The sequence below is a fragment of the Eutrigla gurnardus genome, assembly GCF_963514095.1.
Source record: "Eutrigla gurnardus genome assembly, chromosome: 5".
Lineage (NCBI taxonomy): Eukaryota > Metazoa > Chordata > Actinopteri > Perciformes > Triglidae > Eutrigla > Eutrigla gurnardus.
In genome coordinates, this window is record NC_139919.1 from 24,758,053 (window position 1) to 24,895,469 (window position 137,417).

Consider the following 137,417-nt stretch of genomic DNA (forward strand, 5'->3'; position numbering starts at 1 on the left):
CTTCTCTCCTCTGCCTGCGCTTCAAAAGCGCTACATTTTGGTTCATTTTGCGATTACATTATCTTATTTCCATCGAAGCCAGGAATGGAAAAGATCTCAGAGAGAGGATGCCGTGCACCGGGAAGGGAAGTGTAATTACAATAATAATGATGATAATGACTACGTGAACGAGTGCACAGCGTCATTTGTTCCTCTATCTGCTCTGCATAAAATGTTCATCTGGCTTCACTAATGAATTACCAGGAGTGTGTGTGCGCGTAGCTGCTCCTCATTGTGGGATGGATGAGATTGTGGAAAATGACTGGTCACCTGTTCAGTCACCTTGTGAGAGTGAATTCTCCAAATTATAGTATTCACCCACTTAAAGGATTATTTTAACATTTTAGCATATATTATCTGTGTATTTAGAGCTGGAGGAGGTCATCTTAGAGCTAGTCTCTGTATACCAGCACCACCGAAGCTCACTATAAATGTAAGTTATATCTTATATCTTATTTCTATTTAGACAACCCAAAGTGAAAAACAAGCATTTGTGGAGGAGGTAAGCCTATCTGTAACTGTTTCACGCAAGCTGTGCACATTTCTGAGTAATCATGATATTAATTATTAATAAGGGAGCTTTAAAAGTGCATATAAGTGTATTTTTTAACTTTGTGGAGAGAGTCCGACTAGCTCTTCCAGTCTTCATCCTTGGCTCAGATGAATCTTTACTCGCTCTAGTGCCTCAATCAATCTTCCCACCCAACTCTCCCAACAAAAGTATATTCAATTAGTATTTTCAGTAGTTATTTCCAGTAAAAATGCATTATATGCCCTCAAAAACCTGCATCCATCGTATCCTCAAAAGGTTTTTGCCACAGAGACTCTTTCCGAAAGACTATTAGCATCTTTCAGTTTGTGACAAATCGACACTTTGAACTTTTGAACCCTTCTGATCTTGTTTCCTGCGTTTCCACCAGCATCTCTTCCTTTAGCAACGAAAGCAAATTGTACGTCCTTGTGTGGCACCATGTGATTCTGGCTTCACATTAAGTTTCCAGAGAGCAACAAATATGACACAGACCTTCACAGAGAAATAGAGTGTGGCCTTATTGGATGCAGCCTCGAGCTGGTTTTGTTGTCTCATTTTGTCGTCTGTGGTCAGTTTATTTTCTCCATCTGTCTCATTTGAGTGGAGACAGAGTGCAACCTGCTTCTCGGACTTTTATCATAATGACCCCGGTGGCCATCCACAGCATCTCTGGGTGGAAGTCCTAATGATGCTGTCTTATCCGGGAGCTTGCCTGCAGTTCATCTCTGCCCCGGGTTAATATTAAGGTTAAGACATTAATCGAGTGTTGGCTGAGAGGGAACTTTTATCTTGTTACGCATCAGACAAATAGAATAGTTTTATCAAGAGAAGCAGAAGAGAAGAAACAAGATATCCTCTTGCTCCGAGAAGAGGATTAACAACAGATTAGGGTTTGTCACAATCCTAAAGCGTCTCTAAAGACCAGCAGGCTATTCCTCTCACAAACTACGCAATAGTGACAATTTATAACATCCAGTCAGTCTTTGCAGGAAAACATGTCACGCCGTCATTGACACTCGGTCCGTCTCCAACTGGCTGCCGATGGCTGAGACGAATCTTCATCGCAGCACATTAGGAGGAGTATTGCCTCATCAGCTCCTTTTCTCTAATTTCTCCTCGCAGCCTTGGCTTGGACGGCGACAGCTCGCTGGCCGGGCTCCCGGGCTCCGTCTTCAGAGGGCGCCTGAGTCAGGATGCATGCACAAGGATAGAAACAACAAGTCTTCCCAAACTTAACATTCCTGTTTACTGTGGCAGAAGCTGCACAGGCTGCCGACGAGTCCTGTTAGACAAAACAGACATCCCTGTCCAAAACCATGCAGGCCTTGATTTGCATCCGGGCCTCTCCATATGATCCGCTTCACTTCTCAATTCTCTTTCACCCTTTGTCTTTTTTCTCCCCAGTACAACCCTCTGAAGCTGGCCTTTAGACTTATTACGGATGCACTATGAGAATTTGATATCTGAACTTCGAATATGCCATTCAACAAAGGGAATACATTTGCTTTGAAATGAAGAGGTAAAGCAGTCTAGTGGGAACAGAGTGGATAGAAGAAAACATTCTTTGACAGAATATTTAAGCACGAGAGATCAAACTAATGAATTGTAGCTGTGGTGATCATCACTGGACAGAGGTACAGCTAACCACAGGATCTGTCTTTTAAGTAGCTTCCTAAAGTTTCCACTGGATGTGCACCCGGGGGGCACAGTCGATGGAATCTAAATCCAGCCCTTCTCCTGTGAACGACAGAGTTGGAGCCAAGGCCAAGACTTTGACTGAATCGTTTTCGGTATCATCCATTCAAATGGCATCGAATTAAATACATCAATGTGGGGAGGGCTTGACAGTGCAACCCCTCCTTTGTTTCCGGGTAATGCCTTATTGACCACAGTAGCCCTCACCAAGAACAGAATGTCAAAGGAAACCTGTCGAAGGACATTATGGGCGCGGTCTCCTCAAAAATGTCCGTAATTTGCCTTTTTGCTGACACACAGGGGCGCCTTCGCATTTGCATGAAGGAGCACCTTGCAGATTTATTTCAAATGGCCAGCAATACATTAGCATCTCATTTCTCCGGGGCAGGAGTTATCTTCGGCAATGTCGGCCCTCCTGACAATTAAAGCTCAGCTGAAAGCTATCGTTGTAATATACAGTCCTGCGGTGAGAGGGGTATTTCGGCAGTCAGGAAGAGTTTCGCGTTTAAAGATAAACTTTGTATGGGAGTGGTACGTATAAGGAACGCGGCTTTAGGAGAGATAAGAGAAGTGAAGGCTAATTATTACGCCTGAAATGGGAGTTCAGAGCAGACGGCCGAGCGGTCCAACATACTCACAGGTTCACACTGGTGTTAAAATGGAGCAGCTTGCAGTCTTCTCAAGTTGTTTGGTGGGACCAAACTGTGTTATTATAGTTATTCTTTCTGGTGATTCACTACTCAACTTTTATTAATAGAACAAAATGGGGGGAAAGATTCAAAATGACCAAAAAGTACATTTACATCCACTCATTCTTTTTATTTTTTACATTCTTTACAACCGATCAATGCAATACTTCAGTTCTGTGTTCACAATGTTATCAAACACTTTATGAGATAGAACAATTCCATTCTCATTCTGTTGCATTAATAGGATGTTTGCAGTAAGTGATCACACATCCTTCCAGACGGCGAAACGTTTGATTACTCTATATTATGTAAGTGCTTTACTATTACTTTAATCGCTTTATGCCTGTGAATGCAGACAGGAAATGTCTGACCGTGTGTGTGTGTGTGTGTGTGTGTGGTCACAAACATGAAAATGCAATATGGACATTGAAAATGTTCAATCAACATATTCAACCAGAGCGCGTTGGTCGCTTTAGGGAAACATGTGCTTGCACATAAATGTTCTTTAAACAATCCTGTGCTGTTTAATGGCGAGCAGCGCCGGCTCTCCCCGGAGGCCGTCCATGCAATCAGCAGGAGACACATGCTCTGGAGAGAGGAGGAGGAGAGGAGGAGAGGAGGAGAGGAGGAGAGGAGGAGAGGAGGGCCAGAGAGAATGTGTCAGACTCTGTTCACAGCTTTTCCATTTCCATCATTAAAACCTGGGGCCTAATCCTGCAGCTACTTTAATCTCCTAATTCTGCACCCTTTCTCTCTGCATACACTCCTTTCCCATTCTCTCTCTCCCCCCTCTCTCTCTCTCTCTCTCTCTCTCTCTCTCTCCCTCACTGATTTAAAATCATGCAGTTCCATAGATTCAGAGTGAAAGCTTTCAGAGCCCCTCAAGCACACACACACACACACACACACACACACACACACACACACACACACACACACACACACACGCACGCACATGTATACACACATCCATTTTTCCATCGGGGTCACTTTACTTGCTTTTAAATCCTTTGCATGAATCCCCCCCCACCCACCCGCCCATGTGTTAAGTGAGCGTGGAGAGGTTTTCATCTCTGCTGTCTGTGATCCTTGTCAACCCCGGAACGTGATTAATGGTATGTAAGAGGATATGCAGCAGCATCATGGGTATCGTGCCATAATGGCAGGCAAGCAGGCATGTGGAGATGAGCAGTTGCATGGAGTAAATGGAGACGTCGGATGACTTGATTACCAAGCATCGCATTAAAAAGGGTGAATACGTGGGTTGGCGCGGCAGATGGCCCGATGGTCTGATCCCTGAGCCAAGTGCCTGGCCCGCTACTTCTCTGTGTGGAAAATATGACATGGCCTGTCTGCATGCGAGGCACTCGTTGCCTCGTTGAGATTTGCTGTGTGATTGAAACGGCCTCTCTTGCTCTCCATGCAAATCATAATGGAACAATTCCAGAAACAACTATCATCCTGCAGAAGAGTATAGTTATGAGGGCTAATGGTCCACACAGCACCTCGTAGCTTTGATTGAATTTTTGCAGTCGGCTCAAGTGTGATTACTGCCGAATACTGCACTGTGTTTCATATTATTCCCATGCCTCTCGCAGATAGCTGCATTTTTATTCAGAGCAACGGGTGCCCCTGCTGACACGTTCCCCTGCAGGCCATCTGCTGTCAACGTGGGGAGGGAGAAGGAAGCCTGATGTGAGTTTCATCCACGGCGTCAGACACGTCTGGCTTGTGCCGTCCTCCGACCGGTCCCGTCGTTGTGTGTTTTATGAACTCGGGGGTGGTAATTCAGTGGAACCACGCTGGGCTGTAGAGATATCACTTCACTGTGAGGCACGACATCCTGCTACTGGTGCGCTTCTTGAAGTCTTTTTTGAGGTGAATTCTAAGCAGTGTTAAAAAATAGCCAGTATGCAGGAGACAGAAGACAGACCTCACTGATGTTGTTGTGAGTTGCAGGAATTCTGCTGATGATGATGGTGTACTGTAGATGATGCATTTTTAGACAAAAAACAAGATGCACAATACTATACTGGCCCAAGTGTGTTATGGTTCTTGACTGCAGGATCAGATAGGAAACTTGGGCTTGACCACTTGACCACAAAGTGGTTAATTGTGCTTAAAATACCTCGATAGCACACACTCCTAGGAGGGGAAAAGACTATTGACATGCAGAGAGAAAACTGCCTTTTAAACGCCAATTAGCCTGTAATCCTATTTGACATGACTTCACCTTTAATGGCGTTTTTAAGACCATTAAACGGAAACCTGCAGGTCCCTCGTTAGCGACAGTCTTATCTGTCATTCAGCAACAACACAAATAATCCTGTTCCCAAGTGCATGGTGAGCATTTCCTATGCAAGTAATAAGCCTCCAAAAAGAAATGCACAACGCTAACTTGAGGGAAAAGGAACATTTAAAAAAAAAAAGAAGATTATATTAATTTTAATGAGTTTGTTGAAATTCTCATCATGAGTTTAATTTGCTTCATCAAACCGACTTCATGTGACGAGCGTTTCCTTCTTATCTTTGCCAACAAATTCCATCTGCAAATCACATCAAACACTGTGATGTCACCTGCATGTGTACTGTAGCGTCCCACTCAAATCTTCATTAACCGCTCATTCCTATTCTATCAAATGTTTCTCGATCATAAAAATAAAAGGGAAAACCATTAAAATATGGAAATACTGTACATGTAAATTGCTATTGTGAACACTGAGTCTCCCCAAAAGCTGAATTCATGAATTCTTCATGTGGCCTTGACCAGCTTGGCCTATATTTTGTAGAAAAACAACTGAAAAAGATAGAGAACATTGTCTGCTGTAGTCTCGTTGGATACTGACCTTATTGTCTGAAAATCCCCGTGTGCAACACTGACATTATTGAACCTATATTAAAAGAATTCCCATCGAAATGTCAGAGGCTCTGGAGATCTGTGCACTACAGGGACTGATGCAGCTTTCATTACCTGATGTCTCTGGGGAGTTTAGTGAATTATTGTTTCACCAGGAAGTTCTGCCGGACCAAATGCTCTTTTTGAATCATTTAGCACAGCATGAAAATATTATTAGACTCCTAGAGATATGAGGAGGATAATAAAATAAAAAAATTGCAAATGATCAGCAGTCGGGGACACGGGCTGCAGACAGACAACATTAAACATTACCATTAACAATGCGGCCAGGGAGTCTTCGCATACTGGGCTCCAAAAGCTGCAGAGCGGCACTGCTGTGGTGCACTCGGGGGGCCGACACTACGTTCCTTGGCCCGACACTCCCGCTGTGTCAGCCTGAGTCACTCTGCTCTCCTGGCATTGTGTACTGCTGAGGAGGCTCCTCAACACACCAAGGCCGTACATCATCATCAGTCCCTCCATGCTGTGTGTGTGTGTGTGTGTGTGTGTGTGAGACTCCTGAGAAACAAACACGCTGCAGTAACAACGGAGCCCATCCGAGTCCCCCCCCGCGCTTCCTAAATAAACCAGGAACATCACCGGCGTCCTTCCTCCCTGCATCTAAATGGGCTGTATTCGGGATGCTGCTCACTCGCTGGCTTAATGCTAGTCACACACGACACCACAAAGTTCACGCCTTAAAAACGTGTCTCACTCGCATAATTACTCAGCACTTTGTGGGCGTGTTTTAACAAACTATTCATATAAATAATAGGATGATAATATATAACAATCAGAGAGAGCAGACAGGCCGCAGCAGGATGAAATATACCCGGAGGCTGCATTCATTCAACACCTTCCCCGCAGGTTTGTGTGATTTAGAACATAACCGCTATGAAACAAAATAACACAGTTTTAGTCTTTTGATTTGTGGCTTTGTTTTCTCTCTCTCTCTCTCTCTCTCTCTCTCTCTCTCTCTCTCTCTCTCTCTCTCTCTCTCTCTCTCTCTCTCTCTCTCTCTCTCTTCATTCACTCTGCTTGACCACCGCTTTGCTCTCTCTCCTTCCCCCTCTCTCATTCGCTGGCTGAGCAGTTGAGTAGGGATGAATTATAAATGCAGTGTTTACAAACAGCAACTGACAATATGGCTATAATATAATAACTTAAGCTTCCTTGACTCATAGTAAAGACATCTCAACCTCTCCTTTGAAAAAATCTATTGAGCGGTTCCCCAAAATTGTAGCTTTTCCTGTAAGAATTGCCAGATATTTCTGTGTCACTTTGTAGTCAAAAGAGTGAGCCTACCCGTGTTGCAGAGCACGTCACAGTGACTGGCATGTGATCACAGTTTTGCTTGTGAATGTCTCTTCTAAATCCAGCAGCAGCAGCAGCAGCAGCCTCTCTAAGGGGGGCTCTCATCTTATTAAGGTGCCTAAGGAATAATTACCTCTAAATTAATTGGGAGGGAAGAACAATGCACTTCAGAGCGAACTGCTCTTGTGTCATCCATTATGTATAGGCCCTCTGACGGCTTTGAAGTGATCATCGCACCGCTGCATTGTTCTCTCTCTGAGTTTTTTTGTGAAGTCTCTATTATGGCCCGTGGCCGTGTGTCTCTGTCTCCAACACATCAAGGTGAGCAGAGGGAGCGCTCTCCCCTGCAGCCAAGGCTATTACAATGTAGAGACAGAATTCAATTAAAAAAAACACCACTAACGGAACACGTTGGGAGTTATTGAGATTTAATCAGTCTGTCGCACTGGAGCAGCCGAATGCAACCAATTAATGGAAGGCAGAATTAATGGATTAATGGAGAGCTGAAAGAGCGAAATGCTAATTCCTGCCTGTTACCCACCACATATTCTCAGGACTACATTTACAGCTTTTGTATTGTTATACGACTATGAATAGGAATGCATTGTGTGGATTTAGCTGTTCAGATTCAACACTTGGTCAAAAGATTTTGGTCAAAAGCAAACTGGTTGTTTTTTTGTCACAATCACCCCAGGCCACACTCCAGGGGGCAAAAACTCCAAGTTTCAAGTGTGTCATTTGTTTTTTGGATTGTTTATTTAAATTTTTAGGTTATCGCCCATGGAGCTCCCTAATCTGTCCAATGGAATCGACAGGAAACAAAGAATTAAAGAGCAAAGTATTGACAGCGAATGGAGAGTTTAATTTATTTGATCTGTTCTCTTTACTTTATTCACTCAGTGAAACTGTGATGCCGAAACTTTTTCCAGAAAATGTTTTAAAATACTTGTTTTATTTGTTGCTGAATAGGAAAATACTTGCAAATTCAGCCTTTCTTATACAGATGTACAGTATCAGAAAAAAAATAGAAAGCTGACATCTGAGCAATCACTGTCCAATGTAATTTCACTTTCTCCAGCCTTGAGCAGCTCCTCTCTACACTAATCTATTTTACATTGCATTGTAGGAAAATAGTGTCCATCACCACTACACTCACATCACACCAAAAAAAGCACAACGGTTTTATTATGCACGCTTGCAATTTTAATCATTTTTCAATTTGTCCTTCCAGTGTGAGCATCATGCTTAAAATCGCAACACGACAGCATCTTTCCGGGCTTTTCCACGTATTCCTACAGAGGACAGACGCCCTCCTGAACCTGCTCATTATCTCCACAAACGCGACCTTGATCTATTGATCCTTATCTTGAGTCATTCAAAATTTCAAAAGGCCCATTCAATCATGTCAGTCATTTCAATATCATGATTCTCCTGTGGCTTTAGTTGAGTTTTCGGGCATGCCAAGATAATTGGATTTTATAACCTCATCCTGTTGGCATTGCTAGAGAGGTTTGGGGAAATTAAAATCTTCCCTGTGCGGTGAATCAATACAAAAACAACACCCCCCCCCCCTGCCTCCCTTCACTCTTTAAAATGTGCTAGACATGCACAGAAAAGCAATTAACCCACTGCATGAATTGATTTGGTTCACTTCAGCTTATCTCTTTTGGCGTGGCCATGCTTTTACATACCCGCCGGGATGATCAAAAGTTTTTTCTTGTTTGGAAACCTGACAACATCCTCGGATTAGCGCTGATTTTATCTTCGCCGAGCAATTACCTGCTATGGTAATCAATGCAGGGCTGCTGTCTTTAATAGTCCGCGGGATCGCCTCCTCTGCAGGCCGTGCAAATTACAACCATTCATCACCGCGCTGCACTGCCAGCAACGCTGAATATATATACTGTACACGCTAACCACGGCTGCTTACTCTCTATACCCCAGTGGAGAGGCTGCTGAGAGATAGACTTTGAACAGGCAATACTTCATCAAGACTATTTAAGCCAGCAATTAACACATAAGCAGCGCGAATGGAGACGTTTACATGTTTTCTATCTCCCACCAGCAAATCCACAGACCCACTAACACAAGCTGCCAACAGTCGTAAAGCATCTTGGGGAAGCGGATGTCAGGTTTCCAACAATCAAATATACAATTCTGTGAGTGTGTTTTGGCACCTTATATCCAGCGTCTAAATCCTTGCAAATAAGAGTGAGGAAAACTGTTCAGTATTCAGCCACTGCAGAGCACAAGTGGCCTGACATCCAACAAAAAGTCTTCATGCGATGGAGAGAATTAGTGAGAAGAGGATGGCCTCTGTCTGGTCGGCTGGCCTTGGAGGTTAGAGCCTCAGAGAAAGCGATGAACTACAGGATGAGAGCTTCTGCTCCAGTGAGCTGCGATGAACACATCTGGCCGTTCTGCCTTTATCACTCTCTTCCCTAAATCTTTTCTGCACATGCACCAGCTCATGGAGAAAATCAATAGCAATCCCACCTGTTTCTATCTCCCGGCAACACCTGCCAAGTCCCCCCAAAATGTAACATCAAACATCCAGACATTCTGGACAAACACACAGACGTGGAGTAGTGTTCAACAGGAAAGAGCAGAGGAGGAGGAAACAGGAAAAGATGTGTTTGCTTGTCTGTTAGGCTGCAGGGGAGAGAGAGAGAGAGAGAGAGAGAGGAGGGTGGGAAGGAGACGCTTCCTCTCAACGGGGTCGTTCATGAACTTGTGATGGTAAAACAAAAAAGTCTATTAGAGTGACAATATTACAAAGCTTTGACACACTGTGGCACTGACTGTGTTTCAGATGATTAGACTTTATTATAACTGGTATCTGGGGGGTTGTGTGTGTGTGTGTGTGTGTGTGTGTGTGTGTGTGTGTGTGTGTGTGTGTGTGTGGCCCTATAATCTGTGAAAGTGTGAAGTGTGTCATCATATGTGTGATGATGCTGAATCTTACATCTACACTCATTACTACGATGTATTTATACTGTAAAGCAGTAGGAGTGTCTCTTTATTATACACATACTGTATATTAGCCTATTATTAGCTGTAAATTAGCCTAAGTATATTCCCCTAAAATGCTTTTTTTATATATATAAATCTTTATATAATATAATATTTTGTATCATTCTAGGCCCACTTTTTCAAATCACATTAAATGATTAGAAATATAAAATTTGGTCATGTTTTTTTTTGTAAAATTGAACTTTGGCAAAAATGTTGCATTGCTTGAATCTATTTAGTAAATATTCATTCTTAATTTGGAAAAACTACCAAATTGTGCAGAATTGCTAATTCAACCAGGAGAATTGTATCTTTCTTTCTTGTCATTTGTCATTCAAACGATATCACTAAGCATCTGCTTTCAGTCACAATGTGGATACAATTATGCTTTGAATCTTTTTTAGATAATAGTTGTTTTGACTGATTTTCCATTATTTTATCCAAAGAAAATTGTTTGTTTGTGCACATTTTAGTTTTATTATTTCTTAAAATCCCTTTCAGATGCCAACATTTGATTTCAAGATCCCATCTGATGACTTGCATTCACTCAGACAGCGATGACGACATGGTGAAACTCTCCCCGCTGCTGTTGTGTGGTGGGATTATCGGCTCCATGTGGCCTCCTGCCCTCCTTTGTGTGGCTGAGATGGGCTGAGCACGCAGACAGACGCATCTTATTCTGAGCTCTGTTCTACACAACAGAGAACCGTGTCTGAACAATATCCTCTGTGCTATTCGGGTAATCCAAACAGATTGGTGGATAAACAGTACCCAGACTAAAGCCGCGGCTCACTATTGCAACATTTCCTTTGGTTCAAGCCCCAAGGGTGAGGGATCAGCTGTGCATGCATCAGCAGCCCAATTTTGTTCTTTATAAGGCAGATGCTGCCGATAAGAGGGACTTAAGATGCCCACAGGTTGTATGACTCAGTCTCACAGTATCACATGTACACAGGAAAATTAATACGAGAGCTATTACAGGAGACTTTTAGTGTCAAAACTCCTTTAACTCTGCAATGTTTCGGACATAAAATGAGAATTTCGGCTGCCGTTAAAGTGAAAATGGTGTCGTTATGATTAAGTGCATCTACACGAGCAGAATGTTACTTCATGGGGGAAAGAAATAGATTCAAGGATGAGATTCAGCGGATTAATGGTGCGGCAACATCATCCCGCAGATGAACCGTGTCACAAAATAGATGCAAGTGATGGAAGAAGCATTCGGCTTTTAAGTAAAAGTAGCAACACCACAATGTGCTGCGTTCAAGATTTACAGCAACATTAAACGTTTAAAGTACTCATTAGTACATTTAGTAGCTGTTCTGCTTCTTTCGGTCATATCATAGAGACACATAACTTTGTAGATGTTTAAGCACTTCAATAACTTCTCCTCCATGTTGATGAAGTTCATGCGATGCGATAGAAAGCACCAGAGTGGAAAGTAATAAACCCCCGAATCTGTTTTCTGCAGCTGCTGTCTCCGAGGCTAATAATGAACTTACTATACGGCATGTTTATTATGAGATTCACATTATATTATTGCTTTAATCTGTTGAAAATACATTACATCTGTTTCAAACGTGGCTTTAACTGTTTCAAACACGGGTTGAGCAAATAACCTAGTTGAGGATATGCTTTTAAGCTTTTTTTTTGAGGATTAGAGATGTGTTGCGAGGCTGGCGTGTCACTCTACGAGCAGACTTTGCTGTAAAATGTGGAGTAATTCTTGCTTTTACTCACTGGGTTTATACATCCTGTCAAGCTGGAGACAAACAGAAGGTGGGAAGCGGCTCTCAGATCTAACCACAGTGCCGAAGCACCTGCCCACTGTTTACAGAGACTCAGAGGGCCCTTTCACTGTTTAACTGTGGATTTCCGCTTGACAGCGACCCATTTTCCACAATGATAACATTTACTTTGCCGCAGGTGGGGTGTGTTAGCAAAACGCAGTGTGTGTGTGTGTGATGTGAAGACGCCGCACTGAAGGGAAAAACTAGAATAACGGCGGCCATCCCGGAGACGATGGGAGTGAATGGAACAATTTGTAATCTCATCGCATCACATCCAAACCCCGTGACAGGTGGCTGTTCCAAGCTCTCCCACCAACACCGGCACGCTTTGGAGGCCCTTTTCGGATGCCAACGGGGGGATGTTTTGAGTGCTCAGATGTAGGAAACTGGGAATATGTCAGATCGAGCGCTGGATCAAAGCAGCCATCACTCGTTCTGTCAGGGAAGACAAAATGCAGACTGTCACATCTGGCTGCTGCTTCTGCACAAAAAAAAAAAAAACGTTATCTCATTCATCACACATTATTTCCTTTACGCGCTTCTCTGCTGTGCCTCGTAGCACATCTGTGTCTCTTTCTTTCTGTCTTTTACCACAAGCTGCAGGGTGCACCTTGAATCAAAGCACATTAGCACTTGTAAGCGAAAAACAGGATGTCAGGGCGTCGTGCTTGTGAGCGTTTACATATTATTATATAGTGGAATCGCCTCTGCGTTGCCAAACAGTATTAGGCCAGAAGTTGTCTGAGATAGAAGAGAATTGCTTTGGACGGAGTAAAAGCTTCTATATGTAAACACAGGGCTCTGTTTATTGAATTAAAAGAAAGACAGCGGCACCGTGTGTGTGTGTGTGTGTGTGTGTGTGTGTGTGTGTGTGTGTGTGTGTGTGTGTGTGTGTGTGTGTGCAGGGAGTTTGTGGCATGTAATACTAATGAATTCTGATCGCTCCTCATCTCTCAGAGTTTCTCCCTTCAAACCAAGTTAATGTTTCTTTGTTCAGTAGATGCATGTAGACTGAACAGCTGACAACTGTCCTTCCCTTTTCTCCCTCCCGAGGCCACGCTCGACGACTCCAAGGGAGCAGGTTTCCTTTTTTTCTCTTTTTTCTTTTTACAGCACTTTGGCAGCAACATGCATTCCTCCACTTTTTTTTGCATACAATGTTTATACAGACCAGAGGGGAGGCAGAAAAAAAAAGGGCAGCACGGCTTATTTCCTGACTAAAACATGTCCCAAAATACTTTTATTAAAAAAACGTTAGATAATAGGTGACAGAAGGACCGAATGCATCTGTCTCCTGTCTGGACGGGAGAATGAAAACTGTACACAAGTGATTAAAAATACATTAGTGGGAGCAGCCGTCTCCTGACTTCATACCCGATCCCAGGGGCTCCGGCGGCTGATGCATGAAACAAGCCGGTATTTGTTTTTGTTCGACGCAGGTAGCATCGGTTCCCAACAGGGGGTTTGCCGTTAATGACTTAGCCGAGGAAGAGCGTAGGTGTTGGGGTGGGTTGGGATTAAAAAAGGAAGGGAATAAAAAGCACGAGCGGGAGCTTATCACCGAAAGCTAATTAGTCTTTCAAATTTATGCAGGAGTGTTGAGGTTTGTAGTCTGGAGAGAGCTCATGAATTTCAAGGTAACTCAGGCAGTGACAGCGTTGTTTACTACTTTCAAATTGTTGTTGCATCTGACTTGTCGAGACCATTTTAATTTAATGTGTGAAATAGAGGCTTTGATTTAATGAATTAAAGATATTTTGGGGAAATAAGCTGATTCTTGTCGAGACAGCGGTCAAAAGGTATGTATGTATGTTAAATACTGCATGAAGCGACAGGCCGGCAGCAGGTTAGCTTAGCATGAAGGCGACAAAACCTGCTGAATGCACCTTTAAAAGGAAGTGTGATTTGTTGAACACAAAGACTGGATGTAAAAAATGACAATTCACCATTTTACAGGGCGTTATGTGCCAGACTGTTTCCTGACCGGGAGGAGAAACGTCTTGGACTCAGTGGAGATGTCATTAATTAATTATTCTTTTCATCTAGAAAGCCAATAAGTGGGGTGAATTAGGGTAACGTGGGACACATTTTTCCGACTTGTGTACCATTTATCCATATGAATCCCAAACATTAGCTCATTATAACATTATGCCGTGATGAAATCCTTAAGATCTTCCCTAATTAAAGAAGAAGAAAGATGAATGGCACACACATCCTCCTGGGAACTATGGGGGAAAGTGTCTTTTAGTCCAAGTCCAAGATAAAGAAGATAAAAAGAAATGAATGGCTGTCATGTGATATTACAAGATATACTACCATTTTGCATCCCACAATTAAATGAAACAATCCAGAATGGTAAATCATTTTCTATTCAAACTGAATGGCGTTCATGAGCAGGGAGAACTGTGGGAATATGGAGTACTGGTGTCGTTTCACTTGAGCCTAAACCACCACCTAAATGGAACGGGGCCATAATTCATGTTGTTATTACACCGGTGTTTGGGTAGTGATGCAAAGAATTAGCCTTCGTATTAAAGGGGAGGTCCGGGTGATCTGATCAGGATCCTCCTGGATGTCTCCCCTCAGAGGTTTTCCGGGCACATCCACCTCTGGGAACACTACCAGGAAAGAGTTGCTGGGGAGAGGGGCATCTGGAATCCCCTACTAAGCTGCCCCGTGACCCAGCCCAGGATATATTCTATATATAACAGTCAAATATGTTCAATTTAAAGTTGCAGAGGAAGAGAAAAATACATTGGAGCTTAGGTGTCCCACATTGCACTAGTCCACCTGTATTTCCCATAAAATCAAAATATCCATAACATGTCAACATTCATCATGTGCTGTGTATTGATTTCTTAATATGCAACTTAAAACCCGCTCTGTGCCACGTTTCCAGCCTCCTGTTCTCTGTGACTTCACGGGTGAAATTTAAGACCCAGGCCTTGTTTAGCTCCCAGAGACCGTTTGCCGTGTTTAAACACGGCCCGTTTCCCCCAGATTGAATCCCAGCTCCGCCGGTCGACTTGCCCGCCAGCCATTCGTACCCTCCTCTCTCGTCGGCAGCAGCTCTATGTGTGTCAGGGCCGGGATGGAGTGTGCCTGCTCGCAGACAGACAGCCCGGTGGGATCTCTGCGTCCACCCAGCTCCAGGCTTTATTACCTCCATCTGTTTCCCGGGAGCGAACTCCAGCTGTGGCGAAACAACAGCAGCGCATTTGGGGAAAGCAGCAGCCTGATTTAGGAGTCACAGCACTCCCAACGTCCTCCTTTCCACTCGCCATGCATTTCACAAATGTTTTGACAAATTGTGCCTATTTTTTCCCCTCTCTCTCTCTCTGTATATTCCTATCATTTCCTGCTTCCATCTAAGATGGATGTCCTTCCAACCTCACTCATCATGCTCCTGTTGCTCTCCTCCATCTCCATCCGCTGCTCCCATCACCTTCAACCCTGCTCTCGAGAATGTTATTCAGGATGCTGCTCTCCCCGTCGGCCCGAGAAACGCCCGTCCTTTTTATAGATTGTTTAACTTCCTGTGCGCTCATTCGCTTGCACACATGCAAACCATACACGCACATGCAATGGAGAACAGTTTTCCCCCTGCTTCTCCTCTCAGTCTTATCAATAATTCAAACCTCACTCGCGGCGGCCCAGGCAGGGTGAGGCAGCTTGGGGCTTTGAGCAGAAGGTCAGGCCTCACCAGGGCCTCTGGGATGGCATTAATTAGATGCTTCCTGGTGCCCCTAAACAAACATCTCCACACTGGAATCGCTCTCATTACCCTTCTCCTCGCAGCAGGTCCTGAAGACTCTGACATATCCTCACAATAACACCAAACGCTTTCGCCCTTAACTGCTCACCTGTCCCTGCCTTCACCGTTTCCCACCCCCCCCCCCACCCACCATGTTTGAAACACACACATAACCTGACCTCGATCTCTAACCAAGCCCCCCCCGTAGCAGCTATTTCTGCCTCCCGCTAATACCCCAGTGTTTATGCTCTTCCTCGTCCCGTCACACCCCTCCGTTCTGACCTCCAAGCTGACCTCTGTTGCGCTGATCCCCACCCCTCCTCTCCTCCTCCTCCTCCTCCTCCTCACAACCCACTCACCCGAGTTTGTGTCCCAACACCTCATTACAAGAGTGATGGCTCACTCACGCTCGCTATCAGGCTGTCCGAGGCAGCCGCCTCCGTCCTGATCTGCGGCCATCCATCTCTCTGGCAAAAGGCGGAGGGAGGAGGACAAAGAAGTAAAAAGTGGGTTTAAAGGCAGACAGATATATTGAAGAAGTGCTAAAGCATTGAACTTCAGACGAGACAAAGTCTTCTTATTAAAATGATGGTGGAATAGGGAATCCATGTTTTTTTTTCTGTGACAAACTATTCATGCGTGGGCGATGATATTTCCCTTCTGGGTACTAAAACCCTGAAAATTCAACCCATAATGCCGCAATAATAAAAGTCTGTTGTACATTAGTTCTTTGCTGAATTTGCATCATGAAAATGTCTGCATCTAAGTGCTGGTTGAACATGATTAACAGTCTCTAGCCACGCTAATGGCGCTTAAAACTCATATTTCATCAAACAAAAACTACAAACAACCTTTGCCTATTTTATATCAAAAAGAGGTATTTTAATGTACAGTTTAGCTATAAAATGACAGTGTTTGCTCCTGTCAGTGGATGGTGCTTGGTTTTTGGCAGAATATCTCATTTTTCAGCTTAAATATGAATTTTTATTGACTACGCTAACATGCTAACATTTGCTACCCATCACTTATCAAACAGGAATAAATACTGCAGGTTAAAATTCCGAGATTTTCAACTACGATGCACATTTTTTGATTAATTTTCCTCAGGAGGCATGACAACGCTCTCATTAGAGGAAAAATGAAGTGACGCATCGACAACATCTGTCAGAGGACCCTCGAGGTCAAATCACCTGCTTTATCGACGAGACCATAAACCCTCATCCTTCACCCTCAGCCGGTCTCGATGTCTAACCACAGTGGCCAAACATACTGACACACACACACACATAACTCCACAGCGGGCTACCGAGGCACAGTTTATCACCGAGGCAGCCAGGTGGGAGAGTGCAGTTTGCCTCGAGGCATTCCTTGGGCTTGTCTTTCCAGCAAGATAAAGGATGAAGCGGTTGTCTTCCTTCCCTGCATAGTAAGTCTGATTTAAAGGGGAAACAGAGAGGAGCCAAGATATCTCTCCCTTCCCCGCTGCTTCTGATATTGATTGAAGACCAGCAGGGAATGAATCGCCGGGTATCCATTGGTGTGTCATCGAGAACCCGGAAAGCTTAAAATTGGAATCTTCTGTGTCGCCCAACACCCGAGGCCTCCGGCATATTAAAGACATCGCATTATTACACTCATTTTACCCTGCGTCCAGTCGGTGTCGTTCCCTCACAAAGACAAGTCAGAACCTGAATATCTCTAGTCCTTAATCCTTGACCTCAAGCAGACAATGTCGTCGCACTAAATATTGGTTTTTATAAGTCAATTTCCCCCGGAGCTCCTCATTTCTTTTTCTTTTTTTTAAAATGCACTGCCGAAAAACAAAGGCTGGTGGAATTGGATATTAATTGTGTTCCATCAGAGTTGATTACTAGGATTGTGTGTGTGTGTGTGTGTGTGTGTGTGTGTGTGTGTGTGTGTGTGTGTGTGTGTGTGTGTGTGTGTGTGTGTGCGTGCGTGGACACTGCGTGGGCTGGTGAATCATGAATCTATTTCGGTATCGGAGAGAAGCAACGCTGAGCATATAATTACAGTCATCTCTGTCAGAGAAGGGAAGTCTGATGGAGACCAGGACACGACGGGCTCAGCAGGTTGATTGAAACACACTGAGCAATAACTCGTATTTGCACTTTAACACCGGCCTGCAAGTGTACAATCATATACAGAGAGTAGGACTCCGGGAGAGCAAACTCATTTCAAGATTCTGTTACCGGGGAATCGAGCGGGATATCCGAGTTGAAAATTAAATAAGATCCCTGCTTCTCCTTCGAGGTTTGCCCCCCCGAGGGAAATCCATCTCTTCTCATCACACCAGAGGCTTCGTGATGAATTCCTCCTCATTTTTCGAAGTTCATTTTGCACAACAGGATCAAAGATGCCGTTCACAATGATGTTCTTTGAGAGAGTTATACGCGTCCTCATCAAAGGATACAGTGTATTTAAATGGGTAGGAAAGGGTGATTTAAAAAAAAAAGCGTGGTCATTTTTTTGGAGCAGATTCACTTTGAAAACCTTGCTTCCAGGTGTCAGTGCTTCTTCAAGGGAATAACCCAGCACCAGGCACTATATGATACATAATGTATGGTTTCATCTAAATCTGGTTGTTGAAGATATGAAGCTTCTTTTTCTTTTTCTTCAGCCACACACACTTTGGTTCGAGGGATGGATGGCTTTGTCTGTCCGTCTTTTGTTTTTTTTATCATAATAGACTAAATCCTTTCATCTAAATGAGTCACATAGCATTCAAGTCCAAGTCATTTTCATCACTCAAATCCAAGCTAAGTCTAGGTCTCTCTGTAGTCCACCATTCGGGTCCAGATTCAATATATTTTATGTTACTAATTAACAAATGTTAGCACGCTAACACTTGGCTAATATGTTGAAGCCCTGTTTTGTTCTTCCTCCTCTCTCTCCTCATTTCCTGTCATCTCACTACTGTCACAACCATGAATAATATATATATTAAACATGATTTAAAAATGTTATGAAAAAACTACACTTTTCAAAACACACGAGGGCAGAGGTCACAGTGACGATGTCTTAAAGGGTATGAGACCGACTCCTAATAGATTCCTTTCTTGATCCTCTTTTTTACTTCCCAAGCTTACATTCAGCTCAGCGCTGTGGGCATTAGGGATTCTCACTAGATGTTTTATTCAGTACAAATCTTGTTCATTTACCAATGTGCTTTGTGCCAAGTAGACAGTGTTGTCTCCTCTCTTCAGCTGTGAAATTAAAACTGTGGGGAGAAAGAGAGAGAGAGAGAGAGAGAGAGAGAGAGAGAGAGTGAGAGAGAGAAAAAAAAAATAACCCTTCGACGGGGAAATGTGTGGCTGACCTCATATGTGCAGCCACATCTGTGTGCAGTGACGCATGCACAAATAGCATGTCTGTGTCTGGGCAAATGTTTAATGCATGAGGAATCTATGTAATGTAATTACAGTGTACGGTGTGAAATTGTTTGTATTTGTTTTGGTGAGGCCTGGTGGAGTGTTTACAGTCATCCTGACCTTCATTGTGGGAACACACAGAGAAGGCAGGCAGGGGTCAAGCAGGGGGGGTCGACGGGGGCAGCGGTGGGGGAGGACGTAGACTTTATTAGCGATTAGTGCAGAGCCCCAAGGGGGGGATGCAGCTTCAATTACTGCACACAGCTTGCTTCCCCGAGCCATCGAGGGAGCCGAACCGCACACTACTAATCTGCAGATACAACATCTGGAGGAGACATCTCTCTTGTCGAGCCATCGGACCTCTGGAAGACTCCAGTGAACGCTCAATCTGGGAATGGAGCTGTGATTTCTAACAGTGTCAAGATACAAACATGTTTCCAGGGGGAAAGTGGGATGTGCACACGGAAATGTCAGCACGAGGTGTTCGCTGAGGTGATCTCTCATCTCTGTGTTTTCCTCTCCTCTCATCTCCTCTCATCTCCTCGGTTACGCTCTTCGCTGTCTAAGTGTCAGCCTGCAGATTACCGTAGCATGTGAACGGGCTAATTTCCCGTTTCCATGGTCACAGAAAAAGCTGTCAGTCTCAGTATGTCAGATGTTATAAAAGCAAACCATCTATTAGGGCACTCAAACATGCGCTGTCTACACACTGCTTCACATCAACACAGAAAAACACACACATCGAGAGTTTCTCACACAATTTTGTGCAGGGATTGCAACGCCGGAAAAGTTGGGCCACGTAATATTTCCTGTTGATGGATTTTGAGTTGTGTATTTAATCAAACCATGCCTATGTATTTTTCACTCCAGCTTCTATTCATTAAGACTTTACTCTGAAAACACATCATCAAAAGTCTTATTATAGATATTTCGGATTATGTGCTTATGTGCATCACATACAGTTAACAGTCTTCTCAAAACATTGAGTCCATATATTATATCTTTCTCATATTCTTTATATTTTATGAGTTCTCTGCTGCCATCTGGCAAGAAATACAAAAGTATCAGCTGCCATACCAGCAGACCTTCTTTTTCCTGTGTCGCATAAAGGGACTACAACTTGCATTTCGTTGAGCAAACATTTGTGTAGAATGACATTGAATGAACCTGCAGATTAAAATGCACTTGAAACGTTTTCCTTGAATATTGTCGTTAATTTTCATTTTTTATAAAACCGTGGCAAAGACCTGTCAGTGATGACACCTAGCATATCTATTGCCTCCTAATGGCTCTGAACATGGCAACGGCTGAGCCGGTGGCTTGCAGCTAACTGTGCTAAAAGTGCACTCCACTATATCTTCATATGGCAAATAGTTGTTTGGTGTTATATTAAAGCTCTGAATCATATATATTGCACCTTAAAGTCCAAGACTTGAGTCTCAACTCTCCAGCTTTATGTAACTTTGTTGGGGAAACAATCTCACCTTAAGGGTCCATTTATAGTCGCTCTGGAGCTTTTGATCATATCACATGATCTCTGTCAGCTCAAGGATTTTTTCCTTTTCATTTTTTTTTCAGAGCACTCTGTGTTGACTTAAAAGTTGAGTTCCAGAGTTCATTCCTGCTCTTTCTCTAAGTTGTATTCTGACTCATTTTTGGCCCATCGATAGTTTGTAATCCCCCAGACTTTTTGAATATAAGTATTCTGCTTCGAGGAGGATAAAAATATCCAACCATTCATGTCTGTATCCGTTGGGTTTACATGTTAGATTCAGAACAAGAGACAAACACAATGAACAGAGCCGGCTGTAAATGCATACATTTCTCTGCGGATCCACTGGAGTCAGAAACAAAGAGGACAGGAGGAGATAGAAGAAAGGAGGGAAAACAGTTCTCAGTGCTTACTTTAAGAGAAGCTGCTGCCCCTGGGAAAGCTGTATTTTTCTTTTATCTGATTCAGTCCTCACTGGCCACCTAATTGCAGCTTGAGCAGACACTAATGATAGTCACATTTGAAACTGCAGTTTCTCAAAACAATGAGTCCGACGTCAGACAAAACTCCTTGAGGGGAGAAAGACCTTTAATAAAAACCGACAGATGAAATTTCATTTTTGTCTTTTTGTTGAAATGCAGCTTCCACAATGCACCAAGACAGCCTCCGGGGCAATATAGTGTACCCCGTCCAGAAGAGGCTCAACTGGCGGGGCCAACCTCTCAGTAATCCATAAACATTTCATACACAAACACACAACCCAATCCCCTTTTCCTCACATGGGACGAAAGACAATTGGATTAACTCGTGGAACGGCGAGGACTCTTTCCCTTCACAGCTTATAGCACCTGCAAGTGCCATAACAGTGTCATCCTCTATGACAACAAAGCCTTGACAAATGAAACTGAACCAAATGAGAGATGCAAATGTGCATTTCAAAGAGCAGAGATCCGCAGTGGAAAAAGAGATTGCCTCTGACCACGGGAAAAGCCCGAAGCCACAGATAGGAGGAAAAATAGCTCCCTTCTCCACTAGAAAGCATTTTTCCACCTGGTTAAGCCACGCAATCTACTTCCATGTGAGCAGAACGGTAGAAATCTGCTCCTCACAGACGAGACGGGTGGGATCAAAGCAGGCACAGCGCTGCAGGAGAGCAGTAATAGAGGCAGCACGGGATGTTCTACGTCCACACACACACACACACACACACACACGGAGGCCACCGTCCAAGAAACTTTCTCTCTCAAAGACTGAAAGACGTGTTGTTTTTTGGATGACGCATCAACAGAGGAACGGTGTCTACATCCATCCCTCATCTGCTCGTCTGGCTGAGGGTTTGCAGATGTTATTGCAGAGTTGGCGAGCATTTTCGTGTCGGTTCGGTTCTGGGCAGTCTAAATCACAGAGTGACCTTTTGCCTCCTGCCCGGATTGACAAGTTTGTGAAAAGGTTCCGCCGCCTTTGCTGACGGATCCGGTGGAGGGATCGCTGACACTGACGCACGCCAGACGGCAAAACGAAGGCCGAGAGGGGACGGGAAGGAAAAAGAGAGGGATGAGGAATGTGGCTTGTTTAGACTTAATGGTGTCTTGTCATATTTAGAGTCATGACAGCTCATAAAGACAGAGCATAAAACCAAAGTTACAGCTGGTAATCGGGGAGGGCAAAAGGCTCTCCGCATGTGGTCCGTCACATGTCCCGTCCAATCTTAGTGAAGAACCGCGAAGCTCAAGAACTCAAGTCATCGATTGCTCTCACTTACATCTAACCGCGGCTTGTCCCACCAAAATCTCTCCTTTTCTCTCTCTTCCTGCCCTTTTCTCATATCATCACTCCAACCCCCGTAGGGGGTGTGAGCGTGCTTCTGAAAAAGTGTCAGAGTTGACTCGCTCCGGCACCCCGAGCCATCTGGCCTCTCCGCGCCGCGGCGATACAGACATCACTGCATTGACAGCGTGTGAACAGCCTCCTGCACGCATCCACAATGGCCACATAACACGGGACGTCTAATCAGCCCGCTTCCATTCTGACTTTCTCTCAGAAAGCAAACAAGGGGCTGTTGAAGAGGGACACTCCAGGACTTTCTGTTCCCAACGGTGTCACTTCAGTGACTCACAGGCAGCGGTTTCCCACCTCCAAGCTGCGAACCAACATAATTATGTCTTGAGTGGACCTGGGCGTCTGTTGTTCTCTCTGTTCAGCTCCCCTCTTTACACGCTTATCAGCGCCTGTCGGTCTTCATTTGGGTTTGGTTCCACGCTCTCCAAAGAGCTGTGGGCAATATAAACGCCCAAATGAACTGCTCAATCAACAACAACATGTGGTGTTTTATGAAATACGCTTTCTTAGAGTCAGATTAGAAGATTGATACTGCTCTGTGCGTTCAATATAAAGCAACAACTCATAAGCTTAGCTTAGCATCATGGAAAACGGGGAATCGCTAGCCTGGCTCTGTAAAAAAACAAAAACAACAACCTCCAAAGCTCATCAACACGTTATCTTGTTGGTTTAATCCAAGCTAACTGGTGACAGCCAGCAGTCGTTTAGCGGATATATTAAAACTATTCCTTTAAACCAACCACTCAGCCCAGAACGTATAGTGTCAGGTCATCTTAGCGTCCTACTTTATCCACTAATCTTCCCTCCAATTTACATTTGGAGACCAAAGTCTTACCCTCAATCATTATTTAGGTCCTTTTTGCTGTCTTTCCATTACCGTCTCAGCAATACACTCTGCAAACACAGCTAATGGTCTTCACTCCCCCTCTGTGTTCCTGTGCAATCTCATTTCCCTCTCCTGCAGCTGGAACAGCTTGATTTGAATGCAAAACTGAAGCTTTTTTTTTTTTTTCCAGTCCCGGTTAGAGCTGCGGGGCCGTCTATTAGATCAAGGTTTTTTTTCAAAGCTTCTTTCGTAGAAGAAGAGTAATATTCACACTTCCTTGACTGAACAGTGCCGAGAACTGCCTTGCCTTCTGGCCTCGCCGAGCTCATCATCAAACGGACAGTGAGAGGGAGGAAAGATAAAGGGAGATTGAGGAGTGATGGACAGAGCTGAGATCAAGGTCCAGGCGGAGGCCAACACTCCCACTCGCTCCACGGTGATGACTCACAGAAGGATTATCTGCTGGTTGTCTTACCCTGGGCTGTATATTTCTATCAACCAGGCGGAGTGAAATCTCACCTTCTGATATGTTCAAACACAAGGTTTGCAAACATCTATAGCACGCCATAAACTAAACGTCCATTCACTTTGGTGTCACAAGAAGATTCATGAAAATGTGGAGTCTTCCCCGTTTGATTTATTCATCTTGGATGTTTTTATCTTGAATGCGACTGCGGTGTAGTCTTAATAATGCAGAGGCAAGCAGCACTAGAAACTTGAACCCAGTATCAACATTTACATGAGGTTGGTGTTTAGAGATTGCAATGCCTACCAGAATGCACTGGGGCAAATGACTCATGGACTCCTGCAGTGTTTATGCTGTTATGCCATTCAATGTGCACACTTTCCATAGTTATACAATGACTTATTGTGAGCGGATGTCATCAGACCGAGGCAGCGTTACTGATTAGAAGAATCTAGACTAGTTCAGCCAATAAACCTCCTGGGAGCTGAATTACATCACCTTTACTCCCGCCCTGAGAAGTTTATGGTTTCTAATCATAACGATATAAAAGATATGATTGTTTCAGGTCAATGACATTCAGCCTGAAAGTGAAAGTGCATTTTTATAGATTTTAGTATTCAACGGACTAATCCCCTTCACAAAGCCATGGTTACATGACATTTCTTTTCCTGTTTTATCATCCTTTTAATAGTGAGTTAATGTCTTCTCTATGAGAGAACTACAAGTCACATGTCATTGATCACGTACAGGTCATTTAAGTCTGTGTTATAAAGAGACAAAAAGATAATTACACAGACGGATTGTAAGCGTCATTTCCATCTGCAAAAGGGGTTCACGTTTGGGGTTCACCCTTAAAGCCTCGGTCACGACTCACTTAACTGTGAATAAGGTTTAGGCTTATTGTCTTGTTGCTATGACAACAGCTTCAGATCATTTTAAGCCAGGTTTGAAAATCCAGGCTTGTGCCAAATCAACAATCAAATACAGCTCACAACAAAGACACTATGCACACAAAGGATAAAGGTCAGGTCTTATTTGACGAGTATACACATAAAGGAATGAAGGCACTCCTATTGCAGTACTTAAAAACAGATGACCTTAACCGACCCAGGTCTCCAGTAATCCACCAGCCCTATAGCTAAGCGCATTGCAGACTCGCTCATCCTGTCTCATCTTATTTAACCATCGCACTGCTCTGTTGTGCATGCTGAGCAGCGCCTTTTATAATTCATACTTGGCATTGTTCACGGAAACAATATATCAATATAACGCGGGCATTGGCAAAAGTTTTAACTGGCTGTAAACATAAATTTCAGCATCGTCTTGGCTGTAAAACATTTAGACAAACCACAGAGGAAATGGGCTCTGAATGTTGCTGCAGTGATTTTGTAATGAGCCTTTGGTGGGGTTCAACACATTTGTCATTTGTCACAACCACCACCCATAAAGGTCAAGGGGATTTTTCAGAGTAAGCAGCACGCCGGGTTTTTTTAAGCTCCTGCTCCTGATTGGACTTGTGGGTGTCTCGAGTTGAGTGATGGCCCTGGAAACCGGATGGGTATAGACCATTAACTCCAAATGTACAGGAAAATTAGTCTTTGAAGAATGGCACGCTTCCTGGATAATATGGCACTGTGTCCATCTAGTGTTCGGACATGGTAATTGAAATAAAGAAGAAACCGAGTGACAATCAGGTCAAAATATGTATGATAGAGGAACATAGTATGGTTTCCTGAGCTGAAAATAGGAGACGCTGTGAGTAAATGTGTGACTCAGTTCTCAGCGTGACTTTGTTCTTCCATTTATACCACACAGCTGAGCAGCAACGTACCCACGGCCTAGTATACTAGAGCTCTTTTGTGAAGCGACAAACGGTGAGGAAAATAATATAACAATAATAATAAAAAATGTCTGGTTTTAACCATTTTATTTGGCATAATTTAAAAATCATCTCACTGTTAGTTCATTTATACAAATATGCTTTTGTTATATATAAAACAATTACAAACAGATTTCTACAAATCAAGTTCCCAGTGTAAAAGCGTAGTACCACGCACACGGTAGCATACAGCTCCGGGACACAGACAGAGAGCCCACAGGTGTATGTTCCACTTCAACAGCATTATCTGAGTGAAATCAGGACATGACAAAAAAAAAAAAAAAAAGCTCACCACAGTTGACAGTTTGACATATTGTGCTCTTACATTCAACCCTCCACACACTGATATGGGAACACGTTCACACCCTTCGTCAGACCTCACACACCGCATCGCTGTCGTCACACAAAAAACCTCCCGCTCGTGTTGCGCTTTGCTTATGCTAAACTTTACACAGGCCACAATCTAGGTTGACATATAATACACCCCCGCTCGAGTGAGTAAATGAATAATAACTATAATAAAAGGGTTCGGTTATTACTGGCAGCTGAAAGCACAAATGAGCAACCAGTCATTACTTTAAAAAAAATACTTTTATAAAATGTATAAAAATGTGACAAGGCACATACCGCCGACGCAGCTCTCGATAACCGTATGAACAAGTTGTGCTAGTGCCTTGCCCTCGCTGCAGCCCGCGACGCAGGGATGTAAACCACAATCTGTTGAAGAGGTGCAGGCCTGAGAGCGTTGTTTCATGTGCTCCATTTCACAAATGCACACAGACTTGTCGCGCAAGATGACAGTTTAGCAGCTGTGTCTCGGAGAGTTTGAGGTGTGTTTACTGGCAGAATACAAAAATGAAACCCAGAAATGGTTGGACCTGCATTTGAAAGGTCTCGTGGCACTTGCATCACCAGGTTTGACAAAGGAGCACGGCTATGGTCTTTGGTTTAGATAAGGCACCTGACCAAATAATGGGCTCCTTGTATATTGTAGATAAACTGCTGGTACAGGGAGGAGAGATTGGCAAGGCTGCAATGACATGGTGCTTCTTCCCAGATGAAATGACTTTCCACTACCAAAATAAAAATAGGCAAAAGGGCATATATAGCCTAGCACAAGCCAGTTAAAAATATTCTGGTATTATATGCAATACTGAATCAATGAGGCAGTGGTCAAAGCCTGTTGACCTTAAATGTAAGGCAATAATGTAAATGACAAGGGGAGCATTATGGAGTTCTGGTTTATCAAATGAGTATTAACTATTACACACAAACATCTTACTGATCAAATAAACATAAGCTATTACAAAAAATATATTCCACTTTGGCCATAATCACACTCATAGGTTAAAAACATTTGAGGAAAAAAAAGATTCATTTACAGAGTAAATTCAACATAATTAGACAAAATACAGTCCTCTTTGACCCCATCCTGTCAAAAGGTCATTCTTAGGCATGTTTTAATGGCACTCGGTATGAGCCTCAAGAGTTAAGACGTAGACAGAGGAGACTGCGGTCAACCTGACTGCCTGATATGCCAGCTCGAGCAATCCTGTACCAGTGTGGGCTAATTTGGTAAAGGCCTTGTGACACCTGCTCCTTTATTACCGACGAGGGCAAATGGTTGGCCGATTTCAATGGGTCTGGCTTATCTTCAAAGGTCTACTGGCTCTTCCATCCGTGGCAGAACAGTGCAAGAAGCTGGAAAGGCAGCCTGCCAGACAGCTCTAACATGCCAGACTGAGCACAAGGGGAACTGTAGCTAGAGTTTAACCTCTAATCTGTGCATATTGGTTATGGGGTACTGGCATTCGTCTGGGTGTCCTCACGTCACGTCTGGACTCAAGCTGCTTGACATTAAAACCTGGTCACCCTCTACTTGGCTGGTTATTACATCTAAATAGGCAAGCCAAAGCATTTTGATGGCGATGCTGCTTGAGACTCATGAGATGCAACCTAGGTGAGAGTATGAGGTAGTCATTATTTCTCCACCGGAACAAAGGCAGATCTCTTCTCTCCAGTCAAACAGGGTAGCTTGCGTGGTTGGTTTTGGATGTTACTATGGCTTGTGACAACCATGATCAGCATTTATAAGGCAAAGCACAGAAGCTATAAATCTAGAACAGATGTAAAATTGGAGAAAAGTGTAAATATCAAAAGTTAAAATGTAAGAAAAATAGGAGATCCGGTCTGTTGCCTCCGTTTTGGCATAGTCACTTTGGTGATGACGGCAATGGAGTGAAATCCTCCAGGAGATGAATAAGAAAGAGGAGTAACGGAGGAGCTGAAAACAAAGTCTAAACTGCTAGAGGTGGTATGGAGGCAGCCAGGTGACAACGTTCATTCCTCAGCCTTCCTTTTGCATCTGTGGATCTCCCATCATCCCTCTCCAGTCAGAATCTGGGAACCATTTATTACAACAGCACGCACTTCTTGGGGTTCTTTTTCGTGACTGGATACAACACTGCCCTCACAGCTTCGGCAAAGACCTCCCTGACGCCATCCTGCAGCAGAGCAGAACACTCCATGTATTTAACAGCCCCGATCTGCTTGGCCAGAGCATTTCCCTGCTGCTGGGTGGTAGGAGCCAGGCCCTGCTCCTTCAGCTTCTTCACTGTGTCTGCATCGCCCCTCAGGTCCCTCTTGGTGCCCACCAGCAGGATGGGCACGTTGGGGCAGTGGTGAGACACCTCGGGGTGCCACTTGTGCCTGACATTGGCATGGGAGGAGGGGCTGCCGATGGAAAAACAGATGATGAAAACATTGGTCTGGGGGTAGGAGAGCGTGCGTAGCCGGTCGTATTCCTCTTGGCCGGCTGTGTCCCACAAGTTGAGGCTGATGGTGCGGCCATCCACGCTCATCTGGGCACTGTAGTTGTCGAACACTGTGGGAATGTACTCTTCTGGGAAGGCATTGGTGGTATAGGAGATGAGTAGGCAGGTTTTACCGACTGCCCCGTCACCCACCACCACACACTTTATGGTCTGCATCCTGCCTACGACCACTGGGGCTGCAGCACCTGACAACAGAAACAAACGGGCACCTGAGTAAGTTATAATTACACTTCATCATACCCCGACAGGCTACTCTTTTCAACACCGGCGATGAGGAAGATAATTATCTTGAAGCGACAACGGGTAAAAAACTTTGCACACGACAGTTTTCACGGTTATAAAACTTTTCCACCAAATTAGCAGACGAGCTAACCGCCGCCAACGTTAGCTCGTCGATGTAATTATGGTTACATAGTTAGCTGCAATTTCAGCCGTCAACTAGTGGACGACGTGTGAAAAGTTTACATGTGTAACTTAACTACAGTCTTTGAACAAAGGACAGCGGGTGAATTAAAAGTAAGACGCCTATTTTCTGGCCTTAATTATTTCGCACCGTTCACTTTTATAATACTAGGCGTTCCCCCGGTGGCTAGCATCAAGCTAAGGAACTAGCGCATTTAGTGGCTAACAAGCTAGCTAGTTAGCAAACAAGTTGAAAGTTTATTTGCAAGCGACTTCTCAAAAAGCTCTGGTCCCAAGAACCTCCCGCTAGTTGCTCCAAAAATTGCATTATATTCTAATGTATGTCTCAGAGGTAGTTACTTGTTGTAACAGTGAAATCTAACGGATTTTGTGACTTACCGCCACTTGGCTTTCGATCTCTTTTTTGCCTGGTATAGTCAATCACAGCCGCATCCGGGGAGCTGTCCAGTACGTAAAAATCGACGCACGGAAACAATGCAAACTGGTAGTTGTAGTTTGGTTTTGTGACAGGGCTTTTCCTTTACATGCCCTGACACTAGATGGCGATGTTAGGCGGTTCTGTTTTCCTGTGATTTTGCTTGCATCATGTGACCCTGTGCTAAAAAGTTTAAGTTAACAGCACTGTTATACGAATCTCATATCGGCTGTAACTTCAAGTGTGGTCACAAAGGAATATCAGAAAAACAAGAAAGTGTTTTTTTTTAATCACTTTTGATTAATTTACAGTATTGACAGTTATTTAACTCAAAATAGGAATATTTCAGCATAAAGATACTCTATTGCAAGTCAAAGTAATTGCACTTATGAGAACAATTAGAGACAAAATAAAACAGCATTTTAATGTGTGGTAGCTGATTGAACTGGAGCTCATTAACGGTAACAATCCCTCATATTTTCTTTATCTCATATGCATTTAAAATTAACGTGCAAATAAATGTCAGGTAAAAAAAATATATGATACTGAAATGAATGCCGAAGTATTAGTACAGAGTAGCAGGGAATGTAAATACTTAACTAAAGGCCTACACACCTCAAAACTCTCGTTAAGTAGTGTAACCTACATGAGGTAATGTTCTTGGTTACATTGCATCACTACTCATATACCAATGCAGAATAACACCCCATTCACATAGTCTTCAATGTCATATTCAACTGCCACATTTATGAATTAAGTGATCCAAGTGATCCATGGCCACATTGATTAAGGTTTAAAACATGTACATTACACACACAAAAATGATAGACTGTGTAACTTGTCTCCCTAAAGTGACAACTGTTTAAAACGATGTCACTAAACCATCACACTTTCAACTTAAACAATTTAAATGCAGCCAATCTGAAGGCCGTTTGTGAATACCAGTCTGTTTAACATTTCATGAGTCTAAACGCATGGATGCCTAAAGACTTTCTGCTCTTACTTCCCCCTTCCACACTTCTCGCCCATTAAATCCCAGTGTGTCACTGTGTGTGTGTGCATGCATACCCTGCATACAAAGACCATTAACAAAACATATCTCTTGGACCTCATCCTCTCTTTGGTCCTATATTACTTATTCACCTTCAAGCAAGTCATTATTCTCACCAAGCCAGCGCTTTCAGATCAATGCAGAATACACGAAAGGCATCTTAAACAAGGACCACTTTAGAGTACTCTGTCCTGCACCCCTGGAGACACGTCGATGATGTCACCTCCATACACTGAGGCAGGTTAAGAGGCCAGCGCTGACCGACAACCGGACACTCAAGAACACAAAGAGGCACCGGTTTATTGCCTTTCCCAAGAGGTTCTGGCGTCACCGCAGCCTATAAAGAGAGAATTCCCACTGGGACCCTACACCCACAGTCACCCTCCGCCCCAACCCTTGCACCCCGCTATTCTGCCAGTAGATTCCCCGGGACGTCTGCTGCATTTCCATGACAACAGCCACTGACAGAGACGGGGGGTGACTGTGTCAAGAGATGTAGCAGCAAGAGGGAGACAAGAGTCGAGTGAGAAAAATGAGGGTGACAGGGAGAGAAGACGGCAGGATGTATGAGGAAGGGTGGAGGCCTTGAAAGTGAAAACTTGTCTGAATACAAAACACACAGTTTTTAATTTAACAGACGAGCTCCATTCTCAAGGACAGAAAGTACTCAGAAAACCATCTTTATTCATCTTTTCTTTTATAAATCAGCTTAACACAGTGAATAACAACCAATGCTATTCAATAAAGTTATAGAATCTTTTGATACAAAATAACATTGACAAAAAAAATGACAGTATTCATCTCCTTGCGGCCTCTTCTTCAGTTTGTAAAGTGCATCGGAACCATGAGGCCTCTCAACAAGCGGATAAACAGTTCGATATTGTACCAGTATTGTATGAGTTCAGGTGGGGCTGCACAGTAAGACGAGCCAAGTGTGAGAACACAATGATCTCTTAGCCGAGGGGTCACACATTTGGACAAATCTATGTTTCCCAAATTACAATCTTTTTGTAAAGTCACATGGTTGTATTTTGCTTCCTGTTTTACTGCTGTTCAATACATGAATAATGTAAGATGGGTGGTCTTATGGTGTCCTGTTGCCTGCAAAGGACACACATTGGATTGAGGATTGATTCTGCTATTGGATAATCAATATCCTCCTCTCACATATGTAGGACCTAAGCATTCAGAACTACATACACATTTCATAATGGCTGAATTTAGATTATGTAGAGCAGATTAAGACTACAAATCTGACAGATGAGTCACACTCTTCATAAATGCCCACACTGTTTATATGAAACTGAAAAGACAAGCACTTGTTCGCCATCACCTCCACAGTGGCGTGGCTGCGGCAGCTCGAGGCATTTTGGGACCGGGTATCCGTGAAGCTGAGGGGATTTTAGAGCTAGCAGGAGAGGTGCTTGTCGTCTTGGCGGTTTTATTTCGGGCGGCGGATATGACCGCCGTTCGTATGGTCTTGGCCGTGGCGGAGGACGGGCTGTGGGCGGTATGGGGCTGGGAGGGCGGCGGTGTCTCAGATTTCGGGGCGAGTCTTTTTGACACACGGAGGGCGGTTCCTCGGACGAAGGCTGGCTGGGTGCTGCCCGAGACCTTCTCTGTGTCGGATCTGTCTGAGGTCCTGCGGGTTAAGTTGGGCTTCCCCGGAGTCTGCGGCTCACTTACAGCCGTCTCCCGTGCGCTGTTACTGCGTTTCACCTCTGTCTGAATGGCGGCGGGCCGCGAGATAGGAGACGAGCGCATGGATATGCTGCGAGGACTAGACAGCCGGCTGGAAGTGGGTGGGTTAGCGGAGGAGGTTGGGGCTCCATTTGAAGGCTCAGTTTTGGAGTGCACCCTGGGAATGCTTGTGCTATTGGAAGGTCCTGCACGTGACACGAGTCCCCTTTGGGACCCTATTCCACGACGCACGGGGATCTTCATGGTTCGAGTCTCCTCCTTTGATGTAGGCGACCCCGGAGTTGCCCCCGCTCGGAGGTCACCCTCCCTCTCTTTCCTCCACTTGGAGCAGAGGCTGGGTGCGGGCCGTGGGAGTGGTGAGGTCGGGGGTGACAAAGCGTCGTAGGACCGGAGACCTTTCACCAGAGTGTGGCACTCTAGTGTTTCCCCCACACGGGAGTAAGGCCTCGCCGTCTCCCTCTCAGGATGTGGCAAGTCGGAGTACTCCTCTGGCTGTGCTTTGCTGAACTCCGGTAGACTGGAGGGCATCCAGTTCTCCTCTACAGGCGTGGACGCCACATCTGTGTCCGTGTGCTTTATCGAACCTGCTTCAGGCAAAGGCAGCACCGCGCTTGTTGTTACGGCGGGCGTCTCTCTCGCCTGCGGTTGGGCCCGGACCCTCTCCGGAGCATTTACAGGTGATTGCGATTGACCCTCGGACCTCTGGTACCTTAAAGACCCAGTCCTGGTGTCACTGTGAGAAGGTATTCCACTTGTATGAAGAGAGTGAGGTACAGGCTCGGCAACACAAGGGCCATCAGATTTACTCTGAACGGGGCAAGGATTGCCGGTCCCTGGCAGGCCGAACCTATGCCTATGAGTGAGGGTCTGGTTTTTCACAGAAAGGGCAGGTGTATCAGTGGATATTACAGCAGAGTTCGTACAGGAGCTGGGTGAAGATTCAGTGGTCATTGAAACGACGTGTGAAATCTCAGCTTCTTGTTCAAGTCTTGTTGTCTTCGATTGGCCTTGCAGCACAAAAGAAATGCTTTCAGGCCCGCGGTGCTTAGCTGCAAAGACACGTCCATGCTGAGACCTTCTCCCGGGGCCTTCGGTCTCTGGGGAGCTACAAAGCACGGCAGTGGTCTCGTGGTCAGAGGAGCTGCTGGAGTGATAACTGGTCGACGTGGGGCTGCTGCCCAGCTCAGGGAAGTCCTTGAGCATGGATGAGTTGTGGAGATTGGCGTCGTTGTGGAGGTGATGGGAGTGTCTGCGGGATTCCGAGCTTCTCAGGCTACGTCGACTCCAAGTGTGGGTCAAGTTTTTCTCCAGCAGTTTCTCCAGCTCGTCTTGGTTCTCCTGACACGGGGGCTCTCTGGCGAGGCTGTGGCCCAGGTCCAGCCCCGTACAAACAGCCACGGAGCGACGCTTCTCCCCGATCTCCCGCTGGCGCTCCAGACGTTTCTGCTCCTTCAGCTCCCGCTCTGCATTCTCCTGCAGAAAAGGGAAAGAATCATTAATTTGTCAGTTACTATTAGTGCTGAATTATGCTATATTTAAAATAATCAATATTTTCCAAATCTAACCTGGACGGCTTTTTGGAAGCGGAGGCAAAACGAATGGAAGACCCTGCACGCCTCCTCCAGTTTGAAGGTGCTGTCATCTTCACAGAAGAACTCCACCAGAGCCTGACTAGACATCCTCATGCCCTCCACCTCATCCTCCGCCTCCTTCAGACGCTCCTCCGCCACCTGCACAGAGGCAACGTGTGCACAGTCATCCTTTGAAACAAGACATTAGATGAGGTTTTATGATACAGACTAGGTTTCATACCTCCAGGAAAGGTTGTGTATGCTGCTCAACTTCTCCCTCAGCCTGGATGTTTGCCTGGAGGGCCACCACTCTGCTTTTTAACTTGGATAAGTCTTCCAGCACGGACTCCTCACTCAACCTGCAGAGAAAGAGAGGATATATAATACACAATTAAAATAAGAAGTTCGACAGGAACAGCTGTGCAACACATCTTAAAAAAAGGCTCTCATAACAAAAACTTGTTGACTCATTGCACCCAAAAAAAGATTGGAGTTGCACGCAGGAAATTCTTTTGATTTTAAAAGCAGATCAAAGATGATCATTCCTTAACACCTTGCAGATAAAGTCTCCTGCAGAGTTTAAATATTGGCTTGGAGTATCAATGTTGTCATGACCCACTTTCTCTCAGACAGTTATTGCCAACAGCTGGGCCTTGTTCCGATACAACAACGCGATAGAAATTGTGTTATGTTTGTTTTAGCAGCCTGTTGGGGTGAACTGATGTTATTAAGCGGGGCTTGTATATTCCCTGAGAGACAATCGCCCAAGGATCCGAGTTTTGGGAAGAGACTGACCTGGAGGCGGAGCCTACGTGGCCTATTTGGCTGGGAAATGACAGTAAACTCTGGTCCTTTTTCACAGCTTCCTGTGGAGACAAACACAGATGATTATCCAGCTATTGTTTCCACGAAGCAACACGTCATTTGCTAATGTTGACACAATAATATGCTTGGTGGAGCAGGCTCGAGAGGCTACTGTTCTCTAAAACTATTTTGTGGTCGGAAACTGTTGTTTCTTGCAAAAACGGCACTAAAATATAACTATAACTTATTTCTCATGCCTCTGTTACAGGATATTCAGTGGTCAGTGCTTACCATTGCTACAAAATGCAGCAGATTCATGCCCGGCTTGTTGGCTTTGGTGTCAGCCAGTTTGAGCAGCGAGGAAATTCGGAAACCAGCGGCGTTCCCTGCATATCCACCCTGAGAGGCACATACAAGGTCAGAATAACACAAACACAACGTGAGACGACTTTAAACAAACAACGATACAAAACCCAGGTGCACAGTCAGAGTGACGCCCCTGAACACACACACACCCAGACCCCGAGCAACCGGTGTATTGTATCACAGATAAAAAAGGACTGATTCTCCTTTGTCGCGCTTCAGAAGAAAGAAAAAAGAAATCAAATAAAGAAGCACTCACAGCGTTCATGTAGTTCCCTGCTTTCAGCACCAAACGAAGGATGGAGTGTAATTCGGGACAGCTCAGCAGCTCTGGGAGAGGAGACAGGCTTTCAATACTGGGCCTCAAGGTTGAGAATTAATGAGGATGGATGTGTATGCAGCTGACGTCAAGGCCTCAAAATGAATCAGCAACTTTGTTTTGAAGAACTGTGACTCAAGCTGACTGGTGAATCAACTATCATACCAAAAAAAAAGTCATCAGTAAGCCTTTCTGAATGCGAATTGCATTCTGGGTAGAAATGTTACCACTCCAGACTCTTTCTAAAAAAAGGAGCATTTAAAAAGGGACCTAGATCTTTTTTAGTAGTGGTGTACACAACTCCCTGCTGATTACTTTACCTCTGGCCGCCTCCCTCAGACATCTGGCTGCCACACACAGAGAGGTCACAGCGGGGTCGAACTCTTGTTGCAGGATCATTGCATCCAGACGAAGGCGAAAACTAATGGAAGAGGAAAGAGGGGGACGGATGGATGGATGAATGGGGCAGGGGCGATTGAGGATGGAGACAAAAAAAAAGGGCACTTCTGATCAATCATCAGTCAAATAAGCACACATCAACACAAAGTGAAGCATGTGAGCAGGACAAGTGTCTCCTTAAAACAAAAATTAAAGAAAGTGGGACTGTAGTGGAGATAATTTGGTTAATTTTATCCAATCTAAGATTAAGGGTGTACCTGGGGACTTCCATCAACAGCAGCAGGAAAAGATCAGGCTCTCCGAGCCAGCTCCGCTCCCCACTGAACCTCCTCAGGCGGGACTCCTGAGAGAGAACAGATGCTAAGTCAAAGCAAAAATGCAGCTTCGATTGAAATAAAAAAAAAAAACGAGGAAAAAAAAACAACAACATGCCGTTAACAGTCAATCCCAATATCTTTCAGCGGGACCTTCTATGGAAACAGTCCAGCATCATACCACATGGTGTAAAGGCAAACGTTTGATCACCCTAACCAGAGCCAGATGATGAGTAAAAGGAGAGGGAGTGAAGGGGGTGGTGGGGGGTTGTCACTCTTGTATTTGAACGCCAAAAGACAGATACTTTACCTCCTCGCTGTCAGGCAGCAATTTGCAGAGCTCCGTGAGCTTCTCTGCTCCGTAACGGTCCCCAGCACCATGCCTGATGTCCTCAACGATCTCCTTAGCCGGCCTGCGGAAAAATGACACACAGACGTGTTTTTGGTGTGACATCATCAACACATGTTAACGTGCAGTGGGGTTTTTCAGCCCCGACGTCTCTCTCGAGAAAATGAGCCGTATCAGCTCTTTGTTTTGCCTTGATCACGCGATGTTTAGGCTTATGCCGCCGTTATCAGTGTGTGTTGGAGAGCGAGGGTGGGTCGACGCCACGCCGGCGACACGAGGTGGCGTATCCACTGGGTAAATAAGAGGCAGACATGCAGGGTCCGAGAGGCTTCAGGGGGGGTGTCAAGGTGAAGGAACAGAAACTGTTTGACCCCTGACTTACTTCCTCTGAGTGACACATCTGTCCAGCAGTTTTCCATTATCCTCTCCCCCTCCCCCCGCCCTACTCACATACTCCATTATGTGCACGCTACTGTGTGTTTGTGTGGCTTAGCCGCCTCATTCAAAGCTCAACATCCAATTATTTGACACGCAAGAGTTTAGAGTCCACCAATGAAAACCTCCCTTTCAAAACAGAAACAAAAACGTGGTTCAACACTCTTATTGGGTGTTGTCCTCTCTGTCCCAACTAGTTCTACTGAACACAAACTGCTCGGTGAAATGGCCTATAAATAGAACGATCGCATAATAAAAAGAGATATTGAGACAGACAATACAAAACCGTTTTTTTGTTTAAACTACGCCCACAATTCAACAGTATTCTGTCTGTGTTTAGAACAGCAGGCAAACACGCTCCCGACAAGACAAAATGTTTGTGTGCATAAGACTGCATGAGGTTCTTTACAAATAATGGCTTTCCCTACAAGTCCTGACAAATCTGGTAGAGAAAAGAACAGCGCTTAGGTTGAGTCTCCAGGAACCTTTCACCCACGCTTGGAACAATTATGTCTACCTGCAAATATCACATATGTCATGCTTTTAAACCTCAAAAGTGGTTAGAAGAATATATCGGACATTAACCTGCGTGTAAATGTGCTTTAACGATAAAAACAGCCCTATTCATTCCAAGAAGGGAAGCTTTGTTTGAGGCAGGCAGGCATGCTAAACAGGCTTTAGGGGATGGATGAATATGACAAGCCACCAGTGGGGTCTCTCTCTGTCGGGGGTAGACACTCTTTAAGGGCATCAGCAGGTGTCAACTCTGACTCCTCGGGCCACTAACCCACCACCCTCCCAACCCCCCCTAGTCCTGCTCTGGGGGTCTGAGGGTCAGCTTGCACCCTCCCCTGCACCTGTCTCCTGCAATATACTTGTATCCCCTCCACGACACCGGACATCGTCTCGCCTGATGAGACTTCACACTTCTGACACACACACACACTTTGATTTATGGCCACACGCTCAACTCAAGAGATGTACTGATCCCCAGGGCCCACTTGGACACACTTCTGTTTCCTGCTCTCTCCATTTTGACAAATGGTGACATCCACCAAATGTAGACAAAAAGACTTAAACTGCTCAAGTGCACCACATTGTCCAAATGTCTTGATTTTTGACTGACCAACAGGCCAAACCCAAAGATTTGTAATTTACAATACAAAAGTCTTTCAGCTCTAGTTAGAAATGAAGTTGCTTACATCTTGAACTGGCGTAGAAATATTCCAATGTTCATACTGCGTTTGGAGTCCAACAGGGAGATCTGTAAAGAGGCCAAGAGCACAATTAAGGGGAAGTAAAGTGCTTGAAAGCAAAAGTCTTTCTAAAATAGATGTAAAAATATCACTGCCATCCTCCTGATCTGACCTCTTCCGAGCTGTCCTGGGGGGATCTGCAGCGCAGCAGAGTAGACCTGCGTCTCAAGGTGCTGGTTCTGTCCTGAGGCTTACTGTCCTTTTGGCCAAACAGCTCATCCAGAGAGTGGAGGTCTATGGGGAACTCGTCCTCGCCAGAGGCCGCCCCGTTCCACACGCTCTTCCTCCCCTCCACCTTCTCTTTGGGGATGCGCTCCCAGTTCAGCTTCCTCAGCCGGCTCCGGCGAGCGCTGTCCGCCCGGCTGAAGGGCGAGGAGGACCCGGGCGGTGGTGGTGGAGGCGGTGGAGGCGGCGGAGGGGGCGGTGGAGGTGCTAGGGCAGGCGGCGGAGGGGCGACCAGCACCGGACGTGACTCCATGGCTGTCACTTCCACAGTGTCGGGGGCAACAGCGGGAAGGGCAGGCTGCGTTCCATGAAAGGCGCGGGATTCCTTGACGGCCACTGTCAAGTTGATGAGCATAGAGACCGTCTGGGTTTAAGAGGGAGAGGAGAGGGAGAAAGTGGGGGCGAGCGGTCTCTGCTCAGTAGGCCAGTGACGTTTTCTCCAGCGAGGTCAAAGGTCCATCTACAGTTCCAGCCTATAGGAAACAAGACAACAAGGCATCTTATCTCAGACGTTATTGACCACGGCGAAGGCAGGAAATCAGTGCTGCTCCTCCAGTATTAGTATTTAGTCGTCCGATGACCTCACCTTGAGCTTCCCTGACACCTGGCCTCACTTCTCCTTTCATTAGCCTGACGCCAGCGCAGTGACCGACCTAACAAGTAGTTGGAGCTAACCCCTGCCTCAACCTTCAGTGGAAGGTTCAAGGGGGCTTTTGGGGAAAGTACAAGCTGACTACCCCTCTGCAGGCTGTTTGAACAGCTTGTCCCATCCTGTTCGGGTTCACCTCGGCACACGTCTCCCTTCTAATTAGAATACATACTCTAAAGGCGAGTGAAGATGCAAAGATACCACAGAGATGAGGAATGGAGGGTCTGCAACTTCAGAGTCATGACTTTTCCTCATTTTCTTTGTGGTGGTGGGGGGGGGTTAACATCTGAAAGCCTTTATACACTTGCACCGACACGTTTTAAGCAGGATTAGTGATGCAATTAGGGTGACTCAGAGGTTTCAGGTGTCTGGTTCAGGGAAGCGTCTTTAATCAGGACGTGGCTCAGCATTTGGCCAAAAACAAAAAAACACACATCTCGTCCTCTCACTCACGCGCGCGCCCTGAACATGAATCACAACTTTTTTTTAAGGGGAAACTTTTTTTCGGAGATGCGCGCGATCGCCAAACTGTTCCACCGCGCGCACGAGCGCGCAGCAAAAACCGCCGCTGCTGATCTCAGCCCGCATCATTTAATGAGATCGGGATCATGACAAGCGGAAAAAAAAACTTTGATAAATCGTGATGGAAAGTTACGAGGGGGGAAGTGAGACACTAATCAAATCAAACCACTTCAAATAACTTTTAATTTAATAAACTTTTTTTTTCCATGTTGACATTTTCTTTATGCTCCCAAAACCGGTTATCATAACCGCACTTCTATCTCTCTCTCTACTTGAGGTTTACCTCACAATAAAAGTGATGTTTCAATTAAAAGGTTGGCAAAACATGGTGAAAGTCATTCTCATGTCTGATTCGGGACAAACCCAATCAAGTTATTTCACTTACCTGCCGTTAACGGCTCCTCTTCAGCGACGTGACGCCGCAAACACCAACAAAAGCTCGCGGTGTAATTCTAGGAGACTTCGGTACATTTACGCTTCAAACCCTGTTGTTTTTTTGTTTTTATTTAGTTTTCTGTATCTTCTTTATCCCGGTGACTTACACCCCTCCACTCACTGCAGTCCTCCTCTCTTTCTCTTTCAACTTGCAGGGAAACTTCCACACAGCCCAGCATGAACGCGCAGACGCTCGTCCCCGCTCGCTCATATGGTTTATTGTATCCTCCCAGTTTTCCCATGGGTGGATGTCGGGGATCTCGGCTCGATCTTAACTCCACTTTATTCAACTTTCAGTCATCGAAGACTTTGCGATGGGACTGAATGTGTGGAATGTTTGCCATGTTGAAAAAATATTAAATAAAAGAGTTATCCTCAACACAATCAATAACCCTAAAACATGTATCTTTTAGATTATTTTTTAATGGCATTGATACCTTATATTATGCCTTTACAATCATGTTTGCCCAGATAAGATTGTGCATGAAAGCCTGCTGTCTGGAGTTGTACTGACAACCTGATAAGGCTCTATTTCAGGCTAATCATCATAGTGGGCAGGACTCTGATCTGTAATTGGTGCAGAAGGCCTTGATCATGCTAAGAAGAATATGCCATTGAGAACCTGAGAGAGGGAGCAGATGGCTATCAGACATGGGAAATGATGTCTGCATCTCCTCCCCGAACCGTGGACCCTGATAGGTGAAAGCCAAGAGACCAGAAGTCCCTCTGGGGTGCTGAAATGGCCCAGGTGCTGGCATGTAGACCCATAACACTGACCTTTCATCCGAGGTGCTGGAGCGCTCCGGGGCCCACGTCACCTGGTGCTCCCTGAGTCCGGCTCAGGTAGCCCCTTTCACAGGCCACGCTGACAGGCAGACGTCATCGCTTCTGGGTTCTGCAGTAATTAGGAGGGTTATGACCCCAAAGACCTGGCTATTGTTGCGCCTGTGCCGCGGAGCATGTTATGGCGTAACCCGTGCCAGAATAAACCTCTCTCAGGAAACTTCCCTTTCTATTCAGTCACTCACTTCTCAGAGTACAGTGCACATCTCAGAATACAAGGAAATGCCGCTGGTGAGGGATGGCAGCTTTATCGTCCATAAAGGGCCCGAACAACCCCCGCACAATTCCACATATAATGCCAGCATTCATGCAACACGAACATTGATTAATGAATACTAAGGAGTTAACTTGGCATCCGTCGCATGTTTTCACCGAGACAGTTACATTGCAAGGAGGCTAAACAGTCTGTGATGTGTTTTCAGGCCCACTCCCAGCCCGTACCCCTTTTGCATAACAGTGAGCTTCAGAGCCTGGTGCTTCACTTGGCCCATTCTTTAGTGAATGGCTGTGCATGAGGGTGCTCATGTGTAAGATCCGTGTGTGAGTCTGTGAGAGTGTGAGGGGAGAATCCATGCATCCGACTTAAATCGCGTCACATAGACATATAGCTTATTTCTTTATCAGTGCGACATTTCTCCGATACCTCGAGGAAACCGGCTGCCTTTTCTTCTCAATGGAGGAATGAGGTTAAACACACGGGACCCTCAACAGCACCGAGTCTTAAAGGGGCTCAGCCTTGAGTCGGGTGGGGTGGTTGCAGCCGTGCATCGAGTGTTAGCCCTTATTAATCTCACTTTGAAGTCCAAGAGGGTTACATAAAGGTGAAGGCTATTAGCTCCCTCCTCCCCTAACTTACACACACAGAATCAGAGCTGCGCACACAAAAAAAGGACATTTGTTTGGCACAGTACGTTTGGCTACGGTGATCAAATTCTGCGCAGTGACCTCTGCTGCAATTGGGGTTTTTCACACTGCAGAAAATGAATCCGGATGTAAAGATATCAATACAATTGATTTTTCCCCCAGATGTCCTACTTATATGGCGTGTAAAAGTAGCTGTAAAATGACTCCATGTGAAACTATTGATATAACTGTAGGGGGGCGGGGGGTGTAGTGCTACTCTGCCAGTCTGGTCGGCCTCCTGGGTCGTGGCGATTTCCACTCTGCGGGGGTATGAAACACACAGTTGTGTGTCTGTGTGGAAACACACACATGAACACACACCTGGGTCTGATCCCAGACTGGGACAGTAGGTCTGGGGAGGTATTCCTAATCAAACCCAGCTTCCTCGGATACCTCTCGGTTTCCCAGCTGCACTCGGATCACGTGCAGCCTGACAAGGATCTCTGGCTTTGGTCAGACCGCCGGTCTGATAAGGGGAGACAGCGAGAGACAGACATTACAGACACACTCTCAGCGTCTTGCACTCCTTTTTCCCCAAAACTTCTCTCACACACATTATGCACTCACACATGGCGGCTCCATATATGAGCGTATCCACTCCCACACATAGAAATGGTATACATGAGAGGCTTCCACATGCTGTTGCTGCACACTGTGAGTTGAGGGGTTCACAGACAGGCCATTAGACCATGATACAAACATTATGGAGACAGAAAGATGAGAGGGCCATGAGTCAAGGAAACTGCACTATGAGTGTTATCTGTAGAAGCTTTTCATCTTTTTGTCAGAGCAGCTCTGTGTGTTTTAGTGTTTATTTTTAGGTTTCCTGTAAACTGAATGTTAAAGAATTTCCACTATGTGCTTTTGTAACATTATTGGCTACAGCTCCTACAGCTTATTATTGATTGAGAGAGGTATGATTGAACCCTGTACTTCTGTGTTTGTAGACTGAGTGCACAGCTGACGCCTGTGTGCGTCTCTTGTGTTGTGATTAAGTTAAACTCCTCCCGGGTTGGACCGAGGGGAAGCTTGGAGACGTTGGTGGCCAGTTGTCCTTGTGTATTGTGTGCCGGTCTGTGTGTGTGTGCTGTGTTTAAACTCATCTCAGCAGGGAGGCAGGGAGGCCGAGGTGCTCGTGGTCAGTTGTCCTTGGGGGTTGGGTCGACTCTGTTTGTCTTTGCACATCTGGGTACTAGAGCCACTTCCGACTCCAATTAGGATTTCCTGAGACTCAATAAAGGGGATTATTGGCCTGCAAAAACACCAGCCCAGACTCTCCCTCCCTCAGTCGCCTTCCTGCCCCAGCTGCTACGGTCATTACGCTAGCCAGAACTACAGTCGCACTCCACTAGAGGCTCACAATGACACAGTGACTTTTTTTTCCTCCTCCTCCTTTTCTTGCACCTCTTTTTTGTGCGAAATAAAAGACTCCTCTCATATTTGACCACATGCTTTAGAGTGCATATGCAAAATTAATGAAACGTTACATAAATAATGCCAGCGAAGCAATGGAAACCAAATGACTCTCTAACTGGCCGACGAGAGACCACAAGAATCTGTATACCAAGCTGCGGTTGGGCACAAAGCCCTCGAGCAGAGTGCAGGATAGCCGGGGCTGCGTTGATAGGGGGTCCCGAGACCGGCTGCTTGTGTGGCAAGAGTGATCACACAGTTAATATTCAAAGGGCCAGGTCTGTTGTAAAGAAGCCACTAAATAGAGATTGACAAAGCGCGTCGTACAAACAAAGGCTTCTCCCTAAGTAGGCTGTGTATATAGCACCAAAGGCAGTGAACGGATGGGCTTTGCTGGGGTGGTCATGTATGGAGTCTATAGTGAGTTATTAAAGCAGGGCCTCCAGCTCTTCCTCCCCCCACCATCACACACCTCCGACCACACATTCTTCATTTCATGTCTTATGAGTTGTTTTATGTTATCACGAGACTAAATACTTTGCAAATTGATTGCAATTGAATTTGCGATTAAATATGAACTGCATTTTTTATTTTACCTGTATTGCTTGAAAACCTTGCAGGTAAAAAGCGTTCAGATCAACGGCATCATTTCCCTCGGGTTCCATTTGAGTGGTGATCGTAACGTCTACGTGCTTCATATTCAGTAAAGCCTTGCAAATTCTCTTCTACATCAGCACTCACACGCTCGACATGCACGTACACACACACACACACTCAGTTACTCCAACCATCGAAACCTAATTATTCTCCCCCTGCTTCTCTGTGCCAACCACTGATGTCACTCACGGAGAGACAGTGGGACTGTTGGCTGGGCGCCTGAGGGCGGCCATGCTGGCAGGGAGGAGAGGAGGAGGAGAGAGGAGGAGAGAAGGAGAGGAGAGGAGGTTAAAAGAAGATTAGCAGTTGAGAGGTTAGCAAAGTAGGAAAATGAGGGGTTGGACCCCCAGAGTTTTCGCTGGCCCTTGTTTCGGGGCTGCAGGGATTAACCAGCCTTCTCTGCTACTGGACCCTTAGAATCCATCCTCCTCCTTTCTGCTCCCTCTGTGGCTACGATAGACATTCAACCAACGCATTTAAGGCTGAAAGGAAAACACGGAGGAGTTATGAGGGCCGGGCCCCAAGGGGACTCCCTCCAGGATTAACCTAGCTGCTACCCTCTCCCCACCATTTCCACGGGCCTTTACTGGGCCTGTGCTGGAACCTATTCATCCTCACTAAACTGTTGCATAACAAAGCGGCCTGCATTTTGCTGCAGTACTGGAGCTGTTGGTAAAACAAGACACCCTTGGGCCCCCAGAACCCCCAGAGTCCAGGGCCCAGTTTTGTTGTGTTGTGGGGGGGGGGGACGCTTTGGAGGGTTGGAGTAGTTGTGTGAGCGGCTTGACATTTGGGGGCACACGTCATAGAGACAGGGTTCAGCGCGTCACGCTCTGAGAGCGACGCCCACCGGAGGGAAAAATAATCGGCCCAACAATATGCAACCTAGGGCTGAAACACAAAACCAGGATTATTTTGGCACCTTATGCACCAGGGGGGAAGTTTATAATTAAAATCATGATGGGAGAAGTTAGCTGTTGCTGAAACTTGCAAAGATGCTGCATAGCTTTATGATTTATCCACAATCTACTATAACATAAGTTGCATACTGTCAAAATGCTTCACCTAAACTGACAAAAATATACTGTAGTTAGCCTAACTGACATGTGGATAAAATGCTTGCTGAGTGTCAGGGTCCCACAGCTTTCCCATTCCAGCTATTGCTCCACTTTTGTGTAAAACCTTTCTGGGTTTTGCATCCCACTACACAGATGCTTCAAGGCATTTTTCTGTTTATTGCTACCACACATAATTGACAAGAATTGTTTTCTCCTCCAGTGTGGGCAGGACTTAATTGCGCTCTGTCTCTATAGTGAAAGTAAGAATTAATGAGTGGCATGAAAATGGTGTGATAATTTGAGGAAATAGCTTGACATTTTTTGGTAAATAGCTTAGATCAGTAGGCTCCCACTCTCACATCTTTCCATTTAATATGAATTGCAGCGATCAGCTGGTTGGCTTAGTTTAGCATTAAGGACTGAAACCAGGCCAATAAAGTGACTGGCACATAATCCCCCTGTAAAACTACTGATTTAAACATTTTCTGTACATATTAAACAAACAACATCTAACGTGTTATTAGTGGGTTTTGGAGATGCTGTGAGGCAGATTTTGTTACCGTTGGATCCAGTCATGTGTCCAGTCATTGAGATGAGCTAACCGGCTGGCTCTAGCTAGATATTCAGCGTAAAGATCTTCTCATCTGACTCTGAAAGTGACAGACATTATCAGCAAAAACAGCAGTTATTGTAGCACTTGTGACCAGACGATCTGTTGATGTAGCGGGGCGATGTGAAGGAGAAATGACTTAATGTGGGTCACATAAATGGGGAGGCAACATGGGGGTTATTGTGCTCTCTGGAAAATCACGTGCAAACCCTCTCTCCCCTTCCTTCCTCTCTCCCCGACACATGGAGATCTGACATGTTTGGCAGAGGCAGAAAAGAGGGCGAACAAAGGGATGAGTGACCAATGCAGAGTTGCGGCGGCCAGCTGAGTTATTTGGTCAAAACCCAGTAAAATGGAAGGACGGGCTGTTGCTAGGCTGTGCTGTGAGAAAGAGGGAGCACTCTGGCTGAGCTCATTGAAAAGAACCAGGCCACTGTTTACTCACACAGATATGCCACTTTAGAAGCACTGCAATCACCACCAATTAGTATTATTACTACCTCCTATCACTGTCTTTGAGCCCTCATTAACCACTCAACGTGTTGAACGGGATCTAAAGGTCTTACCAAGAGGCTGAGACGGAGCCTAAATAGTAGTAGAGTGGAAATAAACAATGCACGTGGAAATCTACTACGCCACGGATCGAATGACAAGGCAGGGCATCGGAGTGTTGCAGATTTTAATAGCGATAAATCAAAGGTCAAAAGCAGAGTGTCGGTATAATGGCCTCTCTGTCCTTGACGACCAAAGCACAACACACCAAAACACACAAGACTCATGCTTAGAATAAATCACTCCCCTGTATTGCCCTTGCATAATTCTGACCGCAGTGGATTGTAAAAACTCACAATGACAAAACACCATAAAAATAACTATCTGCAGGGCCCGAGGACTGGAGAAATAATGGATGTAATTACAAACACTTTTAAATTGTTTATATTGTTGTATTTATTTTGTGTGTGCCATTTGTGGACAGTTATATATTAATACATATTCTGTGTATCAGAATTTCGCTTTTTCTAATTTCCTACCTCTGCCGTCATCCCCTGATCCGCTAGGTTAACATATGATGGAAACGTCTGTGTCTGGCCATATCAGTAACTTTCCGAAACCATCCACCCTGTGTGGAAATGGGAGCCAGGGGTTGAACTTCTCTCTCAAGCTCTCTTCTTTTATTTATTCCACGACTGTTTCTGTTGATTCCCATGCAATGACTGATTTCAAACCTATTTAGTTTTGTTTTCAACCATTAAAACAGAAAATGTAAGAAAAAAAAACAATCAAACAGTTGGAATCGATTTTATCAATAACTGATGTCTTATGTGAAATAGGGGAAATTCCAGAAAAAAAATCTGTTTTTAGGTATCAGTTGTGAAATACTATACTGTGTACGAGTATCGCAGGTCAGAAGAAGCTTAGAAAAACGGATCTATGCATTGCTGTTTACTTCTCACGTGTACAACACAGCAGCCCCTGGCTCTGTGTTGTGAAAACGCAGGATGGGCTCTATAGGAAACAGGCTCAAAGGATTATCTTGGGCTGGACTTAAACAAAAACCAGAGAGATTGGAGTAGGAGAGAAGAGTGTGATCCAAAGAAGGAGAAAGCAAAGCCGAGAGAGAGAGAGAGAAATAAACCTCTCAAGATATGTGCGTTGAATCCCTAGAGGCCAATGTCTTGTTTGAAGAGCCCCGAGGTGAAGGGCAGAGGTCATGGGTTATAGGCTCAGGGGTTATCAGTGACTGTTTGGGGTTAACTACAATTGTCTGAGTAGATGAGCACTATTACAGTTAAATGGATTAACTCAGTGAAGGTATTCAGGGGTTAAAACCAGAGTGCAAGCCCACGTCCACACAAACACGGAGAGCGTATACACACTCAACAGTTGTGTGCGCATGCACTGTATATTGGCAGAGACGCTGGGAATTGTGTGGCTTGTTGCTCTGGGTGTGGTCCAGTGTGGAGCCCGGGTGTGAGAGGAAGTCGGTGGGGAGCAGAGGTGTTGAACCCTGTCATCCTGTTGTTACGGATCACACCTGCCCGTTGTCCCCCGAGAGTGTAAAGACTATCTGTGTTTTGTGTATTGAGACCAATTAAATGTAACGGGGAGCAGAGGAACCACTCAATTATAGCATAACTCAAATACACTGAAGTGGTGTATTTGGACTGACCGAGTGACTTTGCAGAGTACACACACAGCTACAACAAACCCAACAATTGCCTTTGGTGCAGACGCCCAAATACAAAACACACACTTATGTGAATGATAATGGCAGGGCTCTTGTTTAACGCCTCCTTCATTCGGCATGCTGGGGGATGTACTACAGTGCATTCTTAACGGTCTTCCAACTGTGACCTGAGCAAGAGGTGTGGAGGGGGAGGAGGGAGGAGGAGGAGGAAGAGGAGGGAGCCAATGTGTTTAAAAACAAAACAGCTTTGGCTCAAATCCGTGTCCTCTACTGGCCTCATTCCAAGACACCAAATATTTTATTCTCTCAAGTGTTTACTGCCTTGACTGCGTTCGACTGAAGCTTGTTTTCTGTATTTCTACGCATCACGTTACCCACACAGCGTCCCTGTAGGACATCCCCCTCTCAGCTGTGCCTCGGTGTCATCATTGTTTTACTTCTTGTTTGCACAGGAGACCCCACGGTGAAGTTCTGTGTATCTCGGGCTGATCTCAGTCGTCTCCAGTGACCCCGCGGAGGAGTCGCATATGAAACACGGCGGTTGCGATGCCCGGGCTCTCGCTTGGTGCTGTGACCAAGCATAAACAGAGCACGCCTGATTACTTCCATAGGACTCGGTGACAATGTGGGCATCAAAGTAGAGAAGGGTGCCACTATGGGGCACATCAGAACCGCAGGGTCCAGGGGCACCAATCTGGGCGCGGAGCGGGTCCCCTCAGCAGCCCTTTGAACCCTGACTGACATGGAAATTCCTTTGAAGGGCTGTGTGAGGCCTTAACTCCAAAGCCGCTTTAGCATGTTGAAATGGATCCTTTGTACTCCCACTCAATAACCACAGATCTCACAACAGAGATCCCCCCCCCCCTCCTCTCTGTACCGTATGCCATGTTTGTTTTTTACTCATCAAAGTAATATGTATAGAGGAGAGGCATCGTTGAGGAATTGTAATGACATGAGTCAGCCTCAACGTTAATTCTTAGCCTCTTTCCCACCAGGTGCTTGATATGAGTATAAAAACAGGGAAGGACCACAAATTGTGTGTCCACAGTGTTCTACGGGCCGTAATAACATAGTGCTCCCATAAAAAAAGCAGATAAGCTGAGGGTACTTATTATAGCTGACAGCAATGATAAAGTCTACCATGCAGAGCAGTGGTATTGGTGTTGATCTGGCAGATAACAAATAACCGAACACGACCATTTCTGACTGGACGAGCCATTGAATGTATTTATCTTAAGTATGTAAAAGACTACAAATATACAAACAAGCAATTTGCAATGTCCCTTACATTTATACGGCTCCCATATAACCATTCATCCGGATGTCCATTTCCCACTCCCATTTCCCCAGGTGCACTGGGCAGGTCTTTGCCAAGCAATGTTAATTATGAGCTCGTGGCTTTCAGCTTTGTGTACCACACAAAAGGGGATTTGACCCCAAACCAAGACCATGCCAAAAAAAACAGGCCTGCGCCCACTATAAGCCATTGGGATGTCAGAATTACGCGGGTTATGTCACCGCAAATTTTGTCCCTCCATTTAACAATCATAATAACAGAAACATAACAACAAAAGCGACAGCTGGCATCATAATATCATCGCTTTACACAAAGTAAAACTAGAAAAATAAGACGACTGCCAAGTCATAGTCAAGCATGTAATCAATTATATTATACATTTATAAATAAAATAGTTTCTCACAAAAATGTCCAAAACTGATGATTGCAAGTCTTAATTGTGGCTGTTTGAAACCCTATTGGCCTAAAGCATCATGACTAGAGCTTTGTCAACTCCAGTCTGTATTCTAATATCTGTTCTCTGCATCCGTATGCTTTTTGTTCCCATCTCACTCTGAAGGGGTTAGAAAGGCAGTCAGTCAACCAAACTGTAGCAAACAGCAGCGCTGTCACAGTCTCCATTGTTCTTCAGCTAAGTGTATTTTGTTTTGGCCAGAAAATTGTCACACTTCAAAGCGACTTTAACATTTGTTATCGGCCCTTTTCACACTGCTGTTGATATATTATGTTCCCATCTAGAGTCGTTGGAACAGCCAACATCCTTCACATGGTTGTGTTTTTCTCTTATTTTCTGCAGAAAAATAACGGCCCTTATCTGGAACAAACACGCTCACTTGTAGTTGAGTCAGAGCTCTGAGCCAAATATCCATTTCTTACCGTACATGCACTTCCGCTCACCAGCTCTCTCCCACTTCTGAGCCTTCAAAGCCTCAACCGGCAGCCATCTGGTCCAACAACAACATGCTGCCTGCGTCTCACATTGTGGAAGTAAATTGATGAATCCCCAACCGGCTACATTAGCCAAAATAGTAGCTACCATTACAATTCCACATGTAGGAGCTAACCCATCACACCTAATTTACCTCATATTATCATGACACACATGTATTCAGTGAAATGCTTGTTCCTCATGAGAAAATACAAAAATATGGAAAGGAAATAGCTGCCTCGGGGTAGGAATAGGACTTGCCTGTTGAGTACACAGGCTGGAGCATACTGTATATCTTCATGATTATGTAAACTATTTGTCATGACTTAATTAAACACAACCTAACCTTATTTTTGGTGGTTAGTTCCCATGTAACAGTAACAACGTAATGAAGTGTCTTGGCACAAGAAAACAACATGAGTACATTATTTTTTATTATTGCTTTATTTTTCCAATATCAGGGCGCCTGGTCAGTTGCTAAATTACTGTAATGCTGAGCGTCAGCCACCCTATGTTTTGAATGAAAACATAATGATTAGATAGGCTATATGAAAAGCACATATGTAATTAGCAACATTAAAAATAAATGGCAGCATTTCATTAGGGCGTGTCAATTCCAGAATGAAGAAAGTTTTTTTTTGTGTTCAGACTAAGCCATCATCAATTATGTGCTATACCTACAAAAAATTGATGGTTGATGGCCTTTATGCCACGATGCAGCCAACAGAACATCACACGTGACAAATCAGCCTCCTCCACAGGTTCAACCGGCGCTCGTATAACTTGTTATAACTAGAAATGCAAACATATAATGAATCCTTTTAACATGACTGGTGGTTCAAGACTTGGAGTCTGCAACTCTTTGGCTGTGATGTCAAAGGTCACCACCCTATCCACTCCCTGGCTGACCCTTGTTTCTGCCTCAGCAACCCCTGACCTTTCAGCCCCATGTTTCCCCCTCGTCGGTCCCGTCTCCCGGGGGGCCTGGCTCGAGGGAGGGACCCAAAGCTGTGGAGAGAAGGTTAAAGAGCATTTTGGAGTACGGAGCTGCTTACCAGGGAGGTACGATTTTAGTGCAACATCCGCAGCGTTAAGTAGAAGCACACTTCTCATCAGTTATACTGCTTCATAGTGAATCTTTGTGATGACCTTGAGTTACATTGCTTTTGTTTTCACTTTCCATTCAGCAAGACAAAAAGTCACACGATTCCTGTCATTGTTTCGCAAGAGATAGCACAGGAAAAAGAGAGGATGTCATCCCCTGAAACTGACTAGCTCGCAGATAAACGGGGGAATTATTCACTTATATTGTGACATTTCATAATACTATCTCTCCCTGGATGTGAGAAAAAGAAACGCTTGCCTTGCTCGTACAGTAATATTAGACAGTAGATTTCACTACCCTTGGCTCTCTTTGCTGAAGGCTCTCCCACACCTCCTCCTACTCTTTTAACCTAGAGGACTAATGTAAGAATAATATGCACTTTCAAAATAAAGATAAATCTCATAAGATCAATGTATTTATTTATTTCATGCTTGTGGGTGACTACTAAATATTCTTTTGGTTTGTCCGTGAAGATTCTCAGTCATCCAGATTCATGGTAATCTTTAAAAGTCAACGATAAAGCTTTCAACGGTTCTTTTGGTTTGTTACATCATGTACATTATAATTAGACTTAGGGTGTGTAAACTGAGTAGAATAGATAATGATATAACCACTGCACATACCTAACAGGTCCATTTACAAGCGAGAACAGGGTGTGTTCAGTGTAAAATTTGAGGTGATCAAAGTAAAAGTGTTCTCGTGATTGAAGCAGCACACAGATTTGTAGTTTTACTCCAATTATCCACTTCGTCTGCCTAGTTTGCATTTCTACAGTAAAACCACACATCCATCACTCAGAGAGGAGGTCACGGGCACCTACAAACTTGGTCAACTTTCTACTTTGTTATTATGGTCACCCTGTTTATGTACGTGCGTGAGTGTGTATATGAGTGAGAAATTGTCTCGAGGGTGTTTTATTGCACCCTGTGGTAAGGGCATGGCACGGTCGACAGGCCAGCAGTTACGCCTTTTCCTCCGGACTCCTTCCCTGTTCCTTCCACAGCCGCCGCGGTCCAACCCGTTTCCGACCTATGCTATGTACACACAGATACATGCACGCAGAATAAACACACGCTGGCCAGACATGATTGCACATGTACACTCTTTGCTCATGCATAAAGTATTATACATGCACATTTTTAAATAAAAAAAAAAACATCCTGGCAATCGCTTTAAGATCCGGGCTGGAATATGGAAAGACGCAGCCCTGAAGCAAAGTTGGATTAGTGACAATATTTACAAAATGTTGTCAAAACCTTTCCTTCATACACACATTCAAATCAAGTGTGTATTGTATCTTGAAACGAGTCCTGCTTTCCGCAATAGTTCTATAAGTGTGTGTGTGTGTGTGTGTGTGTGTGTCATATAAACAGGATACATAGAGAGGAAAAGAACAGGGTGGGAAAAGACCGAGGCTGAGGTTGGAGCTAAAACCGCATGAAAAAATAATTGTACAATTACCGTACGAGATGAAATTGTGAATCAGAACGTGGGAGATGGGTAAACAAACTGAGCCAAATGACAAGAAGACTCACCGCTTTACCGAGCAAGTATGACTCGGCTCTGCGACTGATGACGGCGAATGAGATTATAGATTAAACATAAACACTTCAGAGTTCAGAACACCGGCACTGTGCTGCTCCTGCTTATTATTATTACGAAGCTTATCTCCTCAAAGTTGGTCTAATCCTTTATTGTGGCATAGTGTGCAGTTACATAACTTGGAACGGCATCAATAAGACAGAGGGGGGAAAAGTTCTCACACACAGTGGAGGGCCGTAGTAAAGTTGGTCATGAAGTATGAACTGTCGCCTTAGAAAAGCCAGCAGGTGTGATACGTACGGTTCAAACACATGGGGGTCTTACTTAGCAGCTTACACAAAGGTGACAAATGGAGACCTTTGGTTTTAGGGTGAACACTGGCGTATTGTGCCCTGATCCTGGTGCGAGGCTGATTTCTACTCTCAGGCCGTGACCTTATTTCCGAACAAAATGTTCCCCCTCATGGCTGACTCACAAGGTACGGCCTATTACGCAACCGGTGGGAGGAAAGGGGCTAGAGCAGGGGAGTGGGGTTAGTGATGGATGATCCATTTTTCTGGATAAAAGGTTTGACAAAGTGGATGACTTCGGCGTGAGAATGGGCCACGACACACACGTCTTATTTGCTCAAGGCTGGCCACGGGTCAATCGTGCTGTAAATGTCACTGTAGAGGAAAGTCATTTGAATGATGCCGAGTGAAACCAAAAAGATGCAGAAACTGCCAGGTGAAGGACCGGCCCCATTTATCTCGACAGGACCATCACATACAGCCGCATGGTTGTCTTGTTTGAATCGGGCTGTGTGAGTACGCCAGGCCCTCGGAGCAAACAACCTGAAATCACAGTGTTTATTGTGCATGTACAGTAGGTAATTATGGGTTCACCTCTGACAGCTTATCTGTGTTTTTCATGTACGTTTCCACCTCCATTTGATTTTAAACAAACATGGGGATAGGCCACAACAAGTAGGCTGTTTACAGTGGGAACGGGGGGGAGGGAAGTCACAGAGCCTGTTATGAAGTGGAGAAGCTTGGTTGGCTAAACTGATATCAAATAAATGACTAATATTTAAAATAATGAGTTCAAATTAACTGAAGACGGGACACAAATGCAGACAGAGTGATCTAACGGCAACAATCAAAGAGTGTGAAAGTTGTGAAATGAAAGACGAGTGATTTAAAAAATATGTGATTGATTCTGCTAGTCTCAAACTGTCTGATCTAAAGCTGCACACTGGTTCAAACCACATCAGACAATCAGCTGCACAACACACATCCACATAAGCAAAACAGGACAGCCTCTCAGATAGTCAAGGACCCCAGCCAGGGGGAGTCTCCTATAATCCTTCCCCACCCCAGACATCCCGTCTCTGGGATTGCACGCCACTCGATGCCCCCTCAGGTGGATCTAAATGAGATCTGGCAAAGCCTGGATCAGTGGAGTTTTCCATCCGAGGAGACTTTTTTACATGGGAGATTTAAAGTCTAAACCCTTGGAAGGAGTCACACATTCACTATTAAAAGGCACTGCAGCGTAACCAGTGACATCCTAGAAGAAATGTGAAGTTTTTGACACTCCTGGAGCAGTAGGTGGAAGTCTTGGGAAAAAATGGGGGTCTGCATTAGCGTGTTGATTAGGAGAGAACTGCTATATATTCCCAGAGGGTGATTAAAAGCCACAATCAGGGGTTGGAGAGAGTGTCAGTCAGCCAGTGTAATTGATAGCAGAGACTGACAGCTGCTGTCATGAGAGGTGTCACCAGGTCCGAGACGCTGCCAGCCTCTCTGCCTCGCAGGGAGAGGAGGAAAAGGGGGGGGGGGACAAAGGAGAAGAGGAGCAGGCCGGGTGAAATGAGAGGGGTCAGGGAGTCAGAGGGATGACAGGTGATGAATGCAGAGATTTAAAGGAGGCACCAGGCAGGCCCTGACACCTTCATGCAAACACCAGCCCTGACCTGTCCTGTTACTGCTCTCTGACAGAGAAACAGACAGGGTTAAACCTTGTTATGTGCCCTGAATGATGACCAACGATGATCTCTGCCAATTTGCGTTTTCCCCCACATGGCAGAGATTAGTGTGAAAGTTAACTTAAAACAGAGACTACCTGTGTGTGTTTTTTTTCCACCTGCGCTGAGTAACTTTGAAGCAATAAACCGCCAGAGAGATGGGTGTCGAGCGCAACTTCAAACAGAAACAAACATTTTACGGCAGTGCATTTTTCTACATAGTTGTGTTGCTCAGACAACCACAAAATGTGTGGCTATAAAACATCAGTCGGCATCTGACAAATGCCTTAAATAAAAGCCAGGAGCGTGAATCAAACTGCTAGTACCTGATGATTAACCCGGCTGGCAGCTAGAAGTCTAATATTTGTCTGTTTTCCACAAAGTGCGGTTATTATTAGCACACTTCGGTTATTTCATGACTAAACTATGACTAGTATACCCTAAATCACAAAGATTTTAATGCTTCACAGATGTGAAAGTGACTTTTTTGTCTCACTGTGTTAGTGTGTTAATGGTCACAGTAGGCATGCTGGTGCTACAACAAAGATGCTCCGGAGGAAATGCCTATGGTCTGTCTGTCTCACCGAGGGGAAGCTTCGAGTGACAAATATGTGCATTGCTGCCGGCTATCTGGCAAAGTAATAAAGTGTTGTACTCATGCAGACATGGCGGCCGTCTACTTCTCTGCCGCTGATTTAATCTAAAGCTGCTTCTCCTTTACCATTTATGAGCACTCTCAGAAGTGCAGCCATTATTTATTTTTTCCCATCACTGAGTTCTGTATGAAGGCAGCTGACAGCCTCAGAAAGTACATATTCCATCTTTTGGCCCTTTCAGGACATGCAAGCCAAGCAGCTGCAGTACAGCTTCTAAATGTTCTCTCTTTTAGGTGCATTTTGGGTCAGTTATCATCAGCAGAGAAATTCATCTCCTTCTTGAAGGTTGTGTCTAATTTTATCCAGAAAAATGACATAAATACTTGTTTTTAGCATCCCTGTAGGGCTGAAGCATCAAATCTGAGTTATAGGACCTCTGGACATCATCATAAAGTCAAGAGGACTCATTAATCAGCTGGAATGACACTGTAGGTGGGGACTGGTTGAGACTCTGAAATCCATGACGGCTACTCCAGATGTGTGCAAGCAAGAAAAGAAAAAAAATCCCTCATTGCAGTTAAATGTGTTTCTATGAGCTCTTGCGCTGTAATACATGAGCTGCTTTCACTTATGAGTCATGGAATGGAGGAAAATATCTCACGAATGAACAAATAATTCCATCCGTATCCCAAAAGGAACCCTATTCAAGAATCTAGGAGAGCATACCGACATGCTTCAAAGAATATGGGTCATCAGCTTGCACGGGATCTTCTCCTCAAACAAATGGGCTGAAATAATTTAGGCCACTCATTTGCTAGCAGATTATATTCTGGCCCCTGCCAATTAAACAGCACACAACAAACTCCCCATAACTCCGGGCTATGCGGAGATTTTAATAATAGCCAAATTGACCTGTGAGTGAGTGAACCCCTTGCTCTCACGTGTTTCCTAAAATAGCTTGTGTGAAAGCAGGGTCTGTTGTGGGGAGCTGTCAACGTCCCTTTAGGCAGGAGAAGATGCGTTCACCCTGACCGCCTTCCTAGTAGCCTGCACAAAGATAAAGCATGTCAGATGCAATTGCCATAGACACACAGTGTGCCCATGACATCATTCTGTGCACAAGTGACCCCGCTAAGCAGTGTGAAGAGCGAGAGCAAACGAGAGCAACGCGTGGAAGAGTACACAAACCCTGCACCCTATGCATGCTTTGAGCACACAGAGCAAAGCCAACATGGGCAATGATGTCAACTCCTTTCCCATAGAGGGACTATGGGAAACGCTGGGGTTCAGCAACCAGTAGCCCCCTTTTCAACATCTTCGGGGCAGAATGGCATGTTGATGACCATCACTTCACAGGCCACATTTCTAAAACTGACATGTGATAAACATGAAGTAATTGAAGAGATACATGTGCATATGTGGGAATAAATTGAGATAAATTCATTAATAACATAAAATAAAATAATACAAAGAAATTGCAAGTGTCACCTATAATTTAGGTTTGCAATAAATACGTGACATAATCCAAAATGCCTATAGGTTATATTAAATAAAGAAGAATGGGCTCATTCAGTGGAGTGAAATGTGCAATAACTATTTAATAGTTGAATACAAAGACCATAGTAAAACAAACCCATGGGAATTCTATTGCCAACTACAAATGTATATGGGACCTGCACAAACTAAATCAAAGGCGAAATCATGTCCAAAGCCACTTTGCAGGGCTCCGGAAATCTTTCTTTTATTTACAGAGGTTGCCCTCTGTTGGTGATTATAAAACTTGCATACCATCTGCACACAAGCACACACACAGCTGAATTATCCAGGATATAGCCTACTGTATACCTGGCCAAGCTACAGATATACTCTTTTAAAGATCAACAAAACAGTAACAAAAAGTAGGGTTATTTTGCAAAAGGCTTGAATTGTGTTGGTTTGACCTGAAAGATATGTTCTTGTAAACTGGAATAGCACACTCTGTTACACCAAAGAACACGAATTAAGTCATTGCATTACCTTACATTTATGTAATTATGTTTTAATTGAATAATTTGTCTCTGGATAAATAAATGCATGGTTGATGAAACACTAGGAGATGTTTAGCCTTCTCTATATTTGGTACTCTGTTGCATTGCTTACCCTATTATTGCTTAGATCTGTGACCTTATATAGACTGCCATCTTTAGCATGTCAGATATATTAAGACGTAATGCCATAATCGATTAAGAAACTTACGCCATGAATATTTTAACGTGCTGATGCTGCCTTTTTCTAGAACACTCCGATATCACTTGCACTCCGCCTCGCTGCACCAATGTGTTCTTCCGCGCGATATCGTTTTCTAATCTAATGTTTTCCGGAACGAAACGTATAACGCACGATTGGCAATCGATACTTCAAGCGCGCGTGTCATTAATTATAATTTTGCTAATATGACATACATTACAGTCGTATAGTCGGGTTTCCCGCGTAATGGCGATGTGTGGATCTAGTTTCTCTCAAAAAAGGAGTTCCACCCATTTCGCCATTTTATGATCCATAGCAGCTTTGTTGTGAGGCGAAATCAGCTTGAGCCATATAGCATGAGCGCATTTAAGGCCAATAAAAAGGTTAGCTGTTAAGGATTGTTATCGAGGTTAGGTGATTAATTAATAGCTAGCTATTATACACGGACCAATGCAAGATCTTAGTTAAGCGCCGAGCGGGAGTAGGAAAAATCAAAGATTAGGGTAGCTAACGTTACTTAGCCTGGCAACGTGTTTGCTGGTCGCAACCGACAAAGACGACTACACGTCGTGACACATTTCTCACAAACGGTAAACCACAAGAGGACACATTGACGACTACCGTGAAAGACACGAAGACTGAGGAGATGGCGACCTCAGTGGGAAACGTGGCTGACAGCACAGGTTGGTTGATTTTTGTTTCGCTAACGTTAGCTGGATGGCAAGTAACGTTGCTGCATGGGAAGACGAAGCTATGTTGAGTGGCTCGCAAGTTGTAGTAACGTGTATTACAATCGCTATAACAATGCCAATGCAACCTTTTCGTGTCATATAAGTAAACCGAACATGGTAGCATTTGCATATTATTGCTTTAGTATCGGCGTAACGTTACCGGTATGCTAACGAAAGTTAGCATAGCTAACTGGTAGCATGTTGTAATGGATCTTCATAATGATTTACGTGTGTCAATTTACCGACTATAGACAAAGGTGTGCACTTTATATTGACGTAAAACGGTTAACAATCCACGTAAATGTATTGTGTCCGTGACGGTTCTAGACGGTTCATGTTGTAGCTAACGTATGTTGGCTAACATGTTAGCCCGAACGAGATCATGGTGTCGTTGTATTTCGTTGCCCACTGAGTGACCAGAAAGAAAAATGGCCTCCTCTGCTAAAACAGTCACCTTCTTTAGTTCTGAAACCGTGTTAAACGCTTCAGAGTTAACGTTACTCGCCATGGCCACCGAGACAACGAGGGCCCTGCGTGGCGTAGATGCCCAAGGTTAACGACGTGTATTCATCCCTGTTAAAACCGCTCTCGATTTGATCCTAAATGTGATCATTGGGGCTCATATCTGAATGTGGTCCATGACAATATATCGTGCGACTGTTGATTGTTGCATTATGACTCGGTGCTTAATGTAATTGAAACTACCCATCCTACATTCAAGCTTTGTTACGTAATGGTCGTGTATGGATGGATGAACCTGATCTACTGCGATGTTAGTGCGTGCTCTGGCATTAAGGCACCAGTGAGCACACCGGTTATAATGGACCTAAACCCAGACCTACCCTAGGTTTCGCTTATAACGATGTCTGTTGCGTGTTGATTAATGCCACACCCTGAATATTTTGACCTCAAGTGACTGTAGGTGCATCTGAAATGGACTGACTGAATGAAAATATCATGTGAAAGACACAAATATCATAACTTTAATAATGCAAATCAGTAATACTGTGTACAAGACAAGATGGCTGATGGTAAAAAGCATTAAAAAATGTATAGGATAACATTTACAATCATGCATATCTGCCATTTTAAGACTGTTTGGTATTTAAAATGTAAGTGATGGCTTTAATGTCTAGCTTATTTTTAATGTGAAAACCAAAGTGTTACCAGGACTTATGAATTTCTGCCAGTATATCACCCCATCCCTGTGTTTTTTTCATCTCATGCATTGATTTTGTTGCCAAATTGTGTTTTGCTACTGTTTTTTTCTTCAGTTTTACCTTATCCATCTTTGATTACATAATTGACCACCATTTTATTTATGCACATCCCTTTGCGCTTTCTGCCAATTGGCGTGTAAGTTAGTTACTCTATGGCTAGCTGAAATTAAAACACAAGAGCTGGAAAACCTACATGCGGCTTCAACAGCAAAAGATAAATGTGAGGGTGGTGTGTTGACATTAATCTGTAGGAAATGGGAACACATCCAATATGCATAACTCACTGTCAATGGCATCACCCAGAGGTGCCAATCACTGAGATGAGTTAAAAACAAACTGCAGCCCGACTCCTTATCCCTTCTGCCTTCAAGCTGCCTTTAAAGCCCAAAGCAGAATGGTGTAAAACCAGCAATGTTGAAGGTTAACTGTAAATTGGTTAACCACAGAATGCATTATGTATCTGTAGGTTAATTTTATTTATTTCATGTTAACCAATTCAGCTATTCAGACTGAGTGTGATCTGTGTGTGTGCGCATGTCCAGCTGTGTTGCTCTCGGAGCAAATTAAGGAACCAGATTGAAAGCAGACAAATAAACATTGAAAACTTCTCAATTCAGAATCGATGCTCCGTCTTATCGACTCTTCTGTCCAACATTTGTTGTTGGTATTGATGAACATCACCTCATAAAGATGGGTGGCTGGATCAGCTGTTATTTTAAAGCTACACCTCTAACCTGATCAAGCGTGACAAACTTCAGCAAAACCAGCATAAAAAATACATTTACAACATAAAACATTAAAAATGGATGGATATAGCACTTTGAAATTAAGTGGCAATGCTCACTGAGTCACTTGAGCGCCAAAGTAAAAGTGCCACTTCTGTCAAATCAAATTGTGTGTTTTTTTTTATTATTTTTATTGTTGCTTGACAATTAACCAGTTACCAGTTAATGGGTATTGGGCTAATGAAAGCAATCAGCAGTCTTCTGGAGTTATGAGCACTGTAATTTTAAGACAACCATACATTGTCATAAGACTATAATTAGCTTCATTGATCAGATAATTGTTTTTTGATTATCAGTATTAGCATCATCTCTATATTTTTGGTTTTCATTTGTCTGCTTTTAATTTCTTCATCACCTCTAACATGTTGTTTCCCCCCTCCCCCTCCTTGGGATGTGTTGGTGCTCCAGAACCGACAAAACGTATGCTTTCCTTCCAAGGGTTGGCTGAGCTCGCGCACCGGGAGTATCAGTCAGGGGACTTTGAGGCAGCTGAGCGCCACTGCATGCAGCTATGGAGACAGGAGCCTGATAACACAGGCGTGCTGCTACTCCTGTCTTCCATCCACTTCCAGTGCCGAAGACTTGACAGGTGAGGTGTGGGAGGGCCGACTCGCCGCTCACTGATCATGTGGCGTGGAAGTCACAGAGCATAATGGGTCGTCTTTGACTTTCAGTGCACTCAGCTGGGGTTTCAAATGCAGTAATTGATCTGTCTTCTGGAAATCCTATGGTCTCACTCTTTCCTCTCATGATTCTAACACAATTTCGGTGGTGGCTATACCCTTGCTTCGCAGGTACCATGGTGAAGGTCTCGGTTCTTTCGAGTTACAGGTTTAAGCTTTGTTCTTGTTTAATTTGCAGTGCAGAATGCCGACAGTATACTCAGAACTACTTTTAATTTAGTGTGTTGTCGTACTACTGTCAAATAAAGCATTAAATAACACCAGACAGAAAATGTGTAGACAAATCTGAAATTATAAATTGATGTTGTAATAATTACTTTGCACTATGGCCACTCAAATATTTTGTAGGAATGGAATTTGGTGAACTGTGTTATTGTTTCTAATGTATTAATAATTTCAACATTTTAAGGCTATTCATGTTGATGCGCTGTTTAATTATTTATACACCCATATGCCTTAAAACAAGTTTCTCCTTTTCACCACTTGCACCTTGCTGCCACTGCACGAGGAGTCAAGCAAACACTGCCTGCTACTCCCTCCAATGTTGTGACCTTTCTGTACTCATTCTGGTCCTACAGGTCTGCTCACTTCAGCACCTTGGCCATCAAACAGAACCCAATGTTGGCCGAGGCCTACTCCAACCTGGGGAACGTGTATAAGGAGCGTGGGCAACTGCAGGAGGCCATAGAGCATTATCGCCACGCTCTGAGACTGAAACCTGATTTTATTGATGGATACATCAACTTGGCAGCTGCTCTGGTCGCCGCAGGAGACATGGAGGGAGCAGTGCAAGCTTATGTGTCTGCATTACAGTACAACCCTGTAAGTGATGTCGTTTGTTGAAATCCTTAAAGAGTAGTGTTTATTTGCTCTATTTGGTTGTCTCAAGCCTGTTTCACCTCTGATCACACCTGTCACTTGTAGGTGTGATTGGGTGTGGTCAAAAATGTGTTTGTTAGACCTGTAACTACACTCAACAGCGATGCCACAATGTTCCTGATAGGGCTGCAGCATTCAACTCCTTTCTTATTGATTAATCTCAACTTTTTTACCAATAAGTCAATAATTGAAATGAGTAATCTTCCTCCCCCAAATAGTTTTAATTGAAAATGTTAGTTTATTATGACAAAACTCAAAACTATATAATTGCATAATGCAGCACACAGAGTGAAAATGCTAAATTGTCATAACAGAGTGCCTCTGTGTCACTGCAGCGTGGGCACTGTTGGAGTTTATATGCAAATGAATAGCGCCTGGTCTTTCTTCATGCTGCAGTACACGGAGCTCTCCCTGCTCACAGACTCGGACCACACTGGCAAAGTGGTGCAGACTTTTGCCAGCTGTCGCCTTCGCCTGTTTTTGGCCTCAACACATGCTTACCCTGGACTTCTGCCGGTGGTCACTCGGCAGAAGTCCAGTGTGTTCTGAGCGGGGAGAGCTAAGCGTGCTGCAGCTTTGAAATCATCCGTTTTCCCAACAAATGCTTATTAATTGGAATTCCTAAAGTATCTGGCAGGCGATTTTATGAGTGTAATCAGCAGTCAAGGACAAAATATATATATTTTTAAAACATGCATTTATTTTAAAAATATTGATTAAGACACGTTTTCGGTGTGGACTACAATGATAACACTGACTGAGTGCAGTGACTCTAGTCCTGGAGTTTGGAAGGTGAAAACCACTGGAGGACAGCAAAGACTTTTATGGGATGTTAAGCTGTAAATTGACAGCAAACTCTTATTTGCTTATGAGGCAAACCTATTTGGACTCACATTGATCTGCTGTTTATTGTTTTACTAAAATTAAAATGTTTCTTCCCCCCTCCCAGGATCTTTATTGTGTCCGTAGTGACTTGGGCAACTTGCTTAAAGCCCTTGGGCGTTTGGAAGAGGCCAAGGTATGTTGCAGCGTATTGCCATTTCTATACATGTTTTGTTTGGTTTCTTTTTCTTTTATTTTTTTTTTTGTACATACATTTTTGTTTTTAGTATCTGCCCCCACCCATCTAAAAGGCCATAGATATTATTCCTTTCTCCCCTTTGACATCTTTAAGTCAAATTGAGTCATTTCCCTTCAACCCCCTCAATTAAAGGACAGGACAAGGTAGCCATTTCTCAATTCTAGTAAATTTCTTACTCCGAAATTACTTAAAACCTTTGAATGTATTGGACTGCAATTGGTCAACCTCCGTATGAGGCAATACGTTTTTATTTTTGGGGGAGTTATTTATTTGTTTTTTAAATAAATGTTAAAAATATATAGATATTTATATATAATCATAGTACATAGTATTACTTTTTAATCAGCTTAATCTATTTTTGTTTTTCAGAATAGTATGTTTATTACATTTGTCCCCGTCCTGTATCACTTTTAGTCCCAATGTCCTTTGTTTTACCCCGACCGTTTACCAGCGGTCAGCCCCTCCCCTTTCAGGAAGAAAGGCTGGAGTTTTTAAATCTAAACATTTGATTTGTAATTACTGAACCTCGGCCCATGCATTTTCATAAAGAATTTGGAGGGAAAATGCTGGCTCGGTCTTTGAAGAATACATGAACTGATGAGAAGCTAGTTTATTTTGCAGTGCAAAAGGTAAGATGGTTTCTAACCTAACCACTAGACTCCAATATGGTCAATCAAGTCCCCAATGATGAGATTTTGGTCTCATGTTGTTTTCAGCAAACTTGCTGCCAGTGTGACTTACACTTCCCTTTGTCATTTTTAAGACTTCTGTCTATATAACAGGGCTCCCTGGGTTGGGTCAAATCTGGGGATGTGGAGTTGTCTCAGTGGTTACAGGCCATCTTACCTCGTGCTTGAGGGGGGTAAAGGAGTGGGGAGGAGCACCAGGGAGTCACAAGCTCCTCTGCTCTGTCGCTCCACCCCCTGCGCGCTTGCTAAGGATTGGTGGAGTGTGCGCGCTTAGAGCTGCCTTCCTGACCCTCCAGCTGTGCCCCACAGTGCTCAAGTACACCCCAACTGAGCTTTTCATGCACACAATGCATTGGTTGAAAATGAAATTTGTTCCTAGCTGGCTATCTCTTCTGATATCCACTGCTGAAAATTATGTTAAACTGTGTGCGGTGATGAAATCAATGAAAATCTCATGTGTCTCAAGGGTTGTCAGGCAGACAGCTCAAAATCTACTCCACCACCTGCGTCAGATGCTGGGTTAGAAAGACAGGAACGCGCAGCAACAGCGATGACTTCTTTATTTCAGAGCTTTGGAGGCTTCTAGATACCAATAATTACACCACAGACTTTTCTCCCTACCCATTGGCCAGGATTCAAGAAAGCAGGCCAGGATAAAGAAATCAAAGATTTAAAAATATTTCAAATATGTAATACTATTCCCAAAGAGATGGGATCAGTTCATTTGGCCAAGATCAAGCCAGTAACTGCCCTCCTGTAGTTTGACATGAAAAATGATTTGATGGTCAGCTGGAAACCTGACCTTAACCTATATTCTACTGATAATGTGAACATATCAAAGCCTTTCTTCCCTCCCAGTTATCCAAAATCATGCATTTTGTTTTTCTTTGAAATGAAACAGTCATTGCATGAATAAAAACCTAAGTATAGTCTGTTTTGTTTGTTGTGTTTTGGAAGAACCTGTTTTATTTCCATATTTTTTTTTAAAATGTATTGTTTGAAGACTTTTACTAACGATCTTGTTTTCTGATTTTGTCTCTTTTGGTTTTTCCACAACTGATATTGTTATTTAGAAGGTTTCAGGTGGGTGACACTATTCCTGCGTAGGTGCCTGGCGGAAAGGAACACTAGGGCAGCCTCAGTCCTCTCCTCTTCTTCCAGCCAGCTGCGGCCACCACTCTGACAAAGTCCAAAAATATGGTAACGGGTTTGTAACTGACAACAAAAGAAAAACCACCTCACTTCATGCTCCTCTGTCTTGTGGCTTCCTTTGAAGAGCAAAAGAAACAAATAGTTGCCAAACAAAGTACAGTAAGCATTTCTTACAATATGCTATACTAATAAACCTATTCTGTATTGAGTAAAAAGAAACTAGGATTTGGAAGCAATAATCGTGAAAAACAAGTAAGAACCCTCTAACTCTTACATGTTGTTTATTTTTCCTATTTTGTTTTGTTTTTCCTTCTTTATTTGGAGTTGCAGCGTTCTGATGATGCAGGTAGTGCGCTGTGAGTCTACAGTAGCGCAGGGGCTGCGCAGCGATATCCTCCAAGAAACCAAAACGGCGGGAAGCGCAAGCATGCGACCCACACCCCCTCACTGCCTTGGCCTGTTGGTTGCTGACCTCTCCCCACTTGCAACCAGCCTCGCTCCGAAATGCCCCGAAATCTCAGACAAAATTGCCTTTTTAAAAAACACTTTCATTCACTAATTTAATGAAAAATGGCTTAATGTTTATTGGCTGTTTAATTCCAAATCCCCCCCTTTAACATCCCAGTGTTACCACTGTTTGAGTCCTCAATTGTCCCCTTATTCTGAGATACTTAATGGGCGCTGAGTGTTTGCCAGTCTGGTGTTTCAGGTGTTGTGCCAGGGGTTGTTGGTCTGCAGCTGTCTTACCTGGCCATTCAGCAAGCGCAGCAGCGAAATGATGACCTTTGCCAGGCGCAAGGTCAATCAAATGGCGTTATATGGGGCATTGTGGTGGCAATAGACAGGCACCACGCGTTGGCGTTTGTTGCGCATGCATTACAGGGACTATCACTTGCACGAAATGTCCTGCATCCCAGGTTGTGAAATAAGCCCACATGAAATTTTTACCTCTGAATATAATATTTAGTACTTTGGGTTGTAACTAACCAGCATTTATTATTAGAGGGCAACAGATGATACCTCATGTGGGGACCACTGCACTTGGTGAGAACGTGGTCATAACTGAAGGATGGGGGCATGCGTGTAGGTGTTGGTTGGATCCGCGCAGCGTAGGAAAAAGCAATGCAGCTTAGCGCGGCAGACTTTTGCGCATGCAAGCCCATGCTGTAGACTCACTTTTTGCCATGATGGAGAGTAGTCACTAATTTTGCTTTCTCTGCCCCTTTTGTTTTTTTCTTACTTTTATTCTCAATCTTCTTTTTGTTTTTATTTTACAATCCCCTGTCCTCCCCTCTACACACTATACCCCCCCATTCTACCTCTTCTCCTCCTTTCCTATGGTTTTTCATTGTAAACCCATTCAAGGCGTGTTACCTGAAAGCCATTGAGACTCAGCCCAACTTTGCAGTGGCTTGGAGCAACCTGGGCTGTGTGTTCAATGCTCAAGGAGAGATATGGCTGGCCATACACCATTTTGAAAAGGTAATTGGCCCTAAAATTAAATCCCACCACTTTATGGACTATATTCTTGTTCCACGTTTTTAAGCTTGGTTTCCATTTTTAGGCAGTCACGCTGGACCCAAATTTTCTTGATGCATACATCAATTTAGGAAACGTGTTGAAGGAAGCCCGCATCTTTGACAGGTGAGTCTAAATCATGGTATTGCAGCCCGTATGATACTCCCTTAACACTTTGATGTCTAATCTCTTGGCAGCAGCACCCTGCCCTACATTCCTTCTGTGGAATTTCAAAGGAGTCGAGATCTTTGTCAATTCCATTACGTCATTGTCTGCGTTGATCCTGTGGCTGTTATTCTCATACCATTATTTTGGTAGCACAGATTTATTGCACCTACAGCACTGCCGTCACGGTCATGGCTGAAACCGTGGTTTTATTTCCAGCAAAGAAATGTGCTCAAATTTCAAATACACTGTGAGAAGTTATTTAAAAAGTTGAGACCTCCGATTTATCTTGTGTTTCCAGAGCTGTGGCTGGATACCTGAGAGCCCTCAGTCTGAGCCCTAACCACGCGGTTGTCCATGGAAACCTGGCCTGTGTCTACTACGAGCAAGGCCTCATTGACCTGGCTATTGACACCTACCGGCGTGCTATTGAATTGCAGCCCCACTTCCCAGATGCATACTGCAATTTGGCAAATGCCCTGAAGGAGAAAGGCAATGTAAGGCAGAACTTTGTGAGTCCTGTCAAGACGATCTGAGATGCCGACATTTTGAAAAGTTAAATTTGAGTTAAAATTTTAAAATGCTGATGTCTTTCACAGGTGTCTGAAGCAGAAGAGTGCTACAACACAGCCTTGCGATTGTGTCCAACCCATGCAGACTCTCTTAACAATTTGGCCAATATCAAGCGTGAGCAGGGCAACATTGAGGAGGCTGTTCAGCTCTATAGGAAAGCGCTAGAGGTTAGTTAAGAGTTGACTGATATTTTCTGTTATCAGTAGGTCTGTATAACAAGACCATTATGTTTGTTGTAAATATGAGCATGGCTTGTTTGTCATACTGTTCTTCTTGGTAACCCTTTTTTTTGTTTTTCATCAGGTGTTCCCAGAGTTTGCAGCAGCTCACTCTAACCTTGCCAGTGTCCTGCAGCAGCAGGGGAAACTCCAGGAGGCACTCATGCACTACAAAGAGGCAATCAGGTTTGTAAATATGTGCTACAGATACCTGCTGACTTGGATTATGTAATATTATTCTGCAAAAGTTAAAACAAAACCGTAAGTCTTTAAGTTGGCATACAATCTCCATGTTCTGTACAGTTTAGCCTGGGGGAATCATTTTTCCATGTGCAGTCAATTCTAAGTAAATGGTCGTAAAAAATTCTACCTCAGTTGATTTACAAGACATAACTTAACAAATCTGAGTATTTGTGTTATACAAGGGTTTAAAGCAGATTTCCTGTTTGGTTTTAGAATCAGCCCTACGTTTGCTGATGCCTACTCAAACATGGGCAACACGCTGAAGGAAATGCAAGATGTGCAGGGAGCGCTGCAATGCTACACCCGTGCCATCCAGATCAACCCTGCCTTTGCTGACGCTCACAGCAATTTGGCATCTATCCACAAGGTAGGAATTATTCTTAATTTTAACTTTATCAATTGCCCTTTTTTTACACTGCAATGAAATTGCTGTAATTTTATCAATAACACTCATATTATATAATACACATCTATAAACAGTTGGAATTGGACAGTAATTGTATACCGACTAATGGTTTCATATAAGTTAAAAATATAAATGTAGGATTTAGGGGACTGATAATGAACGTTTGGCATATATTACTACCTGTTTATTTTTGGTGTAATGTACCTTAATTCATTTTGATTTTGTATTCTAATGTTTCTGTTGACTATTAGGATTCTGGAAACATCCCAGAGGCCATTGCTTCTTACCGCACAGCCTTGAAACTCAAGCCAGACTTCCCTGATGCTTACTGCAACTTGGCACATTGTCTGCAGGTTTGTATATGCAGATGTCAAATATTATCAGTGTATACATTTTTTTTTGTTCCTCCTGTTGAATTAGAAGTAGATTTTCTAACATGTCTTATTCCCGTCACTCTTCCAGATTGTGTGTGACTGGACAGATTATGATGAGCGGATGAAGAAGCTTGTGAGCATTGTGGCTGACCAGCTGGATAAGAACCGCTTGCCTTCAGTGCACCCACACCACAGCATGCTTTATCCACTCTCTCATGGCTTCCGCAAGGCCATTGCTGAACGCCATGGAAACCTTTGCCTGGACAAGGTACACGCACTGATAAAAGCAAGTAAACTTTCATTCATTTTTTTGGGGGGGGGGGGGGTGGAAGGTGGCTGGTGATGGCAGTGGCTGTCTGCAGGGATATGGGGAAGGTAAGGGATGGGCAAGATAGAGGATGTATTTAACTTTGTAGAGAAGAGGTGGTGATAAATGGGTTGCTTGCTGGGATGGGGGTGTGGTTTATGGTTTGACTTGATTTTAGATTAATTGGTGGTTGTTGTTACGGTGTGTGTAACCTAATCGACATAGAAATGGCTGCCTTGCTGTTGTTATATTATTATACTGTTAATTACACAGATCAATGCACTGCACAAACCTGCTTTTGAGCATCCGAAGGACCTGAAGGCTAGCGGTGGGCGTCTGCGTGTCGGCTACGTCAGCTCTGACTTTGGCAACCACCCTACTTCCCACCTGATGCAGTCCATTCCTGGAATGCACAATCCTGAGAAATTTGAGGTTGGTGATCTTTATTGTAATTTATATATTAGAATTTACAAAGTCGATCGTACTAGTTTACATAACGTGTGGTCGGTAAATGATGAGTTTTCATTAACTTTTTTCCCCTTCTTCTCAAGGTGTTCTGCTATGCACTCAGCCCTGATGATAGTACCAACTTCCGTGTGAAAGTGGTAGCAGAGGCTCATCATTTCACAGACCTCTCACAGGTAACGGTTATGGCCCGAAGTTGCTTCTTAATCAGTAATCGTATATTTACTAAGTGCCTATTCAACTCAGATGTTAATTTTTAACTGGTTGGTTATCATATGTAATGTCAAAGACAAAACAATTTGACTGAAACTGGTTTCTCTCTCCCGCAGATTCCTTGCAATGGCAAAGCAGCTGATCGTATTCACCAGGATGGAATCCACATCCTGGTTAACATGAACGGATACACCAAGGGAGCCCGGAATGAGCTGTTTGCCCTCCGCCCCGCCCCCGTTCAGGTGAGCACTACGTTTGATTTCTGATTGACACGGAGTAATTTATTGAGGATTAACATCACCTGTTCAAATAATGTATCTTCACCTATATTAATCTCAACAGACTATGTGGCTGGGTTACCCTGGAACCAGTGGGGCTCCATTCATGGACTACATCATCTCCGACAAGGAGACATCACCTTTCGAAGTAGCTGAGCAGTATTCAGAGAAACTGGCCTACATGCCCCACACTTTCTTTATCGGAGACCACGCCAACATGTTTCCTCACCTCAAGGTTTGTCCATCTTCCATTTCTGCTGTTTGGTTCTGTGAGCTTAGTGTCTTGTTCAAAAAGTAACAATAGCAACAAACTCAAGTGTTCTCCCCTACGAGGTCATAACACTAATCGGGGTGTTTGTAACGTTTGTTTTTTTTTTTTTTTTGCCCACAGAAAAAAGCTGTGATTGACTTCAAATCTAATGGACACATCTTCGACAACCGCATTGTTCTCAATGGTATTGATCTGAAGGCCTACTTGGACAGTCTGCCAGATGTGAAAGTGATCAAGGTGAGTTAAGAGAATTTCATGAAGAACCAAATTGTTTTTTTTTAATTGACAAACCAGTGAACGTAATGGTGCACTCTAGTTTTGGAGCTCTAGATGGCATTTACTGACTTTTTTGTTCACGTCATGAATCACTTTAAATAAAGTTCTCAGAGCAAAACAAAACAATAAATCACATTTTCATGTCTAACCTTGGGTTATGTTCATGAAAGAATATTGGCCAATATCTGCCTATTTGCATTTTCTTGGCTAAAAATAAAATGTATAATTTAAATATCAACTATTCAGTCAAACATTTATTGCTGAATGATTTTGTTTTGGACCATAAAGCATTTAAATTGAAACTGTTCTCTGTGATCAGATGAAGTGTGACAATAACCAGGAAGCAGCTGGGGAGACAAATGGAGCCCTGTCCATGCCCGTAATCCCCATGAACACAGCGGCTGAAGCAATCATCAACATGATCAACCAAGGCCAAATCCAGGTCACAATCAATGGCTTCACAGTCAGCAATGGCCTGGCCACCACACAGGTATGTCTAACTTGGAAATCCATGTTAATGCAAATCTTGATGAGTCCGCCTGCTGCTTTTCCAGATCTTTTCAGCAGATGAGGTTGTAATCTCTAATGTCAAGCCCTGCAAATGGCCGAAACCTGTCACACTTGATTAAAGCATTAAGGTCACTCCACTTGTAAGCAATACTCTTTTGTTCCCCCACTTTAGATCAACAACAAAGCTGCCACTGGGGAGGAGGTGCCACGCACAATCGTTGTGACAACCCGCTCCCAATACGGCCTCCCAGAGGACTCCATTGTCTACTGCAACTTCAATCAGCTGTACAAGATAGACCCTCCTACTCTTCAGATGTGGGCCAACGTAAGTTAGATGGACTTTTTGATAACTGCTTTTAGTGTTCCTTTGTGTTCTCCTTTTAAAACTCCCCTTTCCTTGCAGATCCTGAAGCGTGTGCCCAACAGTGTGTTGTGGCTTCTTCGCTTCCCTGCTGTTGGTGAGCCCAACATCCAGCAGTACGCTCAGAACATGGGTCTGCCCGGATCTCGCATCATCTTCTCTCCTGTGGCACCCAAGGAGGAGCATGTGAGGAGGGGCCAGCTGGCTGATGTGTGCCTCGACACTCCTCTGTGCAATGGTCACACTACAGGCATGGATGTTCTCTGGGCTGGGACACCCATGGTCACCATGCCAGGTAAAGAAACTTATCAAGAGACGGACATAAAACCGTTGGTTGCTTATTGATTTCAAATGTCTGATTTAGAAGATAACTATTATATGCAGAACACATTTCAAGTGAAGGCTTAATTGCTTAATTGTAAAACCTCTTTTCAAAGGTGAGACCCTTGCCTCCCGTGTGGCTGCCTCACAACTCAACTGTCTGGGCTGCCCTGAGCTGATAGCCCACAGTCGTCAGGATTATGAGGACATAGCAGTCAAAATGGGCTCTGACATGGAGTAGTAAGTAGAGTTTTTATCTAACTAAAAAAAAAAAAAAAAAAGTCTTGTAGTCTGAAGTCTGACCATTATCTTTTTGTCTCCTTCAGCCTGAAGATGGTCAGAGCACGTGTTTGGAAGCAGCGAATCTGCAGCCCTCTCTTCAATACAAAGCAGTACACGATTGACTTGGAGAGGCTCTACCTGCAGATGTGGGAGCACTATAGCAACGGCAAAAAGCCAGAGCCCCTGGTCAAAATCCATTCAGTAGAGAGCAGTGAAAATGCCTGAACTGGAAGCACGCCGATATCTTTTTTCCCCTCACATCCCTGTCATGACCAACCGTCCCCGCCACCTTTTTCTTTTTTTTAATAGCCATTATCAGCACTCTTGCTTGAAATTGGTCAGTGTCCTGTCCAGCCCAATCCCTGAATGATTTTTCTCCATTGCTTTCATCTACTATTAATGGGACTCTTATTTGTAAAGAGCCTACAGATGTACACATTTTCCCCCCCATCACATCCGTTGTTTCATCACACCTGCATCTCCTGAGCCAGATTCTGCCTGAGACTTTCGGGCACCTCGTCTGAGACTCTTGTCCTAAAACAAAGTATATTTGATGAGCATGAGAGGATTGTGACTGCCCTGCTTACCCTTCTGTACTTGGATCAGTGGATTATTATTTTTTTTTTTTCCTGATAGTGTGTGGTTGTGTGTGTGTGAGTGAGTGTGTGTACAGGACTAGCTGCAGCTTGTGGACGTCATTACTTGTTGATCTATTTATAAATGGATTAAGAGTGTTGTGTTTTAAAAAGGACAATGTTGCACCATTGAACTTGTAACTCTTAAGTTTCATCAGCTGTAACATGCAGTTGTCAAACTTAGATTGCGACGTCTCTTTAGTTTGTCTTAAACTGTTATTACATTACTGCAATGAGTAGATGTGCAAGCTTTGAGGAATGTGGTCTGGATCAAGACTTCTTCCCTGACGAAATGCCAATTTTTATTAATTTTGTTGTCGAGCAAGGAATCTGTTCAGTGGCTTTTGTCCAGTTTGATGTCACACTATGCTTGTAAAGATGATTGAACAAAAGTGGTTAAAGGAGCTTCAATTCTTTGGAAAGGGCCTGAATTTAAGTTTAGATGTCAGAGCTGTTCACAAATTGTTTTTTAATCGCTCATACCAGGAATGGCCTAGGTAAGTATTTTCTAAGCTTTTTTTTTTTGTATTGTCCGTTAACTGTATGCTGTCAATGATGCCACAAGGTTCTAAATATAATTAAAAAAATAAAGAGATGGCAAAACTCTACTGTATTTGACTTGATCCAGTTGTCGGTAGAAACAATAAAAACCTTTAAATTGTTTAGACTGCTAGCAGAGGATTGCGATGTGACTGCAATCTAGAGTAAATGACAAATTGATAGTTATCCAAATAGATTTAGATGTTTTTATGTGCATTGCGATTGTGTACAATAACAATTAATCTTTTGGTGATGTAGTGGTTAGCACTGCCGCTTCACATCAATGTGATCTGGGGCTATCTTCTGTGGCCCATATTATGCAAAATTCACTTTACTATGGTTAATTTTTGAAAATGTAGCTCCAGCCTCACAACACCAACTCAACAGACTACAAATCATCCAGAAACGGACCAATAAAAATGGCATGCAGACTCCTACAGTACATAAGTGTCATCTACATCCACAGCATGTCTGGATTCAGAACAATTAAAAAAGATACCTCACCCCACTGCATCCGTAGAGCCATCCCCAACCCAGCAATGAAACGGTTAATCCCCTCCACAATCCTCCAAAACAAACACCACATCCTTAAAAATCCCACCTCCCAACAGTAACCCATAGCAACATTCAACTTCCTTCCACTCATCTACAGTCCACACACCTCGTACGTCATTCCTACCCATTGTTTTATTTAAATGATGTATTGCATTACGTTTAATTAAACCACACACAAACCATTTGTCTCTGCCCAGTTCTGTTCACTTGCTGTGTTATTTCTTGTTTTATTTCATATGTATGTTTTAATAAAACATTTAAAAAAAGTTTAAATAATAAAAAAAAAAATGCTCACATGCTACATCCAATGTTCACATGCTACACCTCATTCCTCAAACGATTAATGGATAGAAAAAGGCACATGCCCCGAGTAAACCTCCAGGCTCAAGAACGCCGGCACACACATAGAATTATATTATTTTATTATTCTATTATTATTATTATTTGATGTCCAATTTCCTGAGTTGGGATGACCAGAGCCTTTCAACGTGACGGAGAAGAGAACAGATTCCATAATGTCTGGTACGTAATTCTTTAACAGTGTAACAAGTATAATTGTTTGTGTATATAATTTTAATATGTAATCTATGTATATTTAACTATATAAGGCAATGTTATTTATCGTTCTGTCCATAACAAATGGAAGTAGGATCTTCCGACTGGCACTTGAAGGCAGCATTTGTGTTCCTTTTATATTTGATGGGACAGTCATGACCGCCCTTATCTGCCTCTGATTGGCTAATTCTTTTTTTTTTTTTTTTTTTGCTAATATTTTTTTACATTCGTTGTTTGCGTTTCCGTTTTTGATGCACGCAGTTAAACGAAAAAGAAACAAATAGTATTTATGTTTCTTTGGTTGTTCTTTAAGCGTAAAAACTATCGATATACACGGAACGTTTCCGTATTAAAAACCCCTCAACAAGGCGATTGTTGCTGGCCGTGGATATGACGTCACCGACTCATTTGAACCCCGCTCCGATTGGTCGAAGTGCTTCTTGACAATTTCCGGTGTAATGGCGCACGAGATTTGAATTTGCCGTCGTGTACCTCTGTCGCCACTGCCTCTTTTGTTTACGACAGCAGGAGCGTGTTTGGTAATCACATTTCAGGTGAATTAAATGTTATTTTACCAATAATAAATACCGTAATAATAATATTCTATGGGAGGTTGATGCAGCAGTTAGCGCGAGTCCAAACAAGCTAGCAAGCTGCTAACGGTAACGCTAACCGTTCTTGCTGTGTTTGTTAATCGATTCATTTTGTTAAGTGAAAAGTGAGCTGGTTAAACAAAACGAATGTATTTTAGCCACCAGTTCACGTTGTTTGTAGGCTTAATGGCAGTTTCTTATGTTGCAAATCGTATGTTTGACGTTAGCGTTGGGCTTTAAATGTTAAATGACTGTCGTTTTGGTTTGTGTGACGTTACCGCACAGGAAACCATGAATGATGACAACCTCAAACTATTTGAAAGAGTTGCTAAGAAGATGGGCTGGGTTGGCGAGGGAGCACTGGACACAGCAGAGGAAAAGGTATGTTTTGCACACTTACTTATTGTTACTGGGAGAAAGATCAGTTCTCAAACATATATTTTAATTTAGCAATTTGTTGCAGTTAGTTGACAGCTAAACAATCTGCAACTATTTTGAGAATGGATTCATTTTTAGTATTTCTAGCAAACTTTCTATATTTTTCACATATCACAAGCAGAGCATATCTGGATTTTGGACTCTTAGTCGAATAAAACATGTATCAAAAGTAACTGAATTCAACTAATTGTTTTAACATCGTGCATATTTAAGTTATAATCCTGATCCATCTGTCTCCATTGTTTCTAGCTGATGAGCTCAATTGGCAAAACTCGACATGCTGCCACAAGCGGGCATCGATCTGTGGATCGATCGATCACTTCCTCTGACAGTGAAGATGATCCAGAGAAGGAGAACCAACACCCTAAGAGCAGCACTTACAGAAACAAGTCTCTGATTGAGTCCAGTGATGATGACTTTGAACAATGTGAGTTAAAATGCATGAGTTTATATTGCTGAATTGTATGACTCTGTTTGCAAATCCACTAATGTGTTTTTGACCTTATTATTCTTTAGTTCTTGTAGGAAGGGCGACACCGAAAGCTAAACCTCCGACCCTGAAACCACGTAGTGTTGCAAAGAATGACCGGTATGAAAATGCAGTGCATAGAAAACATCTTTGTGTTGTTTCTGGTTTCATTCTTTTCCTCTCACTTCTCTCAAAGTTTTCATCATGGTAGTTTTATGTTTTAAACCGCTTTTTCTCTTTTTCAGTTCAAACGTTGTTGTGGTGAGCTCTGATGACGACGACTGTTTTGAGAAATGTAAGTGGCAAGTTTCTCCGTGGTTTCTCTGTGTCTGTAACCAGACAGTCAATGAGTCCAATACTAAAATGTTTATATTGTCTGTTTAATTTTTCTCCCCTTTATTCTCATTTTACTTGAAGTTCTGCACAAGGTGAAAACCCCGAATGTCAAATCTAAGAAAGTATCAGAGAGTGGGAGTGAGGATAGGTGAGTATTGAAATTGTATTGAAAGTCCTGAAATTTTTTGGAAAAATGCATTTAATTTTTATTTATTTTTTTATTCTGAAGCCTCAAAAACTTCATTGTGGACGACCTCTCATCCGATGATGACTTTATTAAGACGAAATCATATTTTAAAGGTAACTTTGTCAATCAGTATGTGTGTTCTATTACATTTCAAAGAAAGGCAACATACATTTTATGGTATAACGATGATGTTTTTTGATCTCTGCAGTGCCGAAGAAGAGCAATACTCCAGCAGCGAAGCATCCACTGAGGAGACCGCTGTCTATGTGTGACTCCCCAGTCTTCGTTAGCGACAGTGACGACGACGATAACGATAATGTTGTGGTCAAGAGCACTTGGAGGACTCGTCACTCAAAACCCAAGCCCCCGCCAAAGGCTGACAAGAATAATGCTTTGCGGCGTGATGAAGAGGACAATTCGCCATTGCTGCCTCCCCCTGCCATCCCTTCTCCTTATTCTTTTCTTTCCCACAAAACTTCAACATCACTGGCTTCTCCAAAGCGCACTCTTTCAGCACCGTCTACGCTGAACGACTCGGACAGTTCTGAGGAGGAGTTCACATCTCTGCTGGACAGACTGAAAATCAAAAACAAGATCACTGGTACTTCATTCTCCCCGAAGAGCACCAACGGTAACCGTTTTATTTGGATTTTTTAATAATTCAGCAAGCTTTAGCTTTCGTTTGTTGCGAGGCTGGGTACTATTGTGTGTTCTTACATTTAGAGTCCAATAAGAGGCCTCCTGTGTCAGTTCCTCCTGTCAAGGGACTCTCAACACCAGCCTCTAAATCATTCGAGGAAGCACCTCGGAGTCTGAAGACACCTGGGAAGTCCTCCATCTTCAAGCCCACCATCAGTCAGACGGAGCCCAGACACGGCCCCACTAGCAGGTACATCTTTTGAGCAGTTTTTCTGTACTGACTAGAACGACACTCATACACAGACATTTGTCTTTAGTTTACCCTGTTTTTTTCCCCCTCTAGGGTAGCGTTGTGTAAAACCCCCGGGTGCTTCTTGCAGTCTTTATCAAACCCTGATTCCAGCTATGGCCGCAACTTTAAGCAGAACAAGGAAGAACTCACCAGCAGACTTTACCGGCTATACAATACCAGTGTGTTTGACAGTAAGGTGAGGAACTGAAATATATAATGTTTACATATTTGACATTGTTTAATTGATTTGTTAACATAGTATATATTCTTTTTCCTTGTCTGACTTCTAGCTCCCCGCCGACATGTCGGTAACTTGGAACAAGAAGATGCGTAAAACCGCCGGTTACTGTATCACGGGGCAGGAGCGAGGCGGAGGGAGCCGCTACGCCCGCATCGAACTGTCAGAGAAAGTCTGTGATTCCGCCGGTAAGCAAGCTCTAGTAAGCCAGATGGACCAAAGTCATAAAGTGTCTGCTTGAGAGTCCCTGAATGTAAACATGTGACATCATACATAGTAAAACCTTCATGTCCGTTTATGTCGTTGTTCCACCCTCGTAGATCGCCTGAGGGACACGCTGATTCATGAGATGTGTCACGCTGCCACCTGGCTGATTAACGGTGTAAGGGACGGCCACGGAAACTTCTGGAAGCTGTACGCTCGCAAGTCCACACTGGCCCATCCTGAGCTGCCCATGGTCACTCGTTGCCACAGTTATGACATCAAGTACAAATTCCAGTACCAGTGCACCCGCTGCAAGAATACGTACGTCTTACTCATCTCAGATTGACTCAAAATGAAATGTTTCTTATTTGTATTATTCTTTATTCACCTTGCTGTCACACTGTGCTAATGACCACTGGGTAATAAAACTCTTTACCATAACTCTTCACAGGATCGGGCGTCATTCCAAGTCATTGGACACGCAGAAGTTCGCGTGCGCCCTCTGCAAAGGACAACTGGTCTTACTGACGTCGGCAAAGGCGCGTGCTCCAACACCTTTTGCCAACTATGTCAAAGAGAATTATGGGACAGTACGACAGGAGCTTTCAGGACAAAGTCACGGGGAAGTGATGCGTAAACTCAGTGCCGATTTTGCCTCCAAGACTAAACTAAGTCAAAGCTGAGACGTTGATGGTCCATGTACCTGCAGCCACGGGCCGAGCTGCACAACCTGGTTAAATTCTCAAATACCTCAGTCAGTTGGTCTACTATTAGTGAGCAGCTGTGATTGTTAATATTCAATCTATTTTTATGTTTTTTGTCATTTATGTATTTGTGATTATCGATGTGTGTGTTTTTATAAAGTACGGTGTGAACGTGTCATTACATCCATGCATTTGACTGGTTTTACCTTCCTAATGTGAACATTATTAATAAAGATGAAATATGTGACTGTACATTATATGGTAATTTGACACATTTTTTGACATTCCATGTTCAGTTACTTCAATTGTTTATTTTTTTGGCACAGAAAAGCTTTTGCGATGTATAATATTATGAATCCCGTTAGTCCCTTGGTTTTACACGGTTCATACTAATATAATTTGCTTGAACACACTTACATTCTTATATATTTACGTCGTAACGTGTTCTGCTAAACTCTGTTACAGAATTACTTTTAAATAAAGGGTGTCCAGTTTTAAAACCATCTTTCTAAATATGCTACGGAAATATGGTTATGTGCGTGGGTGAGAGAGGATTGCGTTACCATGACTACCTCTGCTGCTGCAAATATTGACCGGTAGAGTACAGTTCTGTACAGATGTATTACTATTGTCCCCACTTTTGTCTAAATAAGCAAATATAATCCTGATAACAAACACGAGCTGTTGACTCATCACGGACCACGCGGGAGGAGGTTTTAGGCCTGAGATCTGACACGTGTGACACAGCCATCAGAACCAAATTGTCTTGTGATCATGTGTGCCGCACGCTGAGGGTGAGTGTACTACATCTTTTTTTTGTCATTTGAAACGATTTATGAATGATTTTACTAATGTTTTTTATTTCATCTGGAATCAGAGGGAGCTTGATGTCATGGAGGGCCACTGCAACGTGACCTCGCTAGAAGCCCAGACGCAGATCAACTCCACCGTCTTCTACCTGGTGAAGATGGTCAGCATGTGTGTGAGCTGCACCTTGAACACCGTACTCAGCGTCCCTTTACTCCTGGTCATCACACGCTCCCCGTCCCTCCTCAGTCACACTCGCTTCCTGCTCCTCTTTCACCTCCTCTTGTCCGACAACCTCCAGGTACGTCTACGCAGTGTTTCTTTTAACAACCGAGATGAGGATGATATTACGCCCCGTGAACTAAATGATCACATTTACCATTTCAGCAGTTCCTCTGGACAATCAAAGCCATTCTCTTAAGATCCAGAGAAGGTATACCTATGATGCAGTGTCTGGTCTTCAGTTCTGCTATACAGGCCTTCTCATTGGTTTGTATAAAGTTGATTATATTTAAGCGATCCATATTTGTTTGAATCACACTGAGCTATGTTGACTTCCTGGTCTTCGGGACATCCATTGGCATTACTCAGGTCTCCACGCACGATGATTAGGATTTGCCTGTTGTGGTTTGTAATCTACAAAATGCAAATTCCCTCTTTTGTGGGCTTCCATGCTGAGCGCCAGTGGAGAGAAACAGTAGTAACAAAAAAGATAGAATAGTGTACTAAAAATAGAGTAACGTTATAGAAGATACAATATTATTTTAGCTTTGAGCTGAATTTTAAATTAGGAAGGACTCTTCACAGCCAGTTTAGATAGGAGGCATATCTGTGGTGACCTATCCCTTAAGTTATTGTGTAGTTATAATAATGTGCATCCACTTAGAATTAGACATTTTTTAGTTTTAGTTTTCTTGCGTAATCCATATTATTAGTGGATCAAATCTCCAGTGAGGATTTATAGTTTCTGTGCAGAATGTTGTGTGAATTATTCAAGGGAGAGAACGGGTAAGACCAAAGCACAGCATTGTAATTTGTGGTGACCTCTTTAAAATCACTTTGATTGACATGTATGTGACCTGAATTCATGCTCCACTCTGTCTAGCTCTGACTCATATTACAAAACCACAAAAACCAGCATCTACACTACTTCTTTGTGCAGGTGGACCTCTTCCTGAGCACTGCTCTGGCCGTGGACCGCTTTGTAGCCATCAAGTGGCCCCTGCGATATGAATTCTTGATGTGTCCTCAAAGGAGGAGAGTGACTGTCGCGGTCATATGGACGCTATCAGCCGTGCTCAGCGGTGTGGCTCTGGGTATCAGCCTCAACACCGTGCAGGTCCATTTCACGCTTCGCCGCTGCCGACCTCTCGTCCTCACGCCGTGCCTGTCGGCCACGTCGGCTCTGGTGCTTTACTGCACAGTGGGAGCTGCCGTGCTGCTGCCTCTCTGCTATCTGACCATCCTGGGATGCTTCTGCCTGCTCTGCTGGGACATCCGCGCGGGACTCTGCACCAAGAGAGCCTGCGTGACCCTGACCCTCCAGGCGGCGCAGACCGTCCTCTTTTCTGTCCCCGTGGTCATGAACAGCTACCTGACCCCTGACTACCTGCACACCGATGCTGTTGATATAGCAACCACCATCGTCTACAACCTCGGGGTGTCGCTCATCCCTCTCGTTTATGGCTACCGCTCACGGGAGCTGCAGCAAAGGATGCGACAGGCCGCACACTGGAACGACCAAAATCAGTCGTGATAAGCTGTTATGTAGAAAACAGTTTTACCCTTGCTGCCTGAAAGAGAAGAGCTCTATCTTCCTGTTCAGCACAGCTGCTTTTCCACATTTATTGCATCACGTTTTGAATTTGTTTGAATTGATAGGGTTGGATAGCTGAGTCAATACGCTGTGGTAAGGCAGCAGCATCTTCCTGTAAACCTTTTATTAGCAGCGGTAGAACGAATGGTGTGTAAAAAGACATTTAAAAACCAGTCACTGACAGCTACTGGACCGATGAGGGATGCTTATTAGAATGAAAACTAAAAAGACAGGACTGCTTCAAGATATTTAATTTGTACCGTAAACACTTAATATGCTGAATATCTACTCATTAAAATCACTATGTATCATACAAAACATCCAAGAACACAGAGTATTTTGTATATCATATAGTTATACACAACAGAAGGATAAATGCGCTATGCTGCGAGAAAAATACGTACACAATCATATGTTAAAGATAGTGGCGTCTCCCGTTTCAAGGGGCACAGGCACAAATCACTGAGGTGAAACAGCGCTCCCTAATCACCGGCGGTTTCCAAGAGCCAAAACATGAAACACCGGAGAGACCGGTGCAAGCCAAACACTGTTTAATCAATCAAAGCACTGGAATGTACTGCGTTTGTCACCGTATTGACGTAGGCACTGAGAAGTTCTTGACAATAAATAACCTACACGTTATCGTTAATATTATCAATGTGTTCTTCATAAAAAATATGCAGCATTCCAAACAAGGAAGAGAGTTTTTCTCTTCCTGGTTTTGGCAAATGTAGTGTAGAGTATAATGTAAAATCAAAGGAGCGTTCTTTCAGTGTACGTGACATTTAAACCTTTTTGATTGACTCATACGTGGGAGTGAATGGCACGACACAATAATAAGGAAAAGGGAAATTAGATATGAGCAGCATTACATGTGAAACCGCCACTAGTCCAACTCTCACACTTCCTTCAGTACAGGCAGGTTTTCTTCATAATGCGCAGGAACTCCTGCTGGTTCACCTCTCCGTCTCCATCCCTGTCGGCCTCGTCTATCATCTCCTTCAGAGACACACAACAGAAGAATTGAGCTCCTCCGATGGCATTCATAAGCAAATGTTGCGTTGACATAATTCAAAACTGGTCTTTGGCTTGGAAATGTGTCCGTGTATCTTAAATGTTGTTTTATTCCACAAACAAATGTGCTTTACCTGCAGCTCTTCATCTGTGAGGTTCTCCCCCAGCTCTTTGGCTACTCTCTTCAGGTTCTTAAACGAGATCTTACCCGTCTCGTCGTCATCAAACAGGCGGAAAGCTTTCAGGATCTCCTCTTTGGAGTCCTTCTCGGCCTGAAATCAGAAGGATGGAGAGTGTGTTTCTACCACAAGCTGCCCTTCTGCAGGAGGTAAGGAGCATCAAACAATGCTAGAAATGTGGCCAGTTTGTGTTCTGCTAATGAAAATCAATACCAGTGTAAATGAGGCTGCTGTTAAGGCTACAGAAAGATTGGGAATACATATATAGGATGTTTCATGACAGATATGTACCATTTTCTGTGTCATAACGGAGAGGAAGTCGGCGAAAGAGATTTTCCCTGTGCCGTCCTTATCCACGTCACCGATCATCTTCTTGATCTCCTCTTTCTTTGGTTCGAAGCCCAGAGCTCTCATTGCCACCTGGAACGGTGGGAGAAAGGTGTGAGAGTGAAGCACACACAAAGAACCTCCCTTTCCCCCTTGTGTTATTGTGATCCGCCACTTTTGTTACCTTGAGCTCCTTGACGTCGATGTATCCGGATCCATCGGTGTCAAACAGCTCAAAGGCCTCCCTGATCTCCTGCTTCTGCTCCTCGGTCAGCTCTGGTTTGGGGGTCGTCTTCTTGCGAGGAGGTGGCACAGGACCCTGCAGGGATGGTCTCTTGGCCATGGTCGCCTGGTGGGGGAGGAAAAAAACATTTTAATGAGAGACAAGAGTCACTATAACACCAGAGTCAGGAAGGTGTCTGTGGGGAAAGTGGCATCTCCCCTGACCTATGAAGGAATTATGTAAACGTCCACATCTCCTGTCTAACAAATATGTAGGTAACAGTGAAGAAGCATCGCTACTCACCATCAGTTGCTCTTTATTTGATTGGCAAAAGGGAATTGCAGATCTATAAGGCAATCTACGTTTTCCTCTTGGCTATGAAGCCTCCCTATCATTGAGGGAGGATGAAATGATAACACGGTTTATACTGCAGCTGCTCGCATCACCCGTTTAATTACCCTGGAGGTTATATGCCAGTGTCTTATCGCTCAAATCCGATTTATTTCGTAGGAAGGGCGGCTAAAATGTGCAGATGAACGTTTCCAGCTAAACAACACGCACGGATTGTGTTGTCCAGGAGCTGCCGTCATGAAGCACCGGGCGTTTGATTTGTTCACCCTTTTGCGCCGGCAGATCAGCCAGTTCAGTTATGACCATTCAGCGATGAACGCAGTATACGGACAGGCACACGTGGGGGTGGAAATCAAACGCACCAGTCGGGCAATACGATGATTGGTTGTTGAGGATCACGTGGCGCAAGGAACCAAAATCAGCTGTCTTATAGATACTGCTGAAACAAAATGTATCGTCATATATATTTAATAACATAAATGGTGCATTTGCCCGTGTTTCTGTGACATTTCCTCAATACACCATCTAGTGACAGCAGACCTCAGATCAGAGCTTATTTCATTAGAAAAGAAGATAGCAATGTAGAGGAAGAATTAACAAATCCAAAATATCAATGAAATCTTAGAGGATACATGTAATGAAATATAAATTAAAATACTCAAACACTAGTTTAATTCTATTGTTATTGCGGTTTCTTTTACTTTGTAGCCTACACGGTTTTTTTGTTTGTTTTTTGCTTTTCTATTTATTTTGAAAACATAAATCAACCAGTATTTGACATTAGTCATATTTACATTAGTTTATCTGTCTCTGTTTTTTTCCATGTAGGCTATGCTCTACTAATATGCAAGGGAAACAAATTAATAAAACAAAAACAAAAAGTCAGAACATAAGAGTCGACGACTGGAGGAAAACGAGTTCCTCTCTGTATTTGTTGAACTGACGCACATCAGGTGGGCGTGGCCTTCGAGTTAGGAGGCGGATAGAACCAGGTTCTGCTCCACGATTGGTCTAAATTGTGGCGTTCTTTGACGTACCTTCTACGCCATTGGCCAGTCTCAAATGTCCACTTTAGGCCGAGATTTGGCTCGACCAATCACAGCACACTTCTCAGTCGGCTCATTCAGACTCGGAGACAGTTCATGGGTTCGTGTGGTGGTAAGTTGCACGCGCTCAATGCGGATAAACAACACTGTATTGCGCGTTGCTGGTCTTAAAAGTTGTCATATTTATGCCTTTGCGTTTTATATGATTAGTAACTTTCTTTGTTACTCACCTTTCCACCCGTAAGGAGACATTTTCACCGCGTGAGACTCACCTGTAGGTCCCTTTACCTTCATTATGGCCACGCGCGTCCGACCGGTGAGTTCAAAGGGTTTTTTTCTTTTCACGTTGCAAATCTGCGTCGACTTTTTCCCCCCCACGATGTTTATGTTCTCTGATATTCGCTCCCTGCGTGTCTCGCAGAGCAACCGACGGTGTGCAGTCATCGGGGGGTCCGGTTTCCTGGGAAGACACCTGGTGGAGAAGCTGCTGGAGCGAGGCTACTCCGTGTCCGTGTTTGACATCCGCCAGAGCTACGAGCTGCCCGGGGTCGCCTTCCACCAGGGAGACCTCTGCGACAAAAGGGTGAGTCGAGTCGGACCAGAGACTCGAGACTTGACCTGACTAAACCAAAAAACCTGGAAAAAAGTCGAGTGACATGAAAGACCTCGGAGCTTTTCAATTCAATTAAAAAAAACTTTATTTGTGCACAATTAGGGGCACACACTCAGCAGTAGTTCAAATGTCCAATGCAAATAAACAAGCAGCAGCATCTTGAAATGGAGATGTGTATAAATACTGCATTGCATCCATTGCATTGGACATGTTAGACTTCTATTTTTTTTTTTCATCAAATGTCAATATTCCTATTCTCCTCCAGGCTCTGCTGCCAGCCGTGAAGGACGCGTCCCTCGTCTTTCACTGCGCCTCCCCAGCCCCCGCCAGCGATGACCGCAAGCTATTTGAGAGGGTCAACATCGAGGGCACACGCACCGTCATTCAGGCCTGCCTCGAGGCTGGAGTACAGGTGAGGCAGCGGGCAAGAAGACAGCTGGGCTTTCCCCCCCCCCCCCCCTTCTCGTTTATGCGGCCCACGATTTACCTTTTCAGGCATGATGGATGCTTGACATTTCTGCTTTTTGACAGAAACTGGTCCTGACGAGCAGCGCCAGTGTGGTGTTTGAAGGGACGGACGTCAAGAATGGGAGGGAGGATCTGCCGTACGCCAAGAAGCCCATCGACTATTACACAGAGACCAAGATTGAGCAGGAAAAGGTAGGAGAGTGATTTCACCTGTGTAGGCCAGTTCATGTTGTTGCCTCAAAACTTAAATTTACTTCCTTTGAGGTCTTCTCCACTTCCCTTATGTTCTGCCGTCTTTGTGTTCTCAGTTGGTCCTCGAGGCTTGTGACAAGGAGAAGGGTTTCCTCACAGTTGCCATCCGGCCTCATGGCATCTTTGGTCCTCGAGACCCGCAGCTGGTTCCTATTCTAGTGGATGCGGCTCGTAGGGGCAAGATGAAGTTCATCATTGGGTAAATCATAGGGGTGTAACCATTGATGTCAGTCCAACAAGTTTCATCTAGTAGCAGAAGAAGTTATTACTGTAAAATTGTTAAAACTACAAATATTTGTCACTTATTTCACTAATTTATAAACCACCTGTGAAGGCAGTAGTCCACTACTCTGCTGCCACCTTTAAAGATGAAATTAGTATTGAGATATTGGCTCAATGCGCTGAATGATTAATTGCTTTAACTCTTTGTTTTTCAGATCCTTATTGGTTCATTTCTTTGATGTAACTCTGTCTTTGTTTTACTGCAGTGACGGGAACAATCTGGTGGATTTCACCTTCGTGGAGAATGTAGTTCATGGCCACATCCTGGCTGCTGAACATCTGAGACCGGAGTCCCCCATATGTGGAAAAGTGAGTGGAAATCAAATCAAATCAAGGATTTTGTCCGTGAAATCAAATCACACGAATGCTGAACTCTCTTGTGTGTCGTGCTTTCGCCTTCAGCCGTACCACATCACCAATGACGAGCCGGTTAAATTCTGGGACTTCATGTCTGAGGTGCTGTTGGGTCTGGGATATGCTGCTCCACGCTACCACCTCCCCTACGCTCTTGTGTATGGCCTGGCTCTGCTCCTCTGGCTGGTGGCCCTGATCCTGCGCCCCCTAGTGGCCTTTAAACCCACCTTTACACCAATGAGAGTGGCCCTGGCTGGAACCTACCACTACTACAGCTGTGAGCGAGCCAAGCAGGATATGGGCTACAAACCGGTAGTGGGTCTGAAGGACGGGATTGCACGCACCGTGGAGAGCTACCCTCACCTCAGACAAGGGGCCTGATGGTAGAATTGAGGTGAAATCTGTCGAGACATGTAAAGGCTGTGCAGTTATACTCACAAGGCAATCGGGACACCGTGAATGGACAATTCAAAATGAGGAAGGTTTTCCCAAACCCCCACACTGTGTAGCATTTCTGTGACTTTTCAACATGTGTGTACCCTTTTTCACCAGCAGATGGCAGCAATCCATTCTGGTTTTGCTCAACACAATGCAGTCTGGGGCGATCCAAAGTTTTAAAGCACTTTGTTCGTGACAACATAACCTGACTTTACACTGTGAAAACTGCAACGACTAACAAATATTGTTCTTTTTTTTGACATTGATATGCTGCTGTTTATGTCACAATGCCTTAATACATTCCACTAAACCACGATTCTCCCAGTGAAAATAATTCATTTACAAAGATGACTGAATTTACAACAGAACAGCACCTCTGTGCACGACGCCACATACGTAAAGAAAAGGTTTTCTAGGCTTTGTGTGGAAGAAGTTGAGTGGTCTGCAGAGTCCTGACCTCACCCCCCATCCAACACCTTTAGGATGAATAGGAATGGCGACTACAATGCGGGCCTTTTCACCAGGTTACAAAGTCTGGTGGGCAGTCTCACTCTGAGTGGAGGCTGCCGTCTCGAGCAGGACATTCCTGCCCATAGTTTAGAGTGTAGTTTCACCCTTTTTCAAGTTTCATCCATCGTCTCCCGCTTATCCTGTATTCAGGGTCACGGGTGGGGGCAGAGCTGATCCCAGCTGATATTGGGCGAAGGCGGGGCCTTTTCAAGTTGGTTGCTGTAATTGCTCCTCCTGTGCCTTCTGGCAGTGAAAGGATCCGTTCCTAATGTGATTCCAATGCAAGAAGTTCAGTCTTCATTCATTATGTGCTAAAAAAAAAAAAGCATTTGGTGGACCGAGGGAATAGTTACAGTGATTGATCATTTACTTATGGGGTTTCCTTATACATTTGTTCCTGTATCGTATTTCCATATAGTCATAAATCACACACGTTTTTCACTTGTTCCAAACACTTTCCCACCTTCACTCTGATACTGGAGTATCTGGTGTACTGTACCTCATCCCTGTGTCACGCATAACTGCAAAGTGTTAAATTATTATTCAAGGACTGTCATCAAATACAATAATGGGACGGGCAATGTTGTTTTAACGATGACATGGTTATGAAACCGTACTTGTAAATACCAGCCTCCTTTTCACGGTGACCAAATGTATTCTTTAGTTGCGACACAGATTTTTTCCTAATCTGGCTGAAACATCTTTGCCATTCAGTATGTTGGTGTGGTGACAACAATGTGTGGGTTAACTTCAGATACTTAACATTCTCCTTGTAATTCTGCGCCCAAATGATTCACTGCTAGAGTCGGCGTCAGCAGGCAAGGCTGTCGGACTGGTTTGTGGTTCAGGGGAAAGCGGGAGAGACATCAAGAGATATTAGACTTCAGTGTTTACACTTGGCAGTATGATCACCAGTTTCCCCCACCCCCCCTCTCTCTGATTGCGACATCTATTCAGTCTTTTCTGATTTGAAAAGAGCTCCTAAACATCCACAGCATGCATGAGATTGCTTAGCAATGGTCAGCCGGTCTCCATGTTGTTTCCAAAGAGTGCACACAGTGGTCAGTAGCCCACAAAGTGCTTTTTCTTGCAATTTGTTGAAGAAATAATTGCAGTAAAGTCGTCTTATCTCTTTTCATCCCTTGTATTTGTACAAACTCAGTCACTCCCATCTAAATAACGAGGCTTGGTCTGCCCTCCAACATATAATATGTGATCATTAAAGTGATAATCGACTGTTTCCAGACTGATTGTGTATACGATTTTATTTACAAGCTGGAGTTTTCTGTTTTCTTTGTACAAAAACAAATTAAAGTACTCCTTTATTATCTCAAATCTAAAATTCAATTCATTCCAAATGAGATTGGTTTCGATGTGTGTTGCCATGTGGGCCACCCCGTCTGTTTATCTCAGGTGTGTGTTTGTGTGTGTGTGTGCGTGCGTGCGTGCGTGCGTGCGTGATCTAATTTTAATTGCGCGTGTGCTGCTAAGCATTTTCCACCCAGTTAGCACGAGAGGAGCGTTCCCCCGGGAAACGCCGCCGCGAGGCGCGCGGCCTCGGCCTCTTCCCGTGGCCTCGCTCGTCCTCGCCGCTGATTCTCACTCACCTGTACGACAGGTATGCACTTGCCGACTCACCACGAACAAAGCGCGCGTGTAGTAAACACAAACGAGTTCTTAGCAACCCCTGTTAGGCGCGCGCGCGCGCACACATGGGTAGGCACGCACGCACGCGCTGCTCCACCCCGCATCTATCTTCCTTGACTGGCTGGACTTGTTCGTGCTCACGCCCGTACCTGGGCGACCGAGACACCTGTCAGATACACTTCCCCTCCGCTCACACCAAAGGGACACAGCAGCCGCACGCTCTCGACTCACCGGGTGGACGTCTCTCTCTCTCTGCTGGATATTAAAGTGAAACCAGGTAAGGCAGGTGTGTTACTCACTTTCAAAACATCTGGATGTATGTCTGCGTTTAGAGCGTCAGTAATTCAGCAGCTGTGAGATGAGAGAGCGTAAAAAGTGATCAATCACGCAGCGTTGAACTGTTGGGTCTAAAGCGTTAACTGGTGGTTGTCACTGTTTGCCCTCTCGTTTTTCTGGGCGTCTCCCTGTCCTGATTGCTCGTCAGTGGACTCGCCTGTCCCGCTCCTCGCTTGTCTTAAGCGCTTTTGCTCTTCATCAATCATTTCCATGTGCTAAACCCAGGATAAATATGCCTTACTGAGCCCTCTGTGTATTTGTTCTGTCGCCAACATTGAGTACAATATCCCCAAGAGATATTGTGGCGACGTTGTATTTGCATTCTGAACATGGCTCCACGGTTTTGCATAAAGCTGTAGGCCTAGTCCGCGCCTACTTTCAGATAAGGGAGTATTTCTTTCCCCTTTGCTCCTCCACTTCCTGGGGAAAGTGGCTTTCCCAACGAGGAGTTTATTGACTGTAAATAAGTGAGGGGTCAACTAATCTGGATGTGTGTTAAAGGTACCAATATATACCCAACCCCATAAATTATAATGTTCAAGTATTATTTTGTATCCAAACACAAATGTTCATATACATATGGAAGTATGCGAGTCCATTTGTATTCAAGCAATGGCAGTATTTTTTTTGGAAAGTGGTAGGACAGGATCATCTGCATGTCTGGAGGATGAGACTGAGGAATGCCTCACAGAGCACATGTTCATCGGGTGGGAACAGAGTGTGGGAAGGATACTTTTTTTTAGGCTGTGTCATAATAAATTGACATTTCCTGCAAATTCTCACTGGTTTTCATGTATTTTTATTATTATTATTATTTTCATTGCAGGAAGCGTGTTGAGAACGGAACAAAGAAGATAGAAGCCTCCAGAGCAAGCATGTCAAAAGGTGAGTAGGCGTTTCCTCCAATAAAAGTGGAATGCATCCGGCGGAGACTCATTTCTGATCTTCTGTCATCGCTTTGATTTAATACAAAAAATAAATGCTTGATTTTGTATGTGTGTATGTGTGTGTGTGTATTTGTATGTGTTGGGCCAAAGGGAACTGAATAACACGCGTTATCAAGCACGCAGTGATTACGATGTCATTACTATTCAGTGTGTGTAATCTCTCAGATGGTGTGTGGGTATGTAACATTGCACATGTCGGTGTCTCAGAGGGGAAAAAGGAAGCCGTGTTCCTTACCACCAAAGTGCGGGCCAAGCTGAAGGGAGACGGCAGCTGGTTGCAGCGCAGCATCGATGCTGAGACTGAAGCGGAAAAAGAGAAGCCATGGTGAGTGTGTTAAATGGGGGGTTCTGTCCCGTATCGTCCATGACTCACTTGAATAGACACACAAAAAAACACAAAGTTCCCTGTGAAAACATGCAGGCTAGCAGAAGTGAGGGCCAGACGGGTGAACGGAGCCACGGTTGAGACCAGTCCGGGGTCGTCGTCACCAACGGCATCCACTCCGTCTCCCACCAAGACCGATGCTGAAAGGTAAACGCAGGTTTCTAATGTCACAGTCGGTTTGGAAACCTCCCACAAAACATGCTTGTGCTGATAACGATTCTCCTTTTTTAAATTAAGAGCACCATCGTCAGGATTCATCATCAGGTAAGCAATGAAAAACGGCACCAAATGGGGATTTTTTTGTTATTGAAACAAAGGTTACATTCCAATTTTTTGTTATTCCTTCAGAGGTATTTTCACCAAACTAGACAAGCCTGCTTCATCCTCAACAACTAACGGCGTTAGGTAACGGCCCCTCTTATATGGATAAGCAGAAATAAAAAGTGATGAGATATTCCCACATTAATGTCACCTGTTTTTTTTTATACAGTCAAACATCGACACAATTCACCAAAAAACCCTCAGAGAGCAGCTACAAGAAACTGTAAGCACACATATCAGACCCCCATTTGACCGCTGGCGGCTCAGTGAAGACGTGTTTCCATGAGGTGTGTGTGTGTTTGTCTGTTCCTTAGAGCCCCCTACACCACGAAGCCCACGCCAGAGAACCAGGACGACCAGCTTAGCACGGAGGAGCAGGAGAAACGGTGCGACTCGCCTTCGCGCAGTAGAGCGCCATCCAATTTGAACTCGCATGCCCCGCGAAAGAGATTTAAATTAACATCATAATGACTCATTTCACAGGACGGAGGCAGCCAGCAATGTTCTGAAGAAATCTGCAGGCAGGCAGCGGTCTTATGTGCTCTCTGCTGCTAAGAAATATGAGTACGTCTGTCTTATATCACTCTCCCAACGCTAATCTCAACACTCAGCCTATTCCCAGAATTGAGTAGAAGTGAGAGACATGTTTTTTTTAAAAGCTTACTACGTATTGAGAAATTGTCCTCTTCAGTCACATGAAAAATGTTTTAGATATTTATGGAGGAGTTTATGAAAACTTGTTTGTTTTAAACACTTCAGATCTCAAGAGAACGCCTCATCGGTCAACACCAGCCCAGCATTTGTAGCTAGAAGGTAAATGCTCCTTGTCTAAAACAAAATGTTAAATGTTACTCTGTGTGTCAATGCGTTCATGTGTGCTTGGCTACAAATGTGCAGGGTGGAGATTAGCGATGATGATGAGAGCTCCGCGACTCCGGCGCCTGCCCCCTCCCTCGCCGTCCCCATCACATCTGTCGCCTCCGAGCCCGAACCACAGAAAACGTAAATCCTGTGCCTAGTTATCTATTTCCAGCGCAACAAGTGCTGTTTCTGATATTCATTCATCACCTGTGTGTTCACAGAGCCAGCACCACTGTAGAGACGGCTGCCAATGAGACGGCTGCCAATGAGCCGGTGGCACCGAAGGTGGAGGAGGAGGCCGCCCCCGAGGATGAGGATGAGGATGACCCCCCTCCTGTCCTGTCTGTGACAGTGAAAGACCCATTCGAAGGCATGAAACCAGGGTGCACCAAGGTGGACACTCCTCTCCCTGTGCTCCTCCCCGAGTATGTTCAAGCCGTCTGTACAGAACCAGAACCTGAAGACACCCCTCTGGTTGACCTCGCCCCGGTTTCGACATCCCCGATTCCTCCTGCCCCTACTTCACCCCTCCCACCAAAACCGCTTCCAAAGCCACGGTCAGATTTCCACTCATATTTTAGTTGCTTTTACGACTACATATATTTCACACCTTCAGTTGCTAATAACTTTGTATGTCATAATGTGATAATATACATTTTAGCTTAAGCAAATTATCTGACTACTTCCACCTGCTGCAAAGTCTTAGTAACAGCGTGGTAGTAAGCCTCAAACATCCACATAATGTCTGCCCAGATTTATTTATTTTTCTTCAATAATAGCATTAATCTTTATCATAACTCCTCGGCTGAATGAGCCTTCATGTGGTTTTCTTTGTGCGTGTTTGCGTCCTTTTCACACACGATGTGACTGAAAGCTGGAATGTCCTGTTTGTTCTCCATCTATTTCCACAGCTCCAATGTTGACACGCTCGCCGCCCTCTCCGACACGCTCATCTCTTTCGACACAAGTTCACCCAGGTACTTGAAGAAAAAAAAATGATTGAAGCAGCAGAAACCAATATGGGGGAAAAAAATAAGAAAAGATTATCACATTCGTGCCTCCAGCCTGATCTGATAATAAGTGCTTATTTCCTCTCCAGCTTTAATGATGACGAGCCAGCGTTGGCGGAGGAAGAAGGAAGCTCAGCGGACAGTCGCGCCGCAGAGGACGGGTATAAAAACTGACAACTTCCTCATTTGTGTCATAGCAGGGTTGGCAAAGAAAAAAGAGATAACGTCTAACTGCCACTGGGCTCACCTCAGAGTAATCACACAATAACCCACATCCCAATTTCAGGACTACCTCACTCGAGAGGGTGTCCCGAATTAGACTTGATTAAATGTGCTACTTAGAAATGTAATATAGAGACTCGTGCGTTTGTGCGTGCCAAAGCAGGTGCACTCATATTTGTTTTCTTCCCGCTGTCTGCAGTGTTGAACAGGAGCCAGAGCCGGAGCTTAGCAACTGTATACCAATGACAGCCGATCTCCTGGCTCTCACTGATGGGTTTGTTTAAAAATACATTGCCATTTTGAAGCAATCCTCACATTGGTAAAAAAAATCTCCCCACAAGGTGGCAGTGTTGGACCTCCAATGCTCGCCCTCTTCTCAACCTCAAGTGGCCTCTTCTTGCCCTGAAATCTCCTCTGAATCGTAAAATCCCCTTTGTTCATCTCCATCTTCTCCACTTCCTTCTTCCTCTCATCCTTCCGCCTCCGCAGTCCAGACGAGTCAGCAGAGCCCGTTCCCCCCAGCCCGGGACGCTGGAGTCAGGATCTGCTCAGCGGACTAGACAGGTACAGGAAGACAGCGCTTTTCCCACCCAAGCCCCAAATACGGAAATTTGTTATGCGAATAATTATCCTTTCATCAGTAGAAAAATCAATAGCTCCCTCGTCAGGAGCAAGCAAGAGGCATTACCTCAAATTACTTTGCCAGAGATGCAATTTCGAAAGGGGAGCGTGTGCACAGCGTGTATTTGACTTTTTATATCCCATCTCATTAGTGAGTCCAACCCAGTGCAGACCAGTGGTGCCCTGGATCTCCTGGCTGACGATGTCATTCCCATCAACACGGAGGCTCGCAGGTGAGAACGAGACAGATCCCCATCTCTCCCTCCCATGTATCCCATTAATTCCTATCGCTGCAGATGAAGGGGCCAATCGTCCCAGAGGTGTAAGATTTTTATTTTTTTTAATAAACCCCATCTGCTTGGAGTTTGATCCATAAATCAGGGCCTCCTCCACTTCCAGCGTTCTATTTTAACCCCGGCACCGACGTTAGATAGAAACAAAGTCGCAGATTCCTGAAGCGACTGAGTAATGCTTTGAAACAGAAAGGCTACATCTTATCTGCGGCGGCGACTGAAAATAGAGGAGAATGTTCTGTACTGATTAGTATTGCGGCTTTGTTTTGTCTCCGCCAGCCCCGGCACGCTGCGAGAGGAGACGCAGACAGATGAAACAGCCAAAAACCCACAAAGGTAGAAGGAGATGACAGGCCGCTCTTAAACAATTATCTATCTATGCAGAGCTTTTCCTCGCTAAGAAATGCATTCTATCCTGATATGACTTGTAATGATTTAGACTAACTCTTGCATGCAACCATGCTGTGTTCCTCTGCCCCGCCAGCATCACGGAGACAGTCACTATAACCACGGAAACTGTGATCATTACTGACAAAAGGTACGAGCAGAAGTCTCTTCCGTACGACATTCAGATGGTTTTCGTGCTTGTTAAATAGTTCAGTGGGTTTCAAGCTTTTCTAATGGACCGGCATTGTAAATAGTGTATGAGAAGAAGCATGCTTACCTTTACTTGCCCCCTTTTCCCTTCCCATCATGCCATTCATCCTTACTACCCTCCTTACTTTTACTATCTCGCCTCCATGCAGCCAAGAGGACAATGCAGACCCATGGAGCTCCACTGTGACAGTCACTGAATCCAGGTATTTACCGCCGTGTCACATATGGGCGAGGGCTCTGAGATGCTGGTGTTAAAGTTTACACAATATGTATTTAAATGTTTTTAGAATCCTCCGCTGACACTGAGACAGATATATCATTACAAGAGAGTTACGACAGCCTATAATGCACACGATAAAAATGTAATTTGAAATATATTGATAAGAGATAAGATAAGTTGCTTAAAAAAGTGATTACATTGTAAAGTGGATTCTAATTTTAATTGAATAGGCAAATATTGGTTGAAGTGATTGATCAAATTAATCTTTTCGAAAAATATTTATTGTTGGTAAAAAAACAACAACCTCGGTACAGATGGTAAATATGACGGAGTATTCGGGCCAGACTACAAGAAAAAAATATATAAATTTTTTTTAAATTACGAGAATAAAGTCATAATATTAGGTCTACGAGAATGAAGTCGTAACATTACGAGAAAAAAGTCATATTATTACGAGAATAAAGTCGTAATATTATGACTTTTTTCTCGTAATGTTACGACTTTATTCTCGTAATTAAAAAAAAAAAAAATTCTCTTAGTCCGGCTCTAATACTCCGTCGTAAGTAAAGGCAGAGTTGGTCATTTGGAAAAACCACAGAGACCGAAAAAAAGCCCCGCCCCCTTAGTTCAGAGACAAGTGGGCCCAAACAGGAAGTAAGCATTTACAGACAGGCGGGCCATCCAATTATTTTCTCCGGGCCGACTTTTTTGATTGGACGGCCACAGGTGAGATTTTTATGTCAGAGCATTTAATTTATTCATTGCTATCTGTATGATACGAGGATTTCAATAGATTAAACTACTCAACCTTTAATGTTAATGAGCTGTTCAGTTTTTAGTAATTGGCATAGACAGAAGTCAACTAGTTTAAGGTGAAGAAAACCCGAAATAGGCTGTTTTTTTTTGCCATTCAGCAGCGGAACAGTCTCTCCATTCGTCAAAGACATCCAGATTTTTGATTGTGATTGGGTTTGGCTCCCGTGTTTCTGTTTACCATTCAAACTGCATTAAATCTTTCCATTATGAGTCAATGTGATCGGAATACCTCCGACACAAGACGGGCCGTGCTGACAATTGAGAGTGAAATCAGTGTGAAATTGTTTTTCAGCTCGGCTGATCCGTTTGATCCATATCCGATAGGGACCACATCCTCTAACAGGTAATCATATTGGTTCGGAGCTGTGACTGTTTCGCAGCCAGCCAGATAGCATCTCGGCATGCATAATGCAGCAGTTTCTGATTATGAGCCACTTTTCTCTATTGCAGCTCCTCCGACCTGCTCCAGCCTCTCTCTGATATTTCCATCAAGAGGTACTGGAATGATAATGCCCTTTCCCCTCTTCCTGTATTGTAACTGCTGTTTGTAGCACGGATGCTATCACGGCGCTACATAATATCATAGCAGCTACAACTGCGTCCCTTTGTTGGTTATTGCAATAATTTGTATTCATAATCGGCGGGTATCGTACTAGACACACTACGCCATGTCGATACTTTTATGTTGATTTCATTTTTCAAAATGATTGTTATTCCCTCAGTGTGTCATCTACGTACATGGAGAACAAAGAGCCAAGTCCAGAAACCAAGTAAGTAGCAATTGTTAGGTGCACTTCACTTGATAGTTAGATTGATCACAGAGATGTTTTCTATAGCCAATAACAAAAAAAACTGTTATTTTATTATTTATAAATGTATTTATTTATGATTTAGTCATAAAATAGTTTTTAAAAAGGCAAAAATAGATGCTTTAGATTGCTTATTTTCTTACATTTTTAGAAGCTGCAACTCAGAAATGTTTTGGTATTTTTGTTTGATAAATCTAATAATAATAAATCTAATAATTTTTATTATACTAAAGTTGTAAAAATATCTTTATACTAGTACATACTTTATACTTGTGTGACAGTGACTTGTTCCCCATTTGCACCTGTAGTTTTTTAAAAGTATGATTGGGGCATATTATGGCTTCATTAGAGTTGAGCGATGACAACGGGCCACAAAGGTCCCCAGCTGGACTCCGGGGACATCGCGGTTCATAGTCGGCTCTTTAAACCCCCAGCGGCACACTATTTCCTGAAATCCTCCCATTTATTTGATGGTTTTATTCCCCTCTGCGTTCTACAGTATGAGCAGTAATGCGTTGGAATCCCTCGCAGACAACGTCATCCCCATCAGCACCGACACCACGAGGTATTAAACTGATCTCGATGCATAATCGTGTTACGGATGTGAGATGGAGACATGCAGTGAAAGTGCACACATTACCCGTCTAACGTGCTTGTATGTCATAACGCCTGCACCCTCCCTCTCTCTCGCTGCAGCCTCAGCTCTCATCGGTCCTGGGCACGCACGTGGGAAACCAGCCCACCTCAGGAGAGGTGATGAAGCGTTTTGATTTACTCTTACACCTCCACACAATGCAGTCCACTATATGTATGTTTCATACATCTACAAGCACCCATCCGTGTCCATTATGTGCTAAAAGCCTTTCAATGTATATCCTCCCCCCCCCTCTCAGCCAAGAAGCTGCACCAGGAGGCCAAACTGAAGAGCAGACGCTGGTCAGGTTCGAGAGAAAGTAAGTCACTGTTTTTTTCTCCCTTTTTATTAAAAGCCCCGTGTGCGTATCTGCTCCTTTTATTCCCATAACCTCCTTCCCTTTCACTGGGGCGAAGTAACTAGGCTTTTGCAGCATCTACTCATTGAGCCAGAAAACATTGTGCACTGATGCTGATGAAAATAGGTCAGACATATATTTGTTACAACTTTTCCTCCCAACTAAACAGATCCTCTTCCAGGCTTTTTTTCTTTTTTCTTTGTACAATATGAGAGTGAATTAGTCCTCCGCTAAGTCATGTCTTCTTTTGTGCTCTAGGTCTTCTGAGGATGACTCCCCGTGGGACAGGTGGACATCCCCCACCGTCTATACTGTCACTACAGAAGAGGAGGAAGACGAGGAGGAGAGGTAACTCCACTGTGACTGGGCTCATTAAATACATATTAAAGCACTTTCACATTTTCAGCAGAAAGTCAAAGATCCAGTGCCTGTCAACCGTTTAATTGAAAGCAAGCCTCATAAGTCGAAACTTCCTCACAGCTTTTGTCTGAGAATAATCAGCCCTTCTCAACTATTTTCTTTTCTTTAAATATACTTTTTCACCAGTACTTCCAGACTTTTTATAAAGCAGAAATATCCTCTTGTTTGTCCCCTTGTAGCCCCGAGCACACGCAGACGGAGACGATCACAACCATCACCACCATCAGGTTTGAATGATTGGATTTGATTCTTATGATAAAATAAATGGGGGAGATTGGAAGGAACTGAGAGCGTGAGAAGCATGCCAGTGATGTTTACCATTACACTGCACGGGGAGGAGGCAACGCTGCAGTAAAATAAAAAAAGAGATCACACCTGGTCAATAAATCCTGACCCCTCAGGAGCTGTGAGTCAGAAACATCAGCCTCATACGCTTAGAAAAACTGCAGAACTCCTGCTAACTGGATAGAGTCCAGCTCGTTGGCTGCTCCAGCCTACACTCAAACCCTAATATAGGTTTCTTTACATTCCAGGGAGATGCACAGTGATCCAGAGCCCACTATGGATCGGTGAGTGTTATTTTTAACAGTCTGTTGATTTTCTTACATTTGTAAAGACTCCTTTAAACCAGATTTTTTTAAAGCATGGATGTTAAATTGATTTAAAATAAAACACACATCTAATATTTAGGTGATCTTGGCTCGTTTTCCACCCTCACCTACCAGATTTGCTTTCCCCCTCTGTGTTTGTAACAGCTTTCTTAGTTAGCGGCTGAGAGATTTATGCCAAACCCCCATGGGAACGCAGCTGTAGCCGCTTAATTCTGCAGTCTAACGTCTAAAGTTACCTGCAACCGCCGCATGATATCCTGGTTAGACAGACTCCCGACTATTATTTAAGTTAAAGGGCAAGATCTGCTCTCTCATTGTCATTCAATTTGCCCTCATTTCCTTCCCTCTAATTACCAGTCTCCAGATGTCAGATTAATGATGTGTATTAGAGATGTCCTTTTGTCAAATCACAGCCCGTTAAACAGCACGCCATTAACAAGCGCTGGCAGAAAATGATTACCTCCTGAGTTACATTTGACAGATGTAGTCCCACTGTATAAGCCATCACACTGCTGTCGCCAGTGAGTGAGAGATGAGGCTAACGCCGCTGCACTCTGTCTCCAGTTATGAAACCTATTCCAGGGCCGAGACAGTAGAAGTCAAAACGCCAGAACCCGAGGCCAAAAAGTGAGTTTTTTTTAATCATTTTTTTAAGGCTTTTAAGTGAAAGTGACAGCTTATATTTTAACTATGCATATTAACTCACTCCTTCCTTTTTATCTGCTCCTGTTCAAGGGGGTTTGTCTACGTGAAGGAGTACGTCAATGCAACAGAGTTATCCTTGCATAACGTCAGGGACGAACCCAACGGGTAAGACAATTATTTACACAATAATGATTAAAAGCAAATACTGCTGAATAAACCTCCCGGCACTGCTCTTATTATGTCTTTTTCTTTTTTTTTCATAGTATGTCAGATTATTTGACATCAAGCTCCACCGGTTACTCTTACAGCAGCCCCTCCACTTACTCCAGGTAATGACACAATTATCTTAATTATGATTAAACCAGCTATAAGTCTGAACCAGCTGCTTTCAACTCTTTACATTACATTTCAACTGCATTTATAAATGTCTTTTTAACTGGCTGTTCACCTTCATTTAATGCTTACACTTCAAACCTTTCAGATCTTCTCTTTTGGGGGAAAAAAACAGAAAAAAAACAACCTTTAGCTCTTCTGAGAACGTCCTCTTGTCTTACACAAGTTACTTTAACAGCTTTCAGTTACACTTCAGTCGACACCTCAACTCACAACTTTCACGATGCTATGTTTGGAGGAATTTGATCGGTGAAAAGATGAGCTCAGGACGTTCTCTGGGTGTGTTAAAAGCCAAGCAGCTGGTTGATTGATGTCACGATATTACTGGTTGCTACTAGCGTATGAAAGCATGCAACATATTTTGTTTTTAAAGAAGAAATGATCTTGGATTTTGAGTTAAAAAATACCAAATTTTCTTTTTTCAGCATGTGTTGTTGTAATAGGTGTCACAATTTGGCCGTGGATGTGATCTAAAAGGGTTTTCATTTCAACTTTAAGAGTGTGTTTTACTTTTCTAGTTGTTGTTTCTGTAGCGGGTCAGATTATTTGAGGTTTCTCACAGCATCTCCTCCACTTACACCATTCCCTAACCCGTTTTAAACCAGCTGTAAGCCGTTCTCCCCCTGCTTTGTTATTCCCAGTTCTGCCGAATCTCAATATGGGTAAGCAGTAGGTGCAGACATTCCACCAAGCCTGCTCTTTAGGAGGCAAAGCGGGACATCACAGGATGATTTACACGTATTACATTTCCTTGCAGAGGACAGAAATGGTTGCAGGTTATTTACCAGACAGAGCTGCTGCCGTCGCGTGAGAGCTGCTCGAGTCAGCGGCCGAAATAACGTGTCTGAATGGCTGTGTCTCCCCAGTGGCCCGCTGTCATCCTCCTGTAACTTCTGCGGACAGCTAGTGGGGAACGATGCCAAGATCACCATCGAGCACCTCAATATCAACTGCCACCCCAGCTGCTTCCAGGTAGAGTTCACCGCTCCGCTCAGAAACATGTCAGCTGAGGACACAATCAGATATTTAGTTTGTTGAAGGGATGAATCTGCATGAAGTGAGCTTCTGTTCCTCTTCAAAGAATAGTTTGGTAAATGTTTATTCTCTTTTTATAGAGTTAGATGAGAAGATTGACACTGCTCTCGAATGTCTGGAGGGTAAATATGATGTTACAGGCATCAGCCAGTTAGAACTAAACGCTGGAAATATCCGTCGTTCATGAATCTGCCTACCAACAGCTCTAATAAAAGCTTTAATCCAACACGTTCCTGCCACCTTTCCCCATCTTTATGCTAAGCTACGCTAACTAGTTGCTGGCTGTAGCTTCTTAAGAGACAGACATGACATCTTCTCATCTAATTCATGGCAAAACAGCCAATAAATGCAATTTCACAAACTACTCCTTTAATATTTTTTTATCATAATTTAAATATGTTCCTTCAAATAAACATTTTAGCTTTTACATATTGAGTACAAATCAAAGGTTTACGTGTGTTTTTAAAGCATTGTATACTATGGATGAAGGAACAGTAAAATAATGAGTTTTTAAAGGATAACATTTTCTCCTAACATTGTCTCAACATCCCATTTCTTCCAGTGCGGCGTGTGCAGCAAACCAATGGGAGACCTTCTCGACAGTATGTTCCTACACGGTGGCAAAGTCCACTGCGAGACCTGCTACAGCAAAGCCTTGGACTAATTATCAAACTTCTTCTGCAGCCTCTTATCCTCGTCCCATTCTCGTAATGTTCATTTGCATATAAAGTGAAAATTCTGGTCTTTCAGCTAGTTTAGAATGTTTGAACTCAGGAATGATGTGGTTTAGGGTGATCAAAAGGCCATTATGGTGAGCAACGTGACTATTTAACGTTGATTCGAAACATAAGGTTAAATTTCCATCTTCTCAAACATGTTAAACAAGCTTGTGTTTTTCCTGGTGGTGAAAGCTGTACCTGCCTCAGTCGACTATGAAGGATATATGTATGAGCAACAGACTAATACTGGCAAGTGGGATACAACATAATAATTAAGCAACAGCAGTTATGCAAGAAAATGACTTTATTACAAAATGTGTTCTTCTTCTTTTTTCTCTTCTTGATACAAAATAGTGTGTAAACATTTGTGATGCTTTGTTAAAAAATAAAACGATTTTTATAGTCCTGTTATAAATAGGGGATTCAATGACTGTTATGGCGTTTCAAGGAGTTACACGTTTTAGAAAAAGCATGATTAAAAAGTATTGCACTTAAATATGTTATCTTAGCATCGTGTAACAGAAAACGGGAGAATATTATAAAGTATCTGCAGAAGAAATTCATTAGACGAGCAGCTCCTGGGGACTACTTTGCGAAAGCGGTGATGAATTCCCGCCGGGGACTTGTGCTTCACTTTACATTTGCCTTTCTCCACTCGGTGGCGAAATAATATTTTCCTTGCATAGTCACTTAACATAGCCGTGTACATAAATGCCACTTCAGCCTATAACCATCAGCTACCTGCTAAGGAACTGTAAAGAAGCGAATGCACTCCATTGGCTACTGTCTTGATGGTCTTCACACACAGTTAGCCACCGCTCCCTTGGCTCTGCACCCAGTCCAATGAAAATCTGCCTCCCATGAGAATGCGCCTCTGTGGAACAACTGCACTGCATGCAGTTAATGTTAACAAAGCAAGGCGGTGTAAGGGCAACGACGGCACCTCACTTCTAGTGATAAAACAACTCGGGAAATATGAGCATACAGAACATTATTTTCCCATTACTGGACTTGGGATAAAGGACGAACCTATCGTGTCAGCTGAACACAATATCAAAAATCTATTATTCTACAACTAAATTGCTCATAAGGCTAAAGGAGTTTTTGGCTCAGGTGCAAAAGTAATTCCGCTTCATTCCCTCATTTAAAAACGGAGGGGGATGCGTAATGTGGGACACCTCTGTAATCCTGGACATGCTTCAGCATCCTCTGCTTGGTCCGAGGCCCGTGTCAGTGTTTTCCTCTGGCTCTGCTCACAGCGATGTTTTGGATGTGCTTCCACAGCAGCGAAGGGTCTGACTCGTTATGTCTTATCAGAGACTCCAGCCCCTCTGCTTGGTCCAGACTCTGCCAGTAATCCTGAGGCCATATTTGCAGCCATCTGCCGACAGATATACGAACAGATTAGGCTCATCACGGAGGATATTTTAATTAGACTATTAAAATAGACTGATGTCTCTCCCCTCGGGACACTGTTATTCACATTAAAAGTACAGAAAGTAGCACATTTCACACCTGGCACGGTGAATACTTGTTGGACAAACTCACCCATCATCTGCAGGTAAGTCTTTGACATCGCCGTACCCGGGGCCGGGCAGAGGGCAACCCATGTGAGAGTTGTTGGCCATTTTAGGCCGAGGAGGTGGATTCTTCTTCGGCGCTTTCCTGTACGCTCGTTCTGCCGCCAGTCGTGCGTTCTCCTGGTCGCACACGTAACACTCAAATCCATTCAGGTAGTTGGGTTTGCTCATGTCGTTGACCCCCCACTCCCGGGTCCTCAGACCCTCCAGCAAACGAGTGTTGGTCACTCGGCTGGGGTTCTTGAACTCTAAATATTTAGCGTAGTCATCGTCGTTCTCGTCGAGGCGTTTGAGGAAGTCGGCGAGAGCTTTCGGCGAGGGGAAGTCATCTATGATGATGGCCGAGTGGTCGTTGGGCATCCAGTCGGCCACCGGCGAGGAGCCTCGATAGACGGGCACGCAGCCCTGATGGAGAGGCCGCCACAGCTTCTCCGTCATGTAATCTGGACACAGGGCGTTCTCCAGCGCCAGGTGGAACTTGTAGCGTGCGACAAAATTCATAAAGCTGGCCTCCTCGCCAGTCGCCGTGGCCGTGTCCTCCAGATGTTCAGGCAGAGGTTTGTTGTTCAAGCATTTCCCGTAAGAGTCCACCTTCAGAGAGAAAAATAATGAGTGAGACAGAGAGAGATGGGAGGGCATACTCAGGAAACCTTTGGGAGAATTTAATGTGATCCTGGCACAGTTTCAATGGTCTACATTTTTCATAAAACCCTGATTAGACATTTTTAATTTTACTCAAACTCTTTAATTCCTGACGGGGATTTACAAACATCACACTGATGGATACGTTTTCAGAGCACTTACAGAGGCGTTACTGCAGTCACTCGCATGAGGATTAATGGATTTGAGCTACTAACTAAGTGAAACGAGGAAGACGCCAAGCTACAGATGTTCAGTGCGTGGGATCCAGTCCATGTTTATCGTAAAGAATGGCCATGGAAGGGTTTATAACTGAGGAGACTGGTGAAAAACGGTGCTCAGCGAGCAGAAATGTGTCCATACATCTGTGCAGAACAGGTGCAGAGGGCCTAACAAGACAATTAAAAAATAAGAAAAGACGATGCTCTTTGAGAGCAAATGTTGGGAGGATGAGCGTGAACCAAATAATACATCAACAAGTCACACTTAAAATAAAATATACGGATTGTGGAACTATAATTCCTCCTCGGTTCTAATTTCTGGGAAATTGCAGCTCACTGTGCAGCATACTAAACTGGAGACGGCAAGGATCTTTGTCCAAATGGCCCTGAAAGATAGCTGCTGTGTAAAGTACCTGAATGTACTTCATGAGCTCCTGGACATATCTGTTCCTGTCTGATGGCACGTCGCAGTGGGACTGCATGTAGAGGACGGGAGCCAGGCCCCCCCTCCTCAGCCGGTTCTTCTCCTCCAGGGACACGACCGCGGGCTCCAGCAAGTACTCCAACGAGGGCAGCCACTGCAGGGTGAGGGGATAGTCGGACTCCCTGCGGAACGTGGCCGTGTAGTTGAACAGCCTGACTCCCGGTCCGTGGGACAGGATGTAGTTATTCATGGGTGACTCTTCGTGGAACAGTGCCCACGTCTGGTGGCGGAGGCGAGGGAGCGGCGCCTCATACGCCCGAAAGTCTGTTCCATAAAAGATGATGGATGCCGTCCGCTTGTACAGCTGGACCTTTCAAGATCAAACTCAAGATTACTGGCAGCCATAAAAACGTTGGAGGATTATTATTATTAATGGAAGCAAGCATATCTCTTGGTCTAAGTTTCATTTATATATATATATATATATATATATATATATATATATATATATATATATATATATATATATATATATATATATATATATATATATATCTCCATCCATCCATCTCTCTGGTACCTTCCGGTTGCTTGTGGCCAGGCAGGAGGATGTTGCACAGTCGATGCGTTCAGAGTCACCAGGGAAATGTGGGAAGAGTCCACCACTCCACCAGAGGAGAATGGGCAGCTCCTTGTTGCTGCGATGGTCACTGTTGCCAGGTCCACTGTACGAACTGATGGAGGCAAACTCCATCCCTGACAAAGCACTCTGGGGCTGAAAGGCTCCTCGGTCCACCGCATCCAAGTCCTCCAGGGCGAGTTGATCATCTGGAAAGGAGGCAAAGGAGACCCAGACCCAGCACAGCACGCCAAACAGCCCCAGACACGCGCAGGGCACCAGCCTGCCCCTACCCGCCATCTGCAAGGTCGAATAGAACAGAAAACACACTTAACTCAGATACAATCCACTTTCTCATGCAAGTAATTCAACAGACAGTTGCAATAGTGACTACAAACATGTCTACGGTTTCCTACCATCACCACTTCAGTAAACACATGAAGGAGCGTCTTTCTCGGTTCTTCACGCCGAAGACATACAGCTTGTTCCCCGTGTGAGCTTGTTTAGAGGAGCGCTGATGACCAAAGTGTAGCTTGGTAAACCAACGGTTCAGGGGGAATAAACACAGCCGGATTCTCCTACGTTTCTGTTTTTCTTCTTCGTGAGGTCTCAAAATAACCCAATCTGCACACCGCACGCCACCTACAGTCCGGAGTGTGTATTGTGTAAAACACATTCCACTAGAATATGCACATTAAACAAAAATATTCTTATAGTAAATACATAATAAATAGCCTACTTCATACAGAAACAATACATGATTCAAATATAATCTCCTATACTAATATAAAATACCAGAATACATTTATGCTAGAGTAGAGTAACATCCATAGAAGTAAATGTAAGAAGCCTCTGGTTTAAAAAAAGTATCATCATTGTTATCATCAGTGTTATTCAATATAATTATGTATTAAGTTTAGGTGGAATTAATGTTGGGTAGTTTATACATTATGTTAATACATTATATTTTGTTCAATCCAATGTTTATTTTGCAATTGATCTTAATCTGCGAAGTGACGTATAACAACAGAGAAATACTCAAGTGTAGTACTTGGACCTCAAAGTGTACTTTGCACAGTAACCACACTTCACAGTAGTGATACCTTGTTGACATGATTTATCCTTGAAGTGAACTTTACGGGCTTTAGGACCTCGGTTCGTGTGGGCGGGTATGCGCACGTGCAGCCTCTCGATGGGCTCGCGCACGTCACTACACTCAATCTCAGTCAGATGTAGGGGAGGAGGGCACGCCGCGCAATATCAACTATTGGGAACAGGGTGAGTGAAAAAATATATATTTAAAATATTTATATCCGATGCATTCAGTTGTAGATACGTCACCTCACTGCGGCGCGTGCTCTTTTGTTGCTTTTAAATGTAGTTTTGAGTCGCGTGCGCTGAGGCTAACGGTTAGCCTGGCCAGGATAGAATGTCAACAAGCCACCAGACTAGCCGGCTAGCTTGTCAGTTGGCCGGGAAGCTCTAAGCTAAACCGCTATGCGGTTACTCATTTTTTTTTAGAAGGCTCGTTACCTGTTTTCGGTTCCCTGTTCCCGCACTTTCGCGAGCAGTTTCGCAGACACCGCTCGACGAGGCAGGTTGATCGAAGCTTTAGCCGCCAGTCAAGCTGGTACGTGTTTGTGGTCTGCGCGCAGGTGCAGTAGTCCTCCCCAGAGTCAGACTCGCCCCGTCTGTGGTGCAGGACTTCCTATACACCTGTTATATGTCATGAAAGTAATATCTGTCAAATGAACTAAATGTAAATATCTTAAATGCTGCTATGGCTTGCAAGAACGTGGAGGTTACCTTGGGTCAGTATGAGTGTGTCATGTAGTAAACAACAAGCCTTGTCATCCAGCCCAGACCATCCGGAAGACATGGCGGTCATTCACCCCCGTCATTGTCTCTCCTAAAACTAGTCAAATATTAATCATCTCCCTTTCATTAGTTTCATTAATGTCCCCATAGTTATCTACACTGAAACACGAGCATAGTCAAACCCACAGACTTGTTTGGGTGTTTTCTGAGGATTCAGTATGTTACAGTTTTTATTCCCTGGCAGTGATTTGCGTTTCTTCTTTGATTTTGTAGTATTTTTTTGTTGTTGCGTTTCTTGCTCTTTCTAGGTTAAATTGACCCTGGTCTGCCACCTGGTGTGGAGGCCTTGCTTGGGTGGGAGGAAACATGATGAGTGGAAAGAGCCTGCTCCTGAAGGTGATCCTGCTGGGGGACGGTGGAGTAGGCAAGTCCTCCCTGATGAACCGCTACGTCACGGACCGCTTCGACTCCCAGTCCTTTCACACCATCGGCGTGGAGTTCCTAAACCGGGACTTGGAGGTAGACGGGCGGCTGGTCACTCTTCAGATCTGGGACACAGCAGGCCAGGAGCGCTTCAAGTCTCTGCGCACGCCCTTCTACCGAGGCGCCGACTGCTGCCTGCTCACATTTGCTGTGAACGATCTGCAGAGCTTCCAGAACCTCTGCTGCTGGAAGAAAGAGTTCATGTACTACTCGGATGTTAAAGACCCAGAGCGGTTCCCCTTTGTGGTGCTAGGCAATAAGATAGACATGGAGCAGCGGGAGGTTGGGGAGGACGAAGCACGGGCCTGGTGTGAAGAGAACGGCTGCTGCCCTTACTTCGAGACCAGTGCGAAGGATGACACTAACGTCACAGCTGCGTTCGAGGCAGCTGTCAGGGAGGTACTGGCTGCTGAGGACCAGATTGACCACGCGCTACTGGGTAGTACTATCGATCTCCATGGCAACCGCAAAACCTCCCGCACGTCTTGTTGCTGATGGGTCAGGTGTGAATCCACCTAATCCTAATCTCTATGTCTGAAACTTGCCCATGGCAGTTTTGAAAGCCTCTGAGATATTGTTTATGGTACGCATACTGTAGGTACAAGGTACTGAGTACAATGTCACTAAAAGATAACGTGGATAAGATACAGCTCCTCTGAGGAGGACTGTGTCAAGGATTCAGCTGATGTCAAGGTTGTTCAATTATTGCTCTAATCGAGGCACGGGCCTATGGTACGGCTACACTGTAACAGGCACACTCATCATTTGTACTGTTTGCTTTCAGTAGCGTTGCACAAAAAAAATGCTTCAGCTTTGTCTGCCTATGTGGGACCTATATCAAATAGTGCTTACAGAGCATTTATTTTAAACAAAATGAATAAATTATATTAGTTAAAAACAACGGACAAGAGAATACAACATTCCTCTCTTGAAGAGCACACTCTACCTTTAGCACAGCAACACACAGTCGGTCTTGTAACTGCTCAACAGCCCAGCCACAAGCTGATTTTCCTAGGTTTTTATAGGGATTTTGACACACATTTAACATTTAACATTTTATTTTCTTGTTATCAGACCTCTCAGCAGAAGTGGAGAGCTAATGTTTTTTCTGGACACAATGTCCGTAAGTGACAGTGTTTCAAATGCAGGGAGAAACTATGCATGAGAACAGTCTGATGACCAAGATGATTTTAGGTACGAGGAACTTAAATGATTGTTACTTTCAAAAATCAGCACGACCTTGTTTGACTTCAGTGGGGAGGGAACTGTAAGCTTGGCAGCACCGACTGTGAGCATTTGGGTATGAGCGTTTGCGGTGCCCATATCCGTTTGTCTATTATATGAATTACCACGCACTTGTGTGTAGCTGGAGATGTCAAGTGTACGAGTCAGGCATTATCAGATTATTTCCCCATGATTTATGTACATGGGTCTGTTTACTAAGGTTCAGTGTCTCTTGAAGTTCAAAAACATTACTGCTTTTGCTGCTGTTGTTGATAAACTGCTGTTTCTTTTTCTGTGAAGCACATTTCGATCCTCACGTGTTTATTTTTTCTTACATTGTGGGATATTGTGATTGAAGGGTTGATTTAAGTCTGTTTACCTGATGTAGAGGGGAGGTTATAATTAACAGAATTAATAATAATCTTCTGAATTTTGCCATGCTTGAAATGCTTTGACTGCCTTGTTGATATCATGGCAGGCCTTAACATTCCAGTCCTTTAGCTTTGCCTATTCTGAAGGTCTCCTGCGCTTTACTGACACATTACATACACCTTGTGCTGTCTGTCTGGTTATTCTAGTTCTCCGCTGAATGGGATATAACCTGAGCTCAAGGATAAGGCCATTACTACCGATATGTGCATTGTGCATCACCCCTCCTGTCTATTTATACATACACAGCATTGAGTGAAGCATACAACTGAGTATTCTGACAACTCAGCAATGTTTACTTGTTTTCACTTGGTTGGTACTTTGATTTTAAAGTATTTACATATGGGCTCCCTTTGGTTTTTACTGCTATTGGCCAGAGGGCATTGCCAGTATGGTTAAAAGTAATATCCTGATATTCAATGCTTCAAACTCAAGTTTAACATCTTAATTTTCATCAGTATTTAGATTGCTGCTGGAATAGTATTTTATCTACGCAAACAACTTAACATGTTGCATAAATAAGATCGAATGCTTCATCTCTTGACTGCACAAAGTCACTGCGGTTCTTATTATAATGCGTGATGTTGTGTTTTGTGTTTTTTTTTCTGTTTTGTTGGAAATCTTATGTATTCTCTCTGCCTGAGATTTACCTTTTTGAAGTCAAAATTTGCATCACATTTCAATTTGTGTGCAGACTAATGGTGAACGGTACACAAACTTCACTGTGAAAGTGAACCAAATCCAGTCAGGTAGTCATATTTATTACATGGTTCTTCGGTTTAATGTAGGCTTATAATAAATAACTTTGTTTGTGTGATTACCAACGATGTGTTGAGTACTAATACTCACAGCAGTATGAGACAAACTGTATTAACTGTGAACTGAGTAGGGCATTTTAACTACATTGGGCTGGTAGCCTACATCATTCAAAGCAGAAATGAAGGCGGTCAGCTTATCATTTGTCTGTGTTCACGTTTTCTGGATTAAACAGAATTCTTTCACCTTAACAGTTACATTTTTGTTTTATCCTGTTCAGACAATGTAGCCTATTCCAGTGTTTACCTGAGAACCAGTTGGTACTTAGAAGCTGGTGTCATATAACCATACAGTATGTTCCTCTCATGACGCTGAACCCTGTCTTATTTTATTTTCTTTATGTTGCAGTAATATTTATGAATGTAAAAAAGTAATTTCTTTGGGCTGTTCACATTAATGGCTTATGTAAATTGCAAAAAGGGCATTCATTTTATAATGATGTACAAAATTACACTGAATGTCTGTCTCACCCTCAGTGCTCAACCCATGAGTGTGGTTTAAGCTGTGTGAAAGTTTAGACTGTTCGTCTTGAATATGTATTGATCAAATGGATTACTTCCCTTCCTCCTCTTTTTTGCACTACGGAGGATAAGACTGGTTGTGCCAACATGCTGGCAATGCGGTGACTACTCTCCAGTGCTTGGCTACAAATAAAACATGCAACATACCAAATGGAGACGCTAACTCGTCTGTGGAATTCATTGAAGCGGGGATGCCTTTTAAAAATGACTTTTAAGTTTGAAAACAAAAGCTCTCCGACTATTTTTAAAACTAAAATAGGTCAGTAGAATTAATCGGTAAACCTCGGCTTTCCATCTTTCAGCAGTCGTTTCGCCCTCAAGAATAAGCCCCGATATTTGCAGTAATAAGCAGCAGTGTTAAAATTAGAACTACATTTCTCAGAAAGATCTCAAGTAATACGCAGTTCTTGAATTTAGGCCCCAACATGCATATTTAAAAAAATGTAATGTCATTGAATGACCACGTAGGCGTGGGAACCCAAGAGACAGTCAACACTGTTTATTTCCTCTTCAGTAAAATGATATCAAGCATGCACCGCATACTGTAAAACTCAAATTTCAGACTAAATGCCTGACTTTTCGTAAATATAAATAAAGAGTAGAGCCTTCCAACATTATAGGAAATAAGCAAATTATACTGTTACGGCTCCTAACTGAATTTTACGACTTTAGATATGAATGCACGACAGCCTATATTTTAATGCAAACATCAAAATACTGATGCAATCAATTTTCCAAATACTATCTAGGTGTATGCTTCACAAAACGGTATTATTATATATATATATATAACGACTTGTGTTGGTCATCGTGCAGCTCCTGCAGCAAAACTAGAGGCGCTGTCAGGAGATGTCAGATATGTTTGCAGGGTATGGCGAGCACAGTGTCCCCCCTCTGTCCCTCTGCAACCTCCCATACAGGTCGCAGCCTCTCCTCTCCTCTTTCACCCTGTGCTTCAGCTTCCTCAGGTACACCTGGTTCACAGCCAAGTGCAGGGAACAGTGCACCTGTGGACACAAGAGGAGAGGATACAAAACACCTTACAACATACCTTGGCCCCTAGATATGGCAGAAAGCCAAAGAGGAGGGAGCGCCAGTTAAACGCTGTGACACCACAGCAGACACAGCACTCTCTCACGGACTACAAACACCATTTTTCAAATGCACTCCGCACAAAACACTTCAAAAGAATATTCTTTTTATTATCACATTTTACCAACACAAAAAAAAAAAATCAAACAGCCAGCTGCCATTTGACAAATCCACCACTCACAGCTGGGCTACACTAAATGGAATAATCTATTTATTATGCTGCAAAAGATTTTGTTAGTAATGAAAAAAAAGTAGTTAACTCGGCTACAGTAAAGTAAAACAAATGGGTTATAAAATAACTACAACAAAAATTCCCAAAGAATTGTAGACAAAACAGAGCTGTCTCTAAAAAAAAAGTACCTCAGTCATGCATTAACAGCGGGGGGCGGTCACGCCTCAACAATGTGTTTTAGGCTTATAATACGAGGTCACTCGATAAGTTAGCACCTAGTGCTTTTTTTGCCATCTCAAAATTATGAGAAACAATTTCAGACCTTTCTAGATCAGAACTAAACATTTGTGTCTCTTTGTAGGAAAGAAACTATTCAAAATCATCTAAAATTCCTTCACTCTGAATCCATCGCTTCAATTATTCGGAGGGCGGCGAGGATCACGCAGCGGCATGTGCGTGGCCTTGTGTTTGCGTGGTTGTTGTCCCAGAAGAACTACATAGAGGCTTTAGAGAGCTCTAACCCCTGCTTTGTCTGGAGGGCCCTCTCCCTTGACACGTAATATAACCCTTGGCGGAGACTCGTATCGCAGGTGGCCCCCACAACTGGCTCCCTATTGGCTTGCTTTTAAAAACGGCCGTGACTCCATTGTTGAGGCTTTTCTCTCCGGCCCGTGAGAAAAGTCCAGAGGTCAGCGTGAGACTGCAAATGCATGCTTGTCTGCCACCATAGCAACCAGATGTGAAGGATGGTAGCCATGGTAACCTATAATCCCTATTCTCTGCAACAGCTGCATTCAAGCAGCACATGTTTTTTTTGCAAATTGATGGTTATTTTCTTACACATGTTAATTTATTTGTTATTAGTGGTTCGTTATGTGGATTTTGACTGCGATGGGAAGCTGAAATTCATTTTTAGAAACACCAACCTCAGCAAGCAACAAGAGCAATAATTTACAGATATTTTGGTGACATATAGGAAATACTGAAATAAGACTGCATGTAAGAGCAGCAGACAAACTTCACACATAAAAAAAATACAAAAAAGGAGAAACAAAACATCTCAAGAGAAAACAAAAAGTATAAAGACAACATTTTAAAGAGTCCGTAACCACAAGTGGTTGTGTGTAGATGATGTGGAGGGAGAGAAGAGTTGCCGTCCCCACGTTGGTGGCGAAGTAGTGATAGAGCAGACAGGAAGCTGGCGAGCCTAACACCGTGCACCTATGCCCTTTCTCCCCAGATACCGAAGAACCGCAAAGTTATAGGTGGTTGACACAGTATAGGTCAGCTATGGAAGGACAAGCAGAGACACGAAGTGTCAGAACACAAGTGAAAAGAAGAAACATCCAGAAACTTTAGAAATAACAAACAACAAAAAAAAAAAAAGAGAAAAGATTAGAGGCTAATGACATTGATTTGATAACCGATACCATCCATATAACAGCTTCCGTAATGGAGCATGCGACTATAATGGGCGCACCATTTGCCTGGCGGGAAAACCACCAGACATTACTGCACTATTATGATGTTTGTGTCAGCTGAGAAAGAGGAACAGAGAGCAATAGTACAGAAGTCATCAGTCATGGAGGTCTGAGATGCCTCACCGCCTACACTTTGAGCGTCACTGAGTCACATGAGCCATAACTCTATTGTGCCCCATCGTGGAGGCACAGCCAAATTGGCTCCGTCTGAAGCATAATCACTCACCAGAGCCAAGAGAGTGATGCCTGCGCCGGCGAAGGCAGCGATGTAGAGGTCATAGGTCATTCGGTACTGATAGGAGGTAGGAGATTTACATTAGTGAGGATGTAGAACATGAGTGCAGGGCTTTGATTTGTTTCCTGGTTCTCACCTCTCTGGTCCTGCAAACTGTGGACAGAGTCATGCCACAAGCTTTCCCCGGCACTGCATTCCATGGCAGGAGCCCTGAAGTACAGAGACAATCAAATGTATTATATCGTTAGATATATTGTCCACAAATCGCACAAAAAGACCAAAACCAACAATGTTTTTTGTTTGACTTCCCCACCTTGTCTGTAGCACTCACTATTGAGAATGTGAATACAGTTCATTTTAAAACTGCTGTAACATTTGGGCACAGTGGTGCATTTGTTGTGTTGATGATTTTCAGCTGCATTCATGAGCTGGTGAATATTTACACCCTCAACTCAAAAAGTACAGAGCCTGATGTTCATGGTAATGAATTAACATGTCACCCAGTGCAACATTGTGGCTCATTGTGGCAGATGTTGTTAGTCACAGTCCAGGGCTCTAGAGATGGCACTGTGTCAGTCTGCCTCCCACTTCAGTCCCGACTATTGGCTGGGTTTCTGAAATTCTTATTAACAAACATTCACGGTGCCCAGAACATGAATCCATAATTACTTAAGTGATCCCCTGAGTTTTCATGTTCTTTTTGCTGAAATGTCTATTGGATGGATTGCCATGAAATTTGGCACATTAAAATTCGAAAATTTTACCAATATCCTGATCCAAGTTGAACTAAATACCTGCAAAACTAAGGATAATTCCCATCAGCCTCAGCTGTACTTTGTGTTTACTGCTAATTATTAGCATGCTAACACACTGAAACCAAGATGGCGCACATGGTTAACATCGTACTTGCATGTTGGCAATGTCACAGCGTGCTGGCGTTAGCGTGCTGGCGTTAGCGTGCCGGCGTTAGCGTGCTGGCGTTAGCGTGCCGGCGTTAGCGTTTAGCATCTGTGCCTGTTGACAGCTTGTTGTTGATAGTTTTTGGACAACAATGGAGGACTATGGCATAGGGGAATATGTTTTGGCGACATGGGATATTAGTAGGAATGGTTCCATGTTGGTTTTGGTCTTTTCATGGGATATTTGTTGATACAACTAGCGTGAGAAGCGGGTGTCATTAAAAACGTGTCTTGTTACCATATTGCCTCGCATCAACGCAGAGCTGGTTGATACTCGCCGGGGTCTCGGTCAGAACATCGATGGTGTGGCAGGTGGCGTCCATGTTGTAGAAGAAGTAGACGGGCAGGGCCGAGAAGGCGAACACCAGCAGCCACAGCACGGCCAGGACATATGTCATCACTATAAACTGTTGGAGGAAGCAGAATAATGAGCATCAGGCTGCATCCTGATAATAATAAACGCAAAAATTCTAAGTGCTTTTATGAGCAGTGACTCACTCAGTGACCACATTTACTTTTTATGATTAGCTTTTTTTCTTATTATCTCACTCTGTTCTCTTGCTCTTAGTCCAACCACTCAGACCCCCTCCACCCAAACCGCTTAAACACACTGTATGCTTATCTTTGCGTGTCCCCAAAGGTTTTTAGCAGCCTTAAGATTTTCGGCTCAGCACCCACCAGGGAGTGATACGTGTATTAATCCCATCCAATCCCTTTTTACTTGTCCCACTATGGGCCCTCTCACCGAGGAGCTAAGGCAGCGGCCACACATGGTGCTCCTGAACTCTCCAAAGGTTTGCTTGGCAGCGCTCGTGGTGTAGAAGCCCTCAGCCAACAGAACGATGCAGTAGAGGAAGAAAAAGGAGGCCAAACCGTAGATGACATACTGGAAATATTGAATGCTGAGGAGGAGGGAAAATTCAGGGTTACAAGAGATCCTAAACCATACATCCCAAGAACTCCTGTGACGAGGTTGAGATGTCTCTCTGATGATGGAAATGCTTCAAATGTACCACTCACATGTAGGCAAGGGTGATGTAGTCCTGAAGGTTACGGGCAAAGTAGGTCTCGATAAGTCTCTCCGTCTCCGTGAGTGCTTGGTGCCCGCAACCACAGAAGAGGGCGATGCCGGAGAAACACAGCAGCGTGGCGACCAGGGAGCAGTACGGCACCCCGCCCAAACAGCGCATACAGCAGTCATAGCAACCTGTCAGTCAAGAGGCAGCACCAAGAAAGTCGGGGCACATAATTAGCTGATGCAATATGATGTAGCCGAGGTGCTTTCTTGTGAAAAAGGAATACGCTTTTTTATAAAACTCTTTCAACTCAGTTAATATGGAGCTATGCTGAAACCTGTAAAAAGGGTCATTTCACCCAAATAATTTTTTTTTTTTTTTTTTTTTTTTAAAGGTGAGTTTTGCTTGTCTTGGGATATCCTTCTAGGGGAATCGTATTGCCACTTGAAATTAGGTTTGCAACCAAATCAGTTTCATTATTGCTTAATCTTTATTATTCTAAAATGTGAAAAACAAATAGTGATTAAATGTCTCCCACAGTTTCCCGGAAAATACCCAAAGAGATGGTTGATAATGAATGATATAAATCGATTATCAAAATGGTTGGCGATTAATTTTCCCGTTGCTCCACAAATCAATTATTTAGTCTTTTTTTTTTTTTTTGTATTGTTATGCTGGATGATTCACAGAGCTCGCTGTTTCCATAGTGACCGTCTCTTTGGTAGAAAAGAAAAACAAAAGAGTTGGCTTATCCGGAGAAAGGAGGAACTGGAGTGGAGGCAGACATCTCTGGAGATTAGATCTCACAAAACCGAAACTATCCGCATACCTAGATCGCAATCACAGGTAAGCAGGATTTCATTTTTAAATCTTGGGAGTCATGTTCCTTTGACATTACGGAGTGAGCTCCAGCTGTTAACACTTTCATTCCCTTTGGTAAAGCTGTGCAGTCTCCCTAATAGTGCTGCTTGAATGGATGCCAGAGGGCCAAGGGCACGGGGATGTGTCTGCTCTGACCCCATCTCGCACCCTGACTCCATTCACCGCCCAGCGTGGAGAGTGTGAGAAAAAGGGTGGGTGGGGGGGGGGACTGAGAGGAGAGACAAAGTGAAAGAAGAGAGAGAGAGAGAGGCTGCTTTTGTGACTGCAGAGACAACAGTCTTTGTCCCACAGCATCATGGGTGTACAAGGGCCACCAATGTCAAGCAAACAAAAGGCCAGAGGCACCTCTATGCTTGACACACACACACACTCGCAGACTTCCTACTGGGGAGACACGGGAACAAGAAAGTGATAGTGGGGCGATGTCTGCGCTGGAAGAGGATGGGGGGGGGAAATACAGCACAACAAACAATTGCTATACTGTGTGCATGTGTGCCATTACTCGCTTGCATCCACACAGACGGGCACAATGGAGGCAGACAGACTGCGGTTGGTACCATTACAGCAAACACAGATGGCAGGAGGGGCAAATAGATGGCTCTTTAACCGAACTCTTCTACATGGCTGAGTCTGCTTGCGGAGACGGCAAACTGTGACCACCGTCATTCAGAAGGCATCACTTTACAGTGGCACGGATGAGGGAGCTGTACTGGTAGACTGGGAGGAAACCAGCAATTTAAAAACAGACAAATATTTAAATTAAAGGTCACACATCAGGGGTACGTGTAGCTGCATAAAGCAAGCAGTTGGGACAAGTCTAACAACAGGTTACTGGCCCCACATGATATTACCAGGTCGAACAAAGAGCTGGAGCCCCTCTGTAAGAGCTGCCCACTCTCTCTCTCTTTCGAGTGGGACTCGGAATGAAAACACAGGCCTCGTTCTGGTTTTTAAAAAAAAAATGCAAAAGACGAGACCAAATTCGGCTCTTTTAAAAATTGAGAAAGATTACGAGCGAAAGCAAATGCGACAAGCCTCCTCTGAAAGTAGCCTTGCCATCTCAAGCATGAAATAAATCTCATAATATCAGTGGAGCATCAGCCGGCGGAAACCGACCTCTAAACTGACACACACTCACACACACACTCACACACAAAGAGAGAAAGTTAATAACTTCTGATGCCCTTTCACACTTCCCGTGCACGTTTCAGCCGTGCAATCACGTGAAATAATAAAAAAAAAACTGCAGATTTTGACGCATTCTGTCCGCGTAAAGCTTAAATAAGTAGCTGGAGTTTCTTACCCATGTCTGGAAGGATGCGTTCAAGGACTTGTTGGCTATACTGCTGCCTGCACCGCAGCTGGTCCACTGATGATATGCGCAACTGGTCTTCGGCCCCCGTATATCAACCTCAAGTCTCTCCCCCCCCACCCCCCCAAACAATGGACAGAGCCGCCGATGACTGCGAGTGCAATCTTAAAGAAACAATGTCGCCTTTCAATGAACTTCAAGGCGGAGAATAATGAGGAGGTCAAGGTTCTTACGCTCGCAGAAATGCCCGTAGTTCATTGTTGACGCACATTTGCATATCGAGAGAGAAAGAGAGAGCAACTTGCAGCTTCATGCTCCTCCAACTCTGCATTTGGCTCTCCGGGGCCTTCGGTTCTATCTAAGAGCCAGTGGCAACATTTCCAATTCCGATAAATGCAACCAAATGACAAGCAGTGCGTGGATAATTGACATGCTCCGTGGGAAGAAAGCAGTGGACAGTGGAGGTGATCCGTCCTGAACTTCCGCTCTGGGCCCGTGGACAGTCAGGTGATGCTCTCCAGGCCTGGATATTGTCAGATGCTATCTGTTTGACTGCAGAGTTTGAGATACAGTATGATATGAAAGATCTGGCAAAAACTGATATGTGCTCTATCATTATCTCTTGAATGGGTCTATTAAGTCCAGGAATGTTCCAAAAAAATAAAATAAAAAATAAGCTGCCATTCACAGACCATGAATATGTGGATTACTCAGTCAGATAGGGCCCTTTTTAAGCCGGATAGTTGAGGGGAAATAAGATTATTTCTCAGCATCGCTGCCCTTTTTAATTTGTTTTTAATTAGACTTGATTGTTATGTCATTTGTGATCATAAAACCCCCTTGATGTGTATCTCTGGGAATAAGTCCACTGGCATTTGGGTCGATGCCAGCTGGTTTCTTTGTCCACTTCAGCTCATGCGACCCCATGACCCCCTATCAAATGTTCGGCTTTAGTAGGGGAGGGGATGCATTTGATTAAGATGAGATGTGCTGTGAGCGCAGCAGAGCAGCATGCAGCGGGGACGCATCGATGATCTCAGGTGACCTGACTGTGTCGGAGTGAGAGACTGTCCTCTGATTCATCTACACCCTCTGGCAAAACACCAGAAATGGAAAATAAAAAAATAAAAAAAATGATTTGGCTTCTGCTTTGTCCAGCAGATGGCAGGCTTTCCCCTGCCACGGCATTTATACAGCAAGCAGGCACATTGGGTTTTATCCCATAATGCAATTTTTTTTTTTTTTTTGCAAAGTCAGTTCTGTCAACAACAAAAAAAAGCATGTTCATACATGATTGTCTACACACACACACACACACACACACACACACACACACACACACACACACACACACACACACACAAATACAAAACAATCCAGTCTGTAAGGATATTACACATTTTGTCAATCAGGTCAAAAGTGTCTCATATGTATAGTTTCACATGAATTTGAATGTGTTTGAATCTAATGGGGTCTGTAATTCCTGATGTTAAAAATGCTTCATTAATTTGTTATTTGGCCCTCCATTTCCCCTAAGTTAATGTACTTTGTGTGACAGAACAACCCTATTAGATTATTTATTTCTGCGCTGCTAGCTCAGAAATCCTCAGAGAAACACCCGTCATGTTGAACAAGCTTCCCTCTCTACTTACCAGGATGTTGTACAATGTTTTTTACAGACTCCCATTCGTGGCATTCACAGGTGCTTCTTGAGAGGATCGCTCGGTAGTTTCTGATAAAGATAAAAGTACATTTCTTTTTGTGAAGCGTAAACCGATATCCAGCCCTCTTTGTGTAATTGTGTTTGGTAAACGCACATTACCCTGACTCATCCATTCTTAATGCATCACTTAACCTTGTTTTTGATATCTCAATTGTTCTCCAGCATACAAATGTACCGGTTACCGCTTTTCTAAGGATTTCTTTGAACACAGTGTGATTTTCACTCCAAACATCTGTCATCACAACAACAAGCCTGTTGGATTACTGCGTACAGTGCTGTAGATGTGTGTGTTTTTTTCCCCCTGCCTTTTGGGTGCGATCCAGCTCTGTGGGTGACAAGCAGCGCTATCGGGTAACAGGTGTGAGGCGGTGACTGGAGCTGTTGGTGTGCCTTCCTTCTGCCGCCTCTCACCTGTCCACAGCTGCACTCCGCCTCCTGTGATCGTCTCGGAGCTGCTCCTTCAGAGACTTTCATCACCTCCCCGGCGGAGGAACATTCAACCCTTTTGTGTGTCTAAATACTTTAGCCTCCCCATCACTCTGAGTCTGAAATCTGAGAAACCATTACCTCAGTCTCCTTCACACTGCAGGGGTCACGGGGAACAATCCTTAAAGATAATGACTGGTATTTTAGCAGTGAAGTGTGATATGTAATCTTATGATGGCTGCTACTGCACACATCATATGTCAAATTACAGTGTTGTAAGTCTCTGCTGGGAACTTCTAATACTTCCCTCATCAGATCACCTCTTTATATGCTTTCAACTTATCAGAAAAAAATGTTTTATTCCCACAGAATGTTGCAGTTTTACAATATTTGAATACACCGTGTATCTCAATAATTCATTGGATTTGATTATCAAAATGCAAGAAGCCTTTGACAAATATTCAGAATGTATTTCATTCGCAGGCTGATTTCATCCTTGACAGAGTGCAAGTGGGGATTACACACGTTGCTTGCTTTATTCTGTTAATCATCAGCGTAATATTTGTCTTTGAGTCTGAGTGGAATCTCATTCTCCTCAATGTGCCCCCTCTTGTTCTGACTCCGTCTCTTCTGTTTCAGGTATAACACGGCGGTCGCCGCAAGCAAACACGTGGATACCAGCATCATACCCAGGCCCGCTAACAGTGTCAGCTGAGCTGATCTGGTGTCCTCCACCTCACAGATGGTGGCCTTTGAGGGGGTTCCAACCAGGTCAGATGTCCCTGTCCAGGTGGGCGCCCTGTCTAAGTGGCAGGGCCCCGTGCTCTCGTTGACCAGCAGGTTGACCCAGACAGTGGTATAAAGTGGAGCCGGTTTCCCTCCATCTCTGACCACAATGAACAGGTGATGCATTCCCAGGTCTTTCTGTAGAAGTTGCAGAGCCACGCTGATGTTTCCTGATCTTGAATCCACTCGAAAGGGGCTGCTGTTTTGCACTTGCTCTGGCAACGCCACGGTGTACGTGATCTCCGAATTCATCCCCGAGTCCTCGTCGATGGCGTAGATCTTTGTTACTATGGTGCCCGCGACGGTTGCCGGAGAGACGGTCTGGCACGAGGAGTTGCTGCTGGGAAGGATCACTTTTGGCTGGTTGTCATTGATGTCCTCCACAAAGATTGTTACCCTGGCAGTGGAAGTCAAAGCGACCGGGCGGCCGTGATCGCTGGCCAGCAGGTAGAGTTCATAGCGGTCGTCCGTCTCGCGGTCCAAGTCGGTGGTGGTGCGCAGGGTCCCCTGGGCGTTGTCCACAACAAAAAGTCCACTGCTGCTTACAACATGCAACTCTGTGTTCCCATTCTCTCCTTCGTCTGGGTCCGTCACCCCAACCCTCCCCACCTGGGCGAGCGGTGGTACATTCTCTGGGATGAAAAAGATGAAGTGAGGTGTTAGAAAAACAGGTGCATTGTCATTCTGGTCCAAAACACGAATGGACACTGTGGCGACGGACTCCAAGGGGGGCGAGCCACTATCTCGGGCGAACACAGTGAGCTTGTAGAGACCCTGCTGTTCCCTATCCAGAGCAGCTGACACGGAGAGTTGACCTGTCATGGGGTCAATGTTAAAGACGCTGGGTGTGTATTCGTCCAGCCTGTATGTCACCCTGCCGTTGTATCCACTGTCTGCGTCTGACGCCGAGACCCTCAGCAGTGACATCCCTGGCTGGTTGTTTTCCTCCACCTCCAGCTGGTAGTGAGACTGGAGGAAACATGGTGCATTATCATTGACATCTGCCACAAAGAGCCTAATCACCAGCCTGGAAGGAGTGATCACAGACCCGTCAGCCCGTCTCCCCTGCACTACCACAGGAATATGATGTTCCCTTTTCATCTCGTAGTCGAGGGGCTTTGATGTGGAAAGCAGATATTTGCCATTCTGCGGGCTCAAAGTGAAAGGCACCTTTCTCTCGATGGCGAGAGACAAGCCTTTAAAGCCGCTGTCACCCTCGAGCTCGAGCAGCGCCAAGACGGTGGGGGGCTGGTTCTCTGGTAACACCAACGTCTGGTTGTGATGCTCCGCTATGAACCCGATCTTGATCGCCGGCTCTCGGTTCGCCTTGGGGAGCACGGATACGGTTACCTGAGTGTCTGCAGGGGGGCAGTGATGGCCGCTAGCTAACACTTTCAACAGCAGCTCCTTGGAGTTGTCACTCCGGAGGTCCCGTGATAGTCTGATGCACCCGGTGAGGCTGTCGAGGCTAAAGAGATCCTTGACCCGCTCGGAGACTTTGGGACTGAAGGAGTAGACGATGGCAGCATTCAGGCCTAAATCTGGGTCCGTGGCTCTGACCTGAGCAACCAGCGTGTCCTTGGGGGAGTCTCCGGGAACGGTGACATTAAGGGGGCTGTCGGAGCTAAAGCTTGGACAGTTGTCGTTAACATCTGTCACTGTGACTATTAAAGTTGCCGAAGCACTTAAAGGGTGTGAGCCACAGTCGGTGGCAACCAGCACCATCTGATACAGGTCCCGAGTCTCCCTGTCCAGAGCTGTTTGCACCACCAGCGTGATGACAGACCCATCTTCTTCCACTCTTAGCCCGAAAACTCCATCAGAATCTTCGAGGCGGTAAAGTAGCTCGCCATTATATCCGGCGTCGCCGTCCTGAGCCTGGTCGTCCATTAAGAAACTGGTCCCCACGGTCACGTCCTCAGACACCCTGAGGTGTATTTCACTGCTTTGAAAATGAGGCGCATTGTCGTTGATGTCCTCTAAGATCACAGGGAACTGTATAAGGTCTCCTGAGGGCCCGACAATCGCATTGTGTAAAATAATGCATTCCTCTGCTTTTGTCTGCTCGGGGCAGAGGGCCTCGCGGTCCATCTTTTGCTCCGTTGTGTAGAAATTCCCGGTGTTTTTGTCCATCCACAGATACTCCTGAGTCAGGAGCTGGTAGGGAGGCGGGAAGTGTTTACTAAGTGACCCCGCCAGAATACCGGGCCCCTGTTCCTCTGGGATGGAGAACTGGACGGGACCACATACAACCTGCTGCAGATGGATCACAGCCAGCAGGTTCTGACGGGGGAAAAAAACAAACAAACTGTGAGAAAGGAACACTTTTTTCATGATATGGATTATGATATGACTTTTTGTTGCACTTGAAACTGAGTGCAGACGTTTTCCCTGGTGGTTATGAGGTTTATATTTTATGCCTGAATGAGCTCCTTTAAAAGCAGGCAACTGTACAATGAAGGTAATGTGATCCCCTCAAACACACACACACACAAACACACACACACACACACACACACACACACACACACACACACACACACACACACACACACACACACACACATATACACACAAAGGCAAATGGAAAAACGTGTTTGGCTTTACAAAAATAATAAGAAACACATTCGCATCTGCATTTTCACCAAAAACATATTTATCAGCTTTTCTTAGAATTAAAACCAGAAACCCCTGACACAGTTATTAGACACCATCACAATGGATCATTTTCGCGTTACTTTTGTCTCACTGACCTGCAATAGTCCAGCCCAGTTCATATTATCAGGAGTCCCATGGCCCATCGCCCTCACACATATTACCCACTCATTCCTGCTGTCCTCAACGTTCACTCGGCAGCGAGTGAACACTGAGGACAGAGGGAGCAACCTAAACCTGCACAGCTGAAGGCATAATTCATTACACGCCCCTCCTACAACACTTTACTGGCCTGTCAGACTGACACTGGAGAAGTCAGAGGAACAACAGGTTTCCCTGCATGAGTTGAACACATGCTTTTTTAGCATCTCACGCGTTGCTGAACAATAAAGCAACGAGCGAGCACGGGGCGTGTTGTTAATATCTTGTTTCTAAACAGTACAGGGGAGGATTAATGTGCTATTACCCAATGTGCTGACACACCTTTTTTATTAGCACGCTTGCCACCTGTTTATTTTATAATGTTTAAACAGTCTCTGAATCATCAAGTTTGGTTTCTGGTACTCTTTTCTCCTATTTTCTCCAAATGTTAAGCCTTGATTACACCTAGATATCAAGTAATTTAATAATAGTAGTTTATTCTACAGATGTATATTATTAGCTGTTAGACCTTAGAGCGATATAATATAGATAGATAGATAGATAGATAGATAGATAGATAGATAGATAGATAGATAGATAGATAGATAGATAGATAGATAGATAGATGGATGGATGGATGGATGGATGGATAGATAGATAGATAGATAGATAGATAGATAGATAGATAGATAGATAGATAGATAGATAGATAGATAGATAGATAGATAGATAGATAGATAGATAGATAGATAGATAGATAGATAGATAGATAGATAGATTTCCTCAGATTTTTGGCTTTTCAAATGTGGGGGTAAAAAACAAACATTGTAGCCAACACAGACGAAAAACTCTTTACATGACAGGAGCCATGTAAAATGTTCAGAAGCTACAGTAATAACAGAGCACACAATGTGGCTATATCTGTCATTATTGCCTCATAATACCAGTTGCAAAAATGCTGTGAAGTTGGGCTTGTAAGCTGAATCCTCTCATTCTAGGAGGTTGGAATATGTTAGTAACAACATATCATGTCGGGCTAATTAACCCCTCTAGTGTGGTCTGTAACCCGTTTCATTACATTGTCATTGCTGTACATGTAATTGATGTTTGCTAGACATAAATAACAAGTGACGGTACCCACGCCATGCCAGCTGTAACGACATATTTGGAGACTATTATTTATAGGTTAATGGCTGATTAATTGAATTATTCTACCACTGTATCTGACAGCAACATAATTGGAAACAAGTGGTGTGTGTGAGTGAGTGTGTGTGTGTGAGAGAGAGAGAGAGAGAGAGAGAGATTTTTAGATACCAATGTCACAAAAATATGTTATATAGCCTTTGCTTAAATTCACTTTCATATGTAATATGTCGAAAAAAGTCATGAAAAAGTCAAAGTACAATATGTTGAAAAAATCATAGAATAGTATAGCGAAAAAGTCATAATACATTGTGTCAGAACATGTCATGAAAAAAGTAATGAGAAATTCATAGTACAGTATGTCGAAAAAAGTCATAATATAGTAGACCGATGCCGAAAAAAGTCAAAGGATGGTTTGTCGAAAAAAATAAATGAAAAAAAGTCATAGAACAGTATGTTGAAAAAAGTCATGAAAAAAAGTCATAATGTATTATATTGAAAAAATTAATGTAAAAAGTAATAATATAGTATGTCGAAAAAAGTCATGAAAAAATTAATAATTCAATATGTTGAAAAAAGTCATGAAAAAAAGTCATAGTGCAGTTTGTTGAAAAACATCATGAGAAACGTTATAATATAGTAGGTCGAAAAAAGTAATAATATAGCTTGTTGAAAAAAAGTCATGAAAAAAGTCAGACTGGAATGTCGAAAAATGTCACAAAGTACCTTTTTTCACTCGTGTGACGGCTCTCTAAATCAGCACTCAGTCATGATGTCTTAATAACCTCATGTCGGATTGGCCGCCGCATTTTCAATAAAAAAATAATTGTTAAAATGACTTTTCTGTTCCATAACCCCCTCCTTCTCTCTCATTAACCTTCCAAGCCATCAGGGCCGTTCTCTTCGTGTGTCTGACATTTCCACAGTCGGTGGTCGACCTCAGAATTCACTGCACCACATGAGGACTGAATCCACAACCTCCAGTAGTCAGACCACCATCAGCCATCTCACCTGAAACATAAGCTGAATGTTTCATAGCATATTTGTTCACACCAGTCATCTAGCATCCTGAGCTATTTGAGCTATTGTTTTATACATGTTCGGTTTAGCTAGTTGGGGATTTTCTCTTTTCCCTTCAGACTTTTGTTGTAGTTTTTAGTTCTTGTTGCTGCACTTTGGATTTGAACCCTCGGTTTCACATCCACACTATTCTTGGATTGAGTTACTGACCTTCTCTCAAATCTCTCAGTAGTTAAGCACAAACTGAGAAACGACTACTTCTCATTTACTATCTGGATTGTAGCATTAAAACGAAACTATGAACACATGCCATTAATCTTCCAAAAATTAAATGTGTGGATTTATCCAGCAGACATGTCTCTAATTAAATTAATACTTTGAAGCTCTCTGATTGGTTGTTTCTTACAGAAAGGTCTCTACTTCCAGAGGACTTTTTTTAAACAAAAATGTCTCTAGTATTGAGTATTTCACTCAGAGTTTTATGTGCATCCGAGTGTTGAATATTCCCCAAGACAGACAGTCTATAAACTTTTCAACCGTACTCTGTATAAATAAAAACTGAAATGTTTTTCCTTGAGTGCACCGCTTCCTTTCATTTCATGCTGTAACACTCCTGTTGTGATATTGTGTTGATTTAAAGTTCTAAAAATCTATTGGATGCTTGTATTTTTGTGGCTTCTTTTGTAGGATTTTGTATGAATGATTCGTTTGGAGTGAAAGTCATAACAATAAAATATCTTGAAGAACTATTAAAAAGTAATTCATCGGCACAATTTTAAAGTAAACCAGCTTTCTAAAGTGTCTTCTTACTCCAAAGGATTTAGGGTGTAAGTTCTTTTTCCCCGCTGATGCTTTGTGTATTCAACCGTGTGGAAACTTCCTAAGAACTGCAAGGATTATGCAAGTATATCGACTTCAGCAGATATGCTGATCTGCTTTGCAGAGAAAGATTTTTTGGGATATAAATTAGTTTTGGGCTAAGGTGCATTAACTACCCATATGTTTTCAGTCCGGTTCTGCTGTCCAGTGGGGAGCAGAAAGAATATTAAAGAGTAAAATACAGTTTGATCTCAATAGGTAGAGTGTTGCACAGGCTATACTATTACATTATTTCATGGAATACTATACTATGACATTTTTTAGGACGTTTTTCTGGCATACTATATTATGACATGTTTTGCGACATTTCTATGGCTTACTATAATATGATATTTTCCCCGACATTTTTCTGGCATACTATTTTTTATGACATTTTTGGACAACCTTTTATTTCTAAAGGTGGATATAGCACCTGTGGCCGATCTGTACTCATTATTCCTCAGTTTTGGTGACTGGCGTATCCACAGTCTGAGTGCAGCATTCAGTCAAGAGTGGAAGAGAGAAGAGACAGTCAGACCTATACAATGTGTGGTGAACACAGGGTTCAATCAGTTAAAATTATAGGTCTACCTTTATAGGACAGCCCACCACACATTTTATTATTTGGAGTCTATATTTTAAAAAGCACAATTTCCCTTGATGTTTTTCCTCTTTAAGCACTATGCCACTTTGTCATTTCCTTGGAAATAAAAATACCACACTATTGTTTCTGTGGCTTGTCTATAACCAAAGCATTCAGTAATACTATATCACAGTTAAGGTGAACAATATGAATGTCTTGTGTTGCATCTCGATGAAGTGGTGCTCCTAACATTTTCAGTGGGGAAGCACCAAATGTAGTCTGAATGCCTAAAACTGTGAAACATTTTACATGACTACTAACATTACTGCAACAGCTACTACAACCACTAGGAGTGCTGCAACAACAATGAAGACTATTACTCAGTCCATTCATTTGGTAACAAAGATGACAAATAGAATAGAATAAAATAAAAAATAAATAAAATCTGCAGGTATAAGTGGTCTTTCATTAGTTTGTCCTGCATCAACCTCGTCTCGGAGGTGGCTGAGCTGCTTCTGGTGAGCCTCCCTGTGGTTCCCCAGCTGTGTTTTCTGGAGGACACACACATAAATAAACACATTAAAAAAACACACCAATCCATATTGCAAAAATAATAAATATCTCACAAATCAAACTGAGTTTGAAAGAGTCATCGTCTTCACTTGGATAACCTTGTCCAGATATGACAAGTCTAGTGGTTTGTGAAAATGGTCTAGTGTTGTCCAGATGTGGAAAAAAGCAGAAATATCACTTCTTTTTTTGCATTTTCACAAATAGAATAAAGCTTTCACAAATCTGTAACTGTTTTTAATCATCTTTGCCCTCTCTGGGATAATCTGGTCTACACATTTAAGATCTAGGTACAGTGGTTTTTGAAAGAGACCGTGTACAATGTGGTCTAGATGTGGGGGGAAAGCAGTGAAAGCTATTTTTTTTTTTTTTTGCATTTTCACAAATAGAATAAAGCTTACATAAATTTGAAAGTGGGATCAAAGCTTTACCTAAAGTGTTCAACAGCTTTCAAAACAGAAATAAGTCCAATGTATGTTCAGTTTCCCTTAACTTTCCCTTTAACTGCCAAATGCAAACTGCAGCCAAGTATCTTTAGTCTTGTCATTTGTCATTAGCTTGTTAAATTTCCTGTAAGTTAGCTCGCCTCACAGCAGAGGGAGCAACCGTGTTAAGTGTTTTTGTGGCCATTCAGCCTCAGATCGACCGTTGTTTCCCTCCAGCTTCTCCGCTTTACATCTCGTCCTCCGGGTTCACGGGGTTCACCTTCCTGCTGAGTTACAGACACAATAAATTATTTTCAAAACATAGAAAAACGTTCATGGATGTGTTTAAGAACCACAATGGTGGACCGACCGTGCGTTTGAGCGAATATGTAAAAGATAATTCAACAATGTGGGTTTTCCATGGCTAACATTAGCTAACTTCAGAGACGTTAGTGATATCAACACGACAGTATCTCACATGTTAGCTAACTTACTGTTACTACATCACTCTTTATGTGTAGGCTAGGCAAAAGTACCTTTAAGTTGCATTCTCTCTTCTGGCCATCGGGGGGCGACTCTTCTTTTTACAAAAATATGTCAAATTGCATGGAAGTCTATGGGGAAATGATCCTATAACATTCAGTAAACACAACGTCTTATTAAATACAGCATGATAATTTGGACAATAATTCAAAAATAATAGATGATAAAGCAGGGTATGGGTGTCGCTGTAAAGTTCACCTTGAATTATGGAAATTAACTTTATTAACAGCTTTGCACCAGAAGTATGGTTTTGTAATTACAATCAGAACCCACCTCGTTTAGCCACAACATTAAAATGCCATACAATACATCACTTATTCTAAAAAAATCCATACGAATAACAATATAAGCCACTCTAAAGGGGGCTACTCTGTATGATGATGAAGTTACCTTTTTGATAACTTAAATTATACTTTGCTACCAGTATTTCACGCTATATCTATTAGTTTTTCTAATCTCACAGTACCACTACCAATTGTAAACAACATGTGACACACACACACACACACACACACACACACACACATCTAATGAACTGTACTTTATTCAAGGCACTTTACTCCACTCGGAGTCGAGAATAATCATAATGGATATGATCATAATTACAGTTTTTATATATTTTTCAATACAATTGGATTAAAATCCAGAATAACTCATTAACGTGAAGTCCTATATCATTCTCCTTGTGCTATAACATAACAGACAAACATTTACATATTTTATGAACAGCATTCAGGGAATCCCCTCGCCTTTCTGTCTTAATTTCAGAGCACGAGGAAACCTCGACTAGAGCCACGTAACGGTTTCTTCCTCTCATTGGCGTCGTTTCTTTTGAACTTTCCGCCCACTTTTCCGGTTACAGTAGACCTCTGTGGTTTTCCCGCGACATGATTGGTTGCTCGGGCGCGCGCGTGCCCGTGTGTGTGTGTGTGTGCGCTCGCGCGTGCGCGTGTGGAGGGCTATTATAATACAACTCCAGTCCTGCTTTCCACCGTTCTGAACTCAGACTCTCAACAGCCCGGCGGTGTTGAATCTCCCGGATCCATCATGACCTCCGACGTGACCACAGGTGAGTCTAACCGCTACTTGTGTTTGAGATGATAGAATGGAGGTGATAATGGGCCTGAAACAAACAGCTAACGAGGCTGTAAACTATATTCTAACCTCTTGGTATTCCACACTTGCCTAATCCCTTTTAGATCACACGTCACGTTTCAAAAAGTAACACTCAGAGCTGAGCAGATGTGTGAATCATGAATGTGCTCTTGTTGATGTACAGGCCACAGGGCACTTTACACATTTAAAAACAACATGCCATTATTTCTCGCAGGCTGTATTCTTTCATAACTTGCCAAACACTGGACATTTCTGAATGTATATGTGCTTACATTTTTATCTCGTTGCATCCTAGATTTGCTAATCCTAATGCGTTATATGCCCCATAGGGGACTGTTAAAAGTTTAATCATCATATTCATAAAATGGTGGGTAAACCGAGGTGTGGTCATCCGTTATTTAATGACTCCGCATTTATTCAAGAAATGGGCAAAAGTGTTGTTTTATTGCAGCCCAAAGCATAGAAGTCTGATGAAAAATATTATGTTTATCTATCACATTTAGCAGACCAGGTGTTTTTACAGGCTGCTGGATGTTTTATATGCCTTACGGGCTGTTGGGTTTATTTTCACCCATGAAGTTATCAGATACACTTAAACTTCAACTGCATGTTTTAGCGTCAAGCTTTTCATTAATTGAATGATAACCCAGAATACATTTGTGCTATAAGTTATGATAAATAATTGATAAATATCTAAAAACTAGGAGATTTTATGGCTTCCTTTGTTGGTTTGTGTATCTGTAAATGTAATGTTGAATATTTTTTACTTTCTGGAAGGAAAAAAAACCGTGAGACGATCTGAACATTTCCTTTTAGTGGTGTAATGTGGTTTCCCTCCAACTGCTGTCACATTTTCCGCAGACTTGGAGCTGGAGCTGGGCGAGCTGCTGCAGGAGTTCCAGGATGTGGTGGAGGAGCTGAAGGCCCCTTCTCAAAGCAAACCTCATGCTTACCGGCACGTCCTGCAGGAGGCCAAAACTCGCACGGGGCTCGGGGAGGACAGCGGAGTCGAGGACTCGGACTACAGTGAGTGACCAAAATCAAGTTATTATGAGTAAGCTCAGGGATTTAAAGACAGGGGGGCTTAACTGCAGAAGAAGCATACAACATCTTTGCACTTGCATCTTTTTAGTACTGTATTAGAACTACAACGAGTGAAGAAGTCAAGCAAACAAGTTAAAAGCAACAGACATGGTCTTTTCCCTTCCCTTCTGTTAAACAAGCACGTTAAAGTGCTCAGAAAAGGCCCTGATTCTGTAAATGTGTCTTAAAGTGATACCATATCTAATTCCTCTCTGCATTAGATAAGCTGCAGGTCTAAAGAATGCCATTTAATTACTGATTGGTTCAATCAGAGTGTGACTTTGCTCAGTAAGGTTTCTGTCATAAAGTAAACAGTAGAATAAACCAAGACTGATTTTAAAGGTCACAGTGAAATCTGACAACGTAAATATGAACTTTACCCAAATAACTGTATTTTTGTATGTATTTATTCCAGCAAAATGAGGATAGTGTAAAAAAAACCCAGAAATGCTTCATTTCAAGTATATTCTTTCTACAGACTATAATCCAGGCTATAATCCTAAAAGTCTTATGTATACCCTTTCATCAGTATGAGATTATTCTGAAAATAGAGCCATATTTAAAAAAAAAAAAGCCAAATTATTATCCAAATTATTATGGGGTAGCTCCAGCCCCCCTAAAACAGGCCTAACAACGTCACTTTGCTCGTTGCACAGAAAGGAAGGACATTATTTAGTGCATCATTCACTGCAGAGTGAGGTTGTATGGAGCCCCAATCTGCATTGGAAACTAGTGTTGCACGTCAAGACAATAGACATGCAACCAGAACAAACTACAGTGAAGCATAACCCATCTTCTGTAATTGTCTGGCTTTTATTTTGTTGTCTTTTGCTGCTACACTTTGTGCGTTTGTCGACGGTTATGAGATAAAAGAAGAAAGCGTGCTTTCCTCTGCTCCCATGCGTCGTCATTATTGAAAGTATTTTGGCCCCCCTAATGTTTCGAAAGCTGACACTTGGGAGCCGCTAACAGTGAACAGGCGTTTTCCTTCATTTTACTGCATGTTATCATCATTATGCGCGGCTCAGGCATTGTGTTAACGTTGTTGTTGTTTGTTGTTGTTGTTCATTTGAACGGGCTGGCCTTTAGTGCTCGTCTTCTGTTTGTTATCTCTGCTCACCCTCTCCTCACCTCCCCTCCCTCTCGCTCCCCCCCCTCAAGGCAGCGAAGCCTCTTTGGGGAACAGTCTGAACGCCAGCGAGGAGGAGCTTCACACAGCAGGCATAACGCCGGCACCGAAAGGTAACGTGGACTCCCATCAGCCCCATCACCAATCCAGATACCTCGTCCTTACAGTGATCACTATCACGTTGGCTCTGATCACTATCACAGCCACACAAAAACCCTCTACATTAGGCCGGGAGCGCTTTTGTTTTTACACAACAAAGCTACTGCCGCTGTGACTGTGACGTCCCAGCCCCCCCCCCCTCCAAGTCTCCTGCAGGGGTTATTTGTGCTGTTATGTAGCGCCGAGGCAGCTCAGGTTTTGTGTAAATGAACGAGAGCTGTTGCATTTTGTTGCATGCAGACACAGAGACAGCTACTGTTAAATCTCAATAGATGAGAACAAGACGGTGTCATACAACCCGTCTGTGTTCACGCCGTACACCTGAAGATATTTACAAGAGATCCTGGCAGGATCCATCAAGCTGTCTAGGTTTTACAGCGCTTAAAGTCTGCTTTATCTCAGATTGTAGAAAAGAAGCTGAGAATGTTGTATTCTGTAATTCCATTCGTATGTGATGCTGTGATTTAGTTTCCAGCTTTGCGTCCAAAGGAAATTCCACTGAACTGAGCCACATTTCTTTCGTTCCATTGCTTTTCCTATAGTTTCATAAATTCCTTTTCTTTCTGTCGTCTCGCTGCAGCCAAGCTGGGAGACACAAGGGAACTTGAGAGCTTTATCGACATGCTGGACCGGGAACTCGCAGGTGTGTATTTAAAAAGAATTACACCCCCTGTAGTCGCTCTGTTCTTTATTCCTTTTTGCACATAAGCTGACAAGCCAGCAGGCAGCAGTGTGTCGTGGAGACTTAGATAGAGAGCATGTTTTGTTACGCATTGGAAAACACAGTGCGTTGTTGTAGCCACCGTGTTTCTGCACCCCCCCACAACCAGTTATCTCTGAGCACCTCTTGTGTGTAAATGCCATGTCTGGGGACTCAGGTGGACTATCTGCACGACCTTTAGTGATAATAGCATACTTGACTACACAAGCACCATGATCCTGCTATCAGCAGTAAAGCAGTGGTGTTTCAGAGGCCTGCGAACACACGCGTGACCCTGTGCAAGCACACAAAGCACAAAGAGCAAAACACGCATCCGCCCGCTATCAGCGGCCTCGACGCCGCAGAGAGAATTAATGTTACGAGATAATCGGAGCTCCCCTTGGATCTTTACAAGGCCCACCTGTTAGTCGTCAGCACTGGGATGGGACGGTATAATATTTAATAGCGGATCGGGAAAAAACAGAAGAATTTGATCGTGGTGAAGTTTCATTATCGCCACTAGTGACTTGAAAAAGTTGTATCGGTGAAAAAAAAAAAGATAATTTAACATAATTTACTTATAACTTACTAACCCGTATGTCTTGCTGCAATTTTAAGAGTTTTAAGCATAATGAAGCTAATGATTTTGTCATGAAATGTTCATATCGTCAGTTCAGTTTGTGTGTGTATGTTAATATGCCTATCTGCTTTGACTCTTTGTCTCTTGAGCTTACAAGTCTTCTCTTCCCTTTTCCGTTTGCAGAGATGTGAACAGATAAAGAAGGCGAGCCACGTAGCGGGTGGAGAAAACAGGCCGGGGGCGACGTGGCCGGCTATTGCCGAGCAGACAGGCAGATCCACACCAGAGCAGATCTGACGGAGCAAACGCTCCCCTGGCTGCTCCAGGGGAAAAGGTTAACATCGGAAATTAAAAGGGCACTCCATTCCAAAAAATGCAAGAACACCCTCAGACCCCTGGCAACGGAGCGTCCAGCCAGCAAGACGACGTCCCCGCAGCGTCTGATCCGAGATGTGTGACATGATCTCCAAACTAGACAATACTCCCATTTGCATTCCCGGGCGGACAGGAAAACTCAAAGTATAGAAAGCATGCTTGTGCCACATTTATAACTCTCATTAGTTCATAGGGCCCTAAATCCTCCGTGCCATATTTTAAATTTAAAGGAGGCTGGTACAAATAACAGATGGCACTTTAGTTATAAACTGATTTAAAGTCCAACGAGTTCAGATCTGCTGTGTATCAAAATTTGATGTGATTTCCAGTGTACAGTTTTGTTAATATTTTTTTATATAAATAAATTGTTGTACAGATGAATAAACATAAATTAAACTACATTTCCTTTTGTTGATTTGTACCACACATTAAATCCAGATTCAGTGCAGAGACACTGCTGACCTTGGTGACCTCTGATTCTAAACACACACACAACGTTGACAGTAGTGACAACACAATGCATTCATTGCGTCTACGCCATCACTGTCACCTGAATTGACTGTTTCTACAGTCACGCCTGCATGTCTCCGGAGCCCTTTATCCATTGAAGCCTGCACGTTTCCTGCATGTCTGTTCTGATTATGCTTCGAGTTTCACTTCTGCCTGAGAATCAGGAAACCCACAAGTTTAGCTCAGACACCATGTGCAGACAGCTTGAAAAGGAAGTGCGTCAGTTGTGCTGTGAGAAACAATGCTTATTGAGCTTTGGTGCTGTAATTCTTTCTGCGGGGGCTTTGACTTGGCTATAATTTATTACTACAAATCCAGGAAATTGTTCTGCTTTGTTTGAGTTGCCTGTTAAAAAGGAGCATCTTAGCTGTTTACTACCAGTCATTTTTTTTCCCTTTGTGTAGTTGTTGTGAGGTGTGTCTCATCCCCGTTGTCAAAGCAACACTGCCTCAAGAAACAGACACGGCCGAGGCAAATTTATTTTCTTTTACTTGTGATTTTAAATTGGGTGACATCAGCTGTGTAATCCAGCTGTGTCAAGTGTGCAAAATTATTATTTTAGTCTTCTGAAGAACTGTGGTGTTTTAGTTGAGAATGAGGCTGAATGAGGAACTGCAACCGACAGTCAAGTATTTATCATGAGACTCTGTTTCTAGGAGGGCAATACTTCTCCTTTGGCTTTCAACACCATGAAACCAGATATGTCATGAACCAGAAGTTTATTGAATTGTCATTGTATTCTTCTTAAAAATCCCTAGGCAGTGGGTTGATAGGGCCCGTCATCCATACCACCAGCCCTGGTGATATATTATAGTTCCACTGCTTCAGTGGCCCTGCTTTTTGACAGTATGTCAGTGGCAGTGGCCAAAGGAAGGAAAGGCTGGACATTTAACATACTGTTCCTTGTCTGTTTATGTCTCACTAAAAGACACATTGTACAGAAAGTTCACTGCTTTGAACTCTGGCCAACTGTTTGACCCCGCGTCAGCAGCATTTGTCATGTGGGGGGATCCCGTTTAGGTGGGGGGTGTGGGGGTCCTCCCCCCCAACATTTTGGAATTAAGTAGATGCAATTTCCCACATTCTGGTGCAACATTTTTGAGAAGATGTCTCTTCTAATGTCTCTTGTTCCTAGAAATGAAAATGAGAATTAAATAGGCTTATCATTGTTATAATGACATTTTTTACAATGCCTTTGCAATAGTAGTTATACAACTGACTACAGAATCAAAACAAGCTGTTGCACAGTATATATCACATAGTGGCATACACTCATGATAGCCTAAATATTAATCTGAGAGTGCATTTGTAATTTACACAAGGCTTTTTTTGATCAGTTACTTAAATTATCCACACCATCCATTTCTTTCTCATCTCCACCACCTTTTTTTCGTTTCAACATTTTTTTGTTTTCTCTAACTTCAGAGGCCTGTTCCGGAGATACAGCCAAAATAACGAAAAAGGAAGGAAGTAAAAAAAAAAGGAAGTTACCTTAGCTACATTTCGGCTTATATCTCGTGAACGGAGGGTCGTAGAAACTCTGGAGTGGGTGGCGTGAGACCTAATTCGAATCTTTTGAACACAACAGCCCATGTCTCTACGATTTACCGTTCCGGAGATACAGCCCAAATAAAAAAGGAACTAACCCTAACCCCAACCCCAACCCTCACCCTAACCCTAACAACAACGATAACCCCAACCCAAACACCAATCATAACCCTAATTCTAACAACAACCCTCACCCTAACCCCAACCCTAAACCTAACCCCAATCCTAGCCCTAAGACTAACAACAACGATAACCCCAACCCAAACACCAATCATAACCCTAATTCTAACAACAACCCTCACCCTAACCCCAACCCTAAACCTAACCCCAACCCTCACCCTAACCCTAACAACAACGATAACCCCAACCCAAACACCAATCATAACCATAACCCTAACCCTAACCTCGACCCCAACAATAACCCGACCCCCACTCAATATATGGTGGCGACGCCCATGGCTGACCGGGACAAGAGCTGACGCTGTTCTTTTTTTTTGGGGGAGGGATGGGGTATAGTGGCGAAAGCAAATGATTTTCAAATGTGACATTAATTCAAAGCAAAGAGGAAACGGTGGGAATGTGGAGAGGTCGAAAGAGAAATTGAGAGTGTTCAGACAAAGGGGAAATGCACAGGGTAGGTATGAAGTAACCTGCTCCTCCTGTGTTGTCTGTTCCAGTTAGAGGAAGGCCAGCATGACTGATTGAGGCCACAGCTGTTCAGCGTGGTCACAAACAAAAGTTCGCTTCGACACGATGGAAGTTCCCTCGCGAAGCGAAGGGGCGCATCCTGTTTTCACAGACCGACTGCAAGGAACTGCAAGAATGCAGGAAACGTGCCTGGTGTCGTCGTACAGATGAAACGAAAGGCATTCGATTGGAATTCTCCCCTTTGTGCGTCCCACGGTGGTTTGGTGTGTCTCTGTACGCTCTCTGGTCCTTGACACACTCACCTGCACTAATCCACACTGTCATTTTCTGCGCACACGAAAAGTCGCCAGCAGCTAATTATGCTGTATAATTTTCATTAGATTGCTCTTCACTGGGATCTGATGTAATATCTCGGCTTGTCTAGCGGGAACAACTCCCCATTGTTTAGCTAATTACTATGAGAGCGGCATTTGATTGGCAGCGCACCAAAGTAAGAGGCCAATATGTCAGCCAGTCGCCTTGTTTAGATAACGGAGTAAATGATGAACGAACCGAGTTCATTAGCTGGTAAATTGAAAATGAATTAATGTTACGACGAGGCGGCGAAACGGTCTTGAGAGTCGACGAGCACATAATAAATATCCGACCTCACCTATAGATGCAGGCGGCGTGGTAATAAACGTCACATGGACTTAAAATCTCTCCACACGCACACACAATGCTGGTTTGTTTTAAGCTAGTTAGCGAGCTAATGAAGATGTAATTGAGTATAGCAGAGAGGAGACACTTGCTATTATCAGACGATGAGTAAATGAAGCAGAGATACGGCGAAGCTATCGCGGCCCGAGACGAGTGCAGCATGCAGAGCACGCAGTCTTCTGTCATCTGCCTGATGAGAGACCGGAGCAACGTCTCTCCCCCGAGAGCTCCCCAAATGGTCCAGGCTAACAACGCTCTCCCAAGGAATTAGCTGGCTCAACCACCCAACACACACACACACACACACACACACACTGAATTGTCAGATTCTGACTGGGTCTTACATAACCCAGGCCCGTCCCTGAGCCCCGGATCACAGATTCGGATCACTGCCTTGTTATTCTGGCACAAACTCACAAAAGGCAGAAAAACGGCGCTTGAACCATAAAAAGGACTCGGTAGTGTGAAATAATGTTTCTCATGTGACACCACTTCAAAGACATATTCATGTAAGCCATAAATACTCCAAAACCATTCTTAGTTATTTTTAATATCGGGACATAATGGGAGAGCAAACGGCTATAAATGTCACAGCTTAATCTTTTAGCCGTGCTAGCGGCGGGCCGCGAGGGTGGCTGTGTCTTTTTGGTTGTTTGGGTCAGTTCACCACTTTGGTTCAGACACGAATGTGTCAAACAACTATGGGATGGATTGACAGAAAATCTATGCACAGACATTCATGGTTCCCATCAGATACCCTAATGACTTTTATGACCTCTACTGACCCCATGAGCTTTACATTTTATGGTTTTGAGTGAAATTGGATGGATTTCGTCAAACATTCGTGTGACTTAATGACCTTGGAGCTCACCTTACTTTTCACTTATCGCCATCCTTGAGTCAAAATGAAGTTAGTCTAACACCTCCATTATGGCTCAAAGATAATGACATTCTCATCAGCCTCAGCTGAACGTTTTGTGTAGCGCTAATTAGCCAATGTAAGTGAGCAGCTAAGGTGGTAATCATGGCAAACACTTCACATCAGCATGTCAGCACTGATATAAACAAACAGAATCAGGAAGAAATACATAAGTTGAAGTCCTCTGCAGAAGAGAAAGGCAATACTCAACCTATTCAGTATTCATTTTAAAGTGCAATGGAAACATTTGAATGGCTTGTTTGGATTCTTGTGGTCGCTGTCACGTAAAGCCAAATCCCTACCCCGTACAACATGTCATTTCCTGTTTTGCTCTCTGACTCACCAGACCTCATTGTATGGAGCAGGAAACCAGTATAATTACTTTCAGTGGAGTTCATTCCCAAAGAATGTGACTCATCCAGCCTTCCCCTGGACTTCAAATGAGCCGTTACATCACTGCTGACTGGGGATTTCTTGACGCCAGTTCACCCCTTTACTCTTTCAACTCAGACAGGCAATTTACTTGAAGGAATTTCGCTGAAACTCAAGCAAACAACATAGTGATTTATCAAAGAGTCTATTCTTGGATTATGAAACCTCTGTATTATAAATATGTATATTAAATGTCCAATTTAATATATTGTAAACTGGTGAGAATGGGGGGGGGGGGGAGGGAGATGCGGATGTGTGAATAGAAGTGAAAGTGAACATAGTTTGGCCTACAGCACCGACTGTTCTTTAAACACTTCTTTATTGTAATGTCCATTTCTATTAAGTCGTCAGTCACACAATGATCAAACTCAACGCATCTTTACGGCTGTGAAAATGTTTTTATACCAGATTTTGGTACCCAGACTGCGTTAATTCTGAATTTTCTGTCTTTTTCTTTCTAATAAGTTAGCTGACATATTTATGCCACAACTAACAGCATAACAATTATTTAAAATCTATTTGAAAGCAAAGTGTATGAAATGCATTTGTTTCCAATTTGTATTATGTGTAAACATTGAAGGAAAATTAACCTGCATTGTGAGTTAGATTCCCATCAGCAAAACTATTACAGCTTTCAAATGACAATTGTAAAGGTTGTGCAAAGTCAGACATTTATTAAACTTTCTGATTAAGTATAACAATACCTGGC

At 43.6% G+C, this 137,417-nt stretch overlaps 13 protein-coding genes across 25 annotated transcripts; 7 read left to right on the top strand and 6 right to left on the bottom strand.

Annotated features, from left to right (window-relative positions):
- Positions 1 to 25,638: 25,638 nt before the first annotated feature.
- On the bottom strand, positions 25,639 to 29,360 carry rhogd (ras homolog gene family, member Gd). The gene is made up of 2 exons (XM_084009030.1): positions 29,248 to 29,360; positions 25,639 to 28,631 (listed from the first exon to the last, which is right to left on the bottom strand). Exon 2 carries the CDS (start codon positions 28,600 to 28,602, stop codon positions 28,027 to 28,029), a length of 576 nt encoding a protein of 191 aa, XP_083865156.1. The 5' UTR covers positions 28,603 to 28,631; positions 29,248 to 29,360; the 3' UTR covers positions 25,639 to 28,026.
- Positions 29,361 to 30,999: 1,639 nt separating this feature from the next.
- On the bottom strand, positions 31,000 to 39,820 carry fhdc2 (FH2 domain containing 2). Its single transcript, XM_084009029.1, has 12 exons — positions 39,628 to 39,820; positions 37,959 to 38,544; positions 37,793 to 37,854; positions 36,117 to 36,219; positions 35,750 to 35,835; positions 35,414 to 35,514; positions 35,034 to 35,104; positions 34,703 to 34,810; positions 34,403 to 34,473; positions 33,849 to 33,966; positions 33,602 to 33,766; positions 31,000 to 33,509 (listed from the first exon to the last, which is right to left on the bottom strand). The coding sequence occupies exons 2-12, from the start codon at positions 38,424 to 38,426 to the stop codon at positions 31,665 to 31,667; spliced, it is 3,198 nt and encodes a 1,065-aa protein (XP_083865155.1). The 5' UTR covers positions 38,427 to 38,544; positions 39,628 to 39,820; the 3' UTR covers positions 31,000 to 31,664.
- A 17,562-nt stretch (positions 39,821 to 57,382) lies between these two features.
- LOC311013414 (UDP-N-acetylglucosamine--peptide N-acetylglucosaminyltransferase 110 kDa subunit) lies at positions 57,383 to 71,684 on the top strand. Of its 8 annotated transcripts, none has more exons than XM_084009455.1 (22): positions 57,383 to 57,731; positions 60,193 to 60,373; positions 61,046 to 61,289; positions 62,296 to 62,364; positions 65,634 to 65,750; positions 65,833 to 65,912; positions 66,253 to 66,463; positions 66,551 to 66,691; positions 66,828 to 66,928; positions 67,199 to 67,352; positions 67,643 to 67,744; positions 67,854 to 68,051; positions 68,346 to 68,504; positions 68,624 to 68,713; positions 68,867 to 68,992; positions 69,093 to 69,263; positions 69,420 to 69,536; positions 69,895 to 70,065; positions 70,258 to 70,410; positions 70,489 to 70,741; positions 70,884 to 71,007; positions 71,094 to 71,684. In XM_084009455.1, exons 1-22 carry the CDS (start codon positions 57,695 to 57,697, stop codon positions 71,272 to 71,274), a joined length of 3,180 nt encoding a protein of 1,059 aa, XP_083865581.1. In that variant the 5' UTR covers positions 57,383 to 57,694; the 3' UTR covers positions 71,275 to 71,684. The 8 variants fall into 8 exon arrangements, with proteins under 8 accessions (XP_083865581.1, XP_083865583.1, XP_083865584.1 ...); XM_084009457.1 differs by having other exon boundaries at positions 67,854 to 68,033; XM_084009458.1 differs by having other exon boundaries at positions 60,223 to 60,373.
- Positions 71,685 to 73,782: 2,098 nt separating this feature from the next.
- gcna (germ cell nuclear acidic peptidase) lies at positions 73,783 to 77,678 on the top strand. Of its 2 annotated transcripts, none has more exons than XM_084009809.1 (13): positions 73,783 to 73,888; positions 74,213 to 74,308; positions 74,615 to 74,792; positions 74,882 to 74,954; positions 75,080 to 75,129; positions 75,252 to 75,318; positions 75,400 to 75,470; positions 75,566 to 75,988; positions 76,081 to 76,246; positions 76,340 to 76,484; positions 76,579 to 76,714; positions 76,847 to 77,051; positions 77,182 to 77,678. In XM_084009809.1, the coding sequence occupies exons 2-13, from the start codon at positions 74,219 to 74,221 to the stop codon at positions 77,411 to 77,413; spliced, it is 1,836 nt and encodes a 611-aa protein (XP_083865935.1). In that variant the 5' UTR covers positions 73,783 to 73,888; positions 74,213 to 74,218; the 3' UTR covers positions 77,414 to 77,678. The 2 variants fall into 2 exon arrangements, with proteins under 2 accessions (XP_083865935.1, XP_083865936.1); XM_084009810.1 differs by having other exon boundaries at positions 76,108 to 76,246.
- A 648-nt stretch (positions 77,679 to 78,326) lies between these two features.
- Positions 78,327 to 79,997, top strand: LOC311013746 (uncharacterized protein; the record flags this gene model as incomplete). Its single annotated transcript, XM_084009921.1, has 2 exons — positions 78,327 to 78,542; positions 79,404 to 79,997. The coding sequence occupies 2 exons, from the start codon at positions 78,327 to 78,329 to the stop codon at positions 79,995 to 79,997; spliced, it is 810 nt and encodes a 269-aa protein (XP_083866047.1).
- A 313-nt stretch (positions 79,998 to 80,310) lies between these two features.
- On the bottom strand, positions 80,311 to 81,921 carry cetn2 (centrin, EF-hand protein, 2). The gene is made up of 4 exons (XM_084009136.1): positions 81,762 to 81,921; positions 81,542 to 81,670; positions 81,206 to 81,343; positions 80,311 to 81,056 (listed from the first exon to the last, which is right to left on the bottom strand). Exons 1-4 carry the CDS (start codon positions 81,918 to 81,920, stop codon positions 80,967 to 80,969), a joined length of 516 nt encoding a protein of 171 aa, XP_083865262.1. The 5' UTR covers position 81,921; the 3' UTR covers positions 80,311 to 80,966.
- Positions 81,922 to 83,294: 1,373 nt separating this feature from the next.
- nsdhl (NAD(P) dependent 3-beta-hydroxysteroid dehydrogenase NSDHL) lies at positions 83,295 to 87,394 on the top strand. Of its 2 annotated transcripts, XM_084009113.1 has the most exons (8): positions 83,295 to 83,309; positions 83,443 to 83,513; positions 83,619 to 83,780; positions 84,076 to 84,222; positions 84,342 to 84,470; positions 84,587 to 84,729; positions 85,019 to 85,121; positions 85,215 to 87,394. In XM_084009113.1, the coding sequence occupies exons 2-8, from the start codon at positions 83,493 to 83,495 to the stop codon at positions 85,545 to 85,547; spliced, it is 1,038 nt and encodes a 345-aa protein (XP_083865239.1). In that variant the 5' UTR covers positions 83,295 to 83,309; positions 83,443 to 83,492; the 3' UTR covers positions 85,548 to 87,394. The 2 variants fall into 2 exon arrangements, with proteins under 2 accessions (XP_083865239.1, XP_083865238.1); XM_084009112.1 differs by lacking the exons at positions 83,295 to 83,309; positions 83,443 to 83,513 and having other exon boundaries at positions 83,562 to 83,780; positions 85,215 to 87,393.
- A 491-nt stretch (positions 87,395 to 87,885) lies between these two features.
- znf185 (zinc finger protein 185 with LIM domain) lies at positions 87,886 to 100,429 on the top strand. 4 transcript variants are annotated; one of them, XM_084009264.1, is made up of 34 exons: positions 87,887 to 88,038; positions 88,924 to 88,982; positions 89,252 to 89,369; positions 89,466 to 89,576; positions 89,667 to 89,693; positions 89,778 to 89,834; positions 89,920 to 89,973; positions 90,065 to 90,136; positions 90,234 to 90,314; positions 90,510 to 90,563; positions 90,648 to 90,752; positions 90,833 to 91,168; positions 91,523 to 91,588; positions 91,711 to 91,782; positions 92,043 to 92,117; positions 92,333 to 92,407; positions 92,617 to 92,697; positions 93,037 to 93,093; positions 93,242 to 93,295; positions 93,504 to 93,557; positions 94,683 to 94,733; positions 94,841 to 94,885; positions 95,113 to 95,160; positions 95,699 to 95,764; positions 95,896 to 95,952; positions 96,093 to 96,152; positions 96,450 to 96,539; positions 96,791 to 96,838; positions 97,145 to 97,180; positions 97,787 to 97,849; positions 97,958 to 98,032; positions 98,131 to 98,196; positions 99,127 to 99,232; positions 99,858 to 100,429. In XM_084009264.1, exons 2-34 carry the CDS (start codon positions 88,973 to 88,975, stop codon positions 99,957 to 99,959), a joined length of 2,472 nt encoding a protein of 823 aa, XP_083865390.1. In that variant the 5' UTR covers positions 87,887 to 88,038; positions 88,924 to 88,972; the 3' UTR covers positions 99,960 to 100,429. The 4 variants fall into 4 exon arrangements, with proteins under 4 accessions (XP_083865392.1, XP_083865393.1, XP_083865390.1 ...); XM_084009265.1 differs by having other exon boundaries at positions 87,905 to 88,047; XM_084009266.1 differs by lacking the exon at positions 93,037 to 93,093 and having other exon boundaries at positions 87,886 to 88,038.
- Positions 100,430 to 100,574: 145 nt separating this feature from the next.
- Positions 100,575 to 104,076, bottom strand: pofut4 (protein O-fucosyltransferase 4). The gene is made up of 5 exons (XM_084009268.1): positions 103,914 to 104,076; positions 103,459 to 103,797; positions 102,868 to 103,248; positions 101,563 to 102,185; positions 100,575 to 101,395 (listed from the first exon to the last, which is right to left on the bottom strand). Exons 1-5 carry the CDS (start codon positions 103,914 to 103,916, stop codon positions 101,245 to 101,247), a joined length of 1,497 nt encoding a protein of 498 aa, XP_083865394.1. The 5' UTR covers positions 103,917 to 104,076; the 3' UTR covers positions 100,575 to 101,244.
- Positions 104,077 to 104,694: 618 nt separating this feature from the next.
- rab9b (RAB9B, member RAS oncogene family) lies at positions 104,695 to 108,943 on the top strand. Its single transcript, XM_084010224.1, has 2 exons — positions 104,695 to 104,775; positions 105,624 to 108,943. Exon 2 carries the CDS (start codon positions 105,682 to 105,684, stop codon positions 106,291 to 106,293), a length of 612 nt encoding a protein of 203 aa, XP_083866350.1. The 5' UTR covers positions 104,695 to 104,775; positions 105,624 to 105,681; the 3' UTR covers positions 106,294 to 108,943.
- Positions 108,944 to 109,577: 634 nt separating this feature from the next.
- On the bottom strand, positions 109,578 to 116,011 carry plp1a (proteolipid protein 1a). Its single transcript, XM_084009818.1, has 7 exons — positions 115,929 to 116,011; positions 113,748 to 113,934; positions 113,473 to 113,629; positions 112,966 to 113,134; positions 111,905 to 111,978; positions 111,760 to 111,825; positions 109,578 to 111,340 (listed from the first exon to the last, which is right to left on the bottom strand). Exons 1-7 carry the CDS (start codon positions 115,930 to 115,932, stop codon positions 111,260 to 111,262), a joined length of 738 nt encoding a protein of 245 aa, XP_083865944.1. The 5' UTR covers positions 115,933 to 116,011; the 3' UTR covers positions 109,578 to 111,259.
- A 2,592-nt stretch (positions 116,012 to 118,603) lies between these two features.
- Positions 118,604 to 121,834, bottom strand: pcdh20l (protocadherin 20-like). Its single transcript, XM_084009674.1, has 2 exons — positions 121,626 to 121,834; positions 118,604 to 121,155 (listed from the first exon to the last, which is right to left on the bottom strand). Exons 1-2 carry the CDS (start codon positions 121,671 to 121,673, stop codon positions 118,630 to 118,632), a joined length of 2,574 nt encoding a protein of 857 aa, XP_083865800.1. The 5' UTR covers positions 121,674 to 121,834; the 3' UTR covers positions 118,604 to 118,629.
- Positions 121,835 to 127,751: 5,917 nt separating this feature from the next.
- LOC311013837 (regulator of cell cycle RGCC) lies at positions 127,752 to 132,353 on the top strand. The gene is made up of 5 exons (XM_084010076.1): positions 127,752 to 127,879; positions 128,788 to 128,952; positions 130,171 to 130,251; positions 130,878 to 130,940; positions 131,761 to 132,353. Exons 1-5 carry the CDS (start codon positions 127,858 to 127,860, stop codon positions 131,766 to 131,768), a joined length of 339 nt encoding a protein of 112 aa, XP_083866202.1. The 5' UTR covers positions 127,752 to 127,857; the 3' UTR covers positions 131,769 to 132,353.
- Positions 132,354 to 137,417: the final 5,064 nt, after the last annotated feature.

Bases quoted from the DNA above. Each gene is read 5' to 3' on its own strand.
- rhogd (XM_084009030.1), bottom strand. From the start codon at position 28,602: ATGCAGACCATAAAGTGTGTGGTGGTGGGTGACGGGGCAGTCGGTAAA.
- fhdc2 (XM_084009029.1), bottom strand. From the start codon at position 38,426: ATGCTCATCAACTTGACAGTGGCCGTCAAGGAATCCCGCGCCTTTCAT. The intron at 33,767-33,848 runs GTATGAAACCTA...GCCTCTGTGCAG, and splicing joins ATACACAACCTTTCCTGGAG to GTGGCGGAGGAGCGTCTGAA. The intron at 33,510-33,601 runs GTTAGATTTGGA...CCTTTTCTGCAG, and splicing joins GCTTCCAAAAAGCCGTCCAG to GAGAATGCAGAGCGGGAGCT.
- LOC311013414 (XM_084009455.1), top strand. From the start codon at position 57,695: ATGGCGACCTCAGTGGGAAACGTGGCTGACAGCACAG. The intron at 68,993-69,092 runs GTGAGCACTACG...TAATCTCAACAG, and splicing joins TCCGCCCCGCCCCCGTTCAG to ACTATGTGGCTGGGTTACCC. The intron at 69,537-69,894 runs GTGAGTTAAGAG...CTCTGTGATCAG, and splicing joins CAGATGTGAAAGTGATCAAG to ATGAAGTGTGACAATAACCA.
- gcna (XM_084009809.1), top strand. From the start codon at position 74,219: ATGAATGATGACAACCTCAAACTATTTGAAAGAGTTGCTAAGAAGATG. The intron at 75,130-75,251 runs GTAAGTGGCAAG...TTTTACTTGAAG, and splicing joins CGACGACTGTTTTGAGAAAT to TTCTGCACAAGGTGAAAACC. The intron at 75,319-75,399 runs GTGAGTATTGAA...TTTATTCTGAAG, and splicing joins GAGAGTGGGAGTGAGGATAG to CCTCAAAAACTTCATTGTGG.
- cetn2 (XM_084009136.1), bottom strand. From the start codon at position 81,920: ATGGCCAAGAGACCATCCCTGCAGGGTCCTGTGCCACCTCCTCGCAAG. The intron at 81,344-81,541 runs GTACATATCTGT...TTCTGATTTCAG, and splicing joins CCGTTATGACACAGAAAATG to GCCGAGAAGGACTCCAAAGA. The intron at 81,057-81,205 runs GTAAAGCACATT...GTGTCTCTGAAG, and splicing joins TCACAGATGAAGAGCTGCAG to GAGATGATAGACGAGGCCGA.
- nsdhl (XM_084009112.1), top strand. From the start codon at position 83,577: ATGTTTATGTTCTCTGATATTCGCTCCCTGCGTGTCTCGCAGAGCAAC. The intron at 84,223-84,341 runs GTGAGGCAGCGG...GCTTTTTGACAG, and splicing joins GCCTCGAGGCTGGAGTACAG to AAACTGGTCCTGACGAGCAG. The intron at 84,471-84,586 runs GTAGGAGAGTGA...TTGTGTTCTCAG, and splicing joins CCAAGATTGAGCAGGAAAAG to TTGGTCCTCGAGGCTTGTGA.
- znf185 (XM_084009264.1), top strand. The intron at 89,577-89,666 runs GTAAACGCAGGT...TTTTAAATTAAG, and splicing joins ACCAAGACCGATGCTGAAAG to AGCACCATCGTCAGGATTCA. The intron at 95,953-96,092 runs GTGATGAAGCGT...CCCCCCTCTCAG, and splicing joins ACCAGCCCACCTCAGGAGAG to CCAAGAAGCTGCACCAGGAG.
- pofut4 (XM_084009268.1), bottom strand. The intron at 103,249-103,458 runs GTACCAGAGAGA...TGATCTTGAAAG, and splicing joins TGGCCACAAGCAACCGGAAG to GTCCAGCTGTACAAGCGGAC. The intron at 102,186-102,867 runs GTACTTTACACA...TTCTCTCTGAAG, and splicing joins AGCTCATGAAGTACATTCAG to GTGGACTCTTACGGGAAATG.
- rab9b (XM_084010224.1), top strand. From the start codon at position 105,682: ATGATGAGTGGAAAGAGCCTGCTCCTGAAGGTGATCCTGCTGGGGGAC.
- plp1a (XM_084009818.1), bottom strand. The intron at 111,979-112,965 runs GTAACAAGACAC...TCTGTACTTCAG, and splicing joins CGTTGATGCGAGGCAATATG to GGCTCCTGCCATGGAATGCA. The intron at 111,341-111,759 runs GTGAGTGATTAT...GTCCTTCCATAG, and splicing joins GCATCACTCTCTTGGCTCTG to CTGACCTATACTGTGTCAAC.
- pcdh20l (XM_084009674.1), bottom strand. From the start codon at position 121,673: ATGGGCCATGGGACTCCTGATAATATGAACTGGGCTGGACTATTGCAG. The intron at 121,156-121,625 runs GTCAGTGAGACA...TTCCCCCGTCAG, and splicing joins ACTGGGCTGGACTATTGCAG to AACCTGCTGGCTGTGATCCA.
- LOC311013837 (XM_084010076.1), top strand. From the start codon at position 127,858: ATGACCTCCGACGTGACCACAG. The intron at 128,953-130,170 runs GTGAGTGACCAA...CCCCCCCTCAAG, and splicing joins AGTCGAGGACTCGGACTACA to GCAGCGAAGCCTCTTTGGGG. The intron at 130,252-130,877 runs GTAACGTGGACT...GTCTCGCTGCAG, and splicing joins CATAACGCCGGCACCGAAAG to CCAAGCTGGGAGACACAAGG.